The 140,158-nt window shown below is 50.9% G+C and overlaps 2 protein-coding genes and 2 long non-coding RNA genes across 19 annotated transcripts; 3 read left to right on the top strand and 1 right to left on the bottom strand.

The window, feature by feature from the left end:
- The first annotated feature begins 35,196 nt into the window (after window positions 1-35,196).
- ZXDC (ZXD family zinc finger C) lies at window positions 35,197-73,575 on the top strand. Of its 3 annotated transcripts, XM_004036228.5 has the most exons (10): window positions 35,201-36,242; window positions 38,860-39,012; window positions 39,115-39,193; window positions 40,137-40,267; window positions 44,838-45,008; window positions 48,958-49,640; window positions 51,441-51,525; window positions 69,241-69,422; window positions 71,451-71,546; window positions 72,714-73,575. In XM_004036228.5, the coding sequence occupies exons 1-10, from the start codon at window positions 35,336-35,338 to the stop codon at window positions 72,798-72,800; spliced, it is 2,574 nt and encodes an 857-aa protein (XP_004036276.4). In that variant the 5' UTR covers window positions 35,201-35,335; the 3' UTR covers window positions 72,801-73,575. The 3 variants fall into 3 exon arrangements, 2 of the variants coding, with proteins under 2 accessions (XP_055239851.2, XP_004036276.4); XM_055383876.2 differs by lacking the exon at window positions 44,838-45,008 and having other exon boundaries at window positions 35,197-36,242; XR_008678703.2 differs by lacking the exons at window positions 69,241-69,422; window positions 71,451-71,546; window positions 72,714-73,575 and having other exon boundaries at window positions 35,204-36,242; window positions 48,958-49,905; window positions 51,441-51,542.
- A 1,048-nt stretch (window positions 73,576-74,623) lies between these two features.
- Window positions 74,624-117,022, bottom strand: CFAP100 (cilia and flagella associated protein 100). 14 transcript variants are annotated; one of them, XM_055383885.2, is made up of 20 exons: window positions 116,426-116,839; window positions 115,807-115,914; window positions 115,177-115,366; window positions 107,284-107,352; window positions 104,723-104,822; window positions 103,955-104,035; window positions 97,040-97,134; window positions 94,689-94,881; window positions 92,671-92,738; window positions 92,422-92,585; window positions 92,041-92,121; window positions 91,379-91,560; window positions 91,176-91,217; window positions 90,968-91,094; window positions 87,806-87,857; window positions 87,538-87,689; window positions 77,975-78,110; window positions 76,798-77,003; window positions 75,527-75,620; window positions 74,624-74,889 (listed from the first exon to the last, which is right to left on the bottom strand). In XM_055383885.2, the coding sequence occupies exons 6-20, from the start codon at window positions 104,016-104,018 to the stop codon at window positions 74,776-74,778; spliced, it is 1,770 nt and encodes a 589-aa protein (XP_055239860.2). In that variant the 5' UTR covers window positions 104,019-104,035; window positions 104,723-104,822; window positions 107,284-107,352; window positions 115,177-115,366; window positions 115,807-115,914; window positions 116,426-116,839; the 3' UTR covers window positions 74,624-74,775. The 14 variants fall into 14 exon arrangements, with proteins under 14 accessions (XP_055239860.2, XP_055239862.2, XP_055239859.2 ...); XM_055383887.2 differs by lacking the exon at window positions 104,723-104,822; XM_055383884.2 differs by lacking the exon at window positions 115,177-115,366 and having other exon boundaries at window positions 104,684-104,822.
- LOC109026419 (uncharacterized) lies at window positions 76,994-77,981 on the top strand. Its single transcript, XR_004069905.3, has one exon. It is a non-coding gene; the product is annotated as an uncharacterized lncRNA (long non-coding RNA).
- A 599-nt stretch (window positions 117,023-117,621) lies between the features above and the next one.
- LOC101135973 (uncharacterized) lies at window positions 117,622-118,823 on the top strand. Its single transcript, XR_002005446.4, has 3 exons — window positions 117,622-117,756; window positions 118,202-118,372; window positions 118,562-118,823. It is a non-coding gene; the product is annotated as an uncharacterized lncRNA (long non-coding RNA).
- The last annotated feature ends 21,335 nt before the right edge of the window (window positions 118,824-140,158 follow it).

Raw genomic sequence — 140,158 nt, 5'->3', positions numbered from 1 at the left:
GCAGAGACAGAGAGGGGAGAGTGTTACAGAGAGGGGCAGAGACAGAAAGACAGAGACAGAGAGGGGAGAGTGTTACAGAGAGGGGCAGAGACAGAAAGACAGAGACAGAGAGGGGAGAGTGTTACAGAGGGGGGCAGAGACAGAAAGACAGAGACAGAGAGGGGAGAGTGTTACAGAGGGGGGCAGAGACAGAAAGACAGAGACAGAGAGGGGAGAGTGTTACAGAGGGGGGCAGAGACAGAAAGACAGAGACAGGGGAGAGTGTTACAGAGGGGGGCAGAGACAGAAAGACAGAGACAGAGAGGGGAGAGTGTTACAGAGGGGAGCAGAGACAGAAAGACAGAGACAGAGAGGGGAGAGTGTTACAGAGGGGGGCAGAGACAGAAAGACAGAGACAGAGTGGGGAGAGTGTTACAGAGGGGGGCAGAGACAGAAAGACAGAGACAGAGAGGGGAGAGTGTTACAGAGGGGGGCAGAGACAGAAAGACAGAGAGGGGAGAGTGTTACAGAGGGGGGCAGAGACAGAAAGACAGAGACAGAGAGGGGAGAGTGTTACAGAGGGGGGCAGAGACAGAAAGACAGAGACAGAGAAGGGAGAGTGTTACAGAGGGGGGCAGAGACAGAGACGGGAGAGTGTTACAGAGAGGGGCAGAGACAGAAAGACAGAGACAGAGAGGGGAGAGTGTTACAGAGGGGGGCAGAGACAGAGAGGGGAGAGTGTTACAGAGAGGGGCAGAGACAGAAAGACAGAGACAGAGAGGGGAGAGTGTTACAGAGAGGGGCAGAGACAGAAAGACAGAGACAGAGAGGGGAGAGTGTTACAGAGGGGGGCAGAGACAGAAAGACAGAGACAGAGAGGGGAGAGTGTTACAGAGGGTGGCAGAGACAGAAAGACAGAGACAGAGAGGGGAGAGTGTTACAGAGGGGGGCAGAGACAGAAAGACAGAGACAGGGGAGAGTGTTACAGAGGGGGGCAGAGACAGAAAGAGAGAGACAGAGAGGGGAGAGTGTTACAGAGGGGGGGCAGAGACAGAAAGACAGAGACAGAGAGGGGAGAGTGTTACAGAGGGGGGCAGAGACAGAGAGGGGAGAGTGTTACAGAGAGGGGCAGAGACAGAAAGACAGAGACAGAGAGGGGAGAGTGTTACAGAGGGGGGCAGAGACAGAAAGACAGAGACAGAGAGGGGAGAGTGTTACAGAGAGGGGCAGAGACAGAAAGACAGAGACAGAGTGGGGAGAGTGTTACAGAGGGGGGCAGAGACAGAAAGACAGAGACAGAGAGGGGAGAGTGTTACAGAGGGGGGCAGAGACAGAAAGACAGAGACAGAGAGGGGAGAGTGTTACAGAGGGGGGCAGAGACAGAAAGACAGAGACAGAGAGGGGAGAGTGTTACAGAGAGGGGCAGAGACAGAAAGAGAGACAGAGAGGGGAGAGTGTTACAGAGAGGGGCAGAGACAGAAAGACAGAGACAGAGAGGGGAGAGTGTTACAGAGAGGGGCAGAGACAGAAAGACAGAGACAGAGAGGGGAGAGTGTTACAGAGGGGGGCAGAGACAGAAAGACAGAGACAGAGAGGGGAGAGTGTTACAGAGGGGGGCAGAGACAGAAAGACAGAGACAGAGAGGGGAGAGTGTTACAGAGGGGGGCAGAGACAGAAAGACAGAGAGGGGAGAGTGTTACAGAGGGGGGCAGAGACAGAAAGACAGAGACAGAGAGGGGAGAGTGTTACTGAGGGGGGCAGAGACAGAAAGACAGAGACAGAGAGGGGAGAGTGTTACAGAGAGGGGCAGAGACAGAAAGACAGAGACAGAGAGGGGAGAGTGTTACAGAGGGGGGCAGAGACAGAGACGGGAGAGTGTTACAGAGAGGGGCAGAGACAGAAAGACAGAGACAGAGAGGGGAGAGTGTTACAGAGGGGGGCAGAGACAGAGAGGGGAGAGTGTTACAGAGGGGGGCAGAGACAGAAAGACAGAGACAGAGAGGGGAGAGTGTTACAGAGGGGGGCAGAGACAGAAAGACAGAGACAGAGAGGGGAGAGTGTTACAGAGGGGGGCAGAGACAGAAAGACAGAGACAGGGGAGAGTGTTACAGAGGGGGGCAGAGACAGAAAGACAGAGACAGAGAGGGGAGAGTGTTACAGAGGGGGGCAGAGACAGAAAGACAGAGACAGAGAGGGGAGAGTGTTACAGAGGGGGGCAGAGACAGAAAGACAGAGACAGAGAGGGGAGAGTGTTACAGAGGGGGGCAGAGACAGAAAGACAGAGACAGAGAGGGGAGAGTGTTACAGAGGGGGGCAGAGACAGAAAGACAGAGAGGGGAGAGTGTTACAGAGGGGGGCAGAGACAGAAAGACAGAGACAGAGAGGGGAGAGTGTTACAGAGGGGGGCAGAGACAGAAAGACAGAGACAGAGAAGGGAGAGTGTTACAGAGGGGGGCAGAGACAGAGACGGGAGAGTGTTACAGAGAGGGGCAGAGACAGAAAGACAGAGACAGAGAGGGGAGAGTGTTACAGAGGGGGGCAGAGACAGAGAGGGGAGAGTGTTACAGAGAGGGGCAGAGACAGAAAGACAGAGACAGAGAGGGGAGAGTGTTACAGAGAGGGGCAGAGACAGAAAGAGAGAGACAGAGAGGGGAGAGTGTTACAGAGGGGGGCAGAGACAGAAAGACAGAGACAGAGAGGGGAGAGTGTTACAGAGGGTGGCAGAGACAGAAAGACAGAGACAGAGAGGGGAGAGTGTTACAGAGGGGGGCAGAGACAGAAAGACAGAGACAGGGGAGAGTGTTACAGAGGGGGGCAGAGACAGAAAGAGAGAGACAGAGAGGGGAGAGTGTTACAGAGGGGGGGCAGAGACAGAAAGACAGAGACAGAGAGGGGAGAGTGTTACAGAGGGGGGCAGAGACAGAGAGGGGAGAGTGTTACAGAGAGGGGCAGAGACAGAAAGTCAGAGACAGAGAGGGGAGAGTGTTACAGAGGGGGGCAGAGACAGAAAGACAGAGACAGAGAGGGGAGAGTGTTACAGAGAGGGGCAGAGACAGAAAGACAGAGACAGAGAGGGGAGAGTGTTACAGAGAGGGGCAGAGACAGAAAGACAGAGACAGAGAGGGGAGAGTGTTACAGAGAGGGGCAGAGACAGAAAGACAGAGACAGAGAGGGGAGAGTGTTACAGAGAGGGGCAGAGACAGAAAGACAGAGACAGAGAGGGGAGAGTGTTACAGAGAGGGGCAGAGACAGAAAGACAGAGACAGAGAGGGTAGAGTGTTACAGAGAGGGGCAGAGACACAAAGACAGAGACAGAGAGGGGAGAGTGTTACAGAGAGGGGCAGAGACAGAAAGACAGAGACAGAGAGGGGAGAGTGTTACAGAGAGGGGCAGAGACATAAAGACAGAGACAGAGAGGGGAGAGTGTTACAGAGGGGGGCAGAGACAGAGAGGGGAGAGTGTTACAGAGGGGGGCAGAGACAGAAAGACAGAGACAGAGAGGGGAGAGTGTTACAGAGAGGGGCAGAGACAGAAAGACAGAGACAGAGAGGGGAGAGTGTTACAGAGAGGGGCAGAGACAGAAAGACAGAGACAGAGAGGGGAGAGTGTTACAGAGGGGGGCAGAGACAGAAAGACAGAGACAGAGAGGGGAGAGTGTTACAGAGAGGGGCAGAGACAGAAAGACAGAGACAGAGTGGGGAGAGTGTTACAGAGGGGGGCAGAGACAGAAAGACAGAGACAGAGAGGGGAGAGTGTTACAGAGGGGGGCAGAGACAGAAAGACAGAGACAGAGAGGGGAGAGTGTTACAGAGGGGGGCAGAGACAGAAAGACAGAGACAGAGAGGGGAGAGTGTTACAGAGAGGGGCAGAGACAGAAAGAGAGACAGAGAGGGGAGAGTGTTACAGAGAGGGGCAGAGACAGAAAGACAGAGACAGAGAGGGGAGAGTGTTACAGAGAGGGGCAGAGACAGAAAGACAGAGACAGAGAGGGGAGAGTGTTACAGAGGGGGGCAGAGACAGAAAGACAGAGACAGAGAGGGGAGAGTGTTACAGAGGGGGGCAGAGACAGAAAGACAGAGACAGAGAGGGGAGAGTGTTACAGAGGGGGGCAGAGACAGAAAGACAGAGACAGAGAGGGGAGAGTGTTACAGAGAGGGGCAGAGACAGAAAGAGAGACAGAGAGGGGAGAGTGTTACAGAGAGGGGCAGAGACAGAAAGACAGAGACAGAGAGGGGAGAGTGTTACAGAGAGGGGCAGAGACAGAAAGACAGAGACAGAGAGGGGAGAGTGTTACAGAGGGGGGCAGAGACAGAAAGACAGAGACAGAGAGGGGAGAGTGTTACAGAGGGGGGCAGAGACAGAAAGACAGAGACAGAGAGGGGAGAGTGTTACAGAGGGGGGCAGAGACAGAAAGACAGAGACAGAGAGGGGAGAGTGTTACAGAGGGGGGCAGAGACAGAAAGACAGAGACAGAGAGGGGAGAGTGTTACAGAGGGGGGCAGAGACAGAAAGACAGAGACAGAGAGGGGAGAGTGTTACAGAGAGGGGCAGAGACAGAAAGACAGAGACAGAGAGGGGAGAGTGTTACAGAGGGGGGCAGAGACAGAGACGGGAGAGTGTTACAGAGAGGGGCAGAGACAGAAAGACAGAGACAGAGAGGGGAGAGTGTTACAGAGGGGGGCAGAGACAGAGAGGGGAGAGTGTTACAGAGAGGGGCAGAGACAGAAAGACAGAGACAGAGAGGGGAGAGTGTTACAGAGAGGGGCAGAGACAGAAAGACAGAGACAGAGAGGGGAGAGTGTTACAGAGGGGGGCAGAGACAGAAAGACAGAGACAGAGAGGGGAGAGTGTTACAGAGGGGGGCAGAGACAGAAAGACAGAGACAGAGAGGGGAGAGTGTTACAGAGGGGGGCAGAGACAGAAAGACAGAGACAGGGGAGAGTGTTACAGAGGGGGGCAGAGACAGAAAGACAGAGACAGAGAGGGGAGAGTGTTACAGAGGGGGGCAGAGACAGAAAGACAGAGACAGAGAGGGGAGAGTGTTACAGAGGGGGGCAGAGACAGAAAGACAGAGACAGAGTGGGGAGAGTATTACAGAGGGGGGCAGAGACAGAAAGACAGAGACAGAGAGGGGAGAGTGTTACAGAGGGGGGCAGAGACAGAAAGACAGAGAGGGGAGAGTGTTACAGAGGGGGGCAGAGACAGAAAGACAGAGACAGAGAGGGGAGAGTGTTACAGAGGGGGGCAGAGACAGAAAGACAGAGACAGAGAAGGGAGAGTGTTACAGAGGGGGGCAGAGACAGAGACGGAAGAGTGTTACAGAGAGGGGCAGAGACAGAAAGACAGAGACAGAGAGGGGAGAGTGTTACAGAGGGGGGCAGAGACAGAGAGGGGAGAGTGTTACAGAGAGGGGCAGAGACAGAAAGACAGAGACAGAGAGGGGAGAGTGTTACAGAGAGGGGCAGAGACAGAAAGACAGAGACAGAGAGGGGAGAGTGTTACAGAGGGGGGCAGAGACAGAAAGACAGAGACAGAGAGGGGAGAGTGTTACAGAGGGTGGCAGAGACAGAAAGAGACAGAGAGGGGAGAGTGTTACAGAGGGGGGCAGAGACAGAAAGACAGAGACAGGGGAGAGTGTTACAGAGGGGGGCAGAGACAGAAAGAGAGAGACAGAGAGGGGAGAGTGTTACAGAGGGGGGGCAGAGACAGAAAGACAGAGACAGAGAGGGGAGAGTGTTACAGAGGGGGGCAGAGACAGAAAGACAGAGACAGAGAGGGGAGAGTGTTACAGAGGGGGGCAGAGACAGAAAGACAGAGACAGAGAGGGGAGAGTGTTACAGAGGGGGGCAGAGACAGAAAGACAGAGACAGAGTGGGGAGAGTGTTACAGAGGGGGGCAGAGACAGAAAGACAGAGACAGAGAGGGGAGAGTGTTACAGAGGGGGGCAGAGACAGAAAGACAGAGACAGAGAGGGGAGAGTGTTACAGAGGGGGGCAGAGACAGAAAGACAGAGACAGAGAGGGGAGAGTGTTACAGAGAGGGGCAGAGACAGAAAGAGAGACAGAGAGGGGAGAGTGTTACAGAGAGGGGCAGAGACAGAAAGACAGAGACAGAGAGGGGAGAGTGTTACAGAGAGGGGCAGAGACAGAAAGACAGAGACAGAGAGGGGAGAGTGTTACAGAGGGGGGCAGAGACAGAAAGACAGAGACAGAGAGGGGAGAGTGTTACAGAGGGGGGCAGAGACAGAAAGACAGAGACAGAGAGGGGAGAGTGTTACAGAGGGGGGCAGAGACAGAAAGACAGAGAGGGGAGAGTGTTACAGAGGGGGGCAGAGACAGAAAGACAGAGACAGAGAGGGGAGAGTGTTACAGAGGGGGGCAGAGACAGAAAGACAGAGACAGAGAGGGGAGAGTGTTACAGAGGGGGGCAGAGACAGAGAGGGGAGAGTGTTACAGAGAGGGGCAGAGACAGAAAGACAGAGACAGAGAGGGGAGAGTGTTACAGAGGGGGCCAGAGACAGAGAGGGGAGAGTGTTACAGAGAGGGGCAGAGACAGAAAGACAGAGACAGAGAGGGGAGAGTGTTACAGAGAGGGGCAGAGACAGAAAGACAGAGACAGAGAGGGGAGAGTGTTACAGAGGGGGGCAGAGACAGAAAGACAGAGACAGAGAGGGGAGAGTGTTACAGAGGGGGGCAGAGACAGAAAGACAGAGACAGAGAGGGGAGAGTGTTACAGAGGGGGGCAGAGACAGAAAGACAGAGACAGGGGAGAGTGTTACAGAGGGGGGCAGAGACAGAAAGACAGAGACAGAGAGGGGAGAGTGTTACAGAGGAGGGCAGAGACAGAAAGACAGAGACAGAGAGGGGAGAGTGTTACAGAGAGGGACAAAGACAGAGACAGAGAGGGGAGAGTGTTACAGAGAGGGGCAGAGACAGAAAGACAGAGACAGAGAGGGTAGAGTGTTACAGAGAGGGGCAGAGACAGAAAGACAGAGACAGAGAGGGGAGAGTGTTACAGAGAGGGGCAGAGACAGAAAGACAGAGACAGAGAGGGGAGAGTGTTACAGAGAGGGGCAGAGACAGAAAGACAGAGACAGAGAGGGGAGAGTGTTACAGAGGGGGGCAGAGACAGAGAGGGGAGAGTGTTACAGAGAGGGGCAGAGACAGAAAGACAGAGACAGAGAGGGGAGAGTGTTACAGAGGGGGGCAGAGACACAGAGGGGAGAGTGTTACAGAGAGGGGCAGAGACAGAAAGACAGAGACAGAGAGGGGAGAGTGTTACAGAGGGGGGCAGAGACAGAAAGACAGAGACAGAGAGGGGAGAGTGTTACAGAGAGGGGCAGAGACAGAAAGACAGAGACAGAGAGGGGAGAGTGTTACAGAGAGGGGCAGAGACAGAAAGACAGAGACAGAGAGGGTAGAGTGTTACAGAGAGGGGCAGAGACAGAAAGACAGAGACAGAGAGTGGAGAGTGTTACAGAGAGGGGCAGAGACAGAAAGACAGAGACATAGAGGGGAGAGTGTTACAGAGAGGGGCAGAGACAGAAAGACAGAGACAGAGAGGGGAGAGTGTTACAGAGGGGGGCAGAGACAGAGAGGGGAGAGTGTTACAGAGAGGGGCAGAGACAGAAAGACAGAGACAGAGAGGGGAGAGTGTTACAGAGGGGGGCAGAGACAGAGAGGGGAGAGTGTTACAGAGAGGGGCAGAGACAGAAAGACAGAGACAGAGAGGGGAGAGTGTTACAGAGGGGGGCAGAGACAGAAAGACAGAGACAGAGAGGGGAGAGTGTTACAAAGGGGGGCAGAGACAGAAAGATAGAGACAGAGAGGGGAGAGTGTTACAGACTGGGGCAGAGACAGAAAGACAGAGACAGAGTGGGGAGAGTGTTACAGAGGGGGGCAGAGACAGAAAGACAGAGACAGAGAGGGGAGAGTGTTACAGAGGGGGGCAGAGACAGAAAGACAGAGACAGAGAGGGGAGAGTGTTACAGAGGGGGGCAGAGACAGAAAGACAGAGACAGAGAGGGGAGAGTGTTACAGAGAGGGGCAGAGACAGAAAGACAGAGACAGAGTAGGGAGAGTGTTACAGAGGGGGGCAGAGACAGAAAGACAGAGACAGAGAGGGGAGAGTGTTACAGAGGGGGGCAGAGACAGAAAGACAGAGACAGAGAGGGGAGAGTGTTACAGAGGGGGGCAGAGACAGAAAGACAGAGACAGAGAGGGGAGAGTGTTACAGAGAGGGGCAGAGACAGTAAGAGAGACAGAGTGGGGAGAGTGTTACAGAGGGGGGCAGAGACAGAAAGACAGAGACAGAGAGGGGAGAGTGTTACAGAGGGGGGCAGAGACAGAAAGACAGAGACAGAGAGGGGAGAGTGTTACAGAGGGGGGCAGAGACAGAAAGACAGAGACAGAGAGGGGAGAGTGTTACAGAGAGGGGCAGAGACAGAAAGACAGAGACAGAGAGGGGAGAGTGTTACAGAGGGGGGCAGAGACAGAGACGGGAGAGTGTTACAGAGAGGGGCAGAGACAGAAAGACAGAGACAGAGAGGGGAGAGTGTTACAGAGGGGGGCAGAGACAGAGAGGGGAGAGTGTTACAGAGAGGGGCAGAGACAGAAAGACAGAGACAGAGAGGGTAGAGTGTTACAGAGAGGGGCAGAGACAGAAAGACAGAGACAGAGAGGGGAGAGTGTTACAGAGAGGGGCAGAGACAGAAAGACAGAGACAGAGAGGGGAGAGTGTTACAGAGAGGGGCAGAGACAGAAAGACAGAGACAGAGAGGGGAGAGTGTTACAGAGGGGGGCAGAGACAGAGAGGGGAGAGTGTTACAGAGAGGGGCAGAGACAGAAAGACAGAGACAGAGCGGGGAGAGTGTTACAGAGGGGGGCAGAGACAGAGAGGGGAGAGTGTTACAGAGAGGGGCAGAGACAGAAAGACAGAGACAGAGAGGGGAGAGTGTTACAGAGAGGGGCAGAGACAGAAAGACAGAGACAGAGAGGGGAGAGTGTTACAGAGAGGGGCAGAGACAGAAAGACAGAGACAGAGAGGGGAGAGTGTTACAGAGAGGGGCAGAGACAGAAAGACAGAGACAGAGAGGGTAGAGTGTTACAGAGAGGGGCAGAGACACAAAGACAGAGACAGAGAGGGGAGAGTGTTACAGAGAGGGGCAGAGACAGAAAGACAGAGACAGAGAGGGGAGAGTGTTACAGAGACGGGCAGAGACAGAAAGACAGAGACAGAGAGGGGAGAGTGTTACAGAGGGGGGCAGAGACAGAGAGGGGAGAGTGCTACAGAGGGGGGCAGAGACAGAAAGACAGAGACAGAGATGGGAGAGTGTTACAGAGAGGGGCAGAGACAGAAAGACAGAGACAGAGAGGGGAGAGTGTTACAGAGAGGGGCAGAGACAGAAAGACAGAGACAGAGAGGGGAGAGTGTTACAGAGGGGGGCAGAGACAGAAAGACAGAGACAGAGAGGGGAGAGTGTTACAGAGAGGGGCAGAGACAGAAAGACAGAGACAGAGTGGGGAGAGTGTTACAGAGGGGGGCAGAGACAGAAAGACAGAGACAGAGAGGGGAGAGTGTTACAGAGGGGGGCAGAGACAGAAAGACAGAGACAGAGAGGGGAGAGTGTTACAGAGGGGGGCAGAGACAGAAAGACAGAGACAGAGAGGGGAGAGTGTTACAGAGAGGGGCAGAGACAGAAAGAGAGACAGAGAGGGGAGAGTGTTACAGAGAGGGGCAGAGACAGAAAGACAGAGACAGAGAGGGGAGAGTGTTACAGAGAGGGGCAGAGACAGAAAGACAGAGACAGAGAGAGGAGAGTGTTACAGAGGGGGGCAGAGACAGAAAGACAGAGACAGAGAGGGGAGAGTGTTACAGAGGGGGGCAGAGACAGAAAGACAGAGACAGAGAGGGGAGAGTGTTACAGAGGGGGGCAGAGACAGAAAGACAGAGAGGGGAGAGTGTTACAGAGGGGGGCAGAGACAGAAAGACAGAGACAGAGAGGGGAGAGTGTTACAGAGGGGGGCAGAGACAGAAAGACAGAGACAGAGAGGGGAGAGTGTTACAGAGAGGGGCAGAGACAGAAAGACAGAGACAGAGAGGGGAGAGTGTTACAGAGGGGGGCAGAGACAGAGACGGGAGAGTGTTACAGAGAGGGGCAGAGACAGAAAGACAGAGACAGAGAGGGGAGAGTGTTACAGAGGGGGGCAGAGACAGAGACGGGAGAGTGTTACAGAGAGGGGCAGAGACAGAAAGACAGAGACAGAGAGGGGAGAGTGTTACAGAGAGGGACAGAGACAGAAAGACAGAGACAGAGAGGGGAGAGTGTTACAGAGGGGGGCAGAGACAGAAAGACAGAGACAGAGAGGGGAGAGTGTTACAGAGGGGGGCAGAGACAGAAAGACAGAGACAGAGAGGGGAGAGTGTTACAGAGGGGGGCAGAGACAGAAAGACAGAGACAGGGGAGAGTGTTACAGAGGGGGGCAGAGACAGAAAGACAGAGACAGAGAGGGGAGAGTGTTACAGAGGGGAGCAGAGACAGAAAGACAGAGACAGAGAGGGGAGAGTGTTACAGAGGGGGGCAGAGACAGAAAGACAGAGACAGAGAGGGGAGAGTGTTACAGAGGGGGGCAGAGACAGAAAGACAGAGACAGAGAGGGGAGAGTGTTACAGAGGGGGGCAGAGACAGAAAGACAGAGAGGGGAGAGTGTTACAGAGGGGGGCAGAGACAGAAAGACAGAGACAGAGAGGGGAGAGTGTTACAGAGGGGGGCAGAGACAGAAAGACAGAGACAGAGAAGGGAGAGTGTTACAGAGGGGGGCAGAGACAGAGACGGGAGAGTGTTACAGAGAGGGGCAGAGACAGAAAGACAGAGACAGAGAGGGGAGAGTGTTACAGAGGGGGGCAGAGACAGAGAGGGGAGAGTGTTACAGAGAGGGGCAGAGACAGAAAGACAGAGACAGAGAGGGGAGAGTGTTACAGAGAGGGGCAGAGACAGAAAGACAGAGACAGAGAGGGGAGAGTGTTACAGAGGGGGGCAGAGACAGAAAGACAGAGACAGAGAGGGGAGAGTGTTACAGAGGGTGGCAGAGACAGAAAGACAGAGACAGAGAGGGGAGAGTGTTACAGAGGGGGGCAGAGACAGAAAGACAGAGACAGGGGAGAGTGTTACAGAGGGGGGCAGAGACAGAAAGAGAGAGACAGAGAGGGGAGAGTGTTACAGAGGGGGGGCAGAGACAGAAAGACAGAGACAGAGAGGGGAGAGTGTTACAGAGGGGGGCAGAGACAGAGAGGGGAGAGTGTTACAGAGAGGGGCAGAGACAGAAAGTCAGAGACAGAGAGGGGAGAGTGTTACAGAGGGGGGCAGAGACAGAAAGACAGAGACAGAGAGGGGAGAGTGTTACAGAGAGGGGCAGAGACAGAAAGACAGAGACAGAGAGGGGAGAGTGTTACAGAGAGGGGCAGAGACAGAAAGACAGAGACAGAGAGGGGAGAGTGTTACAGAGAGGGGCAGAGACAGAAAGACAGAGACAGAGAGGGGAGAGTGTTACAGAGAGGGGCAGAGACAGAAAGACAGAGACAGAGAGGGGAGAGTGTTACAGAGAGGGGCAGAGACAGAAAGACAGAGACAGAGAGGGTAGAGTGTTACAGAGAGGGGCAGAGACACAAAGACAGAGACAGAGAGGGGAGAGTGTTACAGAGAGGGGCAGAGACAGAAAGACAGAGACAGAGAGGGGAGAGTGTTACAGAGAGGGGCAGAGACAGAAAGACAGAGACAGAGAGGGGAGAGTGTTACAGAGGGGGGCAGAGACAGAGAGGGGAGAGTGTTACAGAGGGGGGCAGAGACAGAAAGACAGAGACAGAGAGGGGAGAGTGTTACAGAGAGGGGCAGAGACAGAAAGACAGAGACAGAGAGGGGAGAGTGTTACAGAGAGGGGCAGAGACAGAAAGACAGAGACAGAGAGGGGAGAGTGTTACAGAGGGGGGCAGAGACAGAAAGACAGAGACAGAGAGGGGAGAGTGTTACAGAGAGGGGCAGAGACAGAAAGACAGAGACAGAGTGGGGAGAGTGTTACAGAGGGGGGCAGAGACAGAAAGACAGAGACAGAGAGGGGAGAGTGTTACAGAGGGGGGCAGAGACAGAAAGACAGAGACAGAGAGGGGAGAGTGTTACAGAGGGGGGCAGAGACAGAAAGACAGAGACAGAGAGGGGAGAGTGTTACAGAGAGGGGCAGAGACAGAAAGAGAGACAGAGAGGGGAGAGTGTTACAGAGAGGGGCAGAGACAGAAAGACAGAGACAGAGAGGGGAGAGTGTTACAGAGAGGGGCAGAGACAGAAAGACAGAGACAGAGAGGGGAGAGTGTTACAGAGGGGGGCAGAGACAGAAAGACAGAGACAGAGAGGGGAGAGTGTTACAGAGGGGGGCAGAGACAGAAAGACAGAGACAGAAAGGGAGAGTGTTACAGAGGGGGGCAGAGACAGAAAGACAGAGAGGGGAGAGTGTTACAGAGGGGGGCAGAGACAGAAAGACAGAGACAGAGAGGGGAGAGTGTTACAGAGGGGGGCAGAGACAGAAAGACAGAGACAGAGAGGGGAGAGTGTTACAGAGAGGGGCAGAGACAGTAAGAGAGACAGAGTGGGGAGAGTGTTACAGAGGGGGGCAGAGACAGAAAGACAGAGACAGAGAGGGGAGAGTGTTACAGAGGGGGGCAAAGACAGAAAGACAGAGACAGAGAGGGGAGAGTGTTACAGAGGGGGGCAGAGACAGAAAGACAGAGACAGAGAGGGGAGAGTGTTACAGAGAGGGGCAGAGACAGAAAGACAGAGACAGAGAGGGGAGAGTGTTACAGAGGGGGGCAGAGACAGAGACGGGAGAGTGTTACAGAGAGGGGCAGAGACAGAAAGACAGAGACAGAGAGGGGAGAGTGTTACAGAGGGGGGCAGAGACAGAGAGGGGAGAGTGTTACAGAGAGGGGCAGAGACAGAAAGACAGAGACAGAGAGGGGAGAGTGTTACAGAGAGGGGCAGAGACAGAAAGACAGAGACAGAGAGGGGAGAGTGTTACAGAGGGGGGCAGAGACAGAAAGACAGAGACAGAGAGGGGAGAGTGTTACAGAGGGGGGCAGAGACAGAAAGACAGAGACAGAGAGGGGAGAGTGTTACAGAGGGGGGCAGAGACAGAAAGACAGAGACAGGGGAGAGTGTTACAGAGGGGGGCAGAGACAGAAAGACAGAGACAGAGAGGGGAGAGTGTTACAGAGGGGGGCAGAGACAGAAAGACAGAGACAGAGAGGGGAGAGTGTTACAGAGGGGGGCAGAGACAGAAAGACAGAGACAGAGAGGGGAGAGTGTTACAGAGAGCGGCAGAGACAGAAAGAGAGACAGAGAGGGGAGAGTGTTACAGAGAGGGGCAGAGACAGAAAGACAGAGACAGAGAGGGGAGAGTGTTACAGAGAGGGGCAGAGACAGAAAGACAGAGACAGAGAGGGGAGAGTGTTACAGAGAGGGACAGAGACAGAAAGACAGAGACAGAGTGGGGAGAGTGTTACAGAGGGGGGCAGAGACAGAAAGACAGAGACAGAGAGGGTAGAGTGTTACAGAGGGGGGCAGAGACAGAAAGACAGAGACAGAGAGGGGAGAGTGTTACAGAGGGGGGCAGAGACAGAAAGACAGAGACAGAGAGGGGAGAGTGTTACAGAGAGGGGCAGAGACAGAAAGAGAGACAGAGTGGGGAGAGTGTTACAGAGGGGGGCAGAGACAGAAAGACAGAGTCACAGAGGGGAGAGTGTTACAGAGGGGGGCAGAGACAGAAAGACAGAGACAGAGAGGGGAGAGTGTTACAGAGGGGGGCAGAGACAGAAAGACAGAGACAGAGAGGGGAGAGTGTTACAGAGAGGGGCAGAGACAGAAAGACAGAGACAGAGAGGGGAGAGTGTTACAGAGGGGGGCAGAGACAGAGAGGGGAGAGTGTTACAGAGAGGGGCAGAGACAGAAAGACAGAGACAGAGAGGGGAGAGTTTTACAGAGGGGGGCAGAGACAGAGAGGGGAGAGTGTTACAGAGAGGGGCAGAGACAGAAAGACAGAGACAGAGAGGGGAGAGTGTTACAGAGAGGGGCAGAGACAGAAAGACAGAGACAGAGAGGGGAGAGTGTTACAGAGGGGGGCAGAGACAGAAAGACAGAGACAGAGAGGGGAGAGTGTTACAGAGGGGGGCAGAGACAGAAAGACAGAGACAGAGAGGGGAGAGTGTTACAGAGGGGGGCAGAGACAGAAAGACAGAGACAGGGGAGAGTGTTACAGAGGGGGGCAGAGACAGAAAGACAGAGACAGAGAGGGGAGAGTGTTACAGAGGGGGGCAGAGACAGAAAGACAGAGACAGAGAGGGGAGAGTGTTACAGAGAGGGACAAAGACAGAGACAGAGAGGGGAGAGTGTTACAGAGAGGGGCAGAGACAGAAAGGCAGAGACAGAGAGGGTAGAGTGTTACAGAGAGGGGCAGAGACAGAAAGACAGAGACAGAGAGGGGAGAGTGTTACAGAGAGGGGCAGAGACAGAAAGACAGAGACAGAGAGGGGAGAGTGTTACAGAGAGGGGCAGAGACAGAAAGACAGAGACAGAGAGGGGAGAGTGTTACAGAGGGGGGCAGAGACAGAGAGGGGAGAGTGTTACAGAGAGGGGCAGAGACAGAAAGACAGAGACAGAGAGGGGAGAGTGTTACAGAGGGGGGCAGAGACAGAGAGGGGAGAGTGTTACAGAGAGGGGCAGAGACAGAAAGACAGAGACAGAGAGGGGAGAGTGTTACAGAGGGGGGCAGAGACAGAAAGACAGAGACAGAGAGGGGAGAGTGTTACAGAGAGGGGCAGAGACAGAAAGACAGAGACAGAGAGGGGAGAGTGTTACAGAGAGGGGCAGAGACAGAAAGACAGAGACAGAGAGGGGAGAGTGTTACAGAGAGGGGCAGAGACAGAAAGACAGAGACAGAGAGGGGAGAGTGTTACAGAGAGGGGCAGAGACAGAAAGACAGAGACAGAGAGGGGAGAGTGTTACAGAGAGGGGCAGAGACAGAAAGACAGAGACAGAGAGGGTAGAGTGTTACAGAGAGGGGCAGAGACACAAAGACAGAGACAGAGAGGGGAGAGTGTTACAGAGAGGGGCAGAGACAGAAAGACAGAGACAGAGAGGGGAGAGTGTTACAGAGACGGGCAGAGACAGAAAGACAGAGACAGAGAGGGGAGAGTGTTACAGAGGGGGGCAGAGACAGAGAGGGGAGAGTGTTACAGAGGGGGGCAGAGACAGAAAGACAGAGACAGAGATGGGAGAGTGTTACAGAGAGGGGCAGAGACAGAAAGACAGAGACAGAGAGGGGAGAGTGTTACAGAGAGGGGCAGAGACAGAAAGACAGAGACAGAGAGGGGAGAGTGTTACAGAGGGGGGCAGAGACAGAAAGACAGAGACAGAGAGGGGAGAGTGTTACAGAGAGGGGCAGAGACAGAAAGACAGAGACAGAGTGGGGAGAGTGTTACAGAGGGGGGCAGAGACAGAAAGACAGAGACAGAGAGGGGAGAGTGTTACAGAGGGGGGCAGAGACAGAAAGACAGAGACAGAGAGGGGAGAGTGTTACAGAGGGGGGCAGAGACAGAAAGACAGAGACAGAGAGGGGAGAGTGTTACAGAGAGGGGCAGAGACAGAAAGAGAGACAGAGAGGGGAGAGTGTTACAGAGAGGGGCAGAGACAGAAAGACAGAGACAGAGAGGGGAGAGTGTTACAGAGAGGGGCAGAGACAGAAAGACAGAGACAGAGAGAGGAGAGTGTTACAGAGGGGGGCAGAGACAGAAAGAGAGAGACAGAGAGGGGAGAGTGTTACAGAGGGGGGCAGAGACAGAAAGACAGAGACAGAGAGGGGAGAGTGTTACAGAGGGGGGCAGAGACAGAAAGACAGAGACAGAGAGGGGAGAGTGTTACAGAGGGGGGCAGAGACAGAAAGACAGAGACAGAGAGGGGAGAGTGTTACAGAGAGGGGCAGAGACAGAAAGACAGAGACAGAGAGGGGAGAGTGTTACAGAGGGGGGCAGAGACAGAGACGGGAGAGTGTTACAGAGAGGGGCAGAGACAGAAAGACAGAGACAGAGAGGGGAGAGTGTTACAGAGGGGGGCAGAGACAGAGAGGGGAGAGTGTTACAGAGAGGGGCAGAGACAGAAAGACAGAGACAGAGAGGGGAGAGTGTTACAGAGAGGGGCAGAGACAGAAAGACAGAGACAGAGAGGGGAGAGTGTTACAGAGGGGGGCAGAGACAGAAAGACAGAGACAGAGAGGGGAGAGTGTTACAGAGGGGGGCAGAGACAGAAAGACAGAGACAGAGAGGGGAGAGTGTTACAGAGGGGGGCAGAGACAGAAAGACAGAGACAGGGGAGAGTGTTACAGAGGGGGGCAGAGACAGAAAGACAGAGACAGAGAGGGGAGAGTGTTACAGAGGGGAGCAGAGACAGAAAGACAGAGACAGAGAGGGGAGAGTGTTACAGAGGGGGGCAGAGACAGAAAGACAGAGACAGAGAGGGGAGAGTGTTACAGAGGGGGGCAGAGACAGAAAGACAGAGACAGAGAGGGGAGAGTGTTACAGAGGGGGGCAGAGACAGAAAGACAGAGAGGGGAGAGTGTTACAGAGGGGGGCAGAGACAGAAAGACAGAGACAGAGAGGGGAGAGTGTTACAGAGGGGGGCAGAGACAGAAAGACAGAGACAGAGAAGGGAGAGTGTTACAGAGGGGGGCAGAGACAGAGACGGGAGAGTGTTACAGAGAGGGGCAGAGACAGAAAGACAGAGACAGAGAGGGGAGAGTGTTACAGAGGGGGGCAGAGACAGAGAAGGGAGAGTGTTACAGAGAGGGGCAGAGACAGAAAGACAGAGACAGAGAGGGGAGAGTGTTACAGAGAGGGGCAGAGACAGAAAGACAGAGACAGAGAGGGGAGAGTGTTACAGAGGGGGGCAGAGACAGAAAGACAGAGACAGAGAGGGGAGAGTGTTACAGAGGGTGGCAGAGACAGAAAGACAGAGACAGAGAGGGGAGAGTGTTACAGAGGGGGGCAGAGACAGAAAGACAGAGACAGGGGAGAGTGTTACAGAGGGGGGCAGAGACAGAAAGAGAGAGACAGAGAGGGGAGAGTGTTACAGAGGGGGGGCAGAGACAGAAAGACAGAGACAGAGAGGGGAGAGTGTTACAGAGGGGGGCAGAGACAGAGAGGGGAGAGTGTTACAGAGAGGGGCAGAGACAGAAAGTCAGAGACAGAGAGGGGAGAGTGTTACAGAGGGGGGCAGAGACAGAAAGACAGAGACAGAGAGGGGAGAGTGTTACAGAGAGGGGCAGAGACAGAAAGACAGAGACAGAGAGGGGAGAGTGTTACAGAGAGGGGCAGAGACAGAAAGACAGAGACAGAGAGGGGAGAGTGTTACAGAGAGGGGCAGAGACAGAAAGACAGAGACAGAGAGGGGAGAGTGTTACAGAGAGGGGCAGAGACAGAAAGACAGAGACAGAGAGGGGAGAGTGTTACAGAGAGGGGCAGAGACAGAAAGACAGAGACAGAGAGGGTAGAGTGTTACAGAGAGGGGCAGAGACACAAAGACAGAGACAGAGAGGGGAGAGTGTTACAGAGAGGGGCAGAGACAGAAAGACAGAGACAGAGAGGGGAGAGTGTTACAGAGAGGGGCAGAGACAGAAAGACAGAGACAGAGAGGGGAGAGTGTTACAGAGGGGGGCAGAGACAGAGAGGGGAGAGTGTTACAGAGGGGGGCAGAGACAGAAAGACAGAGACAGAGAGGGGAGAGTGTTACAGAGAGGGGCAGAGACAGAAAGACAGAGACAGAGAGGGGAGAGTGTTACAGAGAGGGGCAGAGACAGAAAGACAGAGACAGAGAGGGGAGAGTGTTACAGAGGGGGGCAGAGACAGAAAGACAGAGACAGAGAGGGGAGAGTGTTACAGAGAGGGGCAGAGACAGAAAGACAGAGACAGAGTGGGGAGAGTGTTACAGAGGGGGGCAGAGACAGAAAGACAGAGACAGAGAGGGGAGAGTGTTACAGAGGGGGGCAGAGACAGAAAGACAGAGACAGAGAGGGGAGAGTGTTACAGAGGGGGGCAGAGACAGAAAGACAGAGACAGAGAGGGGAGAGTGTTACAGAGGGGGGCAGAGACAGAAAGAGAGACAGAGAGGGGAGAGTGTTACAGAGAGGGGCAGAGACAGAAAGACAGAGACAGAGAGGGGAGAGTGTTACAGAGAGGGGCAGAGACAGAAAGACAGAGACAGAGAGGGGAGAGTGTTACAGAGGGGGGCAGAGACAGAAAGACAGAGACAGAGAGGGGAGAGTGTTACAGAGGGGGGCAGAGACAGAAAGACAGAGACAGAGAGGGGAGAGTGTTACAGAGGGGGGCAGAGACAGAAAGACAGAGAGGGGAGAGTGTTACAGAGGGGGGCAGAGACAGAAAGACAGAGACCGAGAGGGGAGAGTGTTACAGAGGGGGGCAGAGACAGAAAGACAGAGACAGAGAGGGGAGAGTGTTACAGAGAGGGGCAGAGACAGAAAGACAGAGACAGAGAGGGGAGAGTGTTACAGAGGGGGGCAGAGACAGAGACGGGAGAGTGTTACAGAGAGGGGCAGAGACAGAAAGACAGAGACAGAGAGGGGAGAGTGTTACAGAGGGGGGCAGAGACAGAGAGGGGAGAGTGTTACAGAGAGGGGCAGAGACAGAAAGACAGAGACAGAGAGGGGAGAGTGTTACAGAGAGGGGCAGAGACAGAAAGACAGAGACAGAGAGGGGAGAGTGTTACAGAGAGGGGCAGAGACAGAAAGACAGAGACAGAGAGGGGAGAGTGTTACAGAGAGGGGCAGAGACAGAAAGACAGAGACAGAGTGGGGAGAGTGTTACAGAGGGGGGCAGAGACAGAAAGACAGAGACAGAGAGGGGAGAGTGTTACAGAGGGGGGCAGAGACAGAAAGACAGAGACAGAGAGGGGAGAGTGTTACAGAGGGGGGCAGAGACAGAAAGACAGAGACAGAGAGGGGAGAGTGTTACAGAGAGGGGCAGAGACAGAAAGAGAGACAGAGTGGGGAGAGTGTTACAGAGGGGGGCAGAGACAGAAAGACAGAGTCACAGAGGGGAGAGTGTTACAGAGGGGGGCAGAGACAGAAAGACAGAGACAGAGAGGGGAGAGTGTTACAGAGGGGGGCAGAGACAGAAAGACAGAGACAGAGAGGGGAGAGTGTTACAGAGAGGGGCAGAGACAGAAAGACAGAGACAGAGAGGGGAGAGTGTTACAGAGGGGGGCAGAGACAGAGACGGGAGAGTGTTACAGAGAGGGGCAGAGACAGAAAGACAGAGACAGAGAGGGGAGAGTGTTCCAGAGGGGGGCAGAGACAGAGAGGGGAGAGTGTTACAGAGAGGGGCAGAGACAGAAAGACAGAGACAGAGAGGGGAGAGTGTTACAGAGAGGGGCAGAGACAGAAAGACAGAGACAGAGAGGGGAGAGTGTTACAGAGGGGGGCAGAGACAGAAAGACAGAGACAGAGAGGGGAGAGTGTTACAGAGGGGGGCAGAGACAGAAAGACAGAGACAGAGAGGGGAGAGTGTTACAGAGGGGGGCAGAGACAGAAAGACAGAGACAGGGGAGAGTGTTACAGAGGGGGGCAGAGACAGAAAGACAGAGACAGAGAGGGGAGAGTGTTACAGAGGGGGGCAGAGACAGAAAGACAGAGACAGAGAGGGGAGAGTGTTACAGAGAGGGACAAAGACAGAGACAGAGAGGGGAGAGTGTTACAGAGAGGGGCAGAGACAGAAAGGCAGAGACAGAGAGGGTAGAGTGTTACAGAGAGGGGCAGAGACAGAAAGACAGAGACAGAGAGGGGAGAGTGTTACAGAGAGGGGCAGAGACAGAAAGACAGAGACAGAGAGGGGAGAGTGTTACAGAGAGGGGCAGAGACAGAAAGACAGAGACAGAGAGGGGAGAGTGTTACAGAGGGGGGCAGAGACAGAGAGGGGAGAGTGTTACAGAGAGGGGCAGAGACAGAAAGACAGAGACAGAGAGGGGAGAGTGTTACAGAGGGGGGCAGAGACAGAGAGGGGAGAGTGTTACAGAGAGGGGCAGAGACAGAAAGACAGAGACAGAGAGGGGAGAGTGTTACAGAGGGGGGCAGAGACAGAAAGACAGAGACAGAGAGGGGAGAGTGTTACAGAGAGGGGCAGAGACAGAAAGACAGAGACAGAGAGGGGAGAGTGTTACAGAGAGGGGCAGAGACAGAAAGACAGAGACAGAGAGGGGAGAGTGTTACAGAGAGGGGCAGAGACAGAAAGACAGAGACAGAGGGGGGAGAGTGTTACAGAGAGGGGCAGAGACAGAAAGACAGAGACAGAGAGGGGAGAGTGTTACAGAGAGGGGCAGAGACAGAAAGACAGAGACAGAGAGGGTAGAGTGTTACAGAGAGGGGCAGAGACACAAAGACAGAGACAGAGAGGGGAGAGTGTTACAGAGAGGGGCAGAGACAGAAAGACAGAGACAGAGAGGGGAGAGTGTTACAGAGACGGGCAGAGACAGAAAGACAGAGACAGAGAGGGGAGAGTGTTACAGAGGGGGGCAGAGACAGAGAGGGGAGAGTGTTACAGAGGGGGGCAGAGACAGAAAGACAGAGACAGAGATGGGAGAGTGTTACAGAGAGGGGCAGAGACAGAAAGACAGAGACAGAGAGGGGAGAGTGTTACAGAGAGGGGCAGAGACAGAAAGACAGAGACAGAGAGGGGAGAGTGTTACAGAGGGGGGCAGAGACAGAAAGACAGAGACAGAGAGGGGAGAGTGTTACAGAGAGGGGCAGAGACAGAAAGACAGAGACAGAGTGGGGAGAGTGTTACAGAGGGGGGCAGAGACAGAAAGACAGAGACAGAGAGGGGAGAGTGTTACAGAGGGGGGCAGAGACAGAAAGACAGAGACAGAGAGGGGAGAGTGTTACAGAGGGGGGCAGAGACAGAAAGACAGAGACAGAGAGGGGAGAGTGTTACAGAGAGGGGCACAGACAGAAAGAGAGACAGAGAGGGGAGAGTGTTACAGAGAGGGGCAGAGACAGAAAGACAGAGACAGAGAGGGGAGAGTGTTACAGAGAGGGGCAGAGACAGAAAGACAGAGACAGAGAGAGGAGAGTGTTACAGAGGGGGGCAGAGACAGAAAGACAGAGACAGAGAGGGGAGAGTGTTACAGAGGGGGGCAGAGACAGAAAGACAGAGACAGAGAGGTGAGAGTGTTACAGAGGGGGGCAGAGACAGAAAGACAGAGAGGGGAGAGTGTTACAGAGGGGGGCAGAGACAGAAAGACAGAGACAGAGAGGGGAGAGTGTTACAGAGGGGGGCAGAGACAGAAAGACAGAGACAGAGAGGGGAGAGTGTTACAGAGAGGGGCAGAGACAGAAAGACAGAGACAGAGAGGGGAGAGTGTTACAGAGGGGGGCAGAGACAGAGACGGGAGAGTGTTACAGAGAGGGGCAGAGACAGAAAGACAGAGACAGAGAGGGGAGAGTGTTACAGAGGGGGGCAGAGACAGAGAGGGGAGAGTGTTACAGAGAGGGGCAGAGACAGAAAGACAGAGACAGAGAGGGGAGAGTGTTACAGAGAGGGGCAGAGACAGAAAGACAGAGACAGAGAGGGGAGAGTGTTACAGAGGGGGGCAGAGACAGAAAGACAGAGACAGAGAGGGGAGAGTGTTACAGAGGGGGGCAGAGACAGAAAGACAGAGACAGAGAGGGGAGAGTGTTACAGAGGGGGGCAGAGACAGAAAGACAGAGACAGGGGAGAGTGTTACAGAGGGGGGCAGAGACAGAAAGACAGAGACAGAGAGGGGAGAGTGTTACAGAGGGGAGCAGAGACAGAAAGACAGAGACAGAGAGGGGAGAGTGTTACAGAGGGGGGCAGAGACAGAAAGACAGAGACAGAGAGGGGAGAGTGTTACAGAGGGGGGCAGAGACAGAAAGACAGAGACAGAGAGGGGAGAGTGTTACAGAGGGGGGCAGAGACAGAAAGACAGAGAGGGGAGAGTGTTACAGAGGGGGGCAGAGACAGAAAGACAGAGACAGAGAGGGGAGAGTGTTACAGAGGGGGGCAGAGACAGAAAGACAGAGACAGAGAAGGGAGAGTGTTACAGAGGGGGGCAGAGACAGAGACGGGAGAGTGTTACAGAGAGGGGCAGAGACAGAAAGACAGAGACAGAGAGGGGAGAGTGTTACAGAGGGGGGCAGAGACAGAGAGGGGAGAGTGTTACAGAGAGGGGCAGAGACAGAAAGACAGAGACAGAGAGGGGAGAGTGTTACAGAGAGGGGCAGAGACAGAAAGACAGAGACAGAGAGGGGAGAGTGTTACAGAGGGGGGCAGAGACAGAAAGACAGAGACAGAGAGGGGAGAGTGTTACAGAGGGTGGCAGAGACAGAAAGACAGAGACAGAGAGGGGAGAGTGTTACAGAGGGGGGCAGAGACAGAAAGACAGAGACAGGGGAGAGTGTTACAGAGGGGGGCAGAGACAGAAAGAGAGAGACAGAGAGGGGAGAGTGTTACAGAGGGGGGGCAGAGACAGAAAGACAGAGACAGAGAGGGGAGAGTGTTACAGAGGGGGGCAGAGACAGAGAGGGGAGAGTGTTACAGAGAGGGGCAGAGACAGAAAGTCAGAGACAGAGAGGGGAGAGTGTTACAGAGGGGGGCAGAGACAGAAAGACAGAGACAGAGAGGGGAGAGTGTTACAGAGAGGGGCAGAGACAGAAAGACAGAGACAGAGAGGGGAGAGTGTTACAGAGAGGGGCAGAGACAGAAAGACAGAGACAGAGAGGGGAGAGTGTTACAGAGAGGGGCAGAGACAGAAAGACAGAGACAGAGAGGGGAGAGTGTTACAGAGAGGGGCAGAGACAGAAAGACAGAGACAGAGAGGGGAGAGTGTTACAGAGAGGGGCAGAGACAGAAAGACAGAGACAGAGAGGGTAGAGTGTTACAGAGAGGGGCAGAGACACAAAGACAGAGACAGAGAGGGGAGAGTGTTACAGAGAGGGGCAGAGACAGAAAGACAGAGACAGAGAGGGGAGAGTGTTACAGAGAGGGGCAGAGACAGAAAGACAGAGACAGAGAGGGGAGAGTGTTACAGAGGGGGGCAGAGACAGAGAGGGGAGAGTGTTACAGAGGGGGGCAGAGACAGAAAGACAGAGACAGAGAGGGGAGAGTGTTACAGAGAGGGGCAGAGACAGAAAGACAGAGACAGAGAGGGGAGAGTGTTACAGAGAGGGGCAGAGACAGAAAGACAGAGACAGAGAGGGGAGAGTGTTACGGAGGGGGGCAGAGACAGAAAGACAGAGACAGAGAGGGGAGAGTGTTACAGAGAGGGGCAGAGACAGAAAGACAGAGACAGAGTGGGGAGAGTGTTACAGAGGGGGGCAGAGACAGAAAGACAGAGACAGAGAGGGGAGAGTGTTACAGAGGGGGGCAGAGACAGAAAGACAGAGACAGAGAGGGGAGAGTGTTACAGAGGGGGGCAGAGACAGAAAGACAGAGACAGAGAGGGGAGAGTGTTACAGAGAGGGGCAGAGACAGAAAGAGAGACAGAGAGGGGAGAGTGTTACAGAGAGGGGCAGAGACAGAAAGACAGAGACAGAGAGGGGAGAGTGTTACAGAGAGGGGCAGAGACAGAAAGACAGAGACAGAGAGGGGAGAGTGTTACAGAGGGGGGCAGAGACAGAAAGACAGAGACAGAGAGGGGAGAGTGTTACAGAGGGGGGCAGAGACAGAAAGACAGAGACAGAGAGGGGAGAGTGTTACAGAGGGGGGCAGAGACAGAAAGACAGAGAGGGGAGAGTGTTACAGAGGGGGGCAGAGACAGAAAGACAGAGACAGAGAGGGGAGAGTGTTACAGAGGGGGGCAGAGACAGAAAGACAGAGACAGAGAGGGGAGAGTGTTACAGAGAGGGGCAGAGACAGAAAGACAGAGACAGAGAGGGGAGAGTGTTACAGAGGGGGGCAGAGACAGAGACGGGAGAGTGTTACAGAGAGGGGCAGAGACAGAAAGACAGAGACAGAGAGGGGAGAGTGTTACAGAGGGGGGCAGAGACAGAGAGGGGAGAGTGTTACAGAGGGGGGCAGAGACAGAAAGACAGAGACAGAGAGGGGAGAGTGTTACAGAGGGGGGCAGAGACAGAAAGACAGAGACAGAGAGGGGAGAGTGTTACAGAGGGGGGCAGAGACAGAAAGACAGAGACAGGGGAGAGTGTTACAGAGGGGGGCAGAGACAGAAAGACAGAGACAGAGAGGGGAGAGTGTTACAGAGGGGGGCAGAGACAGAAAGACAGAGACAGAGAGGGGAGAGTGTTACAGAGGGGGGCAGAGACAGAAAGACAGAGACAGAGAGGGGAGAGTGTTACAGAGGGGGGCAGAGACAGAAAGACAGAGACAGAGAGGGGAGAGTGTTACAGAGGGGGGCAGAGACAGAAAGACAGAGAGGGGAGAGTGTTACAGAGGGGGGCAGAGACAGAAAGACAGAGACAGAGAGGGGAGAGTGTTACAGAGGGGGGCAGAGACAGAAAGACAGAGACAGAGAAGGGAGAGTGTTACAGAGGGGGGCAGAGACAGAGACGGGAGAGTGTTACAGAGAGGGGCAGAGACAGAAAGACAGAGACAGAGAGGGGAGAGTGTTACAGAGGGGGGCAGAGACAGAGAGGGGAGAGTGTTACAGAGAGGGGCAGAGACAGAAAGACAGAGACAGAGAGGGGAGAGTGTTACAGAGAGGGGCAGAGACAGAAAGAGAGAGACATAGAGGGGAGAGTGTTACAGAGGGGGGCAGAGACAGAAAGACAGAGACAGAGAGGGGAGAGTGTTACAGAGGGTGGCAGAGACAGAAAGACAGAGACAGAGAGGGGAGAGTGTTACAGAGGGGGGCAGAGACAGAAAGACAGAGACAGGGGAGAGTGTTACAGAGGGGGGCAGAGACAGAAAGAGAGAGACAGAGAGGGGAGAGTGTTACAGAGGGGGGGCAGAGACAGAAAGACAGAGACAGAGAGGGGAGAGTGTTACAGAGGGGGGCAGAGACAGAGAGGGGAGAGTGTTACAGAGAGGGGCAGAGACAGAAAGTCAGAGACAGAGAGGGGAGAGTGTTACAGAGGGGGGCAGAGACAGAAAGACAGAGACAGAGAGGGGAGAGTGTTACAGAGAGGGGCAGAGACAGAAAGACAGAGACAGAGAGGGGAGAGTGTTACAGAGAGGGGCACAGACAGAAAGACAGAGACAGAGAGGGGAGAGTGTTACAGAGAGGGGCAGAGACAGAAAGACAGAGACAGAGAGGGGAGAGTGTTACAGAGAGGGGCAGAGACAGAAAGACAGAGACAGAGAGGGGAGAGTGTTACAGAGAGGGGCAGAGACAGAAAGACAGAGACAGAGAGGGTAGAGTGTTACAGAGAGGGGCAGAGACACAAAGACAGAGACAGAGAGGGGAGAGTGTTACAGAGAGGGGCAGAGACAGAAAGACAGAGACAGAGAGGGGAGAGTGTTACAGAGAGGGGCAGAGACAGAAAGACAGAGACAGAGAGGGGAGAGTGTTACAGAGGGGGGCAGAGACAGAGAGGGGAGAGTGTTACAGAGGGGGGCAGAGACAGAAAGACAGAGACAGAGAGGGGAGAGTGTTACAGAGAGGGGCAGAGACAGAAAGACAGAGACAGAGAGGGGAGAGTGTTACAGAGAGGGGCAGAGACAGAAAGACAGAGACAGAGAGGGGAGAGTGTTACAGAGGGGGGCAGAGACAGAAAGACAGAGACAGAGAGGGGAGAGTGTTACAGAGAGGGGCAGAGACAGAAAGACAGAGACAGAGTGGGGAGAGTGTTACAGAGGGGGGCAGAGACAGAAAGACAGAGACAGAGAGGGGAGAGTGTTACAGAGGGGGGCAGAGACAGAAAGACAGAGACAGAGAGGGGAGAGTGTTACAGAGGGGGGCAGAGACAGAAAGACAGAGACAGAGAGGGGAGAGTGTTACAGAGAGGGGCAGAGACAGAAAGAGAGACAGAGAGGGGAGAGTGTTACAGAGAGGGGCAGAGACAGAAAGACAGAGACAGAGAGGGGAGAGTGTTACAGAGAGGGGCAGAGACAGAAAGACAGAGACAGAGAGGGGAGAGTGTTACAGAGGGGGGCAGAGACAGAAAGACAGAGACAGAGAGGGGAGAGTGTTACAGAGGGGGGCAGAGACAGAAAGACAGAGACAGAGAGGGGAGAGTGTTACAGAGGGGGGCAGAGACAGAAAGACAGAGACAGAGAGGGGAGAGTGTTACAGAGAGGGGCAGAGACAGAAAGAGAGACAGAGAGGGGAGAGTGTTACAGAGAGGGGCAGAGACAGAAAGACAGAGACAGAGAGGGGAGAGTGTTACAGAGAGGGGCAGAGACAGAAAGACAGAGACAGAGAGGGGAGAGTGTTACAGAGGGGGGCAGAGACAGAAAGACAGAGACAGAGAGGGGAGAGTGTTACAGAGGGGGGCAGAGACAGAAAGACAGAGACAGAGAGGGGAGAGTGTTACAGAGGGGGGCAGAGACAGAAAGACAGAGACAGAGAGGGGAGAGTGTTACAGAGGGGGGCAGAGACAGAAAGACAGAGACAGAGAGGGGAGAGTGTTACAGAGGGGGGCAGAGACAGAAAGACAGAGACAGAGAGGGGAGAGTGTTACAGAGAGGGGCAGAGACAGAAAGACAGAGACAGAGAGGGGAGAGTGTTACAGAGGGGGGCAGAGACAGAGACGGGAGAGTGTTACAGAGAGGGGCAGAGACAGAAAGACAGAGACAGAGAGGGGAGAGTGTTACAGAGGGGGGCAGAGACAGAGAGGGGAGAGTGTTACAGAGAGGGGCAGAGACAGAAAGACAGAGACAGAGAGGGGAGAGTGTTACAGAGAGGGGCAGAGACAGAAAGACAGAGACAGAGAGGGGAGAGTGTTACAGAGGGGGGCAGAGACAGAAAGACAGAGACAGAGAGGGGAGAGTGTTACAGAGGGGGGCAGAGACAGAAAGACAGAGACAGAGAGGGGAGAGTGTTACAGAGGGGGGCAGAGACAGAAAGACAGAGACAGGGGAGAGTGTTACAGAGGGGGGCAGAGACAGAAAGACAGAGACAGAGAGGGGAGAGTGTTACAGAGGGGGGCAGAGACAGAAAGACAGAGACAGAGAGGGGAGAGTGTTACAGAGGGGGGCAGAGACAGAAAGACAGAGACAGAGTGGGGAGAGTGTTACAGAGGGGGGCAGAGACAGAAAGACAGAGACAGAGAGGGGAGAGTGTTACAGAGGGGGGCAGAGACAGAAAGACAGAGAGGGGAGAGTGTTACAGAGGGGGGCAGAGACAGAAAGACAGAGACAGAGAGGGGAGAGTGTTACAGAGGGGGGCAGAGACAGAAAGACAGAGACAGAGAAGGGAGAGTGTTACAGAGGGGGGCAGAGACAGAGACGGAAGAGTGTTACAGAGAGGGGCAGAGACAGAAAGACAGAGACAGAGAGGGGAGAGTGTTACAGAGGGGGGCAGAGACAGAGAGGGGAGAGTGTTACAGAGAGGGGCAGAGACAGAAAGACAGAGACAGAGAGGGGAGAGTGTTACAGAGAGGGGCAGAGACAGAAAGACAGAGACAGAGAGGGGAGAGTGTTACAGAGGGGGGCAGAGACAGAAAGACAGAGACAGAGAGGGGAGAGTGTTACAGAGGGTGGCAGAGACAGAAAGAGACAGAGAGGGGAGAGTGTTACAGAGGGGGGCAGAGACAGAAAGACAGAGACAGGGGAGAGTGTTACAGAGGGGGGCAGAGACAGAAAGAGAGAGACAGAGAGGGGAGAGTGTTACAGAGGGGGGGCAGAGACAGAAAGACAGAGACAGAGAGGGGAGAGTGTTACAGAGGGGGGCAGAGACAGAAAGACAGAGACAGAGAGGGGAGAGTGTTACAGAGGGGGGCAGAGACAGAAAGACAGAGACAGAGAGGGGAGAGTGTTACAGAGGGGGGCAGAGACAGAAAGACAGAGACAGAGTGGGGAGAGTGTTACAGAGGGGGGCAGAGACAGAAAGACAGAGACAGAGAGGGGAGAGTGTTACAGAGGGGGGCAGAGACAGAAAGACAGAGACAGAGAGGGGAGAGTGTTACAGAGGGGGGCAGAGACAGAAAGACAGAGACAGAGAGGGGAGAGTGTTACAGAGAGGGGCAGAGACAGAAAGAGAGACAGAGAGGGGAGAGTGTTACAGAGAGGGGCAGAGACAGAAAGACAGAGACAGAGAGGGGAGAGTGTTACAGAGAGGGGCAGAGACAGAAAGACAGAGACAGAGAGGGGAGAGTGTTACAGAGGGGGGCAGAGACAGAAAGACAGAGACAGAGAGGGGAGAGTGTTACAGAGGGGGGCAGAGACAGAAAGACAGAGACAGAGAGGGGAGAGTGTTACAGAGGGGGGCAGAGACAGAAAGACAGAGAGGGGAGAGTGTTACAGAGGGGGGCAGAGACAGAAAGACAGAGACAGAGAGGGGAGAGTGTTACAGAGGGGGGCAGAGACAGAAAGACAGAGACAGAGAGGGGAGAGTGTTACAGAGGGGGGCAGAGACAGAGAGGGGAGAGTGTTACAGAGAGGGGCAGAGACAGAAAGACAGAGACAGAGAGGGGAGAGTGTTACAGAGGGGGCCAGAGACAGAGAGGGGAGAGTGTTACAGAGAGGGGCAGAGACAGAAAGACAGAGACAGAGAGGGGAGAGTGTTACAGAGAGGGGCAGAGACAGAAAGACAGAGACAGAGAGGGGAGAGTGTTACAGAGGGGGGCAGAGACAGAAAGACAGAGACAGAGAGGGGAGAGTGTTACAGAGGGGGGCAGAGACAGAAAGACAGAGACAGAGAGGGGAGAGTGTTACAGAGGGGGGCAGAGACAGAAAGACAGAGACAGGGGAGAGTGTTACAGAGGGGGGCAGAGACAGAAAGACAGAGACAGAGAGGGGAGAGTGTTACAGAGGAGGGCAGAGACAGAAAGACAGAGACAGAGAGGGGAGAGTGTTACAGAGAGGGACAAAGACAGAGACAGAGAGGGGAGAGTGTTACAGAGAGGGGCAGAGACAGAAAGACAGAGACAGAGAGGGTAGAGTGTTACAGAGAGGGGCAGAGACAGAAAGACAGAGACAGAGAGGGGAGAGTGTTACAGAGAGGGGCAGAGACAGAAAGACAGAGACAGAGAGGGGAGAGTGTTACAGAGAGGGGCAGAGACAGAAAGACAGAGACAGAGAGGGGAGAGTGTTACAGAGGGGGGCAGAGACAGAGAGGGGAGAGTGTTACAGAGAGGGGCAGAGACAGAAAGACAGAGACAGAGAGGGGAGAGTGTTACAGAGGGGGGCAGAGACACAGAGGGGAGAGTGTTACAGAGAGGGGCAGAGACAGAAAGACAGAGACAGAGAGGGGAGAGTGTTACAGAGGGGGGCAGAGACAGAAAGACAGAGACAGAGAGGGGAGAGTGTTACAGAGAGGGGCAGAGACAGAAAGACAGAGACAGAGAGGGGAGAGTGTTACAGAGAGGGGCAGAGACAGAAAGACAGAGACAGAGAGGGTAGAGTGTTACAGAGAGGGGCAGAGACAGAAAGACAGAGACAGAGAGTGGAGAGTGTTACAGAGAGGGGCAGAGACAGAAAGACAGAGACATAGAGGGGAGAGTGTTACAGAGAGGGGCAGAGACAGAAAGACAGAGACAGAGAGGGGAGAGTGTTACAGAGGGGGGCAGAGACAGAGAGGGGAGAGTGTTACAGAGAGGGGCAGAGACAGAAAGACAGAGACAGAGAGGGGAGAGTGTTACAGAGGGGGGCAGAGACAGAGAGGGGAGAGTGTTACAGAGAGGGGCAGAGACAGAAAGACAGAGACAGAGAGGGGAGAGTGTTACAGAGGGGGGCAGAGACAGAAAGACAGAGACAGAGAGGGGAGAGTGTTACAGAGGGGGGCAGAGACAGAAAGACAGAGAGGGGAGAGTGTTACAGAGGGGGGCAGAGACAGAAAGACAGAGACAGAGAGGGGAGAGTGTTACAGAGGGGGGCAGAGACAGAAAGACAGAGACAGAGGGGAGAGTGTTACAGAGGGGGGCAGAGACAGAAAGACAGAGACAGAGAGGGGAGAGTGTTACAGAGGGGGGCAGAGACAGAAAGACAGAGACAGAGAGGGGAGAGTGTTACAGAGGGGGGCAGAGACAGAAAGACAGAGACAGAGAGGGGAGAGTGTTACAGAGGGGGGCAGAGACAGAAAGACAGAGACAGAGTGGGGAGAGTGTTACAGAGGGGGGCAGAGACAGAAAGACAGAGACAGAGAGGGGAGAGTGTTACAGAGAGGGACAAAGACAGCGACAGAGAGGGGAGAGTGTTACAGAGGGGGGCAGAGACAGAAAGACAGAGACAGAGAGGGGAGAGTGTTACAGAGAGGGGCAGAGACAGAAAGACAGAGACAGAGAGGGGAGAGTGTTACAGAGAGGGGCAGAGACAGACAGAGACAGAGTCACAGAGAGAGACAGAGTGAGAGGAAGAGACAGAGAAAGAAAGAGATACAGAGAGGAAGAGACAGAGAAAGAGAGAGATAGAGTAAGAGACAGAGAAAGAGAGAGAGAAAGAGATAGTGAGAGAGACAGGACAGAGTGTGTAGGGATGCATCGTCTGTCCCCACATCTCCATGAAAGCACCCTGCTGCATGGATCTGTGCACACATGTTAAGAGCAGGCCACAGGGCCCTGGCATCACCCTTTCCCCATCCAGCACCTTCCCTCTTGAAGGACAGGCAGGGCTCTGTTGGCTTCCAGCTGCACACACACCCCAGACCCCCTCTGGGCTCCATACCAAGCCATGCCAGGGAGCAAGCTACTACCCTGGCCCCTGCATGGCAACCTGCTGTCTGCTGCTGCAGTGGGAAGTGACAGCTGACTCCCACGGGGCTCACAGTGGAATTGGGGCAGCTGGTCACAGCTGTAGTCGCCATGGACGGAACAGCGTGGCTTCTGATGTGCCCAGTGCCATCTTCTTTTTCAGAAGGCAAGGATGTATAGTCCAGTTAGAAATGTTTTCATCAAAATGATTAAAAGAGAAACCAGTTGGCCATGATGAGTGTAGGGTTCAGTTGCCTTAACAGTTGGAGGTAAGAAAGGCTCAGGCCCTGCAGTACAGCATTAGGGTCCTCCCCCTGGGCAGCACCTGCTCCCTGCAAACCCAGGGTCCCTGGGAACTGTATGCTTTCCTTGCTGGCAAGCCAAGGTCAGGGAGGGAGGGCCTGGCTGAGTGATGCACTCTCCCATTCCAGTTTTCCCAGAGTAGACAACCACACAGGGGCCTGTGGGCCGGGCATGACCTGCAGTTATGTTTTATTTATATATTTTTTAGAAATAGGATCTTGCTCTGTCACTGAGGCTGGAGTGCAGTGGTGCAATCATGGCTCACTGTAGCCTTGAACTCCTGGGCTGAAGTGATCCTCCTGCCTTAGCCTCCCAAGTAGCTGGGACCACAGGAGCACAGCACTACACTCAGCCTGCAGTTGTGTTTTGTTTGGTCTGTCCTGTTTTTAAAAAAATTTGACTTTGTCACCAATGTTTACAAATTGGGAGAAATCCAGAGCTTATTTTTTGAAAATCAAGATATAAGGTAACACCATGTTCTCACCACCTCTGTGGCAGTGATCTGCTGGGGGCCCCTCTGGGCTGGCCTAGCTCTCTGCACTTGGCCACAGTCCCTTCCAGTCCCTACAGAACCCATGGTGAGGCGGAGCGTGTATGCTGTTTGTCCCTTGGCATGAGAGTCTATGTTTCCTGTGCCCACCTGTCTCCCACATTTGTGTGACTTGCATGACCTCTGCTGGGATTTGAACTTGTGACCTTTGACAAAGAGATGCTCTTTTGCTCCCCATGAACCTCATCCCCACTCCCATCAAAATTTGGGAATCCTGGACACTTCTCTGTTAGCAATCTCAAGATCCACATGATGCCTTTTAGCCCAAAAGAGGTGCTGGACATCCAGTGATAACTGGGCTGATGGGATTTCTCCCCAGACACAAATAAATCTGAGTGTGCATGCGTGTGTCATCTGCGTCCCTTCCCCTGGCTTCTCCAAAATCCTTTCCACACAGCCTGGAGAGTACAGGTCTGGCTGGCCAAGGCACAATCTCTGTGGTCCTTGTAATTTGGGGCACTCCTTTGAGACTACCAAGTTCAAGTCTCTGCCTGAGCCCCACTGAATGACCACATTGAGCTGACTCAAGCCCACCTGGTGAAGTGGCGCGTCTGACCCTCGCCAGGAGTCCTGTTGCTCCTTTCAGGGTGTCTCAGCAGAAGGCTGAAACAAGCTAGTATCTGAAACAACCTAGTATCAGATTTGAGCTTTGGTTGGGTGGGGGAGTCTTAGGAAGCGGGGATTTGCTCTGGATTGGCTCTTACCAGAAATCGGGTCAACACCATGACTAGGTTTCTGACTAAATCCTATATACAGAGAGGGAAGCACACAGATAGACAGGCTGTCAGGGGTACAAAAGCGGCGGTTGCTCACGTTAGCTGAGAGAGGGGCTGCTGGGTATCTTGTAAATGGCACAGCAAGTGACCTCGCTTTATCTGGGTGGAGACACATCATGAAGTGGCCTTGCTTTGTCTCATGTCATTGTGTTTCAGTGACCTTGGCCTAGGTTGGTTTTCTGCGTGATGGTTCAAGTCTTACAGAACAGAGTGGCCCAGCTGTAGCACCTGGCCAGTTTCTGGATGGCAGGGGCTGCCCTTTTTCTTTGTCAGTCCCCTTCATTTTACACATGAGGAAACTGAGGCACAGACAAGTTGTGATAGTTTAAAAATGGCTGCAAATTCTTTCCAGCACCTCCCATTGAGAGGTGGAGTACAAGTTCCCCTTGCCTGAGTCTGCAGTGTCTTATGACTTACTTTGATCACAAGAATGTGGCATAATCAATGCTGCGCAACAAGTTGGGCATGGTGGCATATGCCTGTAGTCCAGTTAATTGGAAGGCTGACCCGGAAGGACTGCTTGAGGCCAGTTGGAGGTCGCACTATGACTGCACCTGTGAATAGCCACCACACTCCAGCCACAGGGATGGACTTGCTGGGTCATGTGGAGATTATGTTTAGCTTTCTGCAGAACTGCCAAACTTTTTTCCACACCGCAACGTTATACATTCCCACCAGCCATATGTGAGAGTTCCAATTTTTCTATATCCTCTTTTTAAAAAAATTACCACTATTTGAGTAGGTGTGAAGTTGTATCTCACTGTGTTTTGATTTGCATTTCCCTAATGATTCATGATGTTGAGCCTCTTTTTATTTGCTTATTGGCTGTTTGTATTATCTTCTTTGGAGAAATATGTCTATTCAAACCTTTGCCTTTTAAAAAAGTGGACTGTTTGTCTTCTTGCTGAGTTAAGAGTTCTTTATATATTCCAGATAGTAGATCCTTATCAGATATTCGATTTGCACACTCTTCTCCCATTCTGAGTTGTCTTTTCACTGTCTTATTGGTGTCCTTTTACCTGAGTAAGTTTTTAATTTTGATGAAGTCCAAGTTATCTATTTTTCTTTCTTGTGCTTTCAATATTATATCTAAGAAACTATTCCCTAATCCAGGGTCACATAGATTTACACCTACTTTTCTTCAAATAGTTTTATGTCTTACGTGTAGGCTTTTGCTCTAATTTGAGTTAATTTTTGCCTCTGATGAGAGATACACGTCCAAATTGGTTCTTTTGCATGTGGAGATCCAGTTGTCCCAGTGCCGCCATTATTGAAATGACTATTCTTTCCTCTACTGAATGGTCTAGGAACAATATGTTTTCGGCATAAACTGATATATATAATAGATGTATCCTATTCTTTTTAATAGTATAATTTGTGTTACTTAAAAAAATACTCTTAATAATAAAGCATTCATGTATTTAACAAATATGCACCAAGAGTCTTCCTGGGCACACACAGTGAATAGGACACAGTTCCTGGGCTCCAGGAGCCTACATTCCAGAGAGGGAGAGACAGTGAAGGAGCAGGGAAGGAACTCACAAAACAACGGGTGATGAGAGCTCTCAGAGCAAACAGATCAGACAGAGGTGGGAATACGGGACTGGGTAAGCATGTGCTTTGGATCAGAAGGGCCGCAGAGTCCTCCCGGAGGAATCAGAGATCAGCTGCGCCAAGTCTCTGAGGCTGGAACCAGCTTGGCTTGCTGGATGAACTGGGAAAAAGAGGTGGGGTGCGGGGGAGGGGTGGGGGGGCAGCGGGAGAGTGGCGGGAAGTGAGGGCAAACAGGTAGGGGAGGGTAGACTAGCAAGGCCATAGGCGCCTTCGGGAGCAAGGTGGAGGTGAGCATAATTTGATGTGCAATTTTTAGATCATAAAACGGTGCCCCGTGGATGGGAGCGAGTGGAGCGGAGGGAGACCGATGACCAGCTAGTAGTTATTTTTCAGGTACCCAGGAATAAAGTGCGGGTTTGGATCTAAGTGGTGGTGAAGTTGAAGTGGAGGAGTCCAGATTGAATGCGGAGGTGTACGGTGAGGTGGCGGAGGGTGAGGACCGGAAACAGTAAGTAATTAAGCTGTTGCAGAGTGAGGTTGTGCCAAGTTTAGTTGGAAATACAGGCAGGGGTCCTGCGTATCAGGGAGGCCCCGTGTGCCGAGCAAGGACCTGGGCCAAAGCAAACGAGGTCTGTGCGCCAGCGGCGGCAGGCGAGCTTGCACTTAAGTGAGCTGGGGGTAGCCGTCCGGCCTGTTGGACAGGTTCGAATCCTGGATCTGCCGGCTGCCGAGTGACTCGAGCTCGCCGTCCCTGTTTCCTCACCCCTGGGTGACCGCGCACGCTTAATCAGCTCAGACAGGTACAGCCCCTGGAACGCAGTCAATGCTTACGAGAGGTTGCCTGTTAAGTGTCTGAAATATTAATATGATTCGAAGTCAAGACAAGCCTCGTCTTCCACGCCCGCGGGAACGAGAAGGAAGCGCTCAGCGTTGGGAGCCTCACCCCGTCCCCTGTCGGTCCCGCGCCCCGCCGCTCGCCCTCGTAGGTGCCGGCGCTCCGTCCCCCGACCCCCGCGCCCCGCCCTCCGACCCCGCGCCCCGCCCTCCGACCCCGCGCCCCGCCCTAGTCGGTCCCGGCGCCCCGCCCCCGCCTCCGCCTCCGGCGCCCCGCAGCTCAGCCCCACGTCACGTCGGCCCAGCAGGCCTCGCGCATCGCCCGGCGGCGTCCGCGCACGCGCGGTTCCGAGCCGGACTCTACGCCGGGTCTTGGCGCGGATCGCGTCCCGGGGCGGCGCACGCACACCTGGGCGGGGCGCGGGCCGCTCTGCTTCCGAAGCGGCTCCGACGCCGTCGCTGGGACCAAGATGGACCTCCCGGCGCTGCTCCCCGCCCCGACTGCGCGCGGAGGGCAACATGGCGGCGGCCCCGGCCCGCTCCGCCGAGCCCCAGCGCCGCTCGGCGCGAGCCCCGCGCGCCGCCGCCTGCTACTGGTGCGGGGCCCTGAAGATGGCGGGCCTGGGGCGCGGCCCGGGGAGGCCTCCGGGCCAAGCCCGCCGCCCGCCGAGGACGACAGCGACGGCGACTCTTTCTTGGTGCTGCTGGAAGTGCCGCACGGCGGCGCTGCCGCCGAGGCTGCCGGAACACAGGAGGCCGAGCCTGGCTCCCGTGTCAACTTGGCAAGCCGCCCCGAGCAGGGCCCCCGCGGCCCGGCCGCCGCCCCCGGCCCTGGCGTAGCCTCGGCGGGCGCCGTCACCATCAGCAGCCAGGACCTGCTGGTGCGCCTCGACCGCGGCGTCCTCGCGCTGTCTGCGCCGCCCGACCCCGCAACCGCGGGCGCCGCCGCTCCCCGCCGCGCGCCCCAGGCCTCCGGCCCCAGCACGCCCGGCTACCGCTGCCCCGAGCCGCAGTGCGCGCTGGCCTTCGCTAAGAAGCACCAGCTCAAGGTGCACCTGCTCACGCACGGCGGCGGTCAGGGCCGGCGGCCCTTCAAGTGCCCGCTGGAGGGCTGTGGCTGGGCCTTCACAACGTCCTACAAGCTCAAGCGGCACCTGCAGTCGCACGACAAGCTGCGTCCCTTCGGCTGTCCAGTGGGCGGCTGTGGCAAGAAGTTCACTACGGTCTATAACCTCAAGGCGCACATGAAGGGCCACGAGCAGGAGAGCCTGTTCAAGTGCGAGGTGTGCGCCGAGCGCTTCCCCACGCACGCCAAGCTCAGCTCCCACCAGCGCAGCCACTTCGAGCCCGAGCGCCCTTACAAGTGTGACTTTCCCGGTAACCGCGCGCTCGGGGGCGGGCGGGCTGCGTGGTGTTGCAGGCAGGTCCGGGGTGCCACGTCCGCCCCACAAAGGGGCCTGCCAGACCTTAGCAAGCCGGGGACGCAGGCTCTTCGGGATTTGTGTTCTAGCTCCTTCCATGTCATTCGATTTGAGATCTTGGCCCTGCCCTGCCGCAGGGATTCCGGTGGCAGGTAGCGCAGATCACCACAGCTGCGCTTCCCAAAGGTGGCGGCAACAGATATCCTTAACCTGCTTGCGCTTGATGAAAGCGGCACGCATCTTCACAGAGTGGCACGGAGCTATGTGTCAGGTCTTTATTTTCCTCAGTCTCGTCATTTATTTACGGGGTGCACACTCCGTGCTAGAGGAGCAGAGATGAATGTGGCCAGATTCAGGACCTTAACACGCTGGGAGGATAGCCACAGGTGTGCGCACATCCTGGCTTTTTTTGCCTTTTGCACTTTGATTTCCGTTGAACCTCACAGTTTTGTGAAGTTTTAAAAATTAGCCGTCTGTGAAGGTTAAAAACTGTCCTCTTTTACAGATGAAGAGACAGAGGCCGAGCCTTTTGGATAAAGTCCACTGCTGGTGGCTGGGCGCGGTGGCTCACGCCTGTAATCCCAGCACTTTGGGAGGCCGAGGCGGGCGGATTACGAGGTCAGGAGATCGAGATCATCCTGGCTAACACGGTGAAACCCCGTCTCTATTAAAACTACAAAAAATTAGCCGGGCGTGGTGGCGGGCGCCTGTAGTCCCAGCTACTCGGGAGGCTGAGGCAGGAGAATGGTGTGAACCCCAGAGACGGAGCTTGCAGTGAGCCGAGATCGCCCCACTGCATTCCAGCCTGGGCGACAGAGCGAGACTCCGTCTCAAAAAAAAAAAAAAAGTCCACTGCTTGTTCTTTCTCCACTGTGTTGACCTGCAGTTGTTGGGAATGTAGGACTCCAACACAGTGAGCTCTTCACCAGGATGGGCAGCTTTCCCTGCTTTCACAGGGACAGGGTTCCTCCAGAAGGGCAAGAAAGGATTCCTGCCTGGAAAGGCAGAAGAATGGAGTCGGCTGGGTGGCAGAGCCCAGGAGGAAGGACCAGTCATTCAAACAGAAACTGGAATGTGTGCCTAGCATGCCCCTAACCTGTATATGCACACGGCTCTCCTTATAATGTCCTTAAACAAGAATTTTTAAAGGATGAGATGAGAATTATGAACGGGTTTTATTATTTTTTCCCTCGCATATGCCTGTGGACTGTCTTGCGCATTCCTCTTCAGAGAGAATGTGGCTTGAGGCCACTAGCTCAAAGCCTTTTTCAGTCATACACTCTTGGGAATGTGATGGTGGCTGTAGACCCTTTCCCTGCTAAAAGAGTATCATTCTGTGTATGACACTGGGAGGGTCAGGGATCCCGCCTGCTTCCAGGCATGAGGTCTCTTGAGGGTTTTGTGTTGGCTGATCCATGAGGCTTCTTGTGTGGAGATGAGATTAGATGGTTAGATGAGATGAGATGGTTAGAAGCAGGAGCAGGACCAGTGAAGCATCATCAAAGGGCCCAGACCTGAGTTTTCTGAAGGCCTGAGCCAGGGAGTGGGAATGATGAGGGTCTCTAGCAGGTGAGATTGCAGAGGGAGAACCAAAGGGTGTAATTATCTATGGGGGTGTGGGGGGTTCTTGCCAAGGCAGAGAGAGTCTGTGTTCAGATTTACATGACCAAGTGTGTGAACACACCGAAGCCCAAAATACCCTGGAGGTATTTTGGGACCAGATTGAGGCCAAAGATCAGCATTTCTGAGTTTGATGTTGCTGGGGAAAGTAGGGTTGCTTGGGCTGATACTTTTGGGCAGTGCTGTGCCATGTACATCTGTGTGGCAGTTCATAGGCATGATAGTATCTCGTTAAAGGCTCCAAGAGGAGCTGCAGCAAAGACCCCTGTTAAACATCCTGCAGCCTCATGTTTTCCACCCTGTTGGAGCCCTGAATGTTTCTGTCGGAGGAGAAGCATTGCTGTGGAATTGTTGAGGCTTAGCTGCTTTGGCCAGGGGTTAGGATTGAGGTGAAGATTACAAAGCAGGGAACCTAAGGAAATTGCGAAAGGAAAAAGAATCCAAATAGCAAGGGACAGGGCTGGCAGTTGGAGAGTGTCAGGGAGGAAATTTGGATATGTAGAGCATGCAGCATCACCCCCAAGGGGTGAAAAATCCTGGCTAGTAGGATGATTTGTAGCCTTCCAAAGATCAACCCTACCAGACAAAATCTTGTTCCTTAGTATTTGATTTCTCTCATGGGGTTCTTGGGTCTCAGCCTGTGTGCAGGATCAGTGCTCCGGAGCCGGCCAGTAGATGGCTGTGAACGGAGGACTTTGTCTTTATCAGTTGCTCCATCTCCAAGTCATGTTGCAACAGGTGGCCAGCGTGTGCCTATTGGCTGCCATTAGCTGCCTTCCTGTGGTGATCACAAAGCCAAGCATTAATGGTCATCCCTTTTTAGAGAGTGCTTCTGAGTCATGTTTTCCCTTGTCTGCTTCAGTGTGAACAGTGTCTGGTGGGTGTGACTAGCATTAGCTATGTTACATAATTTTTGCCACGCTTTGAGCAGGGTTTGTGTTTTCCTTGTTCAGGCTGTGAGAAGACATTTATCACAGTGAGTGCCCTGTTTTCCCATAACCGAGCCCACTTCAGGGAACAAGAGCTCTTTTCCTGCTCCTTTCCTGGGTGCAGCAAGCAGTATGATAAAGCCTGTCGGCTGAAAATTCACCTGCGGAGCCATACAGGTAATGAGCTAGGGAACGCACAGCATTTGGACCCAAGATTTGTCTTCATCGTAGCTGTTGGAGTTGTAAATTTTATGCTGTATAATTTTTTTCTTTTATAAGGTGAAAGACCATTTATTTGTGACTCTGACAGCTGTGGCTGGACCTTCACCAGCATGTCCAAACTTCTAAGGCACAGAAGGTAATCCTTACATTTTGGTTTGCATTATCAGGTTTGAAAATGAGTGGTTTGTTAGCAGCAGAAACCAATGAATGAAATATCTGTAGACATTTTTTAAGTTGTTAAAAAAGGAGCTCAGTGTTGATGATTTGGAAAATTCAGAAAACTGTAAAAAGAAAATTGCTCAGAATCTCATCACCTGAAGACATTTTTTTCTGTGTATACTTTTTTTTAAAAAAGCTTAATTGGCATACTCTGTTCTTAAAAAAAAAAAATCCAGTTTTTTTTTTTTAACTTAACATTGTAGAATAAGCTTTCTTCATGTAATTACAAGTTTTCATGGTGGTAATGACAACCCTGGAGACTGTGTCCAGGTGACACTCAGCACTTTACATGTGTGTCTTCTACCTTAACAACCTCAAAGCTAATGTTCTTATTCTCCCTGTTTTACAGTGAGACTCGGAGAGATTCGATGGTTTTTCTGTACTTGCACAGCTGGGCTCTGAGGATTTAATATAAAAATGTCACTTAGGAAAAGACACAGTCTTTACAAGTTGGCTTAAGAGAGTCCTTTTGGCATTGCAGCTAATGCTCTGTGCACATTTCTCACGACCCTCTGTTGCTGGGAAAGCTTGTTGATCATGGGGGTTTCTAAACAATAGAAACACCTTCATCAATACATTTGGGACTCCACTGTTCTTAGATTAGCTTATATTAGATTGAAGTAGCATTAATTGTTTGATGTGTGACTCTGGGGTCAGCTTAGTCATTAAAGTAGAATTTTTTTGGGGTAGCTAAATTGCAAATCTGCTCACATGGATTAAAGACAGAATTAAGATTTTCCGAAATGTACTGATCATTTTTGTAAATGCAAAGTTTGTGTTTTGGTATGTTTTGTAGAATTTTAAAGAATCATGGTGAGTTGTGTGAGGAATCACAGCTCCTTTATTTTTCTGTCTGGCAGGAAACATGACGATGACCGGAGGTTTACCTGCCCTGTCGAAGGCTGTGGGAAATCATTCACCAGAGCAGAGCATCTGAAAGGCCACAGCATAACCCACCTAGGCACAAAGCCGTTCGAGTGTCCTGTGGAAGGTAGATTTTAAAACATTGCTTTGAGCAGTAAACTAAGTGCCATGCCAACATTTATCCTGTTAAGTTTCCGTTGTTTAAAGGTAAATGTTAGCTGCTTAAAGACTGACTCAATATAAGTTGCAGCATTATGTTTACTTACCTCATTGAGTTAATTGTACTATTTTGGGAGCAGTGACTTGAGAATCAGACGCAGTTTGACTCATGGCCCTGATCCTCATTAGATCTGTGGCTCTAGTTAAGTTACCTGTTTAATTTGGCGGTCGTGAGGATTAGGTGAAATGTGGAAAATGCCTGTTTATCCATCTGGCATGGAGCTCGGACTCAGTAAATGGTAGGTACTTTTGAGATCACATTTGAATTGTCGCTCCAATCATTTTGTAATTGGAGAGCAGTAAAGCTAGACTGACTTTTTCTTTTTTTGTTTAATTTTTGAGACAGTCTTGCTCTGTCACCCAGGCTGGAGTGCAATGGTGTGATCTTGGCTCATTGTAACCTCTGCCTCCCAGGTTTAAGTGATTCTTATGCCTCAGCCTTCTGAGTAGCTGGGACTACAGGCGTACGCCACCACGCTTGGCTGATTTTTATGCTTTTAGTAGAGACAGGGTTTCACCATGTTGGCCAGGATGGTCTCAAACTCCTGACGTCAGGTGATCCACCCACTTTGGCCTCCCAAAGTGCTGGGATTAACAGGTGTGAGCCAACATGCCCAACCTGACTTTTTAAAAGGGATAGTAGAGTGGTTTTTTCCTTTAAAACACTGAAGGCTCAGTTCATTTACCAGAAATTGGCTGCGTGACCTGTGCGTGACTTGTGCGTGCTGGCCCTACTCTAGTTCTGCAGGTGCACTGGGAGGCAGTGAGCCAGGACACGTCTGGTGGTCATGGATTCAAAGTCTGGCTCTACCGCTCCCTAAAGTGGTGGCCTCAGGCAAGCTGCTTCTCTGGGCCTTGGTTTCCTTACCTGGAAGAGAGAATAATAAAGACCCATTTAAAGCTGAGCCTAGCTCTTAGAACATAATGAACATATATACAAGTGGTGTAACTGAGAAACAGTTCCTCCTTCTGTCAGAGTTTCAGCTGGAGGTGCAGACAGGGGAACAGGTAACATGTAGGGTGCTGCAGGGGCGCAGAGAGTTTCCCCAGACCGGGGTGAGAACGGCCTCACAGTCAGCTGAAGAAGAGGGGAGAGCACCAGACACGTGCGTGTGGGTGTTGGAGGCGGAGTGGCCTGGGAGAGCCTCTCAGGGCCAGGAATGGCAGGCTTGAGTGCTTGGGTGAGCGTATGATGTCATCATGTTTGAGTTGTGGCTTAGTCTGGCTTCAGGACTGAAAGCAGCCAGGGGTGTGGGGAGGTGGGATGGCCTGGACGGGGGTCTTAACAGTGGGAAAAGAGAAAGGGGCATCAATAGCCGAGGTGGGAGTTAGAAGTCACAGTATATGGTGATGGATTTGGATTTTAGTTGATGTCAGTGTGTCAGCTGAGTGGATTTGGAGGAAGCAGAGTTTGGTTTGGACATGTTGTGTTTTTGGTACCTTTGTGCGTCTAATGCGCAGAGGGCAGGGGATGTGCCACTGGTGCTGGGGAGAGCAGGCCAGGCAGGGAGCGAAGCAGACAGCACCCGAATCATCATTTAAGCCACAAAAGTGGATGAAATTCTCAAAGAAGAGTATAAATGGAGGAGAGTCAGGGTAGTGTAGTTGATCAAAAGCCTGAATTCTGGAGTCAGACTTCCTGGATTCGAGTCCCAAGTTTGCCACGTAAGTAGGTCTGGGGCCTCGGACAAACACTTGAAGCTCTGTGCCTGTTCCTTATCTGTAAAGTGAATAAAACCTCCCAGGGTTGTTGAGAAGGCTGGATTGGTTACTAAGTTTAGCGCATATGGAAAACATTAGTATATATGTCAGTTACTGTCGTTGTTGTGATTGCTGTTAGATTTTCTTGAAAAGGACCTAGGACAGAGCCCTGGGGCTGCCCCAGATTCCGGTGGAGTGGCTGGGACGGGTACTGGCAGGACCAGCAAGAGCACAGTGGGGGTGGTGCTGAGGTGAGAGGGGAATGTGTGGAAGTGGGGGTCACCTGGAGTGCTAGGGTGAGCCAGGACCAGGGAACACATGCCTCGGTGCCACCTGCAGGGTTGTCTTGGTGTGTTGATGGATGAGGTTCCGTGGGTCACTCAGGCAGAGTCCTGTTCTGGTGCCCTGAGAGGTGGCCTGAGTGGGAGACGGGGATGGTTTGTGCTGACACTTCTGCCAGAGGTAACTGGGGAAAGGGGAAAGGTGGGAGTTGGCCGTGGAGGATAGGGCATTTGTTTCTGTAGAGCTCTGTTTCTTCCAGCAAGTCTAGGTGTTGTGCTGGGAGAGAAAGGGGGCACTCCCCACGTGGTGTATGGGCAGCACGTGGAGATGGAGTTGGAGCTGGTGGGAGGAGCCCAGAACCTCTTCTCAGCTGGACTGAGAGTTGATCATTCTTGGGGTTGGGCAATAGTTGGGGCTAATGACACCATTTTTTTCCACTTTGGTAGGTGTTTGAACTGTTCTGTAATAAAAAGTAGAAGGCAAAACTACCTTTTTTGTAGTAACAGGAGGAGGAGGAAAGGACAAGGCCACAGACCAGAAGTATGTCTGAGGGCAGGTGTTGGGTGGCATCATTGCGGCCTCGGGGCTGTGTGTTCTAGGGCCTGTGTCTCGTGTTGCCGAGCCTCGTGCTTGCCTGGCCGTCCATGTGAGCGCCTCACTGTCCTCTGAATGCAGCTTTGCAGACAGGTCTGTCAGTGATGGCTGCTTCTGCCTCTCCCTGGTTGCAGCTTGGATTTGTAAAGAATGGAAACAGATCTCAATATACTGGCAGAATTTGGAAAAGCCAGCAGTTAGTACACATGGAGAAATGATTACATTCCTGGTTGTCGCAGGAAATACAAACCAAAATGAAATATATTTTTTGCCTATGGAATTAGCAAATACTTTAAAAAATGGAAACCCAGTGCTGGCAAGAGTGTGCAAGGGTCCTGTTGTAGCATGGCCCTGCCATCAAGAAGGCATTTGACAGAAGATGTGCTCAGAGCCTCTGCTCTGTGACTTGTCTCTAGAAATCTGTGCTCAGGACCCCCAGCTGGGAAAGGGGGTTCCAGGGTACCCTGTGTACCATGGTGAGCAGGGCATGCGGAGGAAACTGTGCGCTTGCAGGGCAGCCCTGGGCCATCGGACTGTCTCCTGTGTTTCACAGATGGTCTTTGATGAGCCTGACCTGGAAACGAGTTTGCAGCTGTATTAGAAAATGAATAATGTAGTTGAAAACTATATTCACAGGCATCCAAGGCCCTTACTCATCTGGCCGTATCCTATCTTCATAGCCTCTTTCCTTAAAATATCCCTCCTCCAGGCGCTGGGCTCTGGCAGTACCGCCCCACCGTCTTAAGAAGGTGCCGCGAGTGCGTCGTTGCTCGCACCACTTGCTTAGACCCGTGCAGAGGCTCTGTAGGCAGGTATGGCTTTATTGGGCCCTCAGCACCCCTGTGAGGTAGGTGTCACTCCTGTTTCACAGAACAGAAAAAGGAGACCCGCAAAAGATAAATAATTTTGTCTAAGGCCACACTGCTGGTAAGAGGCTGAACTGGAACCCAGGCTGGGGTGCCTGCACTGCTGCCCTTCATGCCCCCATGCCTTGGCTGGGCAGCTCCTGCGGCAGGAGCACCATCTGCTCTGCTGCAGGGTGGCCCAGTCACCTCGAATGCTGCATACTCCTGAGACCGCTTTTCTGTCTTCTCGGGAGGTGTGTGGTTTCCTCTGCTGCTTGCATGTTTCAGTGTTGGCACTGACTTCCTTCTGCCCTTTGTTGCAGCAACTGGCTGTTCTACTTGCCCCTACCAGGTCACAGGCCTCTGACTGCCAAGAGCTCCACGTCTCCTTCCTGTGTCCATATGGGGCAGAGCTCCAGCGTAGTAGAAAGCCAGGGCATGGAGGGGAGGTGACTGTAACTTTGAATGTGTCTTGTTTTTCCTCTGATGCCTGTGTGCAGATCAGAGACATAAGTGGATTGGGAGTGTAAGCAAGGAGTTGCCAGCTCTGGGCTCCAGGACACCCGCTCAGTCTCCCTGGGCATCCATTGTCTCAGTGGGAAAGTGAAAGGACTGGCTTTGGTGATCTGTCAAGATAGTTTCCAGCTCTAAATGTCATCCTAGGATTACATTTTTTATGGTAATAGCTTAATCGAGATGACTAGAATAAATTGTTTGCAACTGAATATTTAAGCAGTTAATACTTAATTTGACTTAATCTTCCCAACATCTCCATGTAGTGGGTGAAGAAACAGGCACAGAGATTGCTTAGGCATAGCTGAGGTAGGACTTCAAATCTCCCTACGGGTTTCACTGTATCTCTTGCTTTTTAAAAACAGTTTGCTTTTGACTTGAATTGCTTGTGATGCTACTTCTAGAGATATTTGGTCTCTGTCCTTGCCAGTAGCCAGGGTACAAAATGCAGGTCTGGTGGTTCTGATCTGATGAGGAAGTGTCACTTGTTCCTGGTTCCTTGGTGATCCTCGGGTTTCACACTCATTACTCTTTTTGTTCCAGGATGTTGCGCGAGGTTCTCCGCTCGTAGCAGTCTGTACATTCACTCTAAGAAACACGTGCAGGATGTGGGTGCTCCGAAAAGCCGTTGCCCAGTCTCTACCTGCAACAGACTCTTCACCTCCAAGCACAGCATGAAGGCGCACATGGTCAGACAGCACAGCCGGCGCCAAGGTCTGCACTTTCCACGGCCCCCCATGGGGAGCTGCTTCCCTGTGAGAAACGGGAACAGTGCCAGTGCCGTCTGTTCCTTCTTCACCTCTTGGAAGGTGTCGGGCAGTGGGGTTGTGGGCGTGGCTGCCAAGCCAAGTGGCCTCTTTTGCACTCTCTGCCACTTTCTTGCCTTTGACCCTCTAATCCCTCCCATGTCTTTTGTTTTTTGAGACAGGGTCCCTCTGTGTCACCCTGACTGGAGTGCAGTGGTGTGATCATGGCTCACTGCAACCTCAGGCTCCTGCTCAAGTGATCCTCCCACCTCAGTCTCCAGAGTAGCTGAGCCCACAGGCATCCACCACCATGCCTAGCTAATTTTTGCATTTTTTATAGAGACAGGGTTTCACTATGTTGCTCAGGCTGGTTTTGAACTGCTGGCCTTAAGCAGTCTGCCCACCTCAGCCTCCCAAAGTGCTGGGATTACAGGCATGAGCCACCATGCCCGGCCCCTCCCATGTCTTTGAAATGCTTTCCTGGAAGAATGTTTCACTTTGTTGACTTTCCCTAGCATATGTCCCCTAAGCCTGTGTCTCTCACTGGGACTTTTGTCCTGAATTCTGAACCTGCCCCTCCTGTGTTTCCGTCTGCCTCAGCTATTCTCTCTCCAAGTAACAAAGGCTAGAGCAGAGTTGTGTTTCAGGAGTGGACTGGGAGTAGCGAGGGCTGGAGAGGGCAGGGTTAGAGAGGAAAGTGACGGTGGCCTGGTGACCTGTGAGGGGAATGCTGAGTGTGTGAGTGCCTAGTCATTGGGCAGCTTTGCAGCATGGGACTAGGAAACCTACCCCACTAGGCCTTTTCCACAGTCCAGGATACAGAAGTGCCTGGCAGCTGTGGTGGCGGCCCCTCTGGGGAGCACGCCCATGTGCCCTGTTCTCTGGGGCCTGGTGCGGTTGTCGCTCCTCACCGGGCCTGGCTGATGGCATCCTAGCTAGCCCTAGAGTTACTTCTGCTGCTCAGTCCATGGAGGCTGTATGTGTCACCAACTGGGTCCTCACGTCTCCTGTGTGACCAGCAGCACCACAGCAGAGCACCGGCTTTGGGGCGCAGCTATGTCACAGCTGCCGCGTTGGCAAGGGACAGGCCTCCATGCCTCGCACAGAGTTTGGTGAGGGGTTGGGCTCAGGGCAGTTCTGTGGCCTTTGCTTTCTTGTGATCCTATTTAGAAGTGGTCATGAAGCCCCTCCTTGGGATCTTGGACACTGATCTTTCACAGTTTTCAGCAGTTGCTGTTCAGCTTTATATTTAAATAAATTGCCCTTCTGGCTTTATTAGTGTCTTGAGGACACGGAATGTGCGTGCCACCTGATTCATGTTGGAGGGTGTCACCTTTGCTCACAGAGGCCCACATGACCAGGCCCCTTTTCTCTGAGGGCTCTGTGAGACTACATCACTTAGGCCTCTCCCCTGTTTGGCCGTTCCCTCTCATGGCACACTTCCCCTTTCCTGACCTGGCCAATTGAGAAGTCTGCAGAGGCCCAGTGTTATACTAGATGCACTTTCCTTAAACTCTAGTGGGATGTGAGACCCTCTTCTGTAGCAGCTTGTGTATCCCAGGATTGAATTTCCTGTGAGACAATGACTTATTTGTGTGTCATCCCCCTGCCAGCTGTCAGGGGTAGAAGACCAGGTGTCACCCTTTCGTCTAGTGAAAAACCGGCACTCGAGAACACCCAGTTACCGTGGGATTATGTCACGCCCTCAATGGGTTGTTTCAGTCCCCCTAATGGTGGTCCTGGGAGTGGGTTCCTCACTGCTTTGTCACTGATGAAACCAAGATAGAAAGGACTTGCCAGGGTCACACCTGCAAGAAGGGCTGGGGCTGGGCTTTGAACTGTGGTGATCATGACTGTTTTGCCAGATGTTCTGCTATCTAATGTTTATTTAGTGATTGTGTTAATATCTGGCCCTTGTACATGTCTGGTCTCTGGTAGTAAATGTTTATAGAATTAGTAAAGTGCTAAGTAGGAAATTTATTAATAAATGGGTATCATTTGCACTGAGATTATTCATGATCTCTTCACAGGGAGCTGAGTCCTCAAGAGAGTCAAGGGAATTTTTAGGAAGTTTTGAAAAACTGACATAGTTTTCCATTTTTAATTTCTCCAAAGGATCACTACCATTTTCTTTCAAAATGCTTCATTGGTACTAAGGGATATTTATTGAAGAAGTGATACTATATTGATACTTTTTTTAATCTTTAAAGTAATATGACAACTAAAGAGGATACATTCTGAATTTGATTTTCTTTTTGTCTAGAATAGATTTCTTTTGTAGATTTGCATTATTAAAAATATAAAATATAATAGACATTCTGGCCAGGTGTTCACAGCCTGCAGGTATGAGCTTGGGAACAGTAACAGCTGGCATGGGAGAAATAGGATCAGAGAACCGAGAGCAGCTTTTCCTCTGGGCCAGGTGCTGGCACAGTCAGGAAGCTGCTGGGGACAGTCCTATGGAAAGCGTGACATCAAGTCCTTATTTGGCTTTTTTGCCTAAATTAATTATGCTCTCATTTTACTGTTTGCTTGATGCTTGAAGCATCCTGTGATTTGGTGTAATTGGCATGTACTTGTATACAAACCCTAAACTTGCCTATGCATTAAAATTTTTTGGAAGTCATTATTCCCCCAAAAGTATGCTGATTATTTAAATTACGTAGTTGAATAACAAATAATCAAATATTTAAAGAGTATTATGACCAGAAATTAAGACTCCAGATGAAGAAGGGCCTGTTAGAATCATGACATGCTGCAGGCGTGGTGGCTCATGCCTGTAATCCCAGCACTTTGGGAGGCCCAGGCGGGCCGATCACAAGGTCAGGAGATCGAGACCATCCTGGCTAATGCGGTGAAACCCCGTCTCTACTAAAAACACAAAAAAATTAGCCGGGCATAGTGGCGGGTGCCTGTAGTCCCAGCTACTCGGGAAGCTGAGGCAGGAGAATGGGGTGCACCCGGGAGGCGGAGCTTGCAGTGAGCCGAGATCGCGCCACTGCACTCCAGCCTGGGCGACAGAGCGAGACTCCCTCTCAAAAATAATAATAATAATAATAATTACATGCTGCATCAGGGCTGGGCACTGTGCTGGGGGCTGAGGGGACAGTGGTGGTCAGATGGCTCTCCACCCTCAGGAGGCTTGCAGTCCTGCTGGGGAAATGTGAGGCTGGAGATGCAGTGGTAGGGGAGGCTGTGGGAGGGAAAGCCCATCAGGAAAAGCTCCGTCTAGGGGGCCCCCAGCATGCCTGGAAGTCTTGTGCATCTGCCTAGAGCTGAAGCTTCGGGTGTGTCCTGGCTTTGCCAGGCAGCCAGTTTTATTTCCTTTGTTCACCCCTATATGATTCCAGCTGGTTTTGGGGTGGCAGCTAGTTGTGGAGTGGAGCACAGAGTTTGGCAAACATGAGCTGACAAGCTGATTCTGAAAATATCCTCAGAGCACAGGCCAGCTAGCAACTGGCAGCTGAGGATGATGTGCCGTGGAAAGGTTCAGTCCTCTCGGGCAGCTCCTGTGGCACCTAGAGGGGAGAGGGTGCAGGCTTTGAAGCCAGAAAGACATGGATGCAAGTCTTACTTTGCTTCTTGCTGTTACCAGTTGGCCTGACCTTAGGAAATGTTATTTAATCTCTCTCCAGTTGTTTCCCCTGGAGAAAGCCCTGTCAGCCTGAGGATCCAAGACGCGTACGTAAAGTGTCTGATGTCAGCCAGTGTCCCTTCCTGTCCCTTCCTGGGGTGTGTGTCGGTTGCCCTGAGCGACCGGCCGTGGGACTCTGTCGTGATAACCAAGCTTCAGGTTGTGGGAAGAGGACAGTCAGTGCTTCCTTGGGGCATCACTCGGTATCATCATGGGCGTAAACAAAAGTACTCAGTCTTCAAGGTCTTAAAGTAACCAGAGTGTATTCCTTTTTTTTTTTCAGATCTCTTACCTCAGCTAGAAGCTCCGAGTTCTCTTACTCCCAGCAGTGAACTCAGCAGCCCAGGCCAAAGTGAGCTCACTAACATGGATCTTGCTGCACTCTTCTCTGACACACCTGCCAATGCTAGTGGTTCTGCAGGTGGGTCGGACGAGGCTCTGAACTCCGGAATCCTGACTATTGATGTCACTTCTGTGAGCTCCTCTCTGGGAGGGAACCTCCCTGCTAATAATAGCTCCCTAGGGCCTATGGAACCCCTGGTTCTGGTGGCCCACAGTGATATTCCCCCAAGCCTGGACAGCCCTCTGGTTCTTGGGACAGCAGCCACGGTTCTGCAGCAGGGCAGCTTCAGTGTGGATGACGTACAGACTGTGAGTGCAGGAGCATTAGGCTGTCTGGTGGCTCTGCCCATGAAGAACTTGAGTGACGATCCACTGGCTTTGACCTCCAATAGTAACTTAGCACATATCACCACACCGACCTCTTCGAGCACCCCCCGAGAAAATGCCAGTGTCCCGGAACTGCTGGCTCCAATCAAGGTGGAGCCGGACTCGCCTTCTCGCCCAGGAGCAGTTGGGCAGCAGGAAGGAAGCCATGGGCTGCCCCAGTCCACGTTGTCCAGCCCAGCAGAGCGGCACGGTGCCCAGGACACAGAGCCCAGTGCAGGCACCGGCAACTTCTATTTGGTATGAAGCACTCTATTCAGTCACCACCATATAGGTCACTTCTCTCATACTCGGTCTTGAGGATATTCTGGATTAATCCTTTCTATGCAGACGTTTCTGGTTTACAAAAGGACGCAGCCCTGGACTACAAGTCTGGAACTGACAAGTTCTTATGACCTTGACAAATCACCTTAACCCATCTGAGCCTTAAATTCTCATTTATTTCCTGCATAAGGAGATTTGGCTAAATGCTTTCTGAGGTCCTTTGGAGTCCTGTGGCTCCATGGTAATGTGCTCCTTTCCTTGAAGATTGGGGGTTTTGTAATGTTGAGATACTTTGCCTCTATGCTTCTCAGCTCATGACCTGTCCTAGAAGAGGAGTCAAGACATAAGCCACCTTCAGAGGTTCAATGGAAACTTTAAAACCATACCAAACTCTTTTTTAAAATTAGAATTAACAAGAAAAGAAAAAAAAAGGGTGGGGTTTATGAGCCTTAGTTCTTGGAGGATTATAAGAGTACTTCCCCAGTTTTGAGGCTGGACAGTTAATATACTTTATATCAATTATACATTTAATATAATTTAATTTAAAATAATTTAAAGATTCTTGGGAGATAGTCTGACTTTCCTGACCCAGATGGGAATGATCAGATAGGGATTTTTTTTGTGGCACAGGCTAAATTTGATGGTGACATTTATATTGTTGAGAATGTTACATCTTATTTTACCACAACTTTTAAAAAATGTTACATCTTTTGCAGTAGGATCAGTTGTGAGGCACATAGTAGCTGAGGCTCCATGGAGCCACCTTTCATTTCTTTCAGTCAGAGAGGAGGACGATCTCTGTCTCTGCATTTCTGGTATCTTGCTTGTCGGTGGCAGAGCCATGCTTGCCGGCATTTGCTTAGGCAGCCATAGCAGTTGCTAAGTGTACAGGTGACTGGGCAGGGATGGGTGGTGGCCACAGGTCAGAGACAAGTGCTCAGTCAGTCCCTGGTGTAAGGACTCTGTGCCTCGGTGCCTTGGGAAATGGAAGCTCCCTGGTGCAGCTGTAGCTGTGGGTGGAGATAGAGAAGCCAGCAAGACCTCGGTCCTAACTCAGTGTTCATTTTCTTGCTTGCTGTGTGACGTTGGGCTACCTCGCTTCTCTGAGTACAAATGGTGTGTGGTGAGTGGGTCCCAGGTATGCTACGAGCTTTGAGGGCTGCTCTTTTTCTCTTCGTAGCGATAAGTGTTAAACTGTCTTTCTTAGGAAACGTTCACAGACTTGCAACAGCTGATGTCCTCTGAGTACTCTCTGACTCCCTCAGGCAAGTTCCTGAATTCAGTACCATCATTATTATTTTTGTGTAAGACTTTGACAAAGTATAGCCCCTGCCACCAGAGCAGTCTGTACAGTGGGTCTCTGAGGTGGGCCCTGCCCCGGGCCTGCCGTGCACGTGTGTGAAACAGTGTGAAAAGTGTCGCAGTAAGGTGACCCTGGGTTACCCAGGCAAGGCTCGGTGTTTGTTTCAGAAAGCAGAGAAGTATGTAATTGATTTTAAAAGTTTCTGTGTAAAGTATTTTACTATGTTTTAGACTATGGAGGAATGAACTTTTCTTCTCTGGATAAGAAAGTCACATACATTGTTCCAGCTCCAAGTTTGTTCGGCCCTCGCCACAAGTGGACGTAACGTTTGGCCCTTTGTGTGCCTTGCTGGTGACTCTGGTTATGGGAGCTCGGATATGTCCCAGAAGCAGGCTTATGGCACTTCTGTAGCTCCCTTGCTACCCTTCCTTTGTGTCTAGATAAGTGACTGACATGCTTTTCTTTGGTCTCAGGAAAGTGGGGGCTCAGCAAGAACTGATTACCGAGCCATTCAACTAGCCAAGGAAAAAAAGCAGAGAGGAGCGGGGAGCAATGCAGGTGAGGCCGTGTGTGCTGCAGCCGGACGAGCAAGGGCCTGAGGGTTCTCTGTCACTGTTACTGGCAGAAGAAACACAGCAGGTGTTTCTGTGCTCTTGGTTTTACTTTTCTGTTCAGAATACCCTTTTATCAACTCCTTAGTTTTATTTGAACTTAAGGGAAAAAATTAGTAACAAAATTCCCAGCATCAGTGTGAACATATTTTATTTGCCTAAACAAGCTTTGTGAAAGTTAAGCGTTCAAACACCAGTGTCAGTTACCTGGAAGGCTACTAAGGTAAATAAGCAAAGCAGGCCAGTTGTCAGGAAAGCAGAGATTGTGCCTGGTGCTGAATGGCCTTGGGGCCTGATCTTGGCATGGCAGAGACCTGGGGACTGCCACTATCCCCAGGTACGTGTACATGGAGCCAAACTGTGTGTCCTGTGTCATTGTCAGAGTTATGCTGAAATCTTATTTGAAAATGTTAGCAACTTACTTGCATTTTTAAAGACGAAACAAGAGCTGGTAACCTATGGCCTCAAGCATCTGTCCTTCCTAAAAATGGAATAGTGGGATGTAGTGCTTAATGGAAACTGCTAAATCTTTTTCTAAAAACTAACAGTGGATTTTTAAAATATATTGTTTTTTGTGTATTTCATTTCTCCTTTGTATTTATCTAAAAGGGTTGATATGGTTTTATATCTTGCTCTCTATTCCTAATAGTATTATGACTTCTTATTTAAAATAAATAACAATTGCTGATTTTCTGTTAATCAGTTTTCTTAAAGCCAGTGTTTCACTATAATGTATGCATCAGTGTGAATTGTGACTTAGGAAGGGATACCTCAACAGTTCACAAAGTACCAGAATGGAACTTGCAGAGATAATAGAAGGAAGTGTGGTGGTGAAATTTGTAGAAAGAGTTGATCATATACCAAGTAAAGTTCATGAAGGAAAGCGGATGCCTTTATTGAACCTGGTAGATAATCTTGAAGAAAAAAGAGAGAAACATTCAAGTATATAACACGTGTCCTATTTATTACATTGCTTTGGAGTACTATCTATAAAGGAGGTTTGATGTTTTCATTACTGTTTTTGTAAATATTTCAGCATTATCTTTAAAAAGTGAGGACATTGGCCAGGTGCAGTGGCTCATACCTGTAATCCCAGCACTTTGGGAGGCCGAGGCGGGTGGATCACCTGAGGTCAGGAGTTCGAGACCAGCCTGGCCAACATGGTGAAACACTGTTTCTACTAAAACACAAAAAAATTAGCCAGGCGTGGTGGCACATGTCTGTAATCCTAGCTACTTGGGAGGCTGAGGCAGGAGAATCGCTTGAACCCGGGAGGCAGAGGTTGCAGTAAGCCAAGATTGTGCCACTGCGCTACAGCCTGGGTGACAGAGTGAGACTCCATTTCAAAAAAAAAAAAAGTAAGGACATTAAAAAAAATTATAGCCACCTAATGTTGCCACTTCTTTAAAAATTAACAGTATTTTCTTAATGTCAGTATCTAGCAAATGTTCAAATTTTCAATTGTCCCAGATGCCTCAAATATTTTGTGTAACTGTCTGTTGGAATCAGAATCCAGTGGGGTTCGTATGTCACTACTGGTTGATACATCATCTCTTGACTGTTTGACAGCTGTAGGGTTCTCTGCTAGGTCTTGCCTGGTTTTTGTTGAAGAAACTGATTGTTCTTTCGAGTGTGCCAGTCTGGACCTTAATGATCACATCACTGTTTTAATAGGTTCCTTCGTTTTTTTTCTTTTCCTGAAAATTAGCAGTTACGTTTAGTGGTTAGATCTGGTTGGTTGGTAAAACTCCGCTGCAGGTGGGAGTGGGCTCTTGCAGGAGACCCCCAGCCTCTGGTGGCAACCATTGTGACCAGATACTGGATCCACTCATTTCTTAGGGGTTACTCTAAACGGTGGTACTCTAAATCTGTCATTCCATTCTTACTTACAGCTGGGACATGTCTATAAAGCGCAGCTTCTCGTTTTTTTACCCTGAGGTGCAGTTCATGACGTTTGAATCTGTGTGAGTTTCTTAGCATCCTGTAGTGATGGTCAGAGTATTTTAATGCACTCATTGGTTTAAATACTTCATACACTTCTAAGGGAAATGGAAACCTGGTACCTGCTAGGTCTCCGTGTGTGAGTGCAGCAGGAGAATGTCCTCGTGAGGGTGAGGCTGCTGTCAGTGCCACCCACATCCTTGAAGAGCCCCTCCAGGTGCCTCAGCCAGTGCAGGAAGGCCACCGTCTCTTTTCCAAAACATGCAGGGCACTGGTGTCTTTCCGCGCCCATGGGTCTGCTGTGGTTTTAGACACATATTCCTGCACAGCGCTCCTCTGTGTGTCTTGTCACAGTGTTGCATCCTCTGGCGGGGATGCCTTTGCCCGCCTCTCCTCAAAGCAGCATCCTGCATACTCATGCTGCATTTATCACAGCTGAGAGTCCCCTGTGGCCGCAGTCCTGGCAGCTGAATGGCAGACTTGATGTGGATGTGACCAGACTCCCCCAGTGCCCTTCCCTGTTCCAGGTTCCATGTGCATTTAATTGTCACCCCTCCCCGTCTCCTCTGGTCTGGGTGAGGGCCTTGTCCCTCCCTTGTCATGATGCTTTCAAAGAGGATGGGCCTATCACTCTGGACTGTCCTCCCTGTGGGCCTGCCTGATGTCTTCTGGAGATGAGACCTGGGCTGGGTTGCTGGAGACAGGGATGAGGTGCCCTCCCCACACATCCTCCCTGGGCCATGCTGTCCACACGGCAGGTGTGGTAACCTGGATCACTGGTTAGGGTGGTAGCTGCTAGGTTTCTTCACCATCAACTTCTTGTTTTTCCCTTTGTGATTAACTATCTTGCAGTAGATGCTTTGAGACTGTGTGCGGGGCTTGGGGGTCCCTAAGACCACCTTCACTTCTAATAGCACCTGCAAGCTTGGGGGTCCTCAAGACCACCCTTAGGTAATTCTCTAGAAGGACTCATGGAGCTCACTGATAGCTGTTGTACTCACGGCTAAGGCTTATTGCAGCAAAAGGACACAGATTAAAGCCAGCTGAGGGAAAAGGGGCCCAGGCAAGGCAGGGCCCATGAGAGTTCCTAGTGTGACGCTTCAAGTGTCCTCTCATGGAGGTGTGAACAGTGCCAACTTCTCCCAGCACGTGACAGCACACACAGACCATTGCCCCCCAGGGAAGCCCACCTGAGACTCACTGTCTGGAGTTTTGTTGGGTCTCAGTTGTGTGGATTGGCTGGCCTTAGTCTCCAGCCCTCCAGAGGCTGAGCTGGCGCTGTGTGCCCGAGGCCTCCACCACAGGGTTAGCACAGACTGTGGAAGTGGCCCAGGGCACCCAGTTAGACAGACATTCTTACCAGGCAGGACTTTCCAAGGGTCTAGAGATCTCCCAGGAGCTGGGGGCAGAGGCGAGGCCTCTCTGGCAGGGTTAACCCTTTGCCTTGCACTGCAAGTGCCCTGTTTCTCTTTAAGCTTTCCTCTCATGTAACACTCAGCAGGGGCTTTTGCCTGTGGGGTTTAATGGTGATTTTCCATTTCCCTTATTCTTGTGTACTTATTAATTTTGTAAGGAAGAGCTGTCTCTTCTCCCTCATTTACTTATTCGCAGTATGGATTCAATGATACTGATTCTTTTTTTTTGTTTTTTTTTGAGACGGAGTCTCGCTCTGTTGCGCTGGCTGGAGTGCAGTGGCGCGATCTTGGCTCACTGCAAGCTCCGCCTCCCAGGTTCACGCCATTCTCCTGCCTCAGCCTCCCGAGTAGCTGGGACTACAGGCGCTGCCATGCCCAGCTAATTTTTTTTTTGTATTTTTAGTAGAGACGGGGGTTTCACCACATTAGCCAGGATGGTCTCCATCTCCTGACCTTGTGATCCGCCCGCCTCGGCCTCCCAAAGTGCTGGGATTACAGGCGTGAGCCACCATGCCCAGCCTCAACGATATTGATTCTTTGGGCTGTAGTCAGTATTGGATTATGATCAATATTATCACCATTTATTTTGTTGCTCCAGTTGTTCCAGCTGTGGCCAATCCTTCAGTTGGATTCTTGTGCCCCATCAACATTCTCCATCCTGGCTTTTTGTTTTGAGCACTTCCTTCCTTCCTAGCACCACCAGGCTCTTGTATTATCCCTGTCCCTGCCCTGGAATCAACTCCTCCTCCAGAGAGCCCTGGTTTCTTTTGTTAGAGGATGGTATATAGAATCCAACATGCAGACACTCGGTGGACTTACTGTTACTGGGGTTTTGTTACACTAGGGTTTCAGTGGTCAGTGCTAGTATTTATGTATGTTAACCCACGCTGTGCTTTGGATTCAGGCTATTTCAAATTTTAGATAATATGGTACATATATTATTAATACCACTAGTTACTACATTGGTACTTTTCAGCGAAATATATCTAAGTGGGATCAAATGAGACTGTAAATAGCTTTACATCAGTTCAGGTCAGTTATGTTGCTAAATTACTTTTGGCATTAAGTTTAGGGAAAAAAAATTGGGTTTGGGATTTTTTGGGTTTCAACATTTGTGATTGAGAGACTATGGACCTGTAATAAGTCCAAGAACAGCAATTGCAGTGTAACAGGACTGTTAATGGAATCGGGTCATTTAGAAACAGTCAAGACTTCGCTGTTGTGCATGTGGTTAGGAGCCAGTGCACACATCAGTTCTTAGGAAACGTACAGTCTGAGCAATAGCATCTGAAATCCAAGACTCTTCCCATTGTGTTGCTGTTGAGTGTAGAAAATAAAATGTGTGAATTTCTTTATCTTGAGTATTGAGATTCTCCCCTTAGAATAAAACAAGAATTTTTCTCTCAGTGTGAAAATGTCAAGTTTTATTCTTGAAATGAATAGCAAAGTTAAGCTTAAAAACGTGAACAGCTTCAGCTATAAATGGGTATGTATACCTTTCTGCTGTCTAAGGGCAGAGAAGGGAAAGAAAGTGTGGTGCTTATCAGAGGAGACAGCAGCAAGACACATTGTGACAGAAAACCAAGGGTATCCTGTGTCACAGTGAAATGTAATGAGGGCACCTCTCCTTTCAAGAGACAAAGATTGAGTACATCGGAAGCACACTCTCCGCTGTGTGTTGTCTAGGAGAGGTGCACCCTGGATGGAAATATTTGGGAAGGTTAAGATTAAGACGGGGTAAAATAAAGCAAAGGCAAATCACAAAGCAAGGGCTAATGTTAATATGAAAAGTGCAGAATTCAAGGAAAAAGCATGGGGACAAAGAAGATTTTTCCTCTTTTTGGTTGCTGTTCATGTGTAGCCTACAACAGAACTATAAGACCCATAGACATTTATATGAATATTTATTTGAAAACGTATAATATCAAACAATGTAAAAGCCGATAGAAATCTCAGATAATTGAATGTATAGAAACTAGCAGTTTGAAAGTGATTAGTTCATTATTTGCTGATCAAGCAGAAAAAATAAGCATATGAAAGATATTTAAAATGGGATTAATAAAGTTGATTTAATAGATCCTATTCCATGTCCTTTGAATATTTATAGAAATTAAACGGAACAAATTAGGGCATCAGGAAAACTATACAAAAGTCTTTACCAAAAAAAAAAAATATATATATATATAGTACTGCCTATATATATACATAATATATAGTACTGCTTATATATATATATATACCTACATATACACATATATTATATATATACATGTATAGGCAGTACTATGTTTTCTGATCATAATATGTTAAATTAGTAAAAATTACTTGGAAAACAAAACCTCTAGACAATCGGGTGAAAGAAGAAATAAAAGCGAGGCTGGGTGCGGTGGCTCATGCCTGTAATCCCAGCTCAGCTCCTCAGGAGGCTGAGGCAGGAGAATCGCTTGAACCCGGGAGGCAGAGGTTGCAGTGAGCCAAGATCGCGCCATTGCACTGCAGCCTGGGCAACAAGAGCAAAACTCTGTCGCCAAAAAAAAAGAAAAAAGAAATAAATAAAAGCTAATTACAGGAAAATGGATAGGCCATGTGTTTATAAGTTTGAACTCTTGAGCCAGTGACTTCCCTGCACATTCAGCTTTCTCCTTTGTGAAATGGTAATAGAAGCACGCTGCACTTGGGATTCTTGTGGATTACATGTGAGGGTCTTAGAAACACTTGATGTGTAAGCCAACTATTATGTATTACTGTATATGGAACACAAGGGATGTAGCCAGAACTAAATGCAAGTTTGTGCCTCAGATGTCTTCCTATCAGAACAGAGTCAAATCCAGATTTTGATGCTTAAATGTGACAGCTTATTCAGATTTAGAAAAATTTTTGGTATGGGCCAAAGAAAACATATCCTTAAGGGGATACGGCCCCTAGGCTGTCATTTTCCTTTTCTGTCTGAGCAATTAAAAAAAGCATTAAGTAAATTCCACAAATTCTTTGGAATACATAGAGATAAACAGATATCATGTTAACTGTATGATAATAAGTTAGAATACTTGCAACAAAATGCAGAGTTTTCTAGGAAAACAAGTAATCATTCAGAAATAAGAATATGAATAGTTCCTCAGTTCTCCCCCTTTGTGGAATTTGTGCAGTAAATGCTGCTCCAAAGCTCTGTGGAAAACAGAAGCTTCCCATGAAAAATCTGACAAGGATATCTCTCAGAAAGAGCTGTAATCCCAGCACTGTGGGAGGCTGCGGTGGGAGTATTGCTTGAGGCCAGGAGTTCAAGACCAGCCTGGGCAGCGTGGTAAGACCCCCATCTGTAAAAAAAATAATAATTAGCCACGCGTGGTGGTGCACACCTGTGGTCCCAATTACTGGGGAGACTGAGGCGGAAGAATCACTTGAGCCCAGGAGATGGAGGTTGTCGTGAGCTAGGATCTGCCACTGCACTCTAGCCTGGGTGACAGTAAGACCCTTGTCTCAAAAAAAAAAAAAAAACAAAAAACTGCAGATTGGTGACTCTTACGAAGATAGATGGAAATGTTCTAAATAAAACACACTTAGGATCTGGCAATATATATATTTAATGTACTATTCTGACCAAATGGAGCTTAATCAGATAGCTTGAGAATGATTTAATGTTACGAAGTCTGTTAATTGCGTTATCTCAATAATAGATCGGTGAATAACTTTATTATTTTCTCAACAAATCTTGTATTTGATTTACAAAATGGATGGGAGGTTTCAGGGAGAGCAGTTGGAAGCCTGTGTGCTCACCTATCAGGAATGAGAGTGGCGACAGCAGTGGGGAGGAGTGCTCGGCTCCTGCACCTGTCTCGATGGCAGAGCCCACAGGCTTGGCTGACAGACGTGGGATGAAGGAAAGAGAAGCCTCTCGCTCTTCCCACAGCATTGTAGTGCGATTTCATGCAGAAGTCCAAGCAGGTTCCAGGACAATTGTGTAAGAAGCTATGGACAAGAACGTCTAAGAAAACGGAAAATGACATAGAGGATTTGCACTGTAGCTAAGACTTCACGCAAGGCTGTGGCAGCTGAAAGCATGTTCTGGTGCTGGGGCTGCGTGGCAGAGCCAGGAGCCCAGGATCCAGCGCACTGGGCACTGACCTGGGACCTGGTCATCTTTGCGTGTGGAAAAGATGGCATTTCCAGTTATTGACAGGTGAATGCTGGCCTTTTAGGGAAAAGAATATATTAGAATTCCATACAGAATAAAGAATGAAGATGAGAGGTTAAAGGTTTTTCTAAGGCATGAAGAGCTGTGGGGGCAGCCTGCCCTTGTTCTTTTTGTCGTGTGTCCTTCACGTGCAGTAACTCTGTTCACGCCTCACAAAAACCCTATGAGGTGGAGACTTGCCATCAACCCTTCCTGCACGGGCGCCACTGAGGCCCCAAGGTTAAATCATTTCCCAGAGTGTATCAGCAGAGGCACAGCCACAGAGACACGTCCGCACAGAGAGCTTTCCAGATCACCAGTAACAGCGTGAGATCATGGTGCAGAAGGTCATGAGGAGGATGGCAACGAGCGAGACACAGCCGGTTGGTGCTCACAAGGACATTGGTAGATCTGACTGAGGGCCAGGTCGGCTAGGCCTTCCCAGGTGACAGGAGCCCAGTGCCGGCCTTGGTGCACACAGCGTGTCCTTGTGCTTTCTCAGGAGAGCTTCACTGGGGACACTCTGTGATGTTTCTGCAGGGTCATTTGGTAATGTGTTCAGGAGCCAAAAAATATGCATAATATTCAGTCTTACAATTACATTTTTTGAATTTATCTCAAGGAAATCCCAGGGATCTGTGTGAAGCTGCACATGCTGCTGCTGCTCAGTGCGGGACTGTTTATAATATTTGTAACTCAAATGTCCAGAAGAACTGTACACTCTGTGCATGTTTTCAGTAAGTTCGTATTTGTAAGAAAAAGTGGGTGTGTTGAGAGACAAATTTTTGTGTACATTTACCTGGAAACAAGCAGTAGTACACATATGCATGCATGAAGTGGTGTTTTCCTGAGTGTTAAGATTGTGAATGTTTTATTATGATCATTTCTACTTTTTCTATTGAAAATACTTTGTGTAATTAAAACATGAAGATGGAGCTACCATCAAAATGGTGAGCAATAGAGCACTGTTCCTCCTGGGGTGGCCTGGTGGGCCTGAGGGACTCAGGTGGTGATGAGGAGTGGCCTTGAGTCCCTTTCCTTTCCATGGGACAGTGGGGACGAGAGCTAGAGGGATGAGGCAGGTTAAGTGTGTGCCTACCTCCCTGTGGCTGGAGCACTGTTGTGGCCACCCTGGGACCCCCCTGAGCCTGGTGTCGCCCTGGCTTGCTGGTCCCAGCCTAGGGAATGGGCCCCTATGGGCAGAGGGTGAGGTGGCTGTGCTGGCACTGCAGCTCAGGCACACACACACTGGAGTGTTCCCATGGGTGATCAGGTTGGATGGAGCCTTGAAATTAAGTCAGTGATGTAATTTTTATAATCTTTCTGTTTCACTTTAAAACAAAAATCTTTGCACACCTGGTCCAAGTTTTCTCCCCTTTCTTCCTGTTGCTGCCATGATGAAAGCAGAAGGGACCACCCTCCAGGGAGAGCAGCAGGAAGGGAGGTGCGGGTAGGGGCCCTGGGTCAGCAGGGGCGGTCAGTCCGGAGGTGTACCCCCATTTATTCCTCGTTCTGGAAGAGATTTCTAGTCACATGCATGTGGCTCCTGTGCCACATGTATCATGAGGTGCCCAGGTGGGTTTGGATTTGGATGAGGGCATCTTTGAGGATGCAGGGGCTTCGTCATACCCTGTGGGCCCCGTGTACACCCCTGGGGCAGATGTGGCCTCTAACGGGAGGGTACATGGATCTCTCAGCCGGGGAGGAAAGCAGATTGCAGACTTGCCGAAGTGGGAGCTGTCTGCTCTTGTGTTTTCTTTAGGGGCAGGAGAATTTTGCCCAGCAGTCCATCGTGGCTCCCTCCACACCACTGACCCTTACGTGTCCAAGGTTGGAGCCCTGGCAGGTAAAGGGTGAGCAAGGTGCAGTTGCCTGTGAGCAGCCGTGGAGGGGCCTTTCCTGTTGTACACTTCCTGTGAGAGTCTCAGACCCCTTGCAGACTCTGGACATCACTTCCTAGAGGGGTCTGGGCTCCTTTAGTCCTGTGAGTAAAGCTTTGGTTTTGATGACTGTCTCAGGGAAAGGTGGAAAGGTGCTTGGTGGCAGTGAACTTCCTGCTGCAGAAGTGGGTGTGACCCCAATGCTGGAGAATGGGCTGCGAGCTGAGTTTCCCACACCTGCATGAGTGAGCGCCATGGTCCTCCACAGAGCGTCCTGCTGTCACTTTGGTTTGTGTTAACTTTGACACCTTTCTTGTTTCTTACTCTGCTTTCCTGCATGGAGCACACAGCCCTGGCTCCCTTTCAGTCTGCATGGCAGACACCTGGCCTCTGCAGGTCCAGTTCATTCTGTGTCCCCTTTCAGTCGTCCCTATGTTGCCGTCAGGTGACTGAGGGTGAAGGTCGGCCTTGGCAGCCCAGTGGAAAGTCCCTTGACTCCTGGCCGTCAGTGGCAGGTCTCCAGCCTTTGGGAGGAGGAAACTTCTATTTAACAAAGAAATGGAATTGACTTTGCCACACACAGCCAGAGCGATGATTTGTAGAGCCAACCTGCTGAGACATTCAAAGCATCAGTCGTAGGGTCAGGACCGCCAGGTGAGGTGTGGCTCCACCTGCAGCAGCCTGGGGCAGGTTGCCTAGCCTCTGGCTTTAGCATCCCCTTCTGTGAAATGGGGAAAGTGATGGGACCTGGCTTTGTAGGGTGGTTGTGAGGACCTACAGGGGTTTTTGCAAAATACTTAGCCCAGGGCTGACTAAAAGATTCAGAGACGCTGGGCATGGTGGCACACACCTGTAGTTCCAGGTACTCGAGAGGCCGAGGCGGGAGGATCACTTGAGCCCAGGAATTAAAGTCCAGCCTGGGCAACATAGTGAGACCTTATTTCTTAATAAAAAAAGGTAAAAGCTTTGGTAATAGTTTTAAACATATATTTTGTTCATTACATCTCCTTCTGTACATTCTACATTTTGTCAGAACAAAGTAAGAGAAAGAGTGGCAGGGCTTTGTGTGTATGTGGTTTCAGAGCTGCTGACCTCTAGGATGGGGTCCCGCTACATTTACTCTTCTGAGGCCTCCGGAGCTGGCATTGGCTGCCCTGTGCCATACCCTGTGCTATGTGCAGTGCTTGTGGACCTGCCCTGCCTGCGTGCTGCCCCGTCCTGTCCCCCCAGGCAGTTCCTGCACCTCCTGCCGTGTGGATGCTGGCCGTTGCTGTCTGACTCGCATTCTTGGAGACACTGACCCAGGCTCCTCTCAGCGCTTCCAGCCAGGTTTGGCAGTGGGAACATTAGGGGGAGACTAGAGGGTGTGTGGCGAGAGGCAGGGCCTCACTTGCTCTGCTTCCGTGGGAGTTTCATGGCGATGGCCGTCTACCCTCATGGCTGTGGCCCCAGTTCTTCCTGGGTGGCCCCTGCTGTAGTTCTGCTATACGCTGTCCCTGTTCTGGACTCTGGTGATGCCACACCTTCCCTAGTCCCTCCAGCCCTAGGGGTGGCAGCCCCACGACGTGCTGGTCTCTGGTGCTTGCTTCTTAGTGCATGGCCGTGCCATGCCCTGGTGCCTGCCTGGGATGTCTGTGTGGAATGCCCAGAGTGTTCTAGGCAGGGTTCCCTCTGTGATCAGCTCCTCAAGGGTGGTGTCTGTGTCACAGACACTTTGGGGTCCTGTCAGTGGCCTCTCGAGGCTCCCAGGGTACCCTGTACTTTCTCACCCCTTGTTGCTCATCTGTTGTGGGTTTGTCTGTGTGCTGCAAAATGCACGGCTATACTAAGCGCACCAGCCAGCAGCTGTGAGCTCCATGTGCAGGGCCACCATCGTGGCCGAGCACCTGCCGCGTGGTGAAGATGCAGTACATACTTGTTGAATGGATGATGAAACTTGCGCAGACCTCAAATAAAAGCTAATAATTTAATGTATAAAGCTAACATACCCTGGTTCTAAAACTTGACAAAGGTGTGATAACTATTGAAGACATACGGTGTGCCCTGCACAGTTCTAAGCCCAGCACATCTACATCTATTACCCCATTAGTCCTCGCAACAATCCTGTGAGGTGTAGGTCCTCGTGTCCCCACCTTTCTGGATGAGAAAGCTGAGGCAGGGAGAGTTCAGCCAGGGCTGCATAGCTGGTAGGGGCAGGGGCAGCGGCAGGATTGAACCCAAGGCCGGCTGCCCTCAGAGCTGTTACTGAGCCTGTTGGCCACATGGTATGCAGGAACACTGTGTCTCACCTCCAGCAGGTGAAGCAGGCATGGGAATCCCAAGTGAAATACCAGCACGTGGACAGCGGGCGAGGGTGATGTGGGGCGAGGCAGCCTGTCAGCATGATTTGCCACAGCAAATGCCACAAGAGACGTGCAGGGTCCACAGAGGCCGAACAGGGCAGTTGATGACATTCATCACCTGCTACTGATTTGAAAACATCACAAATATGAATCAACTAGGAACCCAGATTTCCCTAATACTAGAGAGCAGCCAGCTGTCAGTGGCATTTTCAGTGGAGAGATGTTGGCATCCCCCCAAAGCTGGAGGAATAGTAAACCAAACCAGTGGCGCAATCTATTTGACTTTTATGGAAGTCTCTGTTTTTAAAGAAGCAGAATCAAATAGAAAGGAGAGAATGATGATTACTTAATGACTTTCTAAGTCATTACTAATTACTTTCTAAGTCATTGTCAGGCTTAGAAAACCCAGGGGAATCAACTCAAGCAATTAGAAATAAGAAGGATCAATAGATAGCTAATTGCACAGTACATATTTGTATATATAAAATTAATAGATTTTCAAATAAGAATAATTGTGAGAAACTGACCTTATTCATGACAGTAAAAGTAATAAAATATGCCAGGCTCATTCATGACAAGTGTGCTCTGAATGGGTAAGGTCCTGTGTAGGGTCTGCCAGCTAGAGATGCCCAATTCTTGTTCACTTACATACTTCATTCAGTTCCTGTAAAATCCCAGAGTAACTTAAACACCTGTCCACTTTAAGTTCATCTGGGAAGGTAGCTTGGTGAGAATACCCATGAAGGCTGTGAGATGGGAGGAGGCAGTCGGGTACTCAGGGCCTGCCAGATGCCCTGGAGGAGAAAATGCCCCTGCAGAACAAAGGACCTGTCGTGTGAGCAGCACATCCCTAAGTAAAGGGTGAGCACTCAGCACAGGCAGGGCTGGTCATGTGGGTTTACTCTGGAAGAGACCATTGTGGGTTCCTTATGCTTTCTCCCCTGTAGCTTCACCACCCAAGAAAAACTACTTACAGTGTTTCAGTGTTAAACTGAATGAAACCTACACAAATGTGAAACGTGAAACCTACACAAATGACTTGTTTTTGAAAAATGATAAATATTTTTATCTGCTTTTTGTTCTTAATATGAATATTTTTCCTTGTGGATAAGTATATTAACATATCTTTCTAAGAGCTGTGTTGAACTAACCATGTCAGGGACCTAGTGAGTTAAGCCCCAGTGACCTCTGATCTTCCACCCTTGGGAGAATTGGGAAAATAGTCACTTACCTCCTGTTCAAGTGAGGATCTCAGTAGAGGAAGCTCGCGTGACCCCCTGTGGTTATCAAGGGAGGGGCCTGAGCCTCATCTATGCAGATCATTTCTCGGGGCACCTGGCTGGCTCTGAACTCTGTCCTGTGGCAGGCACTGCGGTGCTACTGGTGTGGGGATGGCATGCTGTTTGAGCCAGGCCCAGTGCTGTTGACCTCACCTAATTCTCGTCATGGCACGGTGAGGTGAAAGCAGTGTGGCCATCTCCATTCACCGCAGATGATGGGAGCTGAGTCACATAGCTGGATCGTCCAGCTCCTAAGCCGGGGCCCTTGACCACTTTGCTGTTTATCATCATACCTAGATAGGACTCTTCCTTAAGGAGTCCTTCCTTGCTTCCCAGGAGGTTGCTTGGTGTTGGATTTATACTGCTCCTCTCCCCACTCCTGCAGATTCTCCAGCACAAGCAAGCGTTTTGGATAATGATTGAAAATATTGAAGCAAAATGTAGTTCGGTGTTGTTACCTTGTTCTATAAGGGTTTGTGGTTGTCCATAGTGAGAGAGGAATTTGATTTTTCTTGTGACTGCTTTATTAATTAAATTGATCATATTGCATTTGATGCCATGGCACCCTTTACTAGTGAGGACCCAGGGCTTCATGGTCATCGTGAGGACATGGTGTGGACCCCATTTGTTTGCTCTGGCATGTCTTTAAGCATCCCTAGATAAACATACTTGCTTAGTTAACCCAGGAAGTTTATGATTAACTTTCAGCCATCTTAAATGATCATGACATACCACCAGACTTCAGGGTGTACCGTCAGGGATTCTAGGACAGAACACCCTGCTCAGGCCTGGGGGACAACTCAGCAACTGGGGCTTGGCCCCTCCTCTCCTGGCTGCCCTGTTCTCTCACAGCTGTTGGCCTGGACCCCTGCATCCTTTCCAGGTTCATCTTCCAGGTGCAGTCCTTGCTGGAACGGACTCTCTGAGAAGGGGTGTCCGAGCTCATCTGCGGCAGGTTCTCCCCTTCACCCACAGCTGTCCTTCTGCTTGCCAAGAAATGGGGAGGCTGCAACTCTCCACCAGACTTCTACTGCAATGTGTTGCCTTGGAGTGCACACAAAAACAGGATATCCTTCCAGAGCACCAAACCCAGGGGCAGTTCCAAATACTGGTTTCAGGGAAGCATCCTGTAGAGTAATACCGACATTAAAACTTTCATGAGCCGGGCTCGCCAGCTTACCCTTCCTGTGCAGAGATGTGTCTGGGGGTGGACGCTGAGATGTTCTGCTTGAGGTACATCAGAGAGGGGATGTGGGGCATGGATGGACATCTCTCGTAGAAAGTCCTCACCTTTGCCAGCCCTCTACTGTTGTCAAAGAATGCATTATTTTTAAGGAATGAGCCCTATGTATGTATAAGCGTGAGCAATTCTTTTCAGCTATTGACTTTTTATCCCTAGACGAGTTGTTAGCTGGGAAGAAAAATACCTTCTGATGCAAATTAGTGGTGGTGTTTCTTCTCAGTGTAACTGGTTTCTACAGGACTACCTGAGACACTGAATTAAATGTGCGGATTGAAAAGAAATTGCTGTGATTTTTTTTCATATTGTATGCTGATACAGAAGTTGAAACCAATTTAGCTTGTCCTGAGATATTCTCATTACAGCCTATCTTTTTTCCTGAGTAATACAAGTAAATTGTTAATAAAGATAGAATCATTTTAGCTACTGGTTTAGGTATAAAAGGAAAGTGTAACCATGTCTAGCAACATTAGTGGAATTATTTCTGATTTTGCACCCAATTCTGATTTTTCCATGATTCAAATGGCACATATATGCTAGCACACATTTTGCAAAGGAATATTAGGATTCAGTCATATCTCTTGCTTTGTAGGTAACTTAGAGCGTGGCGTACACATTTCGCATTGAATCATGATAAATGGCTCCGTTTTATCTTGTTTATGTTATAAAACTTGATAATAAATATTTGATATACATCATTTAAAATCTTGCCTGCTTTTAAAAGAAATCTGGAGAGATACACTATTCACTGCCTACCTTAATTTATTCTACAGTGGTTTTCATATTATTATTATTATTTTTTTTTTTGAGAGGGAGTCTCACTCTGTCACCCAGGCTGGAGTGCAGTGGCGTGATCTCGGCTCACTGCAAGCTCTGCCTCCTGGGTTCACGCCATTCTCCTGCCTCAGCCTCCTGAGTAGCTGGGACTACAGGCGCCCGCCACCACCACTGGCTAATTTTTTGTATTTTTAGTAGAGACGAGGTTTCACCGTGTTAGCCAGGATGGTCTCGATCTCCTGACCTCGTAATCTGCCCGCCTTGGCCTCCCAAAGCACTGGGATTACAGGCATGAGCCACTGCGCCCGGCCAATATTTCTAATATAATAACATGTTTCAGTATTTTTATTTGAATTTAAAAATGAAGCCAGGCCTTTTATTAGAAAGCAAACGTAATGCGACTGTTCTGGCTGCAGCACCAGCCCTGCTGCTGGGGCTTCGTGGGCAGGCAGTTCCCCCTCACTTGAATGAACTCAACCTGCAGCTGCAAAGTTGTGATGACACATGAGCATCTTATTTTAAAAAAGTTTTTAATTGACAGGAATAGATGCTGACCATGTCTAATTCTAGCAAGAAGTAATATTTAGACACAAATACATGAACTAACTGGGGAAGAAAACCACCAGTCAGTCCCACTCCTCTTGAAAAGCATTTTCAATATAATTTTGCTTTTAATATCATAATTATCTATCAAAGTTTCTGATATATTTTGTTTTGATTTGTTTTGCATTACTAATAATTGCAGTTGTAACAGTTCAAACCAAAAATGTTAATGCCTAGAAGTTAAATAAAAGTTAAGTTTATGTACATATTGTTATATGCTAGGGTGATAAAAGACTTGAAAGCATAGAAATGCATTCAGGTAAAATTCTGGAGGTAAGTGGGATAGTATATAAGCTCACGGAGGATATAGGCACACTTCATTTTTTGCAGTTGACTTTTTTTTTTGCTTTTTACAAATTGAAGGTTTGTGGCAAACCTGTATCCAGCAAGTCTGTTGGCACCATTTTTCCAACAGCATGTTCTCACTTCATGTCTTTGTCGGTATTTGTTAGCAATAAAGTATTTTTAAATTAAGGTATGCATTGTTTTAGACATAATGTTATTGCAGACTTAATAGACTGCAGTACTAGGAACTGATGTGAAGTTTCCTCAAGGAGGGGTGAGTAAGTTTTGTGCCCCAGGCACCTCTCTTGCCCCAGACCCAGCCCTGCTCTTCTGTCTGAAGCAAGTAGAGCAATTAGAAAAAGAGAAACCAGGCGTGGAGAACAGTCAGAGATGATCCAGAGCGAGGGTTGCTGGGTTTTCTGGAACACTGATGGATGAACAGAAAGGAAGTATTTTGTAATGGAAGTGCATCTCCCTGCAGTGAGGGGGAACTGAATCTGTGTTACCCAGAAACCTCCTGGTTAGCATTTGCACTTCAAAGAAAAAGAGCCCTGAGGCACCCAGAAAAGACAGCAGGCTGTGCCTAAGTACAGAGGACCCAAGGTTTGTGCACCCAGTTGGCTTGCCTGCTGAGTGTGAAGCTCTCCGGGACCCAGGGCACTGCGGAAGACAGGAAGGGATCTGGAGTGAGGTGAGCAGGTCAGGGAGACAGCATATGCAGGGCAAGTCAGCTCTCACCCCATGGGCTGCTCAGAACCTTCCTGTCAAACAGCCTCGTAAAAACAGCCTGCCTTGGGCAGCAGGGTCACCCAATTGAATACTTTTATTAGGAATAACTTATATGATAGTCATTGTACAGTTGTTTTTTTGAAGCCGTTCATAGCTGGATCCCACACATCCAGGCAGGGATGTGTGGGCAGAGCAGTGACAGTGCCTAAACTCCTTGGCACTCGCCAGTCACTGTTCTAAGTTTGATCACATATTTACTATGAAATCCTCTCCAAAACCTTCCGAGGTTGGGACTAGCATTCCCATTTTACAGGTAGAGAATGCTGAGGCCCAGAGCTTGAGTTCCTTGTCCAGATCCCTGGAGCAGAGTGGGTGGCGGGTCAGGGTGAGCCTAGCCGGGGTCTCTGCAGTGCACGCTCTAGGCTACCTTTGGGCCCTTCTGAAGGAGCTCTTGGGTTTGTTATGGGTGTTAAGATTTTTTCTTTTTTCTTTGTGCTTTACTTCATTTCTTAAGAAGCACATATTTGTAAAACCCATGGAGTAGTGACTTGGAAAGGAGCTGGACAGAGGCAGCAGTCCACCCACAGGTGGGGTGTGGAGACCGCCCGCTTCCTTCCTGTTCCATGATGCTGTGGCTCTGGGCTGTTGGCTGTCCTCAGTTGCGCTTGGGATTCCTGCCAGCCAGCAGCTGCTGGAGTTAGAGGATTCTGCTCTCCAAGAATTTGCAGCTTGTGTCTGATTACCGTACCGTCTGGCAAAAAAATACGTATGATGTTTTTACATTTTTAAAATCAAAATCCTGGTGTTTTTTTGTTCGTATGGTTGTTTGTTTCAACCTCTTAACTCTTGATTTTTTTCTGTTGAGTGATTTTACGTCTCTTAGCTGTGCAGAATGACAATTAATGGGAAGGCTGTCTTCCCCATAGTGAGACCTTGGTAAGGGCAGACCTGACTGGTAGATTGTAGATTGGGTGTGCTGGTTTTTATATTTCATTTTAGGAGCCTCACAGTCTACTCAGAGAAAAATAAAAGAAGGCAAAATGAGTCCTCCCCATTTCCATGCAAGCCAGAGCAGTTGGTTGTGTGGGAGCCTCGTGGTGCCCAGCGGAGGACGGCCAGGACCAGCTCCAGCAGCTGGGGTGCAGTGCGGGGCGCAGGGCGTCCAGGTCCAGCTGGTGCAGGTGAGAACTGGCCAGTCACACAGGCCAGCTGTAGGCGGGGTGGGAGGGTCACACAGGTCTGAGCAGTGTGCGGCACGCCGCATCCCCTGCCCATCGCAGCACCCCCTGCCTGCCCCTCGCCCATCCTCCCCTGTAGACTGCCCCAAGTCCTGTCTCCTCACAGCCCAGCTCCTCCCTTTTTCCCAGCCTGTCCTGCATCTGCTCAAGCTCTGAGTGTTGCTGGGACCGTGCATCCACTTCCTGACCCTGTCTGTGCACAGCCCTGCGTCTAGCCCCAGAGTAGCCCGCCTCCCTGCCCGAGGCCCCCAGGGCTGTTTTGTAGCAGGATGAGATCTGTTTGAGGCCACCCTGCCCTTCTTCTGCAGGGCTGGGGCAAAGGGGCTGCGCAGGCCGTCTCAGCCACCCCATTTCTAGGGCGGCCTGCTTGTGGCGCCCTAGCAGCCTTTCTATGCTGAAGGTGGTGGGGGTCTTTTCAGTGTTTTTCTATTTTCTTTCCTACGAAACAGAGCCCCTCCAGGGCAGGCCCAGGCCCCTCCCAGCCTGTCCGGGCCACAGATACCTGCAGCTGTGGCCAGTTTCCAGGAGGTCTTTGAGCACACCTGCTTCAGCAGCCCTGAGCACACCTGCATCTTCAGTCTCAGTTTGAGGGGCTGGAATGGGGAGGGAAGATGATTTGGAAGGATTTGGGGAGAGAAGAGATATACAAGCCGGGGCTGTCTGGGTTTGGCCCAGGTGTGTGCCCCTCTTCACCACTCCACTCTGTAGATTCCCTGTGGCAGGGAATGCGGTTGCAGGCCCCACGGAAGTGCGGAGGGTGGAGCTGATGCTGGCTCTGAGTTGGGAAACAGGCACGTTTGTGGGTTCAGAGTCCTGGGAGAGTCTCGCCAAGGAAACAGGACCAGGCCTGGGGCTCAGAGAGGCAAGAGGAGGGGCAGCCTGGGCAGAGGTGGGCTGGGAAGGGGGCAGGGAGGAGGCTGCGGGCAGCTGGGGGTGGCCCTGTGCTGGTTGGAAGCTAGCGGTGAGCGTCAGGTGGGGGCTGAAGCTTGTCTTAGAGAGGGGCAGGAGCACTGGTCCTTGGTTTCCAGCTTCTGAAGAGGTAAGAACTCCCCAGGAGCAGGGGCAGGGGAGGGGGAGGACCATCCAAGGAAACACTGCCTCAGCTGGCAGGGCAGAGGTACAGAGTCAGGACCAGAGGCTTGGCAATAGGGAGACGGTAGGGAAGCTGGTGCCACTGGCAGAACAGGAGCAAGTAGGGGGTATACTTTTAAGAGATGCCTGATTAAACCTGGGTTTGAGTTCTTTTTCTGTCCCTTACCAGCTAGCGTAGTCTTGGTTACTTAAGCACTCCGGGCCTCAGTTTTGTCATCTATGAAATGGGAACAGTAGTGCAGAGCTTGGCACACAGGAGCTTCTCAAACAGAAGGAATGAGAGGTGCAGAGCAGCAGCACCAGGAGCTCCGCTTCGGGGTGTGAATGGCCATGGGCGGACATGCAGGTGCAGGACAGGCGAAGTGTGGGACAGATGAAGTTTCTAGCCTGGACTGTGAGGGGCCTGGCAGCCTCCCCTCTCAGGAGCCCCTCTGCCTGCCCTGGTCCTTCCAGCTGGCCCGTAGGTAAGCTGGGGCATGCAGGGAAGGCCCTCTGTGGGGCCCGAGGATTTGCTGGAGAGCACTGTGGGTACACAAGGTTGGTGGGGGTACAGGGCATGCCAGGGCACCTGCAAGGAGTTGAGGAGCGTGCCTTAGGAGGGAAATCAGTATTTGGGCTGAGGGGAGGAGCTGGACAGCAGAAGGTTCCAGGCCCAGCAAAAGCTGCTGGGATCAAGGTGACAGAATGAGAACCAGGTGGGAACAGGTAGTACCCAGCCCCCATAAACAATTCCTGCTGGGTCCTCGGGCCTCCCTTGGAATACAGGGGGTGGGCTGGTTCTGCCACGCATTGCAGCTGGAGGAGACTTCTCAGGTGAGACGAGGACCGTTGTTGCACTCTCACAGACATGTGACAGGCCTTTCTGTGTTGCCTTCCCAGGATGACCCCTCCGGCGAAGGTGTCCTGCCCTCGGCCCGTGGCCCAGCCGCCTTCCTCCCCTTCCTCACTGTGGACCTGCCCGTCTACGTCCTCCAGGTCTGGATGCCTTACTGCCCTTTGTTTTTCTTATTGAGACTCGCAGAGCCTTCGACTTCCAGAAGGCTGGCTTCACAGCTGCAGGCTGGTCACTGAGGCCGCGTGGCTTGGGAGGCTCAGTGGGTTGGTTGCCAGGATGTCTTGCTGCCTTCTGGAGAAGGTGGGTGAGTGGAGCTCAGATCTGCAGGACGCTGCAGCTCCTGCTGGTAGGCAAAGCAGGAGAAGTTAATATGCTCTTGAAAGTGTTGTGCCTAGGCATTCCAGTTAATTCTCTGGGAAGAGGGCTGGCCAGGGCCCAGCCTGTGGGAGAATAGACTCGGATGAATTCAGTAGTTTGCTTACATGGTTAAGCTAAGGATGGGTGGCAGTGAATGATTCAGAGTTTGATATGAAATAGCGAAAGCGTATAGCTTATCACATTTCTAACAGTTTGCCTTACGTGTTTATATATTTACAATAGGCCATGCAAATTGTGTTTTAGTTTTTTTGCATTCAAATTGGGCTATTCAGCATTTCCCTCGCAATCAAAACCAAACTTGGACAGAAGCACTGGTGGGAGCAGAGAGCCGGGCACCCAGGCTGCAGAGGGGTGAGCTGGAGGGCGGTTTGGCAGCATGGATCAGAGAACTTCAGAAGTGTCTGCTCCATCCTGCCTGGCAGCCGCCTCCTGGGACTGCTCCTGAAAAAATAAGGTAGTGACATAATCACCGTAGCCCGGAGTCAAATGGTGCAACAGCAGGAACACTTCTTCTAGCAGGAGGAGACAGGCTAGATGGGGCCTCCATAGCCCTGGGCCACATCCTGGTCAGCTGTGAGGGCACAGGCAGACGCCTAATACCTGGGAGAGTGCTCACCGCGTGACAAGTGTGGAGAAAGGGTTGCAGAAGTAAAGGTGATTTTGTTTCTGTAAAAAGGCATATGGGTGTATGAACATGTGAGGGTATACGTCAGTGTGCAGACAGAACAATCTTGAAAAATTTCTAGTACAGTATTGAGTTCATTTTTCCATCAAAGAACATGTGTTTAGAATAAGGGGAGCCTGTAGTTTTGAGTAAGAGAAGTCAGGTGTCTCACCACAGGCCTGGTCAGTGTCCTGCTGTGTGGAGCCACAGAATCCCTCTGCCTCCCCTCCCTCCTCCCTCTTCATGACAGTGCTTGGTTTTGCAGGAGGTGCTCCCCTCATCTGGAGGCCCTGCTGGACCGGAGGCCACCCAGTTCCCAGGAAGCACTATCAACCTGCAGGATCTGCAGTGACGGCAGCCTCGGCCTGGGCAGGCCCAAGGCCACGGTCTAGGACACACCTTCCCTGAGACTCATGACATGAGCCTGGGGAGACCTCATTTGGTTTCCGTTCAGAAGACCAGCGTAGCCCTTTTGAGACTTTTGGGTACATTTATCAAAAATGTCTTCCTTTTGTTTTACCAGGAATGAGTTCGGGCTATACTCTTTGAAACTGCCTTTGTGAGCAAAGTGCTTTGGCAAGGCAAGGGTCTCCCTCAGCAGGGCTAGGTGCACTACAGCCCCTTTCCCCGTGTCCCGTTGGATCTGAGCTGTGTAGCACTTGTTGCATTACAAAGAAAAAGACTTCTGCAGGAAAGAGGGTAGAGAACAGGCTGTCTAGTCAGATGCAACTTGATCTGTGGCAAAACCAAGTGTGGTCTTTCAGCTTCAGTGTGTTAGCATCCCAGCACCTGGGATGGGGTTTGTGGGCAAGTTGGTTTTGCCACACTGTAGGGCCCAGGTGGTCCCGTTGCCACCGTAAAGCCAAATTCTAGCCCAAGTCTGGTAGAGCAGTCGGGCAGCTAGTTTCCGGGGGAGAATGATGTGGTGGGACAGAGGACCTCAGTGGCCTATTATGGAGCCCTCTTCCCAGACTAAATTCATAGCCGAGAGCTCGGGGGGGATGGTAGAGTTAAAATTTAAAATAATTTTCTAAATTCTGTATTTGGATATTAGTGTTTAAGTGGTAATTTGGCAACAGTTTATAAAGTGATGTTCTGAATACCATAAATTATGTGTAGGACTGTGATGGTGCATGTATGTTTTATTATTGAGGTTGACGTGCACATAATACGTCAGTGTATATTTTTACCGAGTGAGGTCTGTCTTGCAAAAGGAGACAGGGTGATCACCTTGCCCATGTTTATTTGTAAGTCTGTCAACTTAGCAATGACACAGGGTCACTCCTAAATGACTTTTTTTTTTTTTTTTTTTGCCTTGTGCCTTTTGAAGTATGTGTTCATTCAGAGGCTGTTTTGATTCTCAGACTGAATCATTCAAACTCTGCCCTGTGTTTGTTTCTTGAATTTGGGGGTGACACCAAGTTTGAGTGAGTCCTCCCTCTGTCTTGTCCCACTCTGAGGTGCTGTCCCCAGGTGCTGTTCCACGTGGAAGAATCCACACCTCGTCGGCAAATGGGTCTTCTCCACAGACCGGCGCTCTGTCACCAACTAAAGGCGAGGGGAGAACTTGCCCACCTGGCAGGCTCTTTAGCCCCTAGGTGGCCCGGAGTCCTCCTCCCTCCATGGGAGGCTTTTGGCCACCGTGGCGGGTGGAGCCGCACCCACCCCTTCTCCATCAGGGAGGAGGGTCTTCCCCCAGGAATGCCCTCTCGGCCTCTATTTTTCTCCCATGTGCCTCGCTGGGAACGTCACCGTGAAGTGACTGGGACTGGCACCCAGTGTTCTGGGCACCAAGGTTCCCTGCCGGTGATGGGCCTAACTCCTAGTGCAAATGAATGAAAGTTTTCTTATAGTCATGCACTGAAGGTTTTTCACCTTGGCTTAATTCAAGTAGCTACATATATGGCATTCAGCCCATTGTTTCTCCTTTAGTTGGTAGTGCTGGCCCTGCCATATACCCAGCTGCCTGCTTGTATTTCTTTGGTCTTTGCACAGAGGCTGATCTCACGCTACACTCAGCGTGGAATTAGCTTTTGTCTCGCAGAGCAGCTGTTTTAGATGGGAACCAAGGTGTCATGCTCTTGCCCTCAAGCATCTGCTTAGGGTTAAATGATGAACCGGCGGGGTGCTGAGATTTGGCAATGGTGGCTGCATCCTTAAGCAGGCCTTCAAGACTCCAGAGAGACATGAATTTATTCAGGTGAGGAAGGGAGCACACAGGAGACAGAGAGGACTCAGTTGGGCCACTTGAGACCCAGCCCAGTCTCTGCTTCCTCTGCCAACATCTTTGCTAAGCCTTCAGCCAGAACAGCTATGGTCTGCGAAGATTAAGTAAAGAAAAATAGCAGCTCCTCCTTCTCCTTGTCCATCAGTGTGTGCTCAGACTGTTGTTTGATCCTGTGGGCTGGGGGTCGTGAGCGGCATACCAGTGTCCTGCCTCTCTGCAGGGGAAACAAGCCCAGTGAGCCTCGCTGCCTAGTGAGCCATATGCCCATATACCCCTGCCCCTGGTGCAGGGAGAGGCCCAGCAGCTCCAGTCAGCTCCAGGCCACTCTGGTCAGCCCTGCAGGCTGAGGGCTGGAGTTAACTCTGAAATAACTGGGGGTGTGAGTCTGCCTGGCATTTATCAAGCCTGGTCTCTGGAGCACCACCTCTTAGATGTGGGGGCAGAGGGACCTGCTTCCTGTTGCCAGGGTCAGAAGGCAGGAAGGGTGGGGGCTTGGGACACAGCAGTAGGGGGACCCCAGTGACGGGCAGTGAGCAGGGCTTGGGGTCTGGCCGGAGTGTGGGTAGGGTGGTGGGACCCTGCTCCTGAGCAGAGTGTACCTGGCTGGGGTGGGTGGGCATGGCTGAACCAGGCTCAGCCTGGCATGGGCCATGGGCTGGCAGCCTGGGGAAGAGCCCCCTGCAGGAAGCAGGTCCTGGGAGAGGCCTTGCTCCGAAGGCAGCCTGTCTCCCTCAGAGCCTCATTGAATGCCTTCAGAGTGGTAGCATCAGGGGCTTGGGCTGCAGGACCTCAGCTGCCATGCTGTCTTGGGACCCCCTCCAGCAGAGACCCCCCAAGGCGACCCTGCCTACCTTCTTCTTGATCTCAGCCTGGGCGCGCGCCTGGGCCCGCTGCAGACGCTCCTCCTGTAGGATCTTTTGCATCTGGAGCTTCTCTTCTCGAAGTCTGGGTGGCAAGAAATGACACTGAAAACTGGGGGGACCTGGAAGGTGTTGTGTAATCTCCACACGGAGTCCCCAGGCCAGGCCGTGTCCTCCCTCAAGAAAACTCCCAGCTCCTCTTCACCTCTTTTGCCAGGTCAAGGCCTCAATACCTATCCACAGCCAAAGCACCGCTGCTTTTGGCCAAGGTGGCCTAGGCCCAGAGGAGGACAACCAGGGCCCTGCTACTCCGAGGCCCTGGCTCTGGCCTCCTGCAAGGGCTGAATCTAAGGTTCATCCAGCAGACCCCTCCCAGAGGCACATTTCTCTGAATCTACACCCATGGCCTGATCTGTGCACCTGTGGCCTCCCTTGCCACCATGAAGGCCAGCATCCCCCTGGGGCGAGAGTCCTGTCTCCTTCCTATGTATACTCTCAGTCATCAAAGCTTGGTCTAGTGCCCACTCTGAGCAGGGTACCAGGGACCCAGAGGAGAAGCCCCTGTGCTTGGGGGGACGGATGGATGTTTGCAGATTGTGCTGTCTCAGAGCCCTGCACGGGGTGGATGAACCGGGCTGCCCACAGGCCAGGGAAGCCACAACCCCCATCTACCTTGGGTTCAGGCTGGTGTCCCGACAGATAGCAAGCTGCTGCCCATCTGCCCCCCTCCACTCCCCTCTGAGCTGAAACTCCCAAGGCTCTCTGAGCCTCTGCACTTTGTCTTCCGCTCCAGCAACACTGCTGTAGCCATGCCTTCTCTCCTGGGTGCTGGCAGCTGCCCTTGCCCTCAGCCTCCAGCCCCTCCAGTCCAGCCCCAGAGGGAAGAATCTAACCACACCCTACCTGGCCGTGTTTGCCCCACTGCTTAAAGCCCTCCACTGCTGTTCCATGTATTTGAGGCTGACCGTGCTAGCCACACTCTAACTAAGCTCCAGCTCTTCTATCTTCTAGACCCTGTCCCTCCCTGAGCCTCCTGGCCACATCGAGTCACTGTCGTTTGCTCTAGGAAGCTTTCCCTAACCACCCCCCACTTGACTGTGATGCCCCTCTAGATCCCCCCAAGACGTGGGCTTTTGTCTTTCATAGCACAGAGCAGGAGGGGCCTGTCTCCTGGGAGTGCTTTGAGGGTGGAGCCTGTATGTGCCCTCTGCCCTCAGGGCCAGCCAGGACACAGCAGCTGGCAGGGAGAGCCTAGAGCTCACCTGATGCGCCGCTGCTTCTCCTTTGCCCTCTCGGCCTGCTCGATCTTGACCTGGGGCACGTGCTCCAGGTTCTCTAGCAGCTCATCCAGCTGGTGCTCAATGATGGACAGCATCTGCACGGTGCCCAGGTTGGCCTCCTGCTGGGTGCCGGTGCAGTGCCGGTACACATCCAGCACCTTGCAGTTCAGGCTCTCTAGCAGCTTATCCTGTGGAGGAGGTGGCTTCCTGCAGGGTGCTGGCAGGCCGAAACCCACCCCCATGCCAGTGCCTTCAGCGGTGGCCTGCTGACCTCCCAGGGTGGGGGCCACCGCTTGGCACACAGTGGGAGCTCTGAGAACATGGGCTAAAACAGAACTTGGGGAACTGGCTTTTCTTGGCCAGAGCAGCCTATCCCCCGGGCCCTCTGGAGTCAGCCAGATCCCTGGTTCCAGCCCCTCTCCCAGCTGCCTCTGGTGAGCCAACGGGGCCCAGTCCCCTCTTCCAGGGAACCCTGCACCCTGGGCACCCCACAGGGCTATGTCCTCTCTGAGACTGTTCTGACACTTAGAAAACAGATAACAGCTCCTCCATGTGGGCTATATGAGGAGAGAGGAGCAGCAGGCAGGCAGCTCAGCCCAGCCTGGGCACAGCCAGTGCCCATGGATTCTGGCTGTATCGGGAGCGCTGTCTTGCTCATGGCTGCGTCCCACACCCTTGGCCCTGTGCCTGGCACACAGCAGGCACTTGACAGTAGGAAGCCATCCCATGCCTGGGGTGGCCCCAGGCTGTCAGGTTGGGAGTGGGCTGAGCCTTTGTCTGGGTCCTGGCTTCTGCTGCTCAGAACACCACTGGCTTTCTCTTCTCTCCCAATTCTCTCACCCTCTCAGCCTGGCTTGAGGACACGCCTCTTCCCCCCCTTCAGGATCACCTTGCCAGACACAATATATGTGTTTAAGAAGCAGACACGTTTGTTGAATAAAAGAATGAAGCAATGGATGAGGCGTGGGGGCAACCAAGCTGGCTGGCATAGGCATCAATACATGTGGTGGCTCCTGGAGGCAGGCAGGGCAAGGGCAGCTGCAGGGCACTCACCCGGGCCTTGTCCTCCATCTTCCCAAGGGCTGTCAGGGCTCCTCCAGTGGGTGCCCAAGGGTCCCTCCTTACCCTGGGCCTCTGGCCACCTTGATCCCCAGCCTACCTGCTGATCGCCCTTGTACTCGCCGAAGTGGAAGACTCGGGCTTTGAGCTCCAGCTCAGCTGCTGTGTCCTCCTCCTTGGTGATGGACATCATCATTGTGGTGACCCATTGCTTCAGCTGGTTGACCTCCCTGTCCCTGGAAGAGGGGAAAACCGGCAGGGCATCAGTCACTCAGCACAGCCGTGGACACATCGCTTCTCTGAGCCTGTCTGTACAGTGCTTTGCCCCTACCAGCTGTCCTGAGGGCTGAAGGATCATGGGTGCCAAGTCTCTGCATGCCCAGGGGGTCAGAAATGCTGGTAGAATGTAGGGGAAAATGTAAAATATTTAACAATCAACATTAATGAAAATAAACAGCTTCATTGAGGCATAATTCACAGGCAATAAAATTAGCATAACCATCATGAAATATACAAGTCAGTAATTTTTTATATATTCAAGGAGTTTACACAACCATGACCATAATCTAATTTTAGAACATTTTCATCACCCTGTGCCCATTAACAGTCACTCCTCATTGTCCCCTCTATCCTTTGGTCTTAAGCCACCATGAATCTACTTTGTGTCTACCCTGAACACTTCATAAAATGGAGTCACACAACATGTTTTCTTTTGTGACTGGCTGCTTTCACCCAGCATATTTTCAAGGTCCCTCCATGTTGCAGCATGTGTCAGCACTTCATTTCTTTTTATAGCTGAGTAATCTTCCATTGCATATGTAGGCCACACTCTGTTGATCCATTCATCCATTGATGGGCATTTGGGTTGTTTCCACCTTTTGGCTCTTGGGAATATTGCTGCTATGAACATTCATGTGCAGGTTTTTGTGAGGACATGTTTTCAATTCTCTCGAATATATATCTAGGAGCAGAATTTCAACATTCACCTTTCTTTTTTTCTTTTTTTGAGACGGAGTCTTGCTCAGTCGCCCAGGCTGGATGGAGTGCAGTGGCACAATCTCGGCTCACTGCAAGCTCCGCCTCCCGGGTTCACACCATTCTCCTGCCTCAGCCTCCTGAGTAGCTGGAACTACAAGCACCCGCCACCACGCCCGGCTAATTTTTGTATTTTCAGTAGAGACGGGGTTTCACTGTGTTAGCCAGGATGGTCTCGATCTCCTGACCTTGTGATCCTCCCGCCTCAGCCTCCCAAAATGCTGGGATTACAGGTGTGAGCCACTGCGCCCAGCCTCAACATTCACCTTTCAAGTGAAATAAGAAACAGATGCACAAGGGACATGCTGCTCAGAGTTGGTCTTCAGACAACCTGGGCATCACCTGCAAGTGTGTCAGAAATGCAGAGTCTTAGGCCTTGACCCGTGCCTATTGAATCAGAAACTTCATTTTAAGATCCCTGGGGGATTCAAGTGCACATAAAGTCTGAGAAGCACTTCACTATAGGGAAAGTGATCTGGTTTCTTCAACAAATGGATGGCAGGGGGGAAAACAGAAAGGAAACCTATAGATTGATTTTATTGATAGATTTTATAGATTGATTGATTGATTTTATAGATAGAAGAATTTAACGATACAACCAGAGGAATAGCATCAGCAAGATGGTGGAATAGGGGGTCCTCAGCTCTTGTCCTTCCACAGAAACACTAATTTGACAACCATCCATGCATGAAAATGTCTTTGTCAGAGCTCCAGAATTCAAGGGAGAGGTTATAGCACCCAGTGGTGCATAAAAACAGAGAAAAGCCATAGAGAGTGAGAGAATAGTTTCATTCTGCCTATGTCACCTCTCCCCCAGGCCATGGCAGTGCTGAAAGAGATCTCATTGGCCTGCAGTTTCTTCTGTTGGGGGAAGGAGAAAGTAAGGTGGAACCCCCAGGTTTCCATTCATTTTGGGGTACTTCCCAAGAGGCCCATTTCTCTCTCATCTCTGCCAGAGCCCTGGTGTAACTGTCATGGATGGATCACCTCGAGGCAGCTAGGAACAAATAAAAGGCACAGGGGCTGATAGCACCCAGTGTGCAGACCTCACCTGTCTGTAAGCCCTGTGCAGACCTCACCTGTCTGTAGACCCACCACAGCAGGCCCCACCCACCTTGGACCCTGGCAGTAGACCCTGCCCACAGACCCCACCAGCCAACACATGGAGAATCTCTGGCTGAGCTCTCTGGCTTTCTCCTTTGGCTTTCCTTGCTGAAGCCAGTCCCTAAAGACTGAAAGAAGCAAGTCCTTCTTCAAATGTGCAGATAGCAATGCAAGGCCACAAGGATCATGAAAAATCAGGGAAACATGACACCACAAAAGGAACCTGATAAGTCTCCAGTTATTGATCCTAAAGAAATAAAGATCTGCAATCTGCCTGAAAAAGAATTCAAAATAATTGTCTTATAGACTCCCAGTGAACTGTAAGAGAACACAGATAGGCAACTAAACAAAATCAGGAAAACAATATAAGGTCAACAAAGAAATAGAAACCATAAAAAAACCCCCAGAAATTACTGAGCTAAGAATGCAATGACTGAACCAAAAATTTCAATAGAGAGCTGTAACAGCAGACTAGATCAAGCAGAAGAAAGAATCAGTGAACTCAGAGATAGGTCATAGGAAATTAGCCAGCTAGAGGAGCAAAAGGGCAAAAAAATGAAAAAGAGAAAAAAGCTTATGGGACTTACAGACATCACTAACTGAAACAGTATATGCATTATAAGAGTTCAAGGAAAAGGAGAGAGAGAAAGGGCAAAGTATTTTTTAATTTTATTTTTATTGATACATAATGTACATATTTTTGGAGTACCTGTGGTAATACATTCATATAATTTATAAGATCAAATCAGTGTAATTGGGATGTCCATCACTTTAAATATTTGTCTTTATACTAGAAACATTCAAATTATTCTCTTCTAGGTGTTTTAAAGTATACAATACTTTAGACTACAGTCATGCCACTAATGTATCAAACACTAAATCTTATTTCTTCTATCCAACTTTATATTTGTACCTAATAATCAAGAGAACTTACTTAAAGAAATAATGGCTGAAATTTTCCCATGTCTGGAGAGGAAAATAGATATCCAGATTCATGAAGTCTAAAGATTCCCAAATAAGTAGAAGCTAAGAGATCTACTTTGGGACATACTATAATTAAATTATCAAGAGTCAAAGATAAAAAGATTTTGATAGCAAGAGAAAAGTGACTTATCATGTACAACAACTGCTCTAAGACGATCAGTATATTTCTCACCAGAAATCTTGCAGATCAGGAGAAAACGGGTTGATATATTTAAAGTACTGAAAGAAAAAAATGGCTAAAAAGAATACTATACGCAGGAAAACTATCCTTTAAAAATGAAGAAGAGATAAAGACTTTCCCAAACAAAACCTGAAGGAGGTGGTCACCCAGGATACTTGCCTTAGAGAAGTGCTAAAGAGAGTTCTACAAGTTGAAACAAAAAGTTACTAAATACCAACACGAAAGCATACAAAAGTATAAATCTCACTGGTAAATGTAACATCACAAAAAATGGTTACATTCAGAGGCTTCTGTATGCAATTGAAGTAAATTTGTTATCAGCTTGAAATAGACTATTATAAGATGCTCAATGTAAGTCTCATGGTAAGTACAAAAAAAAAACCTACAGTAGATACAAAAGAAGATAAAGAGAAAAGAATCAAAGCAGATCACTGAAAAAAAAAAATACAAAAACATCAAACCCAAAAGAAAGCAGAAGAGGAAGAACAAGAGAGCTGTGAAACAGACAGAAAAAATGAACAAAATGGCAGCAGTAATATAGACAAAATAGACTTTAAGTCAAAAACTGTCACAAGAGGCAGAGAAAAGAAGATTAACATAAAATCAGAAATTAAAGAGACATTACAATTGATGCACAAAAAGAAAAAGAAACATAAGGAGCTATTAGACAATCCAGAAAAAACAATGGATAAATTCCTAGAAACATACAACCTACCAAGACTGAATCAAGAAGAAATAGTCTTAACAGATCAATAACAAATAGGGAGATTGACATAGTAATCAAAACACTCCTAACAAATAAAAGCACAGGACCTCATGGTGTCATGGGTGACTTCTACCAAACATTTAAAGAATTAACAGTAATCCTTTCTTTCTTTTTTTTTTTTTTTTTTTTGGATGGAGACGCACTCTATCACCCAGGCTGGAGTGCAGTGGCGCAATCTTGGCTCACTGCAGCCTCCACTTCCTGGATTCAAGCAATTCTCCTGCTTCAGCCTCCCAAGTAGCTGGGACTACAGGCACGCACAACCACACCTGGCTCATTTTTTTGTGTTTTTAGTAAAGAGAGGGTTTCACTATGTTGGCCAGGCTGGTCTGGAACTCCTGACCTCAGATGATCCACCTACCTCAGCCTCCCGAAGTGCTGGGATTACAGGCGTGAGCCACCACACCCAGCCAGCAATCCTTTTTAAACTCTTCCAGAAACGGAAGAGGAGGGAACATTTCCAAGCTCATTCTATGAAGCCAGTATCACCTCGATAGCAAAGACAGACACCACCAGAAAAGAAAACTTAGGCTAATATCCCCTATGAACGTAGATGCAAAAATCCTCCCAAAACTATCAAACAGAATTCAACAGTGCATTAAAACAATCAAACACACCTCACCCTAACACATGCACAGCCTCTCCCACTATCAACATCCCCCTCCAGAGTAGCACATTTGATACAATCAGTGAACCTTCCTGGACACATTATCACCCACAGTCCAGACTTTACATGCAGGTTCCCTCTTGGTACTGTGTATTCTATGGGTTTGGACAAATGTATTATATAATGATATGTATCCATCATTATAGCATCATACACAGTATTTTCATTGCCCTGCAAATGCTGTGTGCTTTCTCTCTCTTTATCCCTCTCTCCCTCTAAGTCCCTGGTAACCACTGATTCTTTTAGTTTCCCTCCAGTTATGCCTTCTCCAGAATATCATAGAGTTGGAATCATACAGGGTATAGCCTTTCCAGGCTGAGTTCTTTCACTTAGTAATATGCATTTAAGGTTCTTCCATGTCTTGTCATGACCTGATAGCTCATTTCCTTTTAGCACTGAAAAATATTCCATTTTCTGGAGGTACCACAGTTTAATGATTAATATTGTTTGGATCTGTGTCCCTGCCCAAATCTCATGTTCAATTTTAATCCCCAGTGTTGGAGGTGGGGCCTGGTGGGAGGGGATTGGATTATGGGGGCAGTTTCTCATGAATGGTTTAGCACCATCCCTTTGGTACTGTTCTCCTGATAGGAGTGACTTCTCATGAGATCTGGTTGTTTAAAAGTGTGTGGCACCTCCCCACTCTCATTCTCTTGCTGCTGCTCCAGCCATGTAAGATGTGCCTTCACCTTCTACTATGACTGTAAGTTCCCTGAGGCCTCTCCAGAAGCTGAGCAGCTGCCAGCATCATGCTTCCTGTACATCATCATATGCCCAGGAGTCACAAATTAAAACAAAATACCACTACACATCTATTGGAATGGCCAGATCCAAAACACTAACAACACCTAATGCTGGCAAGGATTTGGAGCAAGAGGAAGTCTCATTCATTGCTAGTGGGAATGGAAAGTGGTACAGACACCTTGGAAGACAGTTTGTCAATTTCTTACAAAACTAAACATACTTGTACTATATGATCTAGAAATTGTGCTTCCTAGTATTTACCCAAATGAGTTGAAAACCTACGTCCACACACAAAAAAATCTGCACATGGATGAGCCATACAGACATGGCACTGAGGGAAAGAGACCAGACACCAGTGAAAACCTACTATATTATTATTGTCTTGAAGTTCTAGAACCAGCTACTTTGGTTATCCATTGCTCCACAATAGGTTACACATAACATGCATTTATTACCTTAGAGTGTATGGTACTTATGTGGGTCAATTGCTAGGCTCTCTATTCTATTCCAATTATCTATTTCACTATTCTTTCACCGGTACCAAACACCATCTTCATTACTGTAGTTTTATTAAGTCTTGAGGTTGGGTAGTGTCAGTCACCCAGTTTTCTTGTTCATCTTCAGTGCTGTGTTGGCTATTCTGGGTATTTTGACTCTTCATATAAACTCCAGAATCAGTTTGTCAGTAACTACAAAGTAACTTCTTGGATTTTCATTGGGATTGCATTGAAGTTATAGATCAAGTGGGAAGAATGACATCTTGACAATACTGAGCCTTCCTATCCCTGAACATGGAATCTCTCTCTATTTATTCTCCTTTGATTTCATCAGAGTTTTACAGCTTTTCTCATAATAGATCTTGCATGTTTTGTTAGATTTATACCTAAGTACTTCATTTCAGAGGGTGCTAATGTAAATGGTGTTGTGTGTTTAATTTTGAAGTCCACTTGCACATTACTGGTATATGAGAAAGCCATTGACTTTTGTATGTTAATCTTGTATCCTGCAACCTTGCTTCTTGCTATAACAGCTTATTAGTTCCAAGAGCTTTTTATTTTTTATTATTTATTTATTTATTGAGACGGAGTCTTCCTCTGTCACCAGGCTGGAGTGCAGTGGTGCGATCTCAGCTCACTGCAACCTCCGCCTCCCAAGTTCAAGTGATTCCCCTGCCTCAGCCTCCCAAGTAGCTGGGATTACAGGCACGCACCACCACGCCCAGCTAATTTTTTGTATTTTAGTAGAGACGGGGTTTTACCATGTTGGCCAAGATGGTCTTGATCTCCTGACCTCATGGTCTGCCTGCCTCAGCCTCCCAAAGTGCTGGGATTACAGGCATGAGCCATTGCACCCGGCCTATTTTTTTTTTTTTTTAAGACAGGGTCTCACTGTGTCACCCAGGGTGGAGTATAGTGGCATGATCATGGCTCACTGCACTCCTGGGCTCAAGTGATCCTTGCACCTCGGCCTGCCAAGTAGCTAGGACTTCAGATGTGTGCCACCAGGCCTAGCTAAGTTTTTTATTTTTTCTAGCAATATGGTCTCACTATGTTGCCCAGGCTGGTCTCGATCTCTTGGCCTCAAGTGATCTTCCTGCCTTGGCCTGCCAAAGTGCTGAAATTACAGGCATGAGCCACTGCACTTGGCCATCAGGAGCTTTTTGTTGATTGTTTTGAATTTTCTACATAGACATTCATGTCATCTGTGAACAAGGACAGTTTTATTTCTTCCAATCTATATACATTTTATTTTTCTTGTCTTATTACATTAGCTAAGACTTCCAATACAATATTGAAAAGCAGTAGTGAGAGAAGACCTCTTTGCCTTATTTCTGATCTCATGAGAAAGCTTCTAGTTGTTGTTTTTTTTTTCATTAGGTAAGATGTTAGCTGTAGGATTTTTGTGTTCTTTATCAAAATTGAGGAAATTCCCTTCTATTCCACATTTTCTGAAAGCTTTTATTATGAGTGGATGTTGGATTGTGTTCAGTGCCATTTCTTATGATCATATCATGTGACTTTTCTTATTTAACATGTGGATATGACAGATTATGTTAAGTTTTGAATGTTGAACCAGCCCTGCATACCTAGGATAAATCCCGTTTGGTTGTGATATATACTTCTTTTCATATACTGTTGGATTCAATTTGCTAATATTTTGTTGAGGATTTTTGCATCTATGTTGAGGATATTGGTGTCTACTTTTCCTTTCTTGTAATGCCTTTGTCTAGTTTTGGTATTAGGGTCATACTGGCTTCATAGAATGGGTTAGGAAGTACTCCCTCTGCTCCTATCTTCTGAAAAGTGATTGTAGAGAATTGGTGTAATTTCTTCCTTAGATGAAATTCTTCCTTTGTAGAATTCACCAGCAAACCCATCTGGGCCTGGGGCTTTCCCTTTTGGAAGGCTATTATTTATTTAATTTGTTTAATGGAATAGGCCTATTATGATTGTCTATTTGTTTTATATATTTTTAAGACTATATTTTGATTTTTTTTTCTGAGAAAAGATGGCTGAGTTCATGGAAGTTAAATACACATGGGCTGTGACTCCCCTGGAACAAAGTATGGGTGCTCTCAGGGATGGCTTGGCTGGCTGAAGACCAGCTTTGGGATGTCACATCCAGCATTCTGCTATGAGGTTTACGTTTGCATGCATGTGTTGGAGGAGGAACCTGTCTTCTTGCCCAATTATCTGGAAAGCTGGAGCCTGTCCACCTCTCCCCAGCTCATCTTCCTCTGTGTCTGTCACCTCCCAGCTTTCCAGGGCACATAGTCTTGCCTGAGGCTGGGGATTTCACGTCATTATGGGGACTCTTTGCCATACCACACCAACGGGACATGGGTGCTCAGGAGCATGGTTCCCCCATGGGACACTTAAGCCTCAGTGGGCTCCCACCTCAGTGCCTTTGCACCTGCTGTTCCCACTGCCTGGGACCCTCTTTGCCCAGCCTGTGTGGATGGCTTTCCTCCCACTCCTCAGGAAGTTTCCTGACACCTCCTGGAAGCCTTCCCTGCCCCTCCCATCTGCTGTCACCCTCCATTTTAGCCCTCTTTCTCAAATTGCTTTATTTTCCTCCTAGAACACATCAGTATCCACAAGTCACATCTGTGGATCTGTTTGTTGTATCTGCTGCCATTAAGGTCAGCTGCATGAGGGCAGGGCCTTGCTTTATCCTTGCAGAGCTTAGACCCAGGCCTGACCCAGAACGGATGCACAGGCAGTGTGTGGGGAGTGAGCAGAGGATTCCCTGCTCTGGACATGCCTCACCAGTGCCTCAGGCTGACCCTGCCCTGCCCAGTTCTCCTGGAGGCAGGTACCCTGCAGGGGACTGAGTGGCCACACCCAGCAGGAGGGACCATAATAGCCTCAAGTGGGCTCCAGGTGAGAGCTGGGCAGCCACCTGACTTCTCCTGCTGCCTCTCTGGCTGGAACTGGGAGGGCAGGATTTTCCCAAGGCCCTAGCCACTTTGCCATGCTGGACAAGCTGTGTTTTAGGCCTGTCCTCAGAGGCCCCAGTCCTGGGTGGCCAGATGGCCCTCACCCATCCCTGCCCGTCTCAGCCCCACCTAGCCCCAGCCTGCAGGATGGCACAACTTGCCATGCCCATGTCCTCCTGCTCAGGGCTGCACCCACTCCCGTCCCCGTTATGCTGCTGAACAACAGCAGGGGACACACTTCACAGCAGCCCACAGGTGGCTTGGCCTTCCCCAGTTCTGTGCCGCGAACACCCGCTCAGTGGTCTACGAAATATGAAGCAGCAGCAGCTTCCAGGCCCTTCTGAGCAAATGACTGCTTTGGGTGCCTGTGTGAAGCATGTTAGTGCTGCCATGAACTGGGGGGTCAGGGTCGCTGTGGACCTCCAGCCACTCCAAGGGCCTCCCAGGAGCTTGGCAGCAGCAGAAGGCGCCTAGGGCAGAAGGTCCTTGGAGAGACCTGGCTCTAGCCATGGGCTGCTTCAGGGTGGGCACGGGTGCCTGGGCCCTGCCCACCCCCAGCTCCACCACCCTCTCTCCAGGATCCAGCCCACAAACGGAGCTTCGCACGGAGCTTTTCAGACAACCTGGACCAGGCCAGGGCCACGGACGGGTGTGGGCTGTTTCCCCAGCTTGGCTCCCAGTGCTAGGGGGATCCCAGGATGAGAGCGGCAGGGAGCCCCCACTGGCCACCACATGGCACCTACATGCGGATCTGGGTGTGTTTCAGGGTGTGGCTCAGCTCCTCCAGGGTCTTCTCCATCTCCTGGCTGTTCTGGATCAGCGACAGGTTCTGCTCCTCCAGCTCTCGGAAGACATCCAGGAGCTGCTGGGGCTCCGTGAAGTACAGCTGTGGTTCCTGCAACCCACAGGTTTTGGCAGGGACTGGACAGGGACAGAGCCAGAGGGGCAGGGGTGGGGGCAGGGAAAGAGAGGGGCGACTTCCGAATTCCAGCCCAGCACTGGGCCATTCACCTCCCCATCGCTGTCGGTGTCCTCCTGCGTGGCGGGGATGGGAGAGTTCGACCTGCGAAGAGATGGCAGGGTCGGGACTCTGGGACCAGCCTGAGCAGACAGGAGCCAGGGGAGGGGGCACAGAGGTCTTGAAGGCATTGGCGGCATCCCCATCCCTCCTCTCCCAGCTGCCCACAAGTTGCCCAGAGGGCAGCACCAGCTTCCTCACAGTCCCCAGCTGCCACACTGCAGCCAGGGGATAGTTTCAATCCACTCATTTTCCCAAGGCCGTAGCCACTTTGACATGCTGGACAAACCATGTTCCAGACCTGTCCCCAGAGGCCCCAGTCCTGGGTGGCCAGATGGCCCTCACCCATCCCAGCCCCACTGCACTTAGAATAAAACCTGCTCTCCTCTTGGGTCATGCCAGGTGGCCCTCCCAGCACTCACCTTGCCTCCCCTTCCCCAGCCCCTCTGCCCTGCCTGGCCAGGTCCCATCTCTCTAGGTGCTGCCCTACCCCAGGCCTCTGCACCTGCTGCTCCGCTGCCGGGGCTGCCCCTCCTCCCTCACCCTTGTTTACTGAATGCCACCTTTGAGGCCTTTCCTGCCCTGCCTTCCCCATCTAGGGTCAGTCTTGGCCCCTGTCCTGGAGGTCCCACTCACAGCAATAGAGGGACTCTCAGGGCTGCCTGCAGGTGATCCTGAGTGCCCAGGGGCAAGGTCTGTCCTGGACCAGTGGAGAGGGGCTGGGAACAAGCTGTGTGAGCTTTAAGCACTCAGTGTGGGCCCCAGAAGGCCCCACTCGATGGGGACCTCACCTCTACTGACTTCCAAACCTGCCCTCCCAGCCTGCTCCACCCTGGGCCTCACCTAGGATCTGCAGGTCCTGCTGACTGAGGTGGGGGGGCTGCGCTGGCTTGCCCCAGGCACCTCAGGGACCTAAGCTTGGGCTTGGAGATGCCAGCCCCTGATACCCAGAAGCAGAGAGGCATCAGGGCAAGGTCCTGTGGGACTCTGACAGCAGATCCAGGAGGGCTTCCCAGGAGAGGCTGTGATAACAACTACAGCACTCACCAGACTCACGCCTCACACTGCACACCGATGCCCATTTTACAGATGAGAGAGCCGGCTGCCTGCAGGGCGCTGCTGGCCCATACGATGCCTTTCTGAGAATCCACCCTCCAGATGGATGTAGCCTGGGTCAGGGAGCCTGACCTGGCGGTTGGTGGGCATGGGCTGGACTTCAGCCCCCATGTTCCCTCTTGGCTGAGTGAGTGCCTTATATAGCTCACAACCTGCCCAGCTATACTCAGTGGCCCTGGTCACCTGGCAAATAGATGGAGGGGCCAGGATTGAAACCCAGGACAGTGTGATCCCCGACTCTGTTCTCAAGTCTCCCAAGTCAGGGCCTGTCTGGTAGGGGGCAGTCCATGGCTGAGGGGGCCCTAGGCGGAGCAGGCTGCACTGCATACATTAGAACCTCTGCTCCTCAACGCAGAACTGGAAATGTCTCCCCGCCAGCAGGGCGTCATGGCGGGCAACGTTAACAGCAGCCTGTGCGTGGCGCAGCAGCATGCCCCAGTGGTGGCTGGTCTTCACCACAAGGCATGGCCACACTGGGCAGAAAGGAAAGCCAGCTTGGGTCCTCTTCCAACTGGAGAAGCATCAGTTTGGGCCATGGGAGGCTGATGTTGGGGCTACCCATCTGGGTGTGGAGTTCAGGAATAGGCAGTCGTGGAGAGGGGAAGACAGAGGGTGGAGAGCAGAAGGGCTGAGCAGCAGATAAAGGCCCCGTGGAGGAGAGTGGGTTGCCACAGACACAGGGCCAGGGCAGGGATGTAGGGAGCAGCCCTGAGCCCTACAGTGCCCACTTTTCTCCATCCCTGCTTCTGCCACCCTTATCCAAGCCGATAAAAAGCATCAGCTTCCAGAAGAAAACACAGGAGAATATTTTAGTGACTGTGATGTTGGCAAATATTTCTTAAGCAGGGCCCCAAATTCACCAATTATAAAATTAAAGATTGGTAAATTTGGCTTCACTAAAATTAAGAATTCCTGTTCTTCAAAAGACAATAGTAAACAGAAATAAGGTGGCCAGGTGCAGTGGCTCATGCCTGTAATCCCAGCACTTTGGGAGGCTGAGGCGGGCGGATCACCTGAGGTCAGGAGTTTGAGACCAGCCTGCCCAACATGGCAAAACCCCGTCTCTACTAAAAATACAAAAAATTAGCCGGGCATGGTGGCACATACCTGTAATCCCAGCTACTCGGGAGGCTGAGACAAGAGAATCGCTTGAACCTGGGAGGCGGAGGTTGCGGTGAGCTGAGATCACACCACTGCACTCCAGCCTGAGCAAGAAGAGCAAAACTCCATCTCAAAATAAATAAATAAATAGAAATAAGGCAAGATGCAAACTGGAAGAGGATATGTGTACCACACCACACCGGGCTGGTCCCCAGAATACATAGAGAACCAATAGGTAACCATAAGAACCAGGCCAATAATCCAACAAAAATGTGCAGAAATCAGACACTTCACAAAAAAATGACATCTGAACGGCCAATAAGTATGAAATGTATTCAGATTTGTCATCAGGAAAATGTCCTGATAACCATATGAGACCACCTCACCCATGTAGTGACCGTGACTGATGTTCTGTGCTTTGATGCTTTTGACACCTGTGGTCTTGCCGAGCCTGGAGGGACCACCTCTCTCAGGGTCCACCAATCCATGGAGACAGGAAATGACTCACCCTGGGCTCTGAGCTTGCCCTCAGCTCACCTTTCAAATGCAAACCACCCAATCCACTGTCCACACCCCAGCCAGATCATCTATCAGACTTTCACACTCAGGACCTATCCCCCCAGGGCCAGGACCAGACAACCAGGGGCAGGCCTTTGTCCAAGAGCCCCGAAATTATTCAAAAACAAATCAGCCCTACACCTGCTCACCCGCCTCAACCTTAATTCCCATGGGAACCACAATGGAAACTCCTGCCCACAGGTCCTACTCCCTCTGCCTCCTGGCTGGCCTGGGACGTCCCTGTCTGGCCCTTCTTGGAGTAGGGACTGTGAGTAACACACTTTCTTTTCTGTGGCACTCAGACCTGACTACACATGGGTGCCACAAGGGAGGGCTCGCCGCTAGGCCTCAGCCCCTCCCAACCACCCGAGCCCACTCACCCTCTGGAGTCGCCACCGCTGGACTCGCTGGGCTGGCTGCCTTGCTGGGGGCTGCTCAGGTAAGACAGGCTCCGCCCCAGCCGCATCGTCTGCAGAAACCTCCAGGGCTTCTTTGTGCCCTGACCCTCTGGAGAAAGCAGAGGAATAGTTTCCGACCCCTGTGCAGGGCAGAGCCAGGCTCCTCCTCAGGCTGGGGGCGGCAGCTCACCTTTGGCCCACATGGAGCTCGCCTTGCCCTTGATCCCTGGTCCTGCAGGAAGCAAAGGGGGGGCCCCGATGACCTCAGCTGCAGCCAAGCTTCAGCAACGCCATGTGGCCCAGATGCCTGCAGGTAACCTGCTAGCTGGGCTCAGGGTCGCAGTGGGCCACTGGCAGAGCCCACCTGGGAACCCACATTCTCTTTTCTGCTACCTTTGTCCCCTGGTGTGGAGTTAACACTGTTCTCTTTGGAAGCCTCGGAGACCTCCTTGGCCTTTTTGAGAAACGAGTGTTTCTTTTCCTGTTCTTCAAGCCACTCCTTGGGCGACAGCTTGTATAGGAAATCCTTATAGACCTTGTAATGCTTCAGAGTGTCTTCAAATCTGGAGATCTCACTACACCGGGGCGGGGTGAGGGTGTGGGAAGGAGGAGGTCAGCTTCTGCCACAACGAGGTCCCCATGCCGGGGCCACCCCTCCATCCTGGCCAAGTCTGTGTGGGCTCCTTGTTTTCCTTGAGAAAAGGTGCAGGAATGCCACATGCTGGAAGACGGGCACCCACCCTGCAACAAGCAGAGTCACAGCCCTTTGTGACTTGCAAGTTCCTCTCCACCCTGGAGACCGCACCTCTCTCAGGCTGTAGCTGGGCGAGCCTTTGAGCCAAGCTGCCAACCTCCAAGTGGAAGCCTTGAGAGTCACTGAATCTCTCTTGGTCTCACTCCCCTCATCTATAAATGGGCAACAGCCTCATGGAAGCAGAGTCCCTGGGAGGTAAAGCCATGAGGTTCACATGGCGCTAGGCTTCCCTTGGCCAGGCAAAATGACTGAGGGACCAGGAGGTGGGCCAGCCAATGGCCAGCATGCCCTCTGACCTCACCTTTTGATATTAACAATCTGGGTGGTGAGGTCCCGGATCTCAAGGATCTTCTCTATCTTGGCTTTGGTCTCCTTCTCAGCCCTAGGGGTTGGGTGGCGGGGAGGAGGGATGGGGGCAAGGGGCCAGTGGCAGCCTATTAAAGAGGGGTGAGCACACCACCCACAGGCCCCAGGGCTGGGCCCGGCTCCGGACAGGGCTGGAGAGCCACACAGTTAAGCCTTTTGCCCGTAGTGTCCCCTGCCCTTGGCTCCCGACCAGCCCTGGTGCTTCCAGAGGAGTTGCAGGGGCTGGGGGCAGGGGCTGGATAAGTAGGTGTGCACAGGCTCAGGGACAGTGGGGGTTCGGCATTGCCCAGCCAGCCCCTCGGGCCTGCAGGCTCACGCTCTCATGGCCTGCACGGAGCTGCAGTCATTCTCCCTGACGAACTCATCGAACAAGGCGGCGTCCTTCTCCAGGGACTTCTCGGCCCGCTCCAGCCTGGCCTCCTCTTTGGTCGCCAGCGTCTCCAGCCGCTGGATCTCTCTCCGCTTGACATCCAGGGCATACTGGGGGCCAGCAGAGTGGGGTCATGGTGCCTGGCCCGGGCCAGCCACTGCTGGCATCCATCGCTCTGGGGGCCACGGGACCTACCTGGAGGAGGAACATTTGCCGCTTCTGCTTAATGTAGCCACTCATGTTCTCAGGCTCCACATTCTTTTCTGCTGGAAGAAGAGGGAGGTAAGCAGGAGCGGGAAGCCCAGGCTGAGGAGGGGCCTGGCGGGTCTGCAGAGGAGCCTTCCACCGGCTGCTGGGCACTGCTTTGCGTCCACGCCCAGGTGACTACCGGGACCGTGGAAGGTAGTGTTCTTGTCCTCTGTCTCCACAAAAAGAGAGAAGGCTCTGCCTGAAATGTTACATTCTCCATGGCCAGAGTCCGGCCGGGTGGGAAGTCCTTACTGTGTCTGACTTGCGCCTCTCTTGCTGTAGCACTCACTTGCAGTAAGGCTCTGGACACCCCACCTGGGAAATTTCACCCAGCTGGACTTAATAGCCACAGGCCTTCTAGCCAGGACCTGAATGGGGATGAGGACAGAAAAATGGGGAGCCATAATTGCTACTTGGGGCACCTAAGCCCCCCGAGCAAACTGGGCAGAGGCTGAGTCTACACTGCCAGGGTTTAAACCAGACAGGAGGAAGTCGAGGTGGACGTCTGGACAACCTTCAGGAGAGCACGCAGAAGGACAGCGAGGCTGGGGCCAAGGGCCACAAGGGCCCCTTTCCCTGGCCTTCCTGGCGTGGAAGTTGTAGGCTGTCTCTGATTTGGGAGCTGTGGAAAGGACCTGGAAACCATGGGGCTCTCTGGCCCTGTCCCTCACACCCTTTCCTCTCCAGGAGCAGAGCCCTGCTTTGGCTGGTGCAAGAGCTCTGTTCCCAGAGTCCAGATCCTGGCAGAGGCCCTGGCTGGGCCTCCCTGGGTAGCCACGGAGATGTCCCTACCCCTGCAGGAGACCCAGCTCCTCGCTGGGAGTCATAGTCCCGCCTCTCCAGTCACTTGCGTCTCCTCCAGGTCTTGGGAATAAGGGTGGAGGCAGGAAAAAGAACAGGCCATGCTGTCTCCCCGTCTAACCCCCATTCCCCCTGCCTGCCCCTCCAACTGTGGGGCCTAAACGCCCCCACAAGCTCAGGGCGCCACTCCCCAGGTGGAGGCTGGAGGCCCTTGTGTGTTTCAGAGTCACATGGTACACCTCTAATCCCCTGTGCGCCAGGACTCTGATCTGACTGACTGCTTCTAACTTTGTAATATACTTCATCATCTGGGTTGGTAGAATATTAATACATATTCAGTACTTAAGATTTCCACCGCTCACACACATACATAGTTCTTTCTTACTACAGCCAATGTATTAGCACATTCAATTCCCACAATCCATGAGGCTGGTACTGTTATCAGCCAGGAAAGGAAACTGAGCTGCAAAGGGCTCAGGTGGCCTGAGTATGACCACAAAGCTGTGAAATGCTGCAGCTGCCACGGAAGCCAGGAAACCTAGGTCCAGCTCCATGCTCTTTCTTAGGAACCGCCCACTTCTACGCTGTGCAGCCTGCGCCCACTGTGCACTGCCCACCTTCCGAATCACGCAATACAGCAGCCTCCCTTATCCAGGAGCCTGTGTTCCAAGACCCCCAGGGGATGCCTGAACCCTACCCTATAGACACTAAGTTTTTTCCCACACATAGCTACCTATGATGAAGTTTTATTATTTATGAATTAGGCACAGTAAGAGATAAACAATAACGACTAATAAAAATAGAACAATTATAACAATATAGTGTAATAAAAGTTAGGCAAATGGTCTCTTTCTCAAAATATCTTGCTGTATTGTACTCACCTACTTTCAGCTCCGGCAACTGAAGCCAAGGAAAGAGAAACCAAGGATAAGGTGGGGAACTATTCTATTAGGATTGAAAAGCTCTTAGGTTTGCAATCCTGGAATAGAGCTTTGGGACCCCCCTGGAGAGGCCAAACACAGAAAAGGCAGGCCTTTCCGAAGCACTTGAAAAGCACTTCCCATCTGTGCAAGACGAGTGGCACGGAGGTTCCAGGCGCGCCCCCTGAGCTGCGGTTGTGGGACGCCACTGGCCCAGGTCCCCCCGCGCCGGAGGGGACGCACCTTTGGTCAAGGTGAGCTTCCAGGTCGTGTAGTCGCGGAAGGCGCGCTGATGCTCGGCCTCGGCGCGCGCCTCCAGGTCCTCCTGCTTGTCCTCCAGCTGCAGCTGCCGCCGCAGGCTGGTGTGCTTAGCCGACACTTTCGAGGAGCAGGTCATCTTCTGGTGCACCCGCATCGTCTTCTGCTGCTGCCGTTCCTGGGGGCGTCGGGCCAAGTCGGGCGGGGCCCAGGCTCCCCACCCGCGTCCAGGCCTCCCCGCGCGGTTCCCCATTCCTAGGGACGCGCGGACCTGAGGCCGGGGACGCGGGTTTGCGCGCGAGGACGCGGGGGCCTGAACACTGCTCTCCCGGGCTGAGAGCCAAGCAGGCAGGGCAGCTGTTGGGGAGGCCATTTGCCCCCGAGAAGGGCGCCAGTCAGGGTCCCTAGGTCAAACACAGGCTGCCCGGTCAGATGAGCACTCCAGACCCACAGAGGGGGCACGCTTACCCGAAAAGATGATGTCTCATTTTCTCCGAAATCCACATTTAAGTGAGCCGTATATTTTGATGACCAACCCAGGGGCAGGGAACCTAGAGGCTCTGGGGTTCCCGAAGACTACGACTGTGTAGTGGGTGTAGCCTAGCTGGAAGGTCACCGTTGGTGGCCATCTCCACATGCTCTCCACCCCAATCCAGCTCCTGTGCGACCTGGGGGTGGCTTCGAGCCAGCCCTCCCTTGGGAGAAAACTTTCGGAAGAGCGGGAAGGCAGGACTCACCTCCCCACACCCCCACCCCGCCCCGTGTCCCTCTTGCTGTCCTGTTCTCACAGTGGAGACATCCCCTGCCAGCTCCACACCCCCTCCCACTTTTCTGCACCGGCCCCGGGAGTCTCTTCACGTAGACTTTCTGGGGTCACTTCCGTTTCCTGCTGGGACCTACCAGGTACACAAACGGCATCTAAGAACCCAGGCAAATGGGTCCAGCCTGAGGCCCCTGGAATGCACGTCCCCATCACTGTAGTCAGGAAAATGTCACCTACTATATCCTCAGGGTACAAGGTGCCCTTTAGAAGACATTGGGCAGCTGACTGAGGGCAGGGCCAGACTGAGGGGGACCCTGTCGGGAGGGGGAGGTTGTGAGTGGTGGATGCTGGGTGGGGGAAGGTATAAGTGGGAGAGCCTGCCGGGTTGGGGAGGTTGAGAGTGGGAGACCCTGCTGGGTGGGGGAGGGTTTGAGTGGGGGACCCTGTTGGGTGGGGGAGGGTATGGTTTGGTGATCCTGTTGGGTGGGTGAGGTTGAGGTTCGGTGACCCTGTTGGGTGGGTGAAGATGGCGTTTGGTGACCCTGTTGGGTGTGGTGGAGAGAGTGTGTTGGCTGAGACTCTTAGTGGAAGGTGGGGGAGGCCTCGAGCCAGGCTGGGCTTGAGTGTAGAGGAAAACCGAACGCCTCATTGGAGAAGATACAGTAGGGTGGCCAAGGCGTGGGTCAGAGAGTCTCTGGGTCTCAGCCAGTCTAGGAATCACAGCCCACAGGCCCAGCCCTGGTCTCTGATGTGGAGGCCTGGGCAGGGCTGAAGCCTGTGCATCTCCACCCATGCCCTACAGATGCCAGTGTAGCTGTTGCTGCCTTGGGAACCACAGCTGTGAGGAATCTCAGAGACGCTGAGCCCTGAGTCAGGGCGAGGTGATGGAGGCTGTGGGGCAGCCCAGGTGCGACCCTGGGAAGGCTGCCATGCCTGGCACGTGGGGCAGGGCTGGGTGCCCAAGGCAGCAAGAGTGGGCTGTCCCCACTCAGGGCTCACAGCTCTCAGGGCTGGGAAAGCAAGAGGACAGGCTGGGGTGAAGATGGGGCAAGAGTGGGGTCGGTGCTGGCCCAGGGACCCTAGGCACCCGGGGGAGCACGTGTGTGCGTGCCGTGGGCGACTGTGTGTGGGTCTGACCTGCAGGGGTCCAGCCAGAGGGACGGCACGAGGCCTGAGCAGCAGGGGGTGCCTGTGGGATGGGAGAGGGCCTGTGAGGGCTGAGCTGGGCCTTGGAGGACCCGGAGAGTGTCAGGAGAGGATGGCGTTTCACGCAGGCAGCAGTGGAAGTGGCGGCGAGGTGGCTGAGGCTGTTGCCACGGCAGCCCAAGAAGTCTATCTGACCAAGACCCAAGAAGAGTGGTGACAGACAGGGGAAGATGGGTGGGATGCTGTGAGTCCTGAGAGCCAGGTAAGGTTTCCAGCTGATTTTATAGGAAGTGGTGAGCCATTGACTATTCTGGAATGAGAAAGACCTGAGGAAAGTGCTCCTCTGAGAAGGGCAATGTGGCCACTCCAGGAAGCAGTGGGAGCAGGGAAGCTCCCGGAGGTGCTGGCGTCTGTCCTGGATACTCACGGAGAGAGCCTTATTCCGCTCCTGATCTCTGAGCAAGAAGAAATCCACATCCCCAGATAAGTGGAAAGGGTTCGCTGAAGGGTCAGGACCATGTTCTGGAAAGGGAGACACCTCTCTGGAAAGGGAAGCCAGCTCTTCCAGGCGGTGGTCTCTGTCTCTGGGGCCCCACTGCCTTCCCAGCCCAGCATGGAAAAGCATGAGTGAGTGGGAAGGTTCCCCTGGATCCAGCTGTGCCTAAAGTCCAACCCTGGACCTTCCACCTCCAGCAAGGCACCTCTGTAGTTTAACCTGGTTCAAGTTGGGCTTCTGTCCCTGGCCCCTGAAAGAGAGCTCGTGAGCACAGCCTTGTCTCACACGTCTGCCCTCAGCCAGCCCTCACTGCAGGCCTCTGGAGTCTCCCTTATGGAGAAGGGAGGCCGAGCCTGCTGTTTATTAGTGATGGGCCTGGTGACCAGGGTCTGCTGACACTGAACTCATGGCCCTTGCTGTGGGCCTCCAGGTGAACTTGCATCTGTCTTTTCAGGCCTCTCCAGTCCTCCCAGGGAAGGCCAAGAACAAAGTGCTTCAGGCCTGGGGAGGGACCAGAGGCCCAGAGAGGGGCTTGTGAAGGTTTGCTTTGCAGGGTGGACTCTTGTCCCGCTCCTAATTCTACACACTGACTGCAATTCAGAGACGGAGCTGATGCCAGCAGCCTCCCCGTGGGCCTCAAGCAGCCAAGAAGTCAGGTGGAGAGGGTAAACTGAGCACATGGGCTGCCTTCCCCACCAGCCCAACCCCAACCCCCCAGAAATGTTAGAAAATAAATTTAAAACTCTAGGACAGCTCTGGAAGACAGGGAGGGTGACTCTGGTGTCACAGAAGTTCTGGGAGAGGGCAGGCAGGTAGGATGGGGTAAGGAGGTGCAGCCTGGCACAGCTGCGGGGACAAGGGCATGGAGGGCAGTGTGAGGCTCCAAGGCTCTGGGTGGCAGACACTGGGACACAAGCAGCTGGTGGAGGAAGTGCCAGGCACCCGCTTCACCTCCCCAATCTGCACTCGCTCTCCCTTCTGCTTCTGTCCAGCAACTCAACCAGGGCAGAAGTGTTTGCCCTCAATTAGGAATCATGGGACCTGGTGCTTGATCAGAGGGGCAGAGAAGTAAAATTCTTTATGCTCCCAAACTGGTGATGAACACGCATGAGCAGCCCATCCCATGTCCCCATCACAAAAGCAAATGGATAGCTAGTAAGCACCCAGCACTTGCCATGGGCCAGACTGGGGACTTTCCGTGATTTAATGTTCCTGACCGCCCAAGGAGGTGGGAATCATGGTTACTCCCATTTTACCTGTGAGGAACTGAGGCTCAGAGTAGTCAGATACTCTGCCAAGGTCCCATAGCTGTAAGTAGCTATGGGGAGACTGGCTTAAGAAGTCAGACACTGCACCTGCAGTCCGGTGACTTGGGAGTGGTCAGAATTCATGTGAAGATGATTGATGTGTTTAGGTGAAGATGAGCCCACCCCAAAAATGGCAGTCATTTGAGGCTAATCATTCCAAAAATGCAGAGTTGGTTGAATATTTTTAAGCCAATCAATGTAATACCTTCCATTAACAGAATAAAGAAGGAAATGATATAATCATTTCAAGAGATGCAGTAAAATTATTTGATAAAATTCAAAGCTTATTTTTGAATAAAACTCTTAGCAACTAGGAATAGAAGGGAACCCCCCAATCTGATAAAGGGTATTATGCTTTGGTTGAGTAACAGCCCCCAAAGATGCCCGTGCCCTAATCCCCAAACCTGTGATAGTGTCACCTTCTATGGTGAAAGGGCCTTTGCAGATGTGATTGAGCTAAGGATCCTGAGGTGGGGAAACTGTCCCGGCATGTCCAGGTGGGCCCAGTGTAACCACGGGGGTCCTTGCAATTGGGAGGCAGGAGGGTTGGGGCAGAACAAGGAGTGCAGGAAGAGAAGCCAAGGTGGAGTGATGTGATAGAAACACACGGAAATAAATAATCTGCTCTTGAATGACATCTGGGTTAACAAGGAAATCAAAATCGAAATTTAAAAATTCTTTGAATTGAATGATAATAATGAGATAAGTTATCAAAACCTCCAGGACACAGAAAAGCGGTCCCAAGAGGAAAGTTCATAGTGTTAAATGCCTGCATCAGAAAGTCTGAGAGAGCACAAACTGACAACCTCATGTCACACCTCAAGGAACTAGGGAAACAAGAACAAACTAAATCCAAACCCAGCAGAAGAAAAAAAATAGCAAATATCAGAGCAGAACTAAATGAAATGGAAACAAAAGAAATACAAAGGATAAATGAAACAAAAACCTGGTTCTTTGAAAAAATAAAATCTGTGTAGACCACTCACAAGATTAACCAAGAGAAGAAGAGAGAAGATCCAAATAAACTCAATTAGAAATGAAACTGGAGATATTCATCCACCACCACAGAAATACAAAAGATCATTTGAGACTACTACGAACATGTATGTGCACAAACAAAACCCAGAGGAAACTGGTAAATTCCTGGAAACACACAACTCTCCTAGATTAAATCAGGAAGAAATAGAAACCCTGAATAGACCAATAACAAGTAGCGAGATTGAATCTATAATTTAAAAATTGCCAACAAAAAAAAGCCCAAAAGCAGATGGATTCACAGCTGAATTCTACCAGACATTCAAAGAAGAATTGGTACCAATCCTACTAAAACTATTCCAAAATATTGAGAAAGAAGAAATCCTCATAGAATGAAGCCAGTATCACCCTGATACCAAAACCAGGAAAGGACACGAGCAAAAAAAAAAAAAAAAACCAACAACAACAAAAAAAAACTACAGACCAATTTCCCTGACGAACATAGATGCAAAAATCCTCAACGAAACATTAGCTAACTGAATCCAACAGCACATCAGAAAGATAATTCATCGTGATCAAGTGGGTTCCATCCCAGGGATGCAGGGATGGTTCAGCATACACAAGTCAATACATGTGATACATCACATAAGCAGAATTAAAACAAAAACCATATGATCATATCAAAAGATGCAGAAAAAGCATTCGACAATATTCAGCACCCCTTTATGATAAAAACTCTCAACAAACTGTGCTGCTACCTTCGAAGACAGAGTGAGAGGCTTGAGCCAAGTGATGTGGGCAGCCACCTCTAAAGGCTGGAAAAGGCAGGAAGATGGATTTTTCTCCCAGCCTCCAGGAGGAAGGCAGCCCTGCCAATGCTTTGGTTTAGTCCTATAAGACTTCTGACTTCCAGAACTGTAAGATGAGCTATTTGTGCTGTTCTAAGCCTTTGAGTTTGTGGTGATTTGTCACAGCAGCAATAGGAAATAAATACAGATATCTACAAGAAACCTGCAGATGACATACTGAATGTCCCTCCACCCATGTAGGATCAGACCAGGAGCAAGGCAAGGATGCCTGCTCTTTACATTGCTATTCTGCATTAAAATGAGGGTCCTCACTGGGAGAGTGATTCAAGAAAAAGAAATAAAAAGGCTGGACAGGGTGGCTCATGCCTGGAATGCCAGCACTTTGGGAGGCTGAGTGGGAGGATCACTTGAACCCAGGAGGTCGAGGCTGCAGTGAGCCGAGATGGCACCACTGCACTCCAGCCTGGGTGACAGAGTGAGACCCTGTTTCAAAAGAAAAAAAAAGAAAGGCAGAAAAGGTATAAGGATCACAAAGGAAGAGAAAATAATGCCATTCAAGGTGACATGATTGTATAGTAGAAAACCCAAAGGAATCTATAAATGAAATGGTTACGATTAGGTCAATTAAGATGTGGTTTGTAGGTCTTATTGTGAAAGTAAAACAAAAAGTTGTAGAAGACACAATCAGAGGATATCATGACCTCGGGGGTCACTAAAGAGTTTTAAAATAAGACACTAAAAGCCATAATGAAGAAACGATTGAGCTGCATGAAACTGAACTACACTAAACTTAGGAACTTTTTTTTTTGAGACGGAGTCTCGCTTTTTTGCCCAGACTGGAGTGCAGTAGCAAGATCTTGGCTCACTGCAACCTCCGTCTCCTGGGTTCAAGCAATTCTCCTGTCTCAGCCTCCCGAGTAGCTGGGACTACAGGCTCCCAACACCATGCCCAGCTAATTTTTATACTTTTAGTAGAGACGAGGTTTCATCATATTGTTCAGGCTGGTCTCGAACTCCTGACCTCAGGTAATCCACCCGCCTCGACCTCCCAAAGTGCTGGGATTACAGGGGTGAGCCACTGTGCCCAGCCAGGAACTTTTTATTGGTGCCTTTTAGCACCACTCAGAGAGTGAAAGGCAGTCCCAGGAGTGGGAGAAGATATCCGTCATACTCAGAACTAGCAAATGACTTCTATCCAGTAAAGAGCTCCAAGAAATCGTTAAAATAAACAGGCAATGCAACAAACAAGTGGGCAGAAGATGGAAACGGGTACGTCCCAACACAGAATCATCAAATGGCCCAGAACTATATGGAAAGGCAATTGCTCTCCTGGGTTACCAGGAAATATGAGATACTAACATATACCCAGAGGACAAAGGCATATTAAAAGGATCAATGCTGTACCAAGTTGGAGAGGACACAGAGCAACTGGAAGTCATATGCCTGTTGGTGGGACTGTGAATTGGTACAGTCCCTCTGGAAAACTTCATTTATCCACTAAAGTTAAACACACGACCAGCAATTCCACTCTTGGGTGTGTACCCAGGAGATGCAAGTGCTTATGTCCCTAAAGTGACATGTACAAGACTTCATAGCAGTATTATTTGTAAAAACTGGAAACAACCTAAATGTTCACCAGCAATGGAAAGAATAAATGGTTGGCATATGCACAGAAGGGACTCTGGCTAGGTGCAGCAATGTGGATGCTTCTCCCAGACGGGATATTGAGCGAAAACTGAAAGGATAAACAGTGTGCGATTCCATTTACAGGAGGCTGGAGAGGAGAGCCAGTGGTTTGGTGGGGATAGCTGAAGAGTGGCTGTCTCTGGGGGACGGATAATTTCTGGGGAGATGGAAATGGTCTAGATCTTCATAGGGTGGAGGAAACACATTGTACACATTTGTCAAAACTCATAAACTGGGCCAGGTGCAGTGGCTCACGCCTATAATCCCAGCACTTTGGGAGGCCGAGGCTGAAGCACTGATTGAGCCCAGGAGTTCAAGGCCAGCCAAAGCAATATGGTGCAACCCTGTCTCTACAAAAAATACAAAAATGAGCCAGGTGTGTTGGTGCGCACCTGTTGTCCCAGCTACCCGGCAGGCTGAAGCAGGAGGATCGCTTAAACCCAGGAGGTTGAGGCTGCAGTGAGCTGTGATCGAACGACTGCACCTGCACCTCAGCCTGGGTGACAGTGTGAGACCCTGTCTCAAAAAAGGAAAGGCATAGATGGGTGATTGGGTGAATGGCTGCCTTGATAGTTTGTGCGGAGGGTCAGGCGCTCGCCCCCAGGACTTTCTCCCTCCCATGCCTCTGCACCCACAGCAGATGTGGGTGCTGCCTCTGCCCATGAGAAGAGCCTCATGACCAAGGGGAGCCGGGATCTAGTCAAGCACCTGGGGCTAATGTCCAAGGGCAGGAAGGATGGGCACAGAGAAGCAGTCCCAGTGCCAGCATCAGGAAGCAGACACACAAATGCAGAATGGGGACACTGGAGCTTGCTGCAGGAAAGGCGACACCACTGCTCAACAAGTCAAAGGCCAGAGAGTGATGGAATGGGCCAGGGAGGGGGCTGCTAGATTCACAGAGACTGAAGGAGCTCAGGTCTTCTTTGAATTCTGATTAGAAAGAATCTTCTACGGAAAATGTTTCTGAGATTACTGGGCCAATATGACCACGGGTTGGGCTGGTTCACTTTGTCGGGTGTGGTGATGGTGCTTGGGTTTGTGTGGAAACACCCCTATTGTTGAGAAGTGCACGCTGAAGTGGATGAAATGACATGTCTGGATTTTACTTTAAAATGTCCTGGCAAAGAAAAAGAGAGAAAGGACAGAGGAAGCAAATGGGCACATTTGAGTCAGTGGCAGAACCCAGTGGTGGGCCTGTGAAACTCGTTGGCTCCAATCTCTACATCTGGACATGTTTAAATTTTCATTTTATAATTTCATAATAATAAAAGAGAGGAAATGTGGTGGGGAGAGGGGTGGGAGCCTGGGCCATGGAGCACAGGCTGGGAGAAATGTTCACATCTGCAGACCTCTGCAGAAGGATCAGACTGGTCTGTTAGCCCAGGGGCAGAGCGGGAGACAGCAGGGAGTCCAGGCAAGGGAGGTCGGAGCCACAGTGCAGGTGGCAGCGATGCCCTGTGCAGGGCTACCAGGGTGAGGCACATGCAGCTAGCTAGCTACCTGCCCTCCTTCCTCCTAACGGTGGCAGCAGTGTGCCCTCCTTGTAGATCCTGATGGCCATATGGCAAATTTAGCTGCTGGAATGTGGGAAGACATTGCTGCTTGGAACTTTTGGGAAAAATCCTTTCCCCTAGAAGGCTAAGTTGGCTGGAGGGTAGTTTTGCCCTTCCCTTTGTTACTTTTCTCTGCCTGGAATCAGATGTGCTGAGGCTGGAGCTGCAGCAGCCATTTTGTGAGCATGAGACACTCTTGTGGTTGAAAGCCCTAATTCCTTTCTGGTGGAGCAGAGAGACTTGGGGACCTGGTCACCTGAGTGATTTTATGGAACTGCTGTTAGTGGAGCCTCAAGAAAGTCTGCATTTCGTCCCACATTTCTCATTAACAGAGGGAGCAATAAATCCTACTTTGTTTACATGCCTGTTATTTCAAGTCAACCCAATTCCTAATGGAAAGAGAAGCATTTCCTTCTGCCCTTAGCTCTAGAGACCTGGTCTGAGGGGATCTGGGGGCAGAGGGAGAGGAGTTGCCTCCTACCAACTTGGACTTTAGCCTCCCAGCTTGAAGGTTACCTTCATTTTTTCTTGCCTGTTTCTTTGGGTTCTCTTCAGTGCTTGAAGAAGAGCTGATGTTCATGGATTCCAGGCTGTTCTCTGAGGAGACACAAAAGTGAGGGCCGCAGCAGTGACTCCCCTGGCCCGTGAGAACTGTGAATGCAGCCTGAGGCGGGAATGTCTCGGACACACAAAGACTCAACCTCAGCTCCCTCCCCTGTGAGACTGAGGGCTCTACATCCCAGAGATCACACTGACTTTGCTGGGAAGTTGTGAGAATTGTGCAAGAAAATAGCCTGAGAAGTCCCTGGCACCTGTGCCTGGTGCACGGATGTTTTGTGCCTCCCCTTTCCCATCCTTCAGTGTGTTCCTTAAGAGTAGCTGTGCAAGGCTGTTTTATAGATGCACATACCGGGACCCAGGGAGGACAAGGACCCCAAGGCTCTGATCCTGGCCTGGCCAGTGCCTTGCCTCCCAGGGGCTTCCTGCTGGACTTGGATGGAGGCCCCTAAGACCCCACCTCCTCAGGGAGCTGCCACCCCTATCCCACTGTGAGGAGTGGCCCTTCTGACCAAGCTGGAAAACTGGGGTTGTGCTGCCTGGAAACTAGGGCCATTTTCTCCCCAAGGCCAGCAAGCCTCCTTCCCGCCCGGGGTGGGCTCCCCAGCACCCTGTTTCTTCAGGTGACTACTCAGGTGTTACTGCTGGGTCTCCAATGCCTTGCAGTTCTCTTTAGCTGATACCCACAGGGAAGGAGACATGTGGCCGGACACTTCCTCCACTCACACCCAGGAATCCTTTGCAGCTCGGAGATCCTGGTCGGTGCCTGAGGGACAGGGGCTGCCGGAACGTGGTCTCCGGTGGGCTGCTCAGGGTGCCAGTCCTCCTGGGGTGGGATGGGGGAGGGGCTGTGTGGTCCCGGAGTGAAACAGTGAGCGGGAAGACAGGGTTTCTCAGGAGGTGGGGCTATGATACCAAGGCCTGGGCCCTGAGCAAATGGTCATGGGGTGAGGGAAGAGTGAGGAAGACGGCGGGAGTCTTGTGGGACAGGCGGGAAGGCCAGGCCTGGGCTGAAACTCAGAGGCCTTTGGGGCCACACAGAATCCATAATGTATAATCGGGGAGGCAGAGGCGGTCGGGAGAGGTGAGGCTGGGGAGAACTCAGGGGCTCGGTTGCTGAACCATGATTGTCCTCTAACTATATTAGTAGGCATGTGGTTACATTTCCAGATAGAATTTAATTAACCATATCATATAAATCAGAAGATACCACTGTTATTTAAATAAACCAAAATCCAAACCACAGAAACCAAAACCCTATTAGAAATGAAAAAGCAATGGATCTGGATGTGGTCCCAGTTATTAGGGAGGCTGAGGGGGGAGGATCCTTTGAGCCCAGGAGGTCGAGGCTGCTGTGAACCATAATTGTGCCACTGCACTCCAGCATGGGTGACAGGGTGAGACCCTGTCTCTAAAACAAGAAAGAATGAAAGAGCAATGCACATACATAGCACATATTTCAAACAACACAGGTTTGATGTATTGATATGATGAAATAGCCTCACCTGAAGCTCTTGCTACCTATATACATTTTATTTATTTATTTATTTATTTTGAGATGGCATCTTGCTCTGTTGTCCAGACTGGAGCACAGTGGCACGATCTCGGCTCACTGCAACCTCTACCTCCCAGGTTCAAGCGATTCTCCTGCCTCAGCCTCCCAAGTAGCTGGGACTACAGGTGTGCACCACCACCCCCAGCTTATTTTTGTATTTTTTGTAGAGATGGGGTTTCACTATGTTGGCCGGGCTGGTCTTGAACTCCTGACCTCAGGTGATCCACCCGCCTTGGCCTCCCAAAGTGCTGGGATTATAGGTGTGAGCCACTGTGCCAGGCCAAGATTTTTGCAGCTCTGACTAGAAGTATTTTATGCACACATACACTTATATGCCCTTGGTTTTTCACTAAAAAGCTCACCTGCTTACACACAAAAACAGAAATGAACCTTAAGGACATTACACTTAGTGAAACAAGCCAGCCCCAAAGGACAAATACTGTATGCTGCCACTCACAGGAGGTCCCTAGAGCATTCAGAGACTAAGTAGAACAGTGGTCGCCAGGGCTAGGGGAGGGGGAATGGGGAGCTAGTGTTCAGTGGGGACGGAGGTTCAGTTTGGGGATGAGAAGAGTTCTGAGATGGATGGTGGTGATGGTCGCACAGCAGTGTGAATGTGGTCAATGCCACCGAACCATACATTTAAATATAGTTAAGATGGTCAATTTTATGTGTATTTCATCACAATTTTAAGACTTGAAAGAAAGGTCATCTGTGACCGGGCGTGGTGGCTCACGCCTGTAATCCCAGCAGGGAGGCTGAGGTGGGTGGATCACGAGGTCAGGGGATCGAGACCATCCTGGCCAACATGGTAAAACCACGTCTCTACTAAAAATACAAAAATTAACCAGGCGTGGTGGTGTGCACCTGTAGTCCCAGCTCATTGGGAGGCTGAGGCAGGAGAATCGCTTGAACCCAGGAGGTGGAGGTTGCAGTGAGCTGAGATTGTGTCACTGCACTCCAGCCTGGGTGACAGAGCAAGACTCCATTTCAAAAACAAAAGAAAACAAAAAAAAAAGCCAGGCGCGGTGGCTCATGTCTGTAATCCTAGCACTTTGGGAAGCCAAGGCGGGTGGATCACGAGGTCAGGAGTTCGAGACTAGCCTGATCAACATGGTGAAACCCCGTCTCTACCAAAAATACAAAAATTAGCCAGGCGTGGTGGTACGTGCCTATAATCCCAGCTACTTGGGAGGCTGAGGCAGGAGAATCACTTGAATCTGGGAGGCAGAGGTTGCAGTCAGCTGAGATCGTGCCACTGCACTCCAGCTTGGGTGACAGAGCGAGGCTCCATCTCAAAAAAAAAAAAAGAAAATTCATCTGTTCACGTGCACACGTCTCATCCATACTTAGCCGAGTCCCTTGGAGGACCCTGGGGTTTTTTTCAATCATCTTTTGCAATTTCTGAATTTCTGTAATGGTTACTCATATAAAATAAAATTTCAGAATGCTCTAGATTTATTAAGCCAAGGAGGAAGTTAAGCCCTGGCACCTGACATACGTAACCTGTTTGCAGTTCTGCTTCTTAGGGAGTAACCCTCCTCTGGAGGTTGCAGTGAGTCTAGATTGCACCACTGCGCTCCAGCCTGGGCGACAGAGCGAGACTCCACCTCAGAAAAAAAAACCTCATTTTCCCTGCTCTGTGAATGACCGGGAGAGACTGGACACCAGAACTCCCACTTCCAATCACTAGACTTTGTTACCAATTAACTGCCTCTTTATTGTCCCATACCTAATGCAGAGCAGATGGCACCCAGGACCCCATGACAGTTGCATCTTCAGTGTGGAATGATAAATATACCTGTCCAGAGAGAAAAGGACCCCTTAGCGAGTCAGATCCTTGTAATGTGCAAGCAGCCTTCCATAGAAGGATGCTGAAATTCTGCTAAACTTCCCAAAGCTTTGTCTAGATAAACAATCTCAAACTTCTACACTTTGGAACATGGACTTTCATTCTCTGGATCTCTGATTACTGGGTGGCCTGTACTTCTCCTCAACTTCGTGCTTGGAGAAACTCTAAACCTGATTCTGACTCTTTTGGTTATTTTAGCTTGATACTCTTCCATCACCAACTTTAGTGGGACTGCTTTCCCTACACCAGAAACGGTCACTCTAACAGGTCACAAAGGGCATCTCAGTTTTCATCTGCATTTCTTAATTAGGAAGAAACTGTGTGTCTTTTCGGATGTTAATTATCCATCTTCTTGCCTCATTCTGTTAGTATCCTTTGCCCATTTCTCTACTGAAATGTTCTAGTTTCTAGACGATTCTTGAGAACCTTCATCTATTATATTGATGGATACTGGCTTATTTGTCAGAGCTGCTGAAAATAATTCTCCTTCAGGCAATTTGACTTTATCATTCATTTTCCTTGTATGAAAATTTAACTTTTGCTTAATGAAATGCTTTGGGGTTTAGTGTCTTGTTTAGAAAGGCATTCTGCCGCTGAAGTTTAAATATTTTTTAGAAAAAAAAATTGTGTTTTCTTCTAATATTTTAACATGATTTAATTTTTTAACTTAAAAAGTCTTTATTAAAGTGTAAGTCTACTTTTATAATAATTCAGGAGAGATAGGAAAAGAATGAACTGGGTATGAAACATTCTCATAAAAAAGGATACAATAGGCCAGGTGCGGTGGTTCATGCCTGTAATCCCAGCACTTTGGGAGGCCGCGGAAGGTGGATCACTTGAGGCCAGGAGTCCAACAACAGCCTGGCCAATATGGCGAAACCCTGTCTGTACTAAAAATACAAAATTAGCCAGCCTTGATGGTGCACCTGTAATCCCAGCTACTCTGAAGGCTGAGGCAGGAAGATCATTTGAACCCGGGAGGTGGAGATTGCAGTGAGCCGAGATTGCACCACTGCATTCCAGCCTGCGTGATAGAGTGAGACCCTGTCTCAAAAAACAAAAAAAGATAAAATACACTCGAGTGGGCACTCCACTCATGTGACATGAGTTCCAAACATCCTCTATCCATCAGAGTCTTTTGGGCTGTGTCCCGGGCCATTCTCTCTCCTTTCCTCCTAGACGCCTCACCAGTGCCCATGGCTACAGTTCCAGCCCCAGCATTTGCTGATGCCCTCATGTTTCCGCCTACTCCCCTGACCTCTGGGCCTCCATCCACAGCAGCCTCTTCAGAGTCTCAGCTGGGAGTTTCCCACAGGACACTGACACCTACACATCGCCAACTGAGCTCCTGGCCTTCCCCCTCCTGCGAAACCTGCTCCACCCCTGGCCTTGGCCGTCTCAGCAAACAGCACTGTGATGCACAGGTGTCACTGAGGAGACAAGGCATCCCCGACACCCTCTTCTCCCTCATTCCACACCCAGTCAGTCACCAGATCCCCAGACTCTGTCTCCTGAGGAGCACTGGACCCATCCGCCCCTGCCACCTGCACCCACACCATCATCCTATTTGCTGGTTCTCTGTGACTGCCCCCACCTGGACTCCCCACAGCAAGTCTGGACTGCACCCCCCACCACCGACCCCCAGGCAGTAAACTCCTGGAAGGCAGGCATATTAACCATGTCTTTTACCTTCTCATTTAGATGCTTTGACCTCTGGGGCCTTCCTGAGCCTAGAGGACCTTCCCTTCCCTCCCCTCCCCCTCGGATTAGCTAATCCCTGGAGATAGAAAATGACTTGCCCAGAGCACACCTTTCAAATGCAAACCACCCAATCCAGAGCCCACACCCCAGCCACAGCCTCTGTCAGTCTGTCACTCTCAGGACCACTGATCCCTGCCCTATCCCCCCAGAGCCAGGACCAGACAACCAGGGGCAGTCCTGTGCCCCAGAACCCCGAAACTATTCTAACAAATCAGTCCTACACCTGCTCACTCACCTCACCGTTCCTTCCTGTGATTCCACAGTGGAGGCTCCTGCCCACGTCCCCCTTTCCCTCGGGCTTTCTGGCTGACCCTGCAGCTTCCCCCGCACAGCCCTGCGTGGTGCACCCCCTTCTGTCCTAGGGATCTGTGAGTAAGCAGCCATCTCTCCAGTGACAGTCATCTCCTGCTCTGTTGGCCTCACCACACAGCAATAATAAAACCTGTGTTTTAAACCAGCAGGAGCCATGTTTGTCCCATCCCTCACCACCCCCAGGACTGGGTTAGTGATGGTGCCAGACAGTGGCCAGGCCTCCTCAGAGTGGCTCTGCCTGGCCACAGCTGTGGGCGCTTTCTCAGGGTCAGGTGTGGCTGGGGATGCCGCCCTGAAGGAGGTGCCATGCCTGCCTTCCTGGAGTCCACATTCTGGACCGGCAACAAGCACATAAAATAAAGAGAAGTGAGAGATATTCCAGTAGCTGGGGCAATCAGGGAGCCCACGGAGGAGGCATCATGGGAGCAGAGCCCCAAGGGGAGTGTGGTGACAGCATGGGGTCATGGAGGCAAAACCTGCAGGCAGAGCTGAAGAGGAGCCACTGGGGCCAGCATGGCTGGCAGGGTGTGAGCCTGGGGAGCACAGGGATGAGGCCCTTGGGAGCCACAGAAGGACCAGGGTTTGGCAGGGATGCTCCCCACGGAATTGGGCCACGTCTCCTTCCCACTCACAGGTCAGTGTCCTCCCCTGCAGCTGGGCACACCCACACCTCCCTCCATCCCCTCCCCCTCCCACCTGCTGCTCCCTCTCCCGGGACACTCTCTCTGGGCTGCCCATCCCCATTATTCACCATCTCTACTCAAATGTCACCTTCTCCAGGAAGCCTTCCTGATCCCCCTGTCTAAATGCTTCCCACCACAATCACTGAATCAGCCTCCTATTTCAGCACTGCTGGGAACCATCCTGTCTATTTAGTTGTTTACTTTACTTATTTAACACATTTTAAGAACACATTTTTTGATTGCAGTAACATAATACTATATATATATATATATATATATATATATATATATATATATATATAAAATACAATTTGCCATTTTATGCCATTGAAACTTTTTTAGTATGGTAAAATATAAATATAACATAAAACTTGCTATTTTAATTATTTTTAAGTGTACAACTCAATAGCATTAATTACATTCACAATGTTGTACAACCACCACCAATATCTATTTCAAAAACTTTTCATCACCCCAAACTGAAACTCTGTGTGCATTAAACAACTCCCCATCCTCCCCTCCCCAGCCCCGGTGGCCTCCATTCCCCCTTCTGTCTCTATGACTCTGACTGCTCCACTCACTTATATGAGCGGAATCATACAATATTTGTCTTTTTGTGTTTGGCTAATTTCACCAGCATAAGGTTTCCCAGCTCATTTGTACTGTAGCATGTATCAGAATTCCCTTCCTTTTTGAGGCTGAATAGCACTCCACTGCATGGATGCACCACATGTTCTGTATCTGTTCCTCCATTGATGGATACTCAGGCGGCTTCCACCGCTTGGCTATTGTGAATAACACGGCTGTGAACATGCGTGTGCTAATATCTGAGTTCCTGCTTTCCGTTCTTTTAGGTACATATCTAGAAGTAGAATTGCTGGATCATATGTTAATACTGTTTAACTTTTTGAGGAACTGCCTGTTTTTCTTTTCTTTTCTTTTCTTTTTTTTTTGAGACGGAGTCTCGCTCTGTCGCCCAGGCTGGAGTGCAGTGGTGCAATCTTGGCTCACTGCAAGCTCCATCTCCCGGGTTCACGCCATTCTCCTGCCTCAGCCTCCGGAGTAGTTGGGACTACAGGTGCCCGCCACCATGCCCGGCTATTTTTTGTATTTTTAGTAGAGACGGGGTTTCACCATGTTAGCCAGGATGGTCTCAATCTCCTGACCTCGTGATCCGCCCGCCTTGGCCTCCCGAAGGGCTGGGATTATAGGCGTGAGTCACCGTGCCAGGCTGGAACTGCCTATTTTTCTCAGTGGTTGAACCATTTTACACTTTCACCAACAATGTAAAAGGGTTTCATTTTCCCCACATCCTCGCCAACACCTGTTATTTTTGTTTGTATTTTTTGATAGTAGCCATCCTAATGAGTGTGAGGTGGTATCTCATTTTGGTTTTGATTTGCATTCCCTTAATGACTGATGATGTTGAGTATCTTTTCTCCTGCTTGTAGATCATTTGCATATCGTCTTTTGAGAATTATCTATTCAAGTCCTTTGCCCAATTTTGAATTGGGTTGTTTGCTTTTTGTTGTTCTTGTTGAGTGTTAGGATTTCTTTCTATATTCTTGATATCAATCATTTGTCAAAGATTTCTAAATGTGAGCTAATGTCAGATAAAAGTCTAGCTCTCACAAGAGTGGAGGGGGTGGGGAAGGACAGCCCTTGACCGACAGAGCCAGGAGGTTGCTTTAGACCTTGGAGTTGGAACAATGGCCAGCCGCTGAGCCGGCCCCTCAGAAGCAGGCCATGATCAGCAATCAAACACACAGCCCAATTTTTGGAGGACAAGATCCTTATTTCCCACCCTGGCACCAGCAAGCTGTACCGGGAACACAGGCCACCTTCTCCCTGCTGCCTGCTGCAGGCTGGAGGCTGGTACAGCTGCTCCAGGAAATGCTAAAAATTCACTAAAATGTCCCAGCCTCCTCATCAAGATCTTCCCTGCAAGCTGCAAGCATTTCACTAAACTCCAGAGTTTCAGAAGAGTTGCTTCTGATAATTCACGCCAGCACAATTGTTTCAGGGGAGGGATTCCCAGAGCTTCCTACTTTGCCATGATGTCACCCCTGCTGTCAATGAGTGGCTTCATTTATGGGCTATTCATTGCTGGTGAACAGAGACAAACTGGTTTTTCTGTGTTGGTCTTGTAACCCGCAACTTTGCTGAGTTCATTCATTTGCTCTAGTAACTTCCTTGTGGATTCTTTGAGATTTTCTATATATAGGGTTGTGTCATCTGTGAATAGTTTTACTTCCTCCTTTTCAGTCTGGGTCTTTTACTTCTTTTTTTCTTTTTCTTGCCTAATGACCCTGGCTAGAACTTCTAGTGCAATGTTGAACAGCAGTGGTGAAGGTGGGCATCACTGTTTTGCTCCTGATCTTAGAGGGAGAGCTTGCAGGCTAACAGGTTTTGACTGAGGCCTGTGATGTTCCAGGCTCTGGGGGAACAAATGCCACTGCTGGATGGGAGCGAGACAGTAAGCAACACAAGTGAAGAAGGGTCAAGAGGCCAGAGGGTAGAACGTGCCACTGAGAAAACGAAACAGGGAACAGCAATGAGGGATGTAGGGCAGGTGGGGCACCGCGTTTTACCTTGTTTAGGGGAGGCCTCCTTGTGGAGCTGACATCTAAATGAGCTCCTGTGGGGTGTGAGGGAGGGAGTCCCAGGGAAATTGGGGAGAAGAGCATTCCCTGTGGAGGACATAGCAGTGCCAAGACACTGAGTGGGAGTGAACCAGGCCTGGCCTGGCCAGGGCTGCAGGAATGGATGGAGCCAGTGAAGTTGAGAGCTGTTTGCTGCACTCTACTAAATGCTCAGAGAGCAGGCACCTCCGTCTCATGGCCCTCTGTGCCCCAGCCCAGCACAGTGCCTGACACACGGTAGGTGCTCCATGAACATTAGTGAAGTGACTGTGGGTCCCTGAGTGGCCTGATGTGGGCTGCATGTGTGGATGGCCCACTCTGCCCACGAGGCCACCAGGCCAGGCTTCGGATGTCCCAAGATGAAGGTTAGATAACTGAAGATCATGTTTCTCCACACTGCCAAATTAAACTCCTGCCTCCAGCCCTTCGCATCCCTCATAGCCAGAACTGTCAGGGGGAAGGCCTGGCCATCTGTGGTTTAACAACCTCTCTAGACCCCATGCCCTTCCTGAATGCTCCCATTGTGGGGGACATGCACTTGAGAAGCAGCAGTGAGAGCCTGCAGGGCATCCTGGCCTGACGCGTGTGTGCACGGCTCCTTCAGCAGGGGCAAGCCTCTCCCAACCTGCTCCTCCTGGAGTCTTGTACCTGGAGCCTGGTGTCTTGGGAAACATATTTGGCCGCTCAAGGAACAAACTCTCCACACCCACAGTGAGGCTCAGGCAGGGTTCTGGCCCAGAGGGACCAGCCGCAGGCCTTCTCCTGACAAGTCCACGCGCGACCCCAGTGCCTCTCCTGGAACTGGCCCCGCACTGGGCTGGGTGCTGAGGGTACAGGGCCAGAGCTCCGGGCATTCCTGCAGCCCCCACCCCTGCCGGCCCTGATGCCTCAAAGGAGGCTGTGGCCAAACCAGCCCCTCTGCCAAGGCTTAGGGAACAGCGTTTTCATCACAAAAGTCATAAAGCTAGACACTGAGCAGTCTCTCTCTTAAATCCTTCCCGTCATCTGGGCAGAGGCCAATAGTCCTCCCAGGCCACAGGCCCTACCCAGTTGGCCCATGCTGGCCTCCTGTCTCTCCCTTGAACACACCACGCCCACTCCCACCTCAGGGCCTTTGGGCCTGGCCAGCCGCCTAGAATGCCCTTTCCCTACTTGGCCTCCAGGCCCCTGCCCTGGGCCCTCTGGTTGAGGTGGGGGTCCTATCTGTACTTGGCTTAGCATCCCCAAACCTCTCACTCCAGGTGGTTCAGTGTCATTTTGGCCCCTACCTTTGTCCCAGCTCCTGCAGCTGACCCCAGGACACAGAGCTCAGCAGTCCTCTTGACTGAAGCCCCTGGCCAGGTCCCCTGCCCACCTTGCCCATGCCAACCTCCCTGACCCACCTGACTCTGAGACCCCTGGCCCTGGGTGCCAATCCTGGCTCTGCCTGTCTGGCCTGGTTTTCTCACAAATGCACAGGCCCTCAATCAATCTCGAGGAATTACCAATGCCACAGGGTCATAGGGTACCCCAACTAGGCACTCCCCCTCATACCAATAAACAAATCAATATAGTTTACACATCCTTCAACTGTCTTGTGGTAGCATAATTATTTGCATTGTTTTATGGGCATATTGAGAGTTAATTTGTTATCTATAAACATTTCAAAGCCATCTTTGTTTTTAAACCCTATTCCAGCCCTTCTTCATTTTAAAATTTACTCTGGAGCAAAAAAAGAACAAGAGAGCATGTGCACACATAAGTGTAATGGTGGGGGTCACTGTTTATAGCAGCACACTTTCTGAAACAAGCTAATCATCCATATGAACAGAGAATTGGTTAATAAATTATGATACAGCCATACTGAAAGATTACTATTCTACTCAAAAGCACAAAAAGTATAAGGGAATTCTTGATGTATTGATAAGGAACAGTCTCTACAATGTATGGGTTAATTAAAAAAATCAAGGTGCAGACAGGGTTTTCATTGTGTGATCTCCGTGTAAGAAAAGAACAAACCTCATCTACACACATTTGCCTGTATGTGCACTGAGCTGGTAGCCTAGAAGAGACAGGGGACAGTGGCCATCTCTAAGGAAGGGGCACTGTATGCCTTTGACAGGGTGGGAGGGGCTTTTCACAATGAGGGGCTTTTAACACACTTTTGAATTTTGAACCATGGAATACTATGCCTGGTCATAAATTCCAATAAAAAAGCTGAAGGGCCCCAGGTGGGCCTGGGCAGCCTCCCTCAGCGTCGCCCTGTGTGAGATCTTGGCAAATGCATGCAATTCCACTAGGGCAGGCATGTTTCATCCAGGGCCTAGCGCCAGCTGACCACCTCCTTGGAGCCCAGCCTGGCATTTGTGGTCAGAGGGGTGCTGAGAGAAGCTCACCTTCACAGTGACACCTTCCTCATGGTCTGTTGTGGGTTGAACTGTGTCATCCCAATTCGTATGTTGAAGTCCCAACCCCCACTGTCTCAGAATGTGATCTGGTTTGGAAATAAGGTCTTTGCAGCTACAATTCACTAAGCTGAGGCCATTCTGGAGCGGGGTGGGCCTCCAATCCAATGTGATGGGGTCCCTGTAAAATGGGGAAATTTGGACACAGACACACACAGGCAGAATTCCACATGGGCAGGAAGGCTGAGATGGGAGTGATGCTTCTACAAGCCAAAGAGCACCAAGGATTGCCTGCAAAGCTCTGGAAACCAGGAGAGAGGCCCGGAATGGGTTCTTGCTCAGAGCCCTTGGAGGGACCTAGCCTTTTGGACAACTTGATCTCAGACCTCCAGCCCCCAGAGCTTGAGAAAACAAATGTCTGTGACTCCAGTCCCCCAGTTTGTGGTGGTGCTTTGTTACAGCAGCTGCAGGAAATCCATATGCCTTGTTTCAAGGGAAGTAGGCAGATCTATGACTCCTGCCTAGTGTTTGGTTTAGAGCTACCTTAACCTGTGAGGGAGCTGGACAGGCTCCGAGGCTGCCCCTGACCTCTGAGAGTGCCCACCCTGGCCCAGTACTTACTGTCATTGGTCATGTTCTTGGAGACTATAGTGGACAGTATCTCAGACATCTTGGCTGAGGCCCAAGAGGTTGATGCAAGGCTTCTCCTCTTCTAAAGGAGATCCTCACCTGAGGAGTGACACAGTGCTTGAGCCTGGTGGTCCCCAAGCCCAGAGCTTCCTTCCCCCTGGGTGGCTGACAACCACCGACATTTGCTGAGGGCTCACCTTGTGGGGACACCTGCCAGCTCCCTGCCTCTCCCACCCGAGGGTCCACTCTCACCTCCTGGACCTGGCTCTAGCTGCCTACTTTTTCTGTGCTTAGAACACATCAATCTTGGCCTCAAGCCTTTGCATTTTTGGCCTCCTCGGCCAAAAAATATTCTCCCATACCCAGCTGGGGGTGCTGGGTTTCCTTCTCTTCAATTCCGAGCTCAAATGTCACCTCTTTAGAGAGACCTCTCACCATCCCATCCAAAGTGGTTTCTTCCTCCCCACCCCCGTGTGGCCTTTATTTTCTTCTCTGCAATTCCCACTATCTGACTATCACTTTGAAAATCCATTCGTTGTCTATTTCCCCCTAAAATGTGAGCTCCATGAGAACAGGGGGTCTTTTCTGCTCATCCAAGCTCCTGACATACCCTTGGCACTTCTTAACTTCATCCCTTGAATGAATTTTCATTTTTGCAGGGGAGGAAGCAGAGATTCAGCGAGGTGTCCAAAGTCACAGTCAGGAGGGGCTGCCTCTGGAAAGGGCCCCCACTCTAAGCTTGTGCCATTCCTGCCGCATTCCTGCTGCAGCCCCCTATTGGGTGAGCCTGGGGTTCGCACGGTCGCCTCCTAACACCCGCGCTCTGCAAGGCCCCGAGCCACACAGCGAGGTGCACAGGGATGGTAGGACAGACGGGGTGGATGGTAGATGGGTATGTTTCAAGCAAGTGGCATGCGAGCGAGGAGCCTTGGAAGGCGCCTTGCAAGTCCGCTCCCGGCCACGCGCGCCCCTCGGGCCCTGGTTTCGCACCCCTGCCGCCGCCCCCACGCGCCCTCACGGACCCCGCGCGTCCCCTCCCCCGACCGCGAGCGCACCCACCGACCCCGACTGCCCCGGCTCGCTCCGAAGCCTCCGCGCTGCAGTTCTCAGCTCCAGGAGCAGGGCTCTTTGGTTTAGGTCTCCAAGGCAACCATTCTTCAGGCTGGCTGTGACGCCACAAAGGCCGCGGAGGCTGGGCGCTTGAGGGCTGGGCCTGCAGGCCGCGGGACAGGGAGGGCGCGGGGCCGGGCTCCTGGGTCCGAACTCTGGGCACGATGTCCTCCCTGACACCGCCAGGACAGCGCCTGGCCCAGGCCTGGGCCTGGTGAACGCGGGTTTCTTCCTCTGAGGTTCAACACTCCGCACTTGGGTTGGCTCCTTTCTTTCATCCTGATTGGTTTATTCGCCACTTGCCAAGCACTGAAGAGGGCGTGCAGGCTGGATACTTTTGGAGCAAAAATAGCCCTGCTTCTTTCCTGGGGAGGGATCGCACTTTCTAGAGGGGCGGTTCTCAAAGTATGGTCTCAGGACTAGCAGCATCGAAAATGCTGGGAACTCGTTAGAAAAGCAAGTTTTCAATCCTCGCCCCAGAATCAGAAACTCGGGGTGGAGCCCAGCAATGTGTGTCCTGACAAGTCCACGCGCGACCCCAGTGCTGGCTAGGGTTGCAAAGCCACTGCTCTACGGAGCGAGCGAGATCCATCATAATCGGACAAGCGAGAGGATGAGGCCATGCAGACCAGGGCAAGTTTTGAGCGTCCAGATCCACCAGCTGCTTGAAGCCAGGGGCACCAGGATGTCTGGTCCCCCAGCTCAGGGATCCTGTCTCCCCACAAAAAGCAGCAGCAGGAGACCCCTCTGAGTTCTGAACATGTTCCTAGATTTTCCCAGTATCTATGGGGATTGCGAGATTGATAAAGGCTGCTTGGAGCTGAAAGTACAGTCAGTGACTCATCTTTTCAGGGACATTTAGGGGCTTCTGGGGGGACTCTGGAGCAGTCTGCAGCCCAGCAATGTAGTCCCAGTGAGGATCCCAGCTGTGCCAGGCTCTGCCTAAGGCCGGTGTAGTGGGTGGGAAGACCACATCCACAACAGGAACTCCATTGGAGCTAGGGGTGGGAGTGAGGAGGAGCTCCCAAGATGGAAGGAGCAGGGATCCCTGAATCTTCGCTGGCAGAATAGTGTCCCAACTTGCAATATCCACAGTGGGCTTTGCACAAGGGAGGAAGAACGTTGTATTGTGTTAAGCCACATATGTGATTTGTGCATGTGTGCATGTGCACATGTGTGCACAGGTAGTGTGTGTGTGTGCATGTGTGCACGTGTGTGTTCGTTACAGCTGTTATTGTCAAATGTGCTGAAAGACAAGTTGTCCCTTTACCCTTAGGAGAGAGGCTCCTTACACTGACATTCAAAGTCCTCAATGACCCGGCCCCAGCCTACCTCTGCAGCCTTATCTCCCTACAAACCATCAAAGCAGAACAAAAAGCTGTGCCTCCGATTTAGGTTTTAGCAAACCACAAGAAGCACTTCATAAACTGGTGACTCAAGTAGAAAAGTAAGTGTTTCTGAAATGGTTTATCTAAATACAAGGTGCTCTAATGAGGCTTTTAGGAAGCTAGAACATAAGTGACCCAAAGAGAACAAAGGTACCCAGGCTCCTGCCCATTCATTGTCATCAACAGATCAGTTTATGAACGGTGGTGAATCTCCCCATGAACCTTACAGAGTGTTTTCTATGTGCCAGGTACTGTTCCATGCACTTGACACCAATCCTCCCATTTCACCTGCATGATCACCCTGCCTTTGCATGAGTTGCCGGTGTGGACAGAGCAGGGACACAGTGAGGCAGTGGATTCCAGCTTTGCTCTTACCTAGAACACACTGCCTTTCACCAGGAATCGTCCTTCCATTTTATGCAGTTATCCCAGACAATGATGCACAAGCTTTGGGAAAAAAACCCCACAAGTCCAAAGGTGTACTTCATAATAAAGGCAAGTTCTCTGTCAGTTTGTGTGTTCTGGCCTTTGTTTTTGCTCTTGGTAGCTTACAAGGTTAGAAAGAAAACCACCTAGAAAACGTGACCTGATTTGGAACTTTTAGTCTTAGCCTAACAGGTCTAACTAGAAATACCATTTGCTGATTAAAAGCTAATTTTTAAAATCAGATGCGTGATTGGTGGAGCGATGGTGGCTGGCTGGCTGTGTGGTGAATCGTAGTGGCCTGTGAGCTGTCCAGCCCAGGCAGTGGGCATGTGGATGTCTGCTTCAAAATCCTTCCAACATTTCTGTGTGTTTGAAGCTTGAAAATGTTCATAATCAAACATTTTGGGAAAAGCTAACAATCTTCTTAAAGGAGAAATTCGTATCTCTGATTTCGTATTTTCCTCCTCAAAGAAGGTATATCAGTCTGGGCACTCGGGAATAAACAACAGAAAGCAGCTATAGCCACTTGGGGGAGAAAAGGACATGGGGGTGCCCCCAGACTCTGTAGGACGATAGGGAATCAAGCTGGGAGATGCTGTAGCCTGGAGCAGAGCCCAAAGCCACCGCAGGCGCGTTCTGGCAGAGAACATGCTGTGATCCGAAGTCTGCTATGCACTCCTGACCGGTAGGCAGCACCTGGATCGCCTGCCTGCACCTCCCGCCTTCCACACAAGATCTTTGGCTTCTGCTGTGGGAGGAGGGACTCAGAAACCAGGGGGGGTCAGGAGTGGTCCTGTACCCAGACAGGGTATTCAGAGGTCTACCAGAACGACAAAGCCTGAGAGAGCAGCTTGTGTTTCTTTCCTGCAGCACCTGGTCTCACCGTTGTTCTACAGCACAGCAGGCCAGGCTGGACTGGAGAGTCACCTTCAAGGTAAAATGCCTTAGATGCCCAGATCTCTCACATGGGGGTTTTCCTTTTGCTGAGAGGTGGTAGGTTATGCAGAATGACAGCCATGTCTACCGTGCTTCACGGTGAGTCAAGGGCTTTCCACAGGGAGGGCAGTGATATGAGCTCTTTGCACTACTTACACTGCCCTAGGAGCCCCTGCATGGGTTGTGGCCTGCGGGACCATGTTTCAGGGGAAAGCTGCAAAGTCCTTAAAGAGTGTCTGAAGCCCCATCCCCCCTCCCTCTCTGGGAATGTGTCCCCAACCAGTGCCTGCCAGGTGCTCTAGCCTGGCATGCTTTTTATATTTTGTGAGCAATCACATTAATCAGATTGCTTTCCTGCCAGCTCAGATGGATGGATAATTTGATTGGAGTCTAGGAAAAAACAGGGATGACTTTTGGCATCCACATCCCAGGCATATCACATTTGACCACAGTGTCAGAGAAACAGTGCTAAGTGGAATAAAAAAGAAGGTCTTGGAGCCCAGAGTAAGACTGCACTCATATGTGGTCACAAGAGACCACATATCCTATGAAGGCGCCTAGATGGAATTGGGGAAACAGGCAAATGGGCAGTGGTGGCTAATGGAGATGGGATTTTGCTCTTTAGGGTGATGAAAGTGTTCTAAAATTAGACTACGGTGAACATTAGATTTACTCTGAATATAGTAAAATGCACTTTAAGTGGGTGAAGTTTAGATATGTAAATTATATCTCAATAAATATTTTCAAAAGGAGAAGTAGAAAGGGGTCCACATTGCCAAGTGCTCTTGAGTAGCCAAGTGAGAGGGACTGAAGAGTGTTCATTGGATTTGCCAACAAATCGGTTGACCTTGGTGTGAGCAGTTTCAGGATCTCCTGGGGGACTGAGATGGATGGGTGACGAGGAAGAGGAGAAAGTGCCTTGGACAGCACTTTTGAGGGTCCTGGCAGTGGCTCTATCTTGCTCCCTTATGGGTGTGCAGACCCACAGTGGGCCTGGAGAAATGACCCTGGTCTTCCCTGCAGCTCTGGTGGAGGCTAGGTCATTAAAGCCAGACCCCCAGTGCCACAGTTCAGAAGGCAGGATGCTGGGGCATGCAGCATGGCAGGTGAGAAAGCTGCATGGCACTGGCCTGGTTCCCAGGTGTGCTCCTGGGCGTGGTCTCCACAGGTGGGGGTGGGGTGCAGGTCCCAGGTGGTTAGGGGACTGTGGTCAGCCAGGAAGAGGGGTTGAGACTAGACCAGGTTGTGGGCGTAGAGGAAATGAAAGAGACATACAGAAAGAGAGAGAGAAACAGAGAGAGTGTGTGTAGAGGCAGAAGGCAAGCTGGAGGGACCATGGTGCTGAGGAGGCTAGGGTGGGATCCAGTTACAGGAGGAAGGGTAGGAGATGTGAGCATCAGGGGTGCTCCCCGGGAGGGCGTGATTTAGCCCCAGGAGCCCGGGGAAGGTAGTCTTTACACTAGTTTCAGGTATCATTTAGGTTGTATTTTGCTTCAAGAAACAGAAAGCTTCACCAGAAATGACTTACAAAGAAATTTCTCATGAGTAGCCCCTCAGAACACCTCTCCTCATATCTTAGCCAAAAAACTGCATGCCTAAACTAATCGCTGCCAGGGATAGAAGCTGGGGACTCTGTGGGAGGCCCCATCCCGGGGCCATAGGGCTGGTGCCTGGACGGCATCCGTTGTGTTAGGGAAAGGGATGGGGGGATCTGAATGGATTCTGGCTTGGCCATAGCACCCACTCCATGACATCCCCACCCAGGTGTCTGCAAGCCCTGAGGTAGGCAGCTCGCTCTGGGTTCCCCCGTCATCTAGCCCAGGAGCGCCGCTCTCCAGCGGATGCCTGGGGAAACCGCGTATGTGCACATACACCGAAAACTATGTCTGCGAGGCGAGATTATGGCTGATTATTTTTTTCCTATTGCTCGCTCTCATTTTTCTTTACAATGAAGTTGTAGACATGTATTACTTCTATAATAACAAAACAGTGAAAAATAGAAGAAATTGCTGGGGGGCACCGTGACCCCCGGGTGATGCCCGAGCTCTGTGGCGCTGTTGACGAGGACTTTCGGGTCTGGCCTCTTCCCGCGGCCCCTCGGTGCCCTCTGCCTGGAGCCCACTTGGTTTCCAGGCTTTGCCCTCTGCCGAGCCCCTGCCAAGGGCCTAGCCCCTGTCCTCCTCCCATCTCTTCCACAGCCAGTCTTTCAGTCTCAGCCCCAGCCTCGCCACCCCTGCGCCCAAGTCTCGGCTGATATGTCCTCTTTTTGCCCCCAGAGCCATGGTCACTTCACGAGGACCTCTGCTGGTGTCTCTTCTGCTGTCCTGGAGGTCCCAGAGGACAGGAGCTGTGTCCTGTGACCTGCTGACCGCAACGCGTAGCACCTGGAAGGTGTTCATTAGATAGTTCCTCAAATGAGTCAATGGACAGTGAATGGGGAATGGAGTGGACGGTGGACGGGAGGGTAAGTTGTTTCCATGAAAGGAGGAAATTCCTGTGGAGGGAGGGAGTGGACAAGGCATGCCTGTTTGAGCCACGCGCAGATGAGTGAGTGGGTGGACGAGGCACGGACTGCGGGGAACCCGTGGGTGGGCGAGGCGTGGACGGCAGGACGCTGTGGGTGGGTGGACGATGTAAAGGGGGCTGGTGGCCGAGGCTATGGGCAGACTACTCGCTCGGCGGGAAGAGCAGGGCGCTAGGGGGCAGACGGGCGAACCGGCCGCGCGCTGTCCGCATCCGCCACGGCGTGGCGCCCCGCACCGTCAGCGCGCCGGGCGGCGAATCCCCTTTCTGCCCAGAAGGGACTTACAGAAGAGGAACCTTTTGTCCCAGGCGGCGGTGAAAGGTTCCCGGTGACGCAGGCTTGTAAACAAGTTGAAAACCGGCCCTGGTCAGGCGTCAAGACGACCGCGCAGACAGTGCTGCCGCGACCTGGGCTCGCTCGCCCGCTGCCGGGTCCCCACAGTTCCTAGCTCGCAGGCGGGGCGCGGTACCAAAGGGGCGCCGGAGGGGCCGGAGACCCCTCCACAGGCCCCAGTGTCCCTTCCTTGAGTTGTTACAGGAATCCACAGAGATATGTTGGGCAGGACCTCCAAGCCTACAGAGCCCCTCTGCCAAAATGCTAACACATTTTTCTTTTTTTTTTCTTTTTTTTTCTTTGGCAGCGTTTAGCTCTGTTGCCCAGGCTGGAGTGCAATGGCGCGATCTCGGCTCACTACAACTTCCGCCTCCCATGTTCAAGCGATTCTCCAGCCTCAGCCTCCTGAGTAGCTGGGACTACAGGCACCCGCCACCGTGTCCGGCTAATTTTTGTATTTTTAGTAGAGACTGGGTTTCACCGTGTTGGCCAGGCTGGTCTTAAACTCCTGAACTCAGGTGATCTGCCTGCCTTGGCCTCCCAAAGTGCTGGGATTACAGGCGTGAGCCACCACGCCTGGACCACTCTCACACTTCTAACCCTGCCTGATTTCAAACCTTCAGCCTGATTTTATGCATAATTGAGATTTGTGTGTTTTGTTTGAGACAGGGTCTTGCTCTGTGGCCCAGGCTGGAGTGCAGTGGTGTGATCTCGGCTCACTGCAGCCTCAACCTCCATGACTCAGGCGATCGTCCTGCCTCAGCCTCCTAAGTAACTGGGGCCACAACAGGCATGCCACCACAGGCATGCCACCACACCTGGCTAATTTTTGCATTTTTTTGTAGAGACAGGGTCTAGCTATGTTGTCCAGGCTGGTCTTGAACTCCTGAGCTCAAGTGATCCTTTCACCTTGGCAAGTCCCAAAGGGCTGGGATTACAGGAGTGACACCTCCCTCCACCCCCCGCCACCAACCACATCCGACTTCAAATCCAGCCCCACCCCAGCCTTGGCTTCATCAGATCCAAATTTATTCCAAATCCTGATTCAGGCTCACATTTTGAACCCAATCTTCCCCAAACCCTAACCCAAGGTGTCCACCCCAACTCTAATAAGGTCTTTTAGTGCAAAACCCGTTACTAACAGGATGCTAATTAGAGCACCTGGTAAACTTATAGCAACATACTTTCTTTCTTTCTTTCTTTTTTTTTTTTTTTTTTGAGACAGAGTCTCTCTCTGTCACTGAGGCTGGAGTGCACTGGCTCCATCTCGGCTCACTGCAAGCTCCACCTCCCGGGTTCTCCTGCCTCAGCCTCCGAAGTAGCTGGGACTACAGGCGCCCGCCACTATGCCCGGCTAAATTTGTTTTGTATTTTTTGGTAGAGACGGGGTTTCACTGTGTTGGCCAGGATGGTCTTGATCTCCTGACCTCATGATCCGCCCGCCTCAGGCTCTGGAAGTGCTGAGATTACAGGCGTGAGCCACCGTGCCTGGCCTATAGCAACAAGCTTTCACCCAACCCCAATGTGAACCAACTGCAAACCCAAACATAAATTGACAGACTCTCCAAAATGCTGTTTGCAAAAATGGACAAGAAATGCATGAATACATTGTGGGTGTAAAAAATCCCAATGATACAACAATGAAGGTGGTAAAAGCTGGACGTTCCCCTTTACGAGCCACCACGTCCTCCTCCAGGTATGTATTATTCAACAGCAACTTGCTTGGCTTTTCTTACTGGCAAACCTTCATGGAATGCAATCATTTGCCCTTACTCTCCAGGGACTGGCTGTTTCTGCTCAGCGTTGTGAAATCCATCCACACGGATGCATGTGCCTGGGGCTGATCCTTCATTATTGCTGCATAGTAGGATTGCATTGTACCAATACAGCAAAATTTATTTGTTCCTTTTACTGTTGATGACATTGACTTGTGTCCACTTTTTTCCTTTTTAAAAACAATGCTTCTAAAACCAATTGTGTACATGTCTCCTGATCCACAGAAAGAAGGATTTTTCTTGGGCACACATTCTTGAGTGGACCTGCTGGGTCATCAGAGGTACATGTGTTCAGTGTTACTAGATAACGCCACACTGTCTTCCAAACTGGTTGTACCTATTACACTTCACCAGCGGGGACTTCTATCTACTTCCTTGCCAACACTCTATTGCCAAGGCTTTTAATTTTTGCCAGTCTTTTAGGAGAGTCCTTTCTCATTGTGGCTTTAATTTGCATGTCCCTGTTGACAATAAGGCCAAACATCTTCCCACCTGCTTATTAGCTTTCAGCTTTCCTCTTTTGTGAAGTATCTCTTGAAGTCTTGTGCACTTCCTATTGGGTTATTTGCCTTTGCCCTGCTAATTTGCAAGAGTGCTTTATGTCCTGCGGATACTTGTCCTTTGTCAGATACATATCTTCATTTTCCAAAAACCTTACCGATTTGCCTTTTATAGTTTGGTCTTTAATTCACTTGGAAATTACTTTTGTGCATAGTGTGAGACAGAAGGTTAATTTCACTTTTCCTTCATTTGGATAAGCAATTGCCTATCATATATAAAAAAGTCTATCCTGGGGCCAGGTGCTGTGGTTCACACCTGTAATCCCAGCACTTTGGGAGACTGAGGTGGGCAGATCACTTGAAGCCAGGAGTTTGCGACCAGCCTGGCCAACATGGCAAGACCTGTCTCTACAAAAAATACAGAAATTAGCCAGGCGTGGCAGCACATGCCTGTAATCCCAGCTACTCAGGAGGCTGAGGCATGAAGATCGCTTGAATCCAAAAGGCAGAGGTTGCAGTAAGCCAAGATTGCACCACTGCACTCCAGCCTGGGCAACAGAGTGAGATTCCATCTCAAAAAAAAAGAAAAAAGAAAAAATGTATCCTTTGTCCTCTGGTATGCACTTTTATTGGTGCCATATATTAAGCATGTATGGATACATAGGCCTGTGTCTGGGTCCTATTTTGTTTGACTGTCATCTGTTCCATTCTGTATATTATTATCACTAATCCTTACGACCCTGTGGATATCATTTTCTTTTTCTTTTTCTTTTCTTTTCTCTCTCTTTTTTTTTCGTGAGGGGGACAGAGTTTTGCTCTTGTTGCCCAGGCTGAAGTGCAATGATGCAATCTTGGCTCACTGCAACCTCTGCCTCTCGGGTTCAAAGGATTCTCCTGCCTCAGCCTCCAGAGTAGCTGGGATTACAGGTGCCTGCCACCACATCCAGTTGATTCTTGTATTTTTGTTAGAGACAGGGTTTCACCATGTTGGCCAGACTGATCTCGAGCTCCTGACCTCAGGTGATCCACCCACCTCAGCCTCTCAAAGTGCTGGGATTACAGGCGTGAACCACCGCATCTGGTCAAATGTCATTTTCTAACAAACAAACACACAGATAATTCCATCGGTGCCATAAATGTGTATGTTTTCCTGCAGATATCCCGCCTGCATCTGCCCTCCCTCCCGCTCTCATCTTGACTGATCAATTTTTTTGACTTCTTGTATAATTGCCATCATAGGACTTCCCTTCCCCTCCTTGTGTTAGATTCATGCAAGGAAGTGTCTTTTGCTTCCTTGACTTACTTTTATATTTTAGTGGATCATTCTTTGAGTAACTTTCTGAAAGAGAATCTCAGGAGGTAAACTTTAGAGAGGCAGCATGTCTAGAAGTTCTCCTGCTTGGCGGATTAGCTGGGCACAGGATTCTAGTTTGGAATAAGTTTGTCCCTGGGATGTTGAAGGTATTTTAGAGCTGTTTGTGACAGATAGTGTTTTCCACAAATAGCCAAAGCAGTATGTCCAGTCCTGCATGCTCTTTCAGAAACTTGTTATTCTCCATTAGGACGCAGAGACTGTTTCCCATGCCCTTGATCTGGGTGGGTCTTTGGAACTGCCTCAACACACAGAAGGTGGCAGAAGTAAAGCTGCGTGACTTTCTTTCTTTCTTTTTTTTTTAATTATACTTTAAGTTCTAGGGTACATGTGCACAATGTGCAGGTTTGATACATAGGTATGCATGTGCCATGTTGGTTTGCTGCACCCATTAACTCATCATTTACATTAGGTATTTCTCCTAATGCTATCCCTCCCCCAGCCCCCCACCCCCTGACAGGCCCTGGTGTGCAATGTTCCCCGCCCTGTGTCCAAGTGATCTCATTGTTCAATTCCCACCTGTAAGTGAGAACATGCGGTGTTTGGTTTAATGTCCTTGTGGTAGTTTGCTGAGAATGATGGTTTCCAGCTTCATTCATGTCCCTGCAAAGGACATGAACTCATCCTTTTTTATGGCTGCATAGTATTCTGTGGTGTATATGTGCCACGTTTTCTTAATCCAGTCTATCATTGATGGACATTTGGGTTGGTTCCAAGTCTTTGTTATTGTGAATAGTGCCACAATAAACATATGTGTGCATATGTCTTTATAGTAGCATGATTTATAATCCTTTGGGTATATAACCAGTAATGGGATTGCTGGGTCAAATGGTAATTCTAGTTCTAGATCCTTGAGGAATCACCACACTGTCTTCCACAATGGTTGAACTATTTTACACTGCCACCAACAGTGTAAAAGCATTCCTATTTCTCCACATCCTCTCCAGCATCTGTTGTTTCCTGACTTTTTAATGATTGCCATTCTAACTGGTGTGAGATATTATCTCATTGTGGTTTTGATTTGCATTTCTCTGATGGCTAGTGATGATGAGCATTTTTTCAAGTGTCTGTTGGCTGCATAGATGTCTTCTTTTGAGAAGTGTCTGTTTATATCCTTTGCCCACTTTTTGATAGGGTTGTTTGTTTTTTTCTTGTAAACTTGTTTGTGTTCTTTGTGGATTCTGGATATTAGCCCTTTGTCAGATCAGTAGATTGCAAAAATTTTCTCCCATTCTGTAGGTTGCCTGTTCATGCTGATGGTAGTTTCTTTTGCTGTGCAGAAGCTGTTTAGTTTGATTAGATCCTATTTGTCTATTTTGGCTTTTGTTGCCATTGCTTTTGGTGTTTTAGTCATGAAGTCCTTGCCCTTGCCTATGTCCTGAATGGTATTGCCTATGTTTTCTTCTAGGGTTTTTATGGTTTTAGATCTAACATTTAAGTCTTTAATCCATCTTGAATTAATTTTCATATAAGGTGTAAGGAAGAGATCCAGTTTCAGCTTTCTACATATGGCTAGCCAGTTTTCCCAGCACCATTTATTAAATAGGGACTCCCTTCCCCATTGCTTGTTTTTGTCAGGTTTGTCAAAGATCAGATGGTTGTAGATGTGTGGTGTTATTTCTGAGGCCTCTGTTCTGTTCCATTGGTCTATGTCTCTGTTTTGGTACCAGTACCATGCTGTTTTGGTTATTGTAGCCTTGTAGTATAGTTTGAAGTCAGGTAGCATGATGCCTCCAGCTTTGTTCTTTTTGCTTAAGATTGCCTTAGCAATGTGGGCTCTTTTTTGGTTCCATATGAACTTTAAAGTAGTTTTTTCCAATTCTGTGAAGAAAGTCATTGGTAGCTTGATGGGGATGGCATTAAATCTATAAATTACTTTGGGCAGTATGGCCATTTTCACAATATTGATTCTTCCTATCCATGAGCATGGAATGTTCTTCCATTTGTTTGTGTCCTCTTTTATTTTGTTGAGCAGTGGTTTGTAGTTCTCCTTGAAGAGGTCTTTCACATCCCTTGTAAGTTGGATTCCTAGGTATTTTATTTTCTTTGTAGCAATTATGAATGAGAGTTCACTCATGATTTGGCTTCCTGTTTGTCTGTTAATGGTGTAGAGGAATGCTTGTGATTTTTGCACATTGATTTTGTATCCTGAGACTTTGCTGAAGTTGCTTATCAGCTTAAGGAGATTTTGGGCTGAGACGATGGGGTTTTCTAAATATACAATCATGTCATCTGCAAACAGGGACAATTTGACTTTCTCATTTCCTAATTGAATACCCTTTATTTCTTTCTCTTGCCTGATTGCCCTGGCCAGGATTTCCAACACTACGTTGAATAGGAGTGGTGAGAGAGGGCATCCTTGTCTTGTGCCAGTTTTCAAAGGGAATGCTGCCAGTTTTTGCCCATTCAGTATGATATTGACTGTGGGTTTGTCACAAATAGCTCTTATTATTTTGAGATACATTCCATCAATACCTAGTTTATTGAGAATTTTTAGCGTGAAGGGCTGTTGAATTTTGTCGAAGGCCTTTTCTGCATCTATTGAGATAATCATGTGGTTTTTGTCGTTGGTTCTGTTTATGTGATATATTATGTTTATTGATTTGCATATGTTGAGCCAGCCTTGCATCCCAGGGATGAAGGCAACTTGATTGTGGTGGATAAGCTTTTTGATGTGCTGCTGGATTCAGTTTGCCAGTATTTTATTGAGGATTTTCGCGTCGATGTTCATCAGGGATATTGGTCTAAAATTCTCTTTTTGTGTGTGTGTCTCTGCCAGGCTTTGGTATCAGGATGATGCTGGCCTCATAAAATGAGTTACAGAGGATTCCCTCTTTTTCTATTGATTGGAATAGTTTCAGAAGGAATGATACCAGCTCCTCTTTCTACCTCTGGTAGAAGTTGGCTGTGAATCCGTCTGGTCCTGGACTTTTTTTGGTTGGTAGGCCATTAATTATTGCCTCAATTTCAGAGAGGCTGCATGACTTTCAAGGCTAGACCATAAAAGGTGATATGGCTTCCTCCTGGTGTTCTCTTGGGAAGCTTTACCTTGGAAACCAGCCTCCATGTAGTGAGGAAGCGCTGGCCACATGGAGGGGCCACATGTGGTGTCCTGGCTAAAAATCCCAGCTAAGGTCTCAGCCCACAGTCAGCATCGATTCCCAGACAAGTGAATGAGCAATCTCTTAGGTAATGTCAGCCCCCAGACTTTGAATCATCTCAGCTGATGCTGAGCAAAGCAGAAATCTGCTATCCCCTCCCAGCCCCATGCAAGTGGAAGATTTGTGAGCAAAATAAACATTGTCATTGTTTTAGCTACTAAGTTCTGGCATCTGTGTTATGCAGCCAAGATGACTGGGACTCCCCTCTGTATGCGAGCTACTGGCTAACTAGACCCTGGGGAAATGGGGTGGTGAGCAGGCCATTCCCTGCATCTAACGAGGTCAGAATGGATTCAATGCAACCTAAGTACACTTGTGAAGGCCAGGTGCAGTGGCTCACGCCTGTAATCCCAGCACATGGGAGGATTGCTTGAGTCCAGGAGTTTGAGGCTGCAGTGAGCTATGATCACACCACTCTACTCCAGCCTGGGCAACAGAGTGAGACCCTGTCTCAAACAATAAATAGAAAAATACACTTTCAAGACAAAGTAACAAATGTCAGAAGCCGTGTTTGTTTATTTTTGTTTTAATTTTAAATTAAATTTTGCAGAATTTTACAAAGCCCTTGCCTCTATGATGAGTGCAGCCCTCTGGAAGAATGCTTTGAAGACAAAGCAAGGCAGAGCACATGGTCCCCTATGTCTCTTGCCTGTGTCACTGTATTCTTTAAAAGAAAATGACCCTAGTCCTTGCCTTTTTTCTCACATAACATCTGATGAGCTTAGTGATTATGCCTCTGTTATCTATAAGCAGATATACTCTTGCACCCAAACTCTGATGGGACTGGATATACTGCACCCGCACCACCTGGGTATAAGCCATGCGCAGAATCACTGTGCAGAAATGGCCTGATAGAGCCTTTCAAAAGGGCTGCTCCCAGCTACAGGCCTCGGTCTATAGTCCTCAGTGAGGCTTCTACATAAAACTGACTTTAATTCTCTAACAGCTTGACTTTTTTTTAGTAGATACACTTAAAAATAATATAAAAGAGTGAGTGATTCCCTGTCCCCCAGTGCCTTAACATTTGTTCCAGTTTCCATCCGGACACTTTGGATAGCCCTGAGCTCACTGGTGTGCTCTCCCGAAAGGTAGAGGGAGGGATGGTGATAGTTTCAACCAGGCTCACCCGGCTCATGAGGAGGAATTGGTTAGTGATGTGGGGTGACAAGAACTTGGAGAACACTGCCCAGCAACGCTTTTGCCTGTGCTGCCCCCCGGAGCTGTGCTGTGGGGCCTGTCCTATGCACGCCTCTCCTCTGCCGGCGACGAGCCCAGCCACCCAAAAGGCTGTGAGCACAGATGGCCTTTTCCTCCTCAGCCCAAAAGAGAGTGAGAACTTGGGAACGCTTGTGGAGCTGAGCTAGAGAGCCACGTTCCTAAGACTTGAGGTGGCAAAGTTCAGATCCGATAAGGGATTGCCGGACCCTGGATACATCCAGCTTAGTGACCCCAGAAACACAGTTGCCCTGTGCAGTCCCTGTCACCTCTGAGGAAGCCAGAGAGGTCTGTCCCTTGGAGAAGAGTGTGGCTGCTGTGAAGGGGACTCTGGCCAGCCCAGGACCAGCATGCAAAGGCCCTAGGGTCCAGGATGAGCTGCCTCTCACCTGCCGGGTGCTTCTCTACCCTGACCCTGCAGTGGAGCGAGGTGGGCAGGGGCTTGAGCCGCAAGAGGAGGCTTTGGGAGAAACACGGGGGGCAGGCCACAAGCACAGGTGAGAATCATTCCTCCCTCATTTGGAAAAGCCGGATGGAGCATCCCCCAGGCCAGGCACGCTGGGAATGCGGCAAGGAACAAAAAGAGCAGAATCGTCCCTCACAGAGCTAACCTGATGCAGGGAGACCCAGGCAGCTTGTCCTGCAGGCAGCAGGCTGGGATAAGGGGCCCGCCAGGGGCTGTAGCCGCCTGGGTGGTGGGGCGTTCTATTTTACAGAGTGGCCACGGGGTCTCCCGGGGCACAGGGACCTGAAGGAGGAGAAGGCATGGGTAAGCCACTGCCTGGGAGAAGAGGATGCCGGGCAGAGAACCAGCAAGAGGGCGAGCCCTGACCCAGAGCGGGGCCGAGGGACTGGGCAGGGTCAGTGTGGTTGGTGCAGAGCCAGTGAAGGGAGTGTGGTGGGCAGCCCAGAGCCCACAGGGTCGCTGGCCACTGCCATGCTCCTCACTCCCCAGGGAAAGAGAGAACACTCATAGGGGCAGGGTCTCACTCATAGTTTTTTTGTTTTGTTTTGTTTTTTTCTGGGAGAGGGTCTGTCTCTGTGGCCCAGGCTGGAGTGCAGTGATGTGATCACAGCTCACTGCAGCCTCAAACTCCTGTGATCCTCCTATCTCAGCCTCCAGAGTACCTGGGACTAGAGGCACATGCCACCATGTAACTGGTTAATTAAGAAAATTTTTAGAGATGGGGTCTTGCTATGTTACCCAGAGTGGTCTCAAACTCCTAGCCTAAAGTAATCCTCCTGCCTCAGCCTCCTAAAGTGCTGGGATTACAGCCATGAGCCACTGTGCCCGGCCTCACTCATAGTTTTGAAGGGTCACTGTGGCCGTTGGGTTGAGAAGAGACAGGAAAGCAGGGTAGACACAGGGAGCTAACCTGATGCAGGGAGCATCACGTGCCTGGTGGAAGGCGACTGCAATGGTCTAGGAGAAGGGTGACAGTGACCTGAAGCAGGGAGGGGGGCTGTAGAGGTGAGGGAAAGTGACCAAACCCTAGCTATGTTGTGAACGATTTGCTAGATGCAGTTTATAAGAGAGAGGAGTCAACGAGGACCCACTGATGATTTTGGCCCTAGCACCTGGAAGGACAGAGCTGCCTAGGAGGGACCAGAGCCGTGGGCTCTGGATAGTTTTTGTTTCCTGGCCTGTGGCCCTATTTGTTACTCAGCAGGGCTTCAACTGACCCATGCATCCCACCCTGAACTAACATATCCTGCATGTTGCAAGGGCTAGGTGTTGGTGAAAAAGATGACTCAGATGTAGATCTTCAGTTCAGTCAGTTCCTCACTCAGCAAACGTTCATGGAGCTCCTCCTATGTGCCAGGCACGGTAGAAGGGGCTAGGGTGTGACAGTGAGCAGAGACATGGCCTCTGCCCCCAGGGAGCTTATAGCCCAGCAAGGGAGCGAGATGGTAATCAGGCAGAGAAATGAGAAGGTGAGTGAGAAAAGGGCTTCTCTGCACAGGAGACCCTGCACGCTGGGCTGCTGGCTGCACGTTCTCCCCTCACAGAGGGAGCATGAGGAAACAAAATGAGACCTACCTAAAGGGAGGTCAGAGATGGCCTTCTAAAGAGCAGCTGTTGAAGGTGAAGTCTGAAAGCCAGTTAAAGAGCTGGCCTGGCAAGATCTGGGTATAGCGAACTCTAGAAGGGAAGGTGCAAGAGTGACAGCCCAGTGGTAGGGAAGGCCTTGGCGAGCCTGAGGAACAACAGGAAAGAGTCAGTCAAGTTTTGCTCTGGAAGAAAACACTTGAAAATATAGCGCTTAGAACAACAACCATTGGTTTTGCTCACGATTCTGTGGATCGGCAATTTGGGCTGGCCTCAGCTGAGACATTGTTCTGCTGGGCTGGGCCTGGCCCTGGCCTACGTGTCTGAGGTCAGCCACCAGTCGGCAGAGCTGAGTGGCCTTGGAGAGCCTTAGTTGGCATGGCCTGTCTCTGTTCCACATGGTCTCTCCTCCCCCATGGGTTTGTCACACACAGCTGGGCAGGGGTCTTAGGTGTGAGGATGGAAGCGGCAAAGCCTTGAAACCCAGGCTCAGAGGGGTTCAACATAGCTTCTGCCACAAGCTGTGGACCAAAGCAAGTCACAGGCCAGCCCGGATCCAGGGGATGGAAGACTCCATGTCTGCATAGGAGGAGCTGCATGGAATTAAGGACAGACTGCATCTTCCCTGGCGCATGGGGCTGGAGCAGAGCAAGAGGAAGGAGGTGGTGATGGCAGGGGTCCCTACCGCTGGGCTGTCACTCTTGTTCCTTCCCGTCTAGAGCCTCGGGCTGTCACTGTTGTTCCTTCCCTTCTAGAGCCTTGGTTACCCTGATCCTGCCAGGCCAGCTTTTTTTTTTTTTTTTTTTTGTGACAGAGTCTTGCTCTGTCACCCAGGTTGGAGTGCAGTGGCGCAATCTCAGCTCACTGCAACCTCCGCCTCCTGGGTTCAAGCAATTCTCCGGCCTCAGCCTCCTGAGTAGCTGGGATTACAGGAGTATACCACCTCACCCGGCTAATTTTTGTATTTTTAGTAGAGATGGGGTTTTGCCACATTGGCCAGGCTGGTCTCCAATTCCTGATCTCAGGTGATCCACCCACCTCAGCCTCCCAAAGTCTTGGGATTACAGGCATGAGCCATTGCACCCAGCCCACCAGGCCAGCTCTTTATTGGCTTTTAGACTTCACCTTCAGTGGCTGCTCTTTAGAAGGCCTTCTTGCCATTGAGGTCACAGTGAGGAGTCTGTGTGTTTCCACATGCAATGGAAAACCACTGAATGGGGAAAGACAACTTAATTAACATTACAAAAATCCAAGCAAATTGGAGAGGACAACGGTAGATATGGAAGCCACTACTCTGTGGTCCGGTTGAGGAGGAGAGGACTGGGACAAAGATGGAGGCACTGGGGAGGGAAGAGGTAAAGGAGAATTTGCAGGAGAAGGCCATGCATCAGGCATGGGATCAGGAGATGAGAGTGTTGGAGATGAAGTCCCGGGTTTCTGGACTCCAGAGTCTCCTATGCAGACAACTGGGAACCTGGCTTCAAGATCTGCACAAGCCTTTGCCACTCATCCCCAGTATTGGAGTCTGCACCCGCTTAAGCCCAAGAGAAGCCAAGGGGTGCTGTTTGCCTGAGTGTGGTGGGGATGTGGACATAGCATGGACTCAGCCTGGGTGTCCGCAAATGTGTGAGTGAGGCCTTAGACCTGAATGTATCTAGGGCAGGAAGGGAAGGGCAGTAGACTCCATTTTACTCTTGGCCTGAGTTCCACAAATATTAGGGGTGAGGCTGCTGGGGTGGGAGAGTACCTGAGAGAAACCCAGGTAGAGGCAGCAGACACGTGGCTGGATCCGTGATTGGAATTCAGCTGGCAGATCCTGGCAGGAGTCAGAAATTTGGAAGTCGCTACCCAACAGATAAAATAAAAGCCACAAACACTGATGAAGTCATTTGGGAAAGGCATACCTCAGGGCATGATATAGTGCCTGGCACACAGGTGTTTATCAGGGAAACAATTCAATGAGAGCAAAGAAAAAACACTTCTTTCTTTGCTAGGAACACATATGCTGCATGAGTCAGAAGCAAGTATCAGAAGATGATGGATCTCATTACTTAGTGAGAGAAAAGAAGGCCTCAAACCCATTGCACATGGGTAGGGAGGATGAAAAGAAACACCCACAGAGTTAAGCCACAACACTGGGAAAACTGATGGATTTGTGAACATGGGAGATGAACTTGACAAAGACTCCAGATGCACCAGGAGTGGGATATGAATGGGAAGGATGGCCCTCCAGACAGCTGGCAGAGGACTTCCCCTTTAGGGCAAAACACATGGTTGAAATTACCAGCTAAGATCCCATAGGGGAGTGAAGAAGCCGGCTGGGTTTGGAGAGCACCCTCCTCTGAACTGAGGAAATTGAACATGAAAGCTCAGCAGCAGCCACAGCTGGGGCATTGTTACAGATCTCAGAGAAAAACGCCAACCCTCAGAAGCTTTCTGGCAGAAAATAAAAGTTACTTTCAAAGGTGCAAGCTTCAGATTTACAGCCTCAGAGGTACCAGAACCCTCGGGGAAAAAGAACAAGACAGACAGATTTCGCGTTTCACAGCAGCAGAGGGGCAGGTTCCCGGCTGGCAGAGCACATCTAGTGTTTGCAGCAGGAGGCCGTGTCCTGCTAGCCGTGCCCTGACCAGGAGGATTTCTGGTGCAGCCAGCATTTTGCTCCTCTATTCTGCAGATGAGGAAACAGAGGCCCAGAGAGGTCCAGGCCTAGGAAGGCTGCACGCCAGCCGGCCTCTGAGCAGGGGGCTGGGGCCGCCTCCACTCTGCTTCCTCTGCTTCCCAGGAGGCCACTGTCCCCCCAGAGGCCCTTGATGCAGCTCCACTGCTGTGGCCACTCCTGCCTGTCACAACTCCTCCCGGCCCTGGGGCCCAGACCTCCCCAGCCCCTGTCAGGCTGTCCCATCTCCGGCCCTGCCTCTTCGGCTCAGTCAGACCACCTCTGGCCCCTGCTGGGGGAATGGCGGGGCTAAGGCACCTTCCTGAGCACATGGTGCCCAGGCCGTCCCTTGCCCCCCGCCACAACTGCGAGGCAGCCCTGTCATGGCCTCAACTCCCGCAAGGTGAAATGGAGACATGGGGAGGCCTAGGGACCTGCAGGAGCCCACACCGCCAGGAGAAGTGCAGTTGGGACCGCCCAAAGTCAGATTGGAGTGGACCTCTTGCCCCCCTGATGGCCCCTCCTGGATCCAGGGCCCAGTGTTCTCTTTTCTCTACAAATGTCCTCCCTCAGGGCAGGGCAGGGTAGGGTTTGTGCTTTTGTCTCTGAAACATGTGGCTCTTTTTTTTTTCTTTTTGAGACAGAGTCTCCCTCTGTTGCCCAGGCTGGAGTGCAGTGGCAATGATCTTGCCTCAATGGCAGTGGCGCCATTCTCCTGCCTCAACCTCTGGAGTAGCTGGGACGACAGGCATCTGCCACCTTGCTCGGCTAATTTTTTGTATTCTTAGTGGAGTCGGGGTTTCACCGTGTTAGCCAGGATGATCTCAATCTCCTGACCTCGTGATCCGCCCGCCTTGGCCTCCCAAAGTGCTGGGATTACAGGCATGAGCCACTGCGCCCAGCCAAAATGTGACTCTTTAAGGGCTTGGGCTCTGACTTTAGACTACTTGGGTTTGAATCCTGGCTCTGTCGTCTTCTGGCTGTGTGGCCCAGGGTGAGTTACTCACCCTCTCTGTGCCTCCATAACCTTCTCTATAAAACAAGTCAATGAGTGTGCCTGTTTTACAGGGCTGGGCAAGCATTAAATGAGTTATTACTCGGGAAGCACTTGGAACAGAGCTTGGCCTGGCTAAGCAGCCCATCCCAGGCAGGATCCTGTTAGATTCGTGCCTTGGCTGTCACTCGCCTCAGACACCCTTGCCCCAGTTACAGAAAGAGTCTCCAGCTGGTCTCTGGCTTCTGCCTTATCCTCCCCAATCCCACACCCAGATTCTGTTCTTGGTGGGCCAAGAGGGAGGGATCCTTGAAGACATGTTAGACCACGTCATCTCTCTGCTCAAAACCCTCCAATGGCTCAAACTCACTCAGCGTTGCATCCCCAGCAGGCTCTCTGGCCTCACTGTCTCTTCACTCTCCCTGTGCCATTGCAGCCGCACAGGCCTCCTCCGCCTCGCAGTTACACCAGGCGTGCTGCCTCAGAACCCTTGTATTGCCTGTTTCCTCTCCCCTTACTCTACCTCCAAGACTTCAGTCACCTCAATGAGGCCTGTTCTCACTGGCCTGCTCCACATTGTGGCCCATAGCTCTAGCCTGACACCCCCAGCACTGCCACCTGTCCATGATCACTTCTCATGTCTCCCTCTGACACTCCCTGTCACTTACTGCCTGAGTCTATTGCTTGCTTTCTGTCTTCCCCTCACACAATACAAGCTTCCTGAGAGCAGAAGTCATTGTCCATGGTGTTCACGGATGTGGCCCAAATGCCCGACAAGAGCTGGCACATGACCGTGACTCTGCATGAAGATTGACTGAATTAGGAATTTCAGAATTAGCTGAGTGTCTCCTGCAAATGCAGATTCCTGGGCCCCTGGCTCCACCTGTCTGGGAGTGAGACTCAAGACCGTCTTGTTAACCTTCCTGCCAATCTGCCAGTTGAATCTGATAGTTACACATTCTCGTGTCATCGCATGGAAAGAGTTGCACTCCCGAGTGCAGAGACCACAGACCACATCTGACTTCTGAGGCTCTCTAGCCCTTCAAGTCCCTGAATTTTTCTGGCCTCTCTAACAGTGGGAAAATGCCCAGTGCTGTATGAGAAGCATTTGCTTTTGCAAGAAGTGGCCAGTGGCATGGAACAAGTCCCAGCCAGGACCGGGACCAGATAAAGGCCCATTTCCAGGTGGCTGAAGAGGTCAAGGCCTTGAGGAACGAGGATGGCCTGCAGGCTGGTGAGGGGAGGTGGCCGATGAGTCCCAGGCAGGATGATCCACAGGCCTGGGCAGGTCCAGAGAACAGCTGGTGACCCCGAGCAGAGTAGGGGGCCTGGCTCAGAGGGTTGACCACCCTACAGGAGGAAGCAGAGCTGGTGCAGGGCTGCTGGCACATCCTGGCACTACGGGAAGAAAGGGGCTAGAGGTTCAGCATGATTCTGCCCCTATGGTGCTCACATCAGGACTCGGTACTGTAGGATGACGCGTCGAGCCAGGGGAGGCAGAAACCAGAGGGAGAGGGAGAGATTGCAGGTCAGGGGCGCTGAGTAGGGGGAGTGGGTGCAGGGGGCTAGGTGCAGATGTTGAAGAGAAGCCAAGACCCCTGCCCACAAACACAGCAACCTCTCAAGGCACTAAAATGTTGTAACCTGAATTCAGAAACTTATTCTCTGTCCCAAGCCTGAAAGGAGAGTGCACACCACTTCTCTTGCACCCTCAATGAGCTCTGCTGTGCTCTCCTTTCCTTTTCTATTTTATTCTTGTCTTTGTTGATTTTCTTGACAGTGCTGACTACACTTTCCTAAATGTGCAACTGGAAACAGCCCTGGCCTGGCCAGTGACATGTAGGGACTGTGTGAGGTCCAGGCCTGGCCCCTTCCCAGAGGCCTTTCCTTGAGCAGGCAAGGCAGGGAGAGAGGAATGTCCAGGTCTTCCTCCTCCCTGCAGGTTCTGGCTGGTGGCCTGACCCCATGGGCCACCCTGGGCTGGGCTCTGCCTCTGAGTTTTTCCTTTGTCTTTAGAATATTCGAGCACAACTTCCCCACTCTTTTGGTAACACACCCAGGAGGCCCTGGCATGGATGGAGCAGCTGGGAAAATATTCCAGCCTGGGCAAAGGGCACTGCCTGAACACCCCAGATGCCCCTGACTCCCAGCGACTGCAGTCGCTGGCCCTCCTTGGTGACCTCTGGGCTTCTCATGGCCAGTAACAGAGGGGACACCTCTGTCCCATCCCTCTGCGGCACCTGCGCCCTCCCGTGGTTTGATACTGTGAACGTCTCTCACCCTTGGGTCTGTGCTGGAACCCGCTGGCTCCAGGCCTGTCTGCCTGAAACCTGGTCTCTCTCCACTCCACACTGCCTCTCTCCAGCACAGTTTAGCACCTTCTGCCTTTCAGAGTTACCAAAGAAAGGCAAAACAAAACCTGTTTCTCAACCATGTCCAATGCACCTAGTTCTGAGGTTCTGTCTCCAAAATATGTTCTCAAGGCCATTTGCATCTCCACGGCCACTACTGGGGTAGAGCCCCCACTCCCTCGACTCCTATCTGTCTCCTGTACTGCTCAGCTCCCTGTGCTGCCCTGTCCTGGCCCCCACAGTGTCCTGAGGCTGACCTCTAGGACAAGACACACTGACTTCTGGTTTGGTTTCATCAATAGGAGGCACCAGCACACTGGGGTAGAGGCAGCAGAGATAGCTCAGGGCACCTGGCTGCCTACTCCTCTGTCTGGGCGAGGTTCTAGCAGTGCCTGTCGGGTGGCTCCTATGCGTCCACCTACCGGCCCTGCCCTCAGCTCCTCCAGGCCTCTGGGTGGGGTGGGAGCCTCCACTCCTGGGAGCTGCACCCTCTAACCTGCCTGCCTCTGTCACGAGCGCTGGCATGACATTTATTCTGTTCGGCCTGCTTGAGTGTGCTGGTTTCTCCTGGGGGGCACCAGCTGATACATCCTGACAGCCCTTGTTTTATTTTAAATTGTGGTAAAGCATACGTAACATAAAATTACTGTCTTCATCATTTTTGAGTGTACAGTTCAGTACATTAAGCATATTCACATTGTTATGCAACAATTACCACCATCCATCCACAGAACTTTTTCATCTTGTAAAACTAAAACTGTGTCCCATTAAACACAGACTCCCCCAAAGCTTGGTGACCACCATTCCACTCTTCATCTCTGTGAACCTGACTGCTCTAGGGACCTCGTATAAGAGGAATCACACGGGACTTGTCATTCCATGCCTGGCTTGTTTCCCTCAGCACCATGTCCTCAAGGTTCATCTGTGCCTTGCATATGACAGATTTCCTTCCTCTCTAAGGCTGGTCATGTTCCATTATGTGGATAGAGCACATTTGGCTTCTTCATCTGTCGATGGACACTCGGGTGCTTCCACCTTTTGGCTACTGTAAGCCACACCATGATGTGCATCGGTGTGCTCAGCTGTGCTTTTGCACATGGCAGCAAAGGAATCTTAAAAAACTGAAGTCAGATCAAGTCTCTCTCTTGCTTAAACACGTCAGCGTATTCCCGTTGCTCTGAGAATACCAACAAAAATCTTTATTACGGTCTACAACAGTGTTTTTGAGTTGCCAGTTGCAGCCCCTCCGTGGGTCAGGATGGTTAGCTGCATGGCTGCACCCTCGCTTCATGGAAGGAGGGCAGAGGTGCATGGAATGGAGCAAGAAGCTGTGCACCCAGGGCTCACACCACCGCAGGAGCCGGCGAGCATGGTGGTGTGATGCTTGCATTGCTGGAAGACATGCGCAGGTTGAGCCAGGTGATTGCTCACTGTGGGGCGTGTCAGGCTTGTTGCGACCCAGGCCCTCCTCGCAGCTTCCACAGCTCCCACTCATCTCCCACATCTGCTGCTCTTAGCCTCAGCGTCCTGCAGAGCCACCAGCGTGCTG

The sequence above is a fragment of the Gorilla gorilla genome, chromosome 2 (genome assembly GCF_029281585.2).
Source record: "Gorilla gorilla gorilla isolate KB3781 chromosome 2, NHGRI_mGorGor1-v2.1_pri, whole genome shotgun sequence".
Classification (NCBI taxonomy): Eukaryota; Metazoa; Chordata; class Mammalia; order Primates; family Hominidae; genus Gorilla; species Gorilla gorilla.
The sequence above is the reverse complement of the archived record's forward strand: the minus strand, read 5'-3'. Positions and strand labels throughout refer to the sequence as shown.

What these genes read in the sequence shown, in the direction of transcription:
- ZXDC (XM_004036228.5), top strand. Translation starts at nt 35,336, where the DNA reads ATGGACCTCCCGGCGCTGCTCCCCGCCCCGACTGCGCGCGGAGGGCAA. An exon ending in TTACAAGTGTGACTTTCCCG is followed by an intron (nt 36,243 to 38,859) that starts GTAACCGCGCGC and finishes TTCCTTGTTCAG; the next exon opens with GCTGTGAGAAGACATTTATC. An exon ending in AGGAGCGGGGAGCAATGCAG is followed by an intron (nt 51,526 to 69,240) that starts GTGAGGCCGTGT and finishes ATTTCATTTTAG; the next exon opens with GAGCCTCACAGTCTACTCAG.
- CFAP100 (XM_055383879.2), bottom strand. Translation starts at nt 115,855, where the DNA reads ATGTCTGAGATACTGTCCACTATAGTCTCCAAGAACATGACCAATGAC. An exon ending in ACAGGCAAGAAAAAATGAAG is followed by an intron (nt 97,135 to 103,954) that starts GTAACCTTCAAG and finishes CTCCCTTTCCAG; the next exon opens with AACATGGTCCTGACCCTTCA. An exon ending in AGGCTGAGATCAAGAAGAAG is followed by an intron (nt 74,890 to 75,526) that starts GTAGGCAGGGTC and finishes TTTCCCCTGCAG; the next exon opens with AGAGGCAGGACACTGGTATG.